Source organism: Pipra filicauda, unplaced genomic scaffold (genome assembly GCF_003945595.2).
Source record: "Pipra filicauda isolate LSUMZ 115617 unplaced genomic scaffold, ASM394559v2 scaffold218_size1660888_pilon, whole genome shotgun sequence".
NCBI lineage: Eukaryota > Metazoa > Chordata > Aves > Passeriformes > Pipridae > Pipra > Pipra filicauda.
In genome coordinates, this window is record NW_024104330.1 from 1,202,742 (window position 1) to 1,346,920 (window position 144,179).

At 42.8% G+C, this 144,179-nt stretch overlaps 2 protein-coding genes across 7 annotated transcripts; both read right to left on the reverse strand.

Moving 5' to 3' along the window:
* Positions 1 to 18,525: 18,525 nt before the first annotated feature.
* BIN1 (bridging integrator 1) lies at positions 18,526 to 113,028 on the reverse strand. 5 transcript variants are annotated; one of them, XM_027734695.2, is made up of 18 exons: positions 112,818 to 113,026; positions 75,144 to 75,224; positions 69,491 to 69,545; positions 68,976 to 69,070; positions 67,022 to 67,117; positions 62,435 to 62,542; positions 59,743 to 59,835; positions 54,415 to 54,500; positions 52,993 to 53,068; positions 50,897 to 50,979; positions 43,319 to 43,469; positions 39,137 to 39,265; positions 36,157 to 36,264; positions 34,124 to 34,147; positions 29,478 to 29,570; positions 28,592 to 28,702; positions 27,118 to 27,219; positions 18,526 to 24,137 (listed from the first exon to the last, which is right to left on the reverse strand). In XM_027734695.2, exons 1-18 carry the CDS (start codon positions 112,899 to 112,901, stop codon positions 24,030 to 24,032), a joined length of 1,683 nt encoding a protein of 560 aa, XP_027590496.1. In that variant the 5' UTR covers positions 112,902 to 113,026; the 3' UTR covers positions 18,526 to 24,029. The 5 variants fall into 5 exon arrangements, with proteins under 5 accessions (XP_027590496.1, XP_027590497.1, XP_039237157.1 ...); XM_027734696.2 differs by lacking the exon at positions 59,743 to 59,835 and having other exon boundaries at positions 112,818 to 113,028; XM_039381223.1 differs by lacking the exon at positions 34,124 to 34,147.
* Positions 113,029 to 124,857: 11,829 nt separating this feature from the next.
* LOC113995092 (cytochrome P450 27C1) lies at positions 124,858 to 142,456 on the reverse strand. Of its 2 annotated transcripts, XM_027734836.2 has the most exons (9): positions 141,996 to 142,456; positions 137,584 to 137,774; positions 135,946 to 136,145; positions 133,395 to 133,604; positions 131,954 to 132,117; positions 129,155 to 129,321; positions 128,293 to 128,371; positions 127,100 to 127,303; positions 124,858 to 125,359 (listed from the first exon to the last, which is right to left on the reverse strand). In XM_027734836.2, exons 1-9 carry the CDS (start codon positions 142,317 to 142,319, stop codon positions 125,243 to 125,245), a joined length of 1,656 nt encoding a protein of 551 aa, XP_027590637.1. In that variant the 5' UTR covers positions 142,320 to 142,456; the 3' UTR covers positions 124,858 to 125,242. The 2 variants fall into 2 exon arrangements, with proteins under 2 accessions (XP_027590637.1, XP_039237160.1); XM_039381226.1 differs by lacking the exon at positions 133,395 to 133,604.
* Positions 142,457 to 144,179: the final 1,723 nt, after the last annotated feature.

A 144,179-nucleotide genomic window follows, 5' to 3' on the forward strand; every position in this document is an offset into this window, starting at 1 on the left:
TCCTCTTCTCAGATAGTCCCTTTTCGGGTGAAACCAAATGTGGTGGACCCTTCAGAGAAGACTGTCCTGCATCCCCGAGCTGTGCCCTTTTGCCTGTGCTGTCACAAGCCCCATCGGGAATATTTTGAAACTGAAGTCTGTGACTGCATAGAATTTAAGAGGCACTAGTACTCGCTTTGCATAACAGACAAGGAGCCACAACCTTGGTTAGTGCTCTCTGTGAGCCCCATGGAAGGAGAGACTGAAAGCACACTTTCCTCAAACTTTCCCCTCCATTTGTGACCCTTAAAAGCATATCTGCAATAAGGGAGCAAATCTGGCTTTGTGATTCCTTACACACTGTATTTATACAATCCAGGATATTTCAAAGAATCATTATGAATAGAAACAAGCTTCAGACAGTAACTCACTGCATTACTTTTAACTTGTGGTTTCCTTGCCAACTAAGCTTCTACAAATGCACTAGGACTGACTGGAGAATTTCTTTATGAATCGAAAAGGCCAAAAGAGAAAAAAGGGGGGAAAAATTGTTTTACACTTCCCATTGTTGCTTGATTTGCTATTTAAGCTTCAAAGCTTCAAACTTCTTTCATCAAACAGATGGCAGATCTGTGTTTTCTGAGGCTGAAGTGTACATAGGTGCACACACACACACTCACAAAACATCAATCCCTATCTGTCAGCTGCAGTAGACTCTTTCCTCCTGCGCTTTACAGAGTAGGCTGAGGACCATGTTCCTCTGGCTACGCTGAAGTGAACAATTATGCAGCTGAGATAATAGATTCAGACTAAGGAGGATTGAAAGCTTTTTTGTGAAAAAATTTGCTGTTACCTTAAAAAGATTTGTCAAGTTTACAAAGCCAAACACACCGAAATCAGGAATTAAGTCCATTTGGTAAACGAGCCCTAGTTTGTTTGTAAATAACATGTGTGCATGTTATTTACACATGAACATCCCCCCAGTACCAGAAGCTCTGATTGTACCTGCTTTTTGAAAGCCCAAGTTTGTTGCTTCCTGACTGTTTCATGAAGTTTCTAAGGAGAAACGTGGCTCACTCTGGGAAAATAGCATTCCTGATTCACATTAATGGCCTAATTGTTTCAGCTTGAGGGGGTGGGGGCATAGAGGGGCCATTTCCTCAGGTGGAATATTAAAAAGCAAGGCATTTGGCCATTTTTGGCAAGTGTGGTTTGCCAGACACATTACGTGGAGAGGCCCTGAGGGTTGGTGTTTCTCTGGCTGGTTCTCAGGTGCTCTGATTACATGCTGCTCCCAGCCAGCAGCTACAACTGGAGCAATTTTTTTCCTTTTATATTTTATCCTCAGATGTTGGCTTTTCAGTCTTACCATGTGTAGGCAACAGATCACAGAATATACTGTTTTGGAAAGGACCCACAAGGATCATAGAGTCTAACTCTTAAGTAAATGGCCCATACAGGGATGGAACATGCAACCTTGGTGTTAATTGGCACCACATTCTAATCAACAGAGTTAATATCAGATGCTTTGCTTTGCACTGAATAACATATTTTGCAGGCAGAGAGCACAGTCTGGGGGAAAGAGCAGCTCTGTTTCCATGAAAAGTCCTTGGGGAGCATATTTTGGGGGACTGGTTGGAGCCTTGTGTACCCACCTTGTGGGAAAGCCTGAAGAGACTCAAATGGCAGAGCTGGATCTTAGTCACACACAGAAGTGAAAGACACTAGACTGTCAGCACAGCAGCAGTGGCAGGAGCCAGGGACTCATGGTCATGCCTCTCTGGTGGTAGCTGCAAATAGCAGCCCCCTTCCAAGACAAGTCTAGCTATTCTGGGTGTCCTGTGCCACGCTTTGGTTGTCCCCTTCAGATGATGGAGTGATGCAAATTCTGATTTCTTCCTCTGCCAGAGATATCTATTCATTTTCATCAACATCATAAACCATCTTTCAGTGATTCATTTGTGCTAGAACCAAAGGGTTTAACCCTTCCCCCTGCCCTCCCTTCCTCATCTGTCACCCATGATGACACGGTGATAATAAATGCATTAGAGACTGGGAGATGTTCACAAGCTGGTGGGTGCAGGAGAAGGCTGATGCATCTTACTTGGGCCAGCTGGGAAAGGAAAGCCTTGGGAACAGCATGGGGCTTAGTGTGTGCTTCCAGAACAGCCAGGGCACGTACGATGTTATTCACCCATCTTTGATATTCCACTTTCATCATCATCAGAAAGAAGTAATCAATTAAAAATTAATATCCCAGCTCGGAGGTAGCAGTATTATTTCCTAATAAGCTTCTTGCCAGCCATTGCAGTAAATCTGACATGACATGGTCATAAGAGGAAAAGTATAAAATTTCACTCTTTTTTATAAATGTCTACTCAAAATTCATCCCCATGCTTGTAGAAGTTTCCAGGTATAGGGAACCTTGTCCCTCCTTCTTAAGCAGTGTAAGAAGCAGTAGTTAACAACAACTAATAGTAATATTTGGCTTGATGAAGCCTTTTGCAGTTTGGCAACACCCTCGTCATTAAAGACCTCTCTCTCCCCTGGGGTGCTTAACCATCACCATCTACCCACTGTCCAACAATTTCTTTTGTGTTAACTCCTGGCAGTCTTAGAAGGCTAAAAAGTGAGAAAGGTCTCATACTTTGAGTCACTAGTGGTAGGACCCCCATTCAACTACTCTTCTTTAAAATTTCTTGTCCAGAACATTCATAACCCATAACATAGAATTTCATCCCCTTATTTATCCTCCCTAAGGTCTCGTCCTTCCCAAGGGTGCTGGGACCTGATACATTCTTGCCCAAAATCCTAGTGTTAAGAGCTAGAGAGAGGTTTTACTTATTAACCCAGTACCTCCTCAAATCTAGCCTCTGCAATTCTCAGACTGAGTTATGTGCCCCATTGACTCAATGCTCAGTGTTCTTAGGCCATTTGCTAAGTACAAGCAGACTTTGTTCAAAGGAGGATATTTTAGGGCAGAGGGGATTTAGCAATTGAAGGAGGAAACAGCAGCAGTCAAAAGAAAATATATTGACTTGTCCATTGTGAGCTGAAAAGTCTAATAATAACCAATAAAGTTCCTCTACTCCCCAGCCAAAAAAATCTTTCTTTTCAGATTAACTCATCGCTTCTCAGGCTCCTTGCCTTCATCCCTTTAATGTTTAACACAATATATTAAAGCAGAAAACAATGCCCTCAGCTCTTTTTCAGGAAGGACCATGAAGTAAAGTATATAATAATCTGCCTCTTTATCTTTTCTCCAAGGGAATCTTTGCTCTCCTTCCCTCATAAACCTTCCTGGTAAACTGGTGCTGCTGATTATCTCCTGCTCTCCATTGGACTGGCTCTACCATTTGCTTTCATTCCTTTTTTGCTTTGACATTTTTGCTCAGAGGTTCAGTCCCCAAAGTCCCAACAACCAATAAAACACCTGCAGAACACTTTGGGTTTGGACTGGACACAGTGCATGTAATCTCTTTCTGAAGAGAAGTGCTAGAGACCTTCACTCAACTCCAGCTTCTGAACAGAGAGTGAGATGGGAGAGGAGGAACCACACGTGGGGAGAGATCTGCCCCTTGCACAAGTGAGTGCACACATCTGGTAAAGTCCTTCATCCAGTAACGTGGGTTCCCTCAGGTGCTGCTGGCCTCTGCCAGTGTCTGACAGCCCCAGGAGAAACTGGATCCCGTTTTATACTGGAAAGTGGCAAAGCTGAAAGTAAAGATGACCAAGGGCAGAGCAAGCATCCAGCCTCCCAGGTGACAGCAGCACGCAGAGCACAGACACCCTGTCTATCAGCCCTCTGTCTAAACCACAGGGCTATTAAGCTAATAGGCATTAGTGTATGATTTTTCCCACAGGAGCATTTATTTCCTTGTGTGGTTAACTGCTCTGTCTTGTATTTCTCACTGTCATTGCTGCATTGGCATTCTGCAAACCTCCTTATTTGCTGTTCTTTGCCCTTCTCTCTTGGGTTTCTGTCTGCACTGAGATTGAGGTAGACTGAGGCGTATTTCATCTTGCCTGCTGTAGTAGTGATGTTTGCCATGAGAGAAAGGGTTTGATCTGGGAGAAGGAGGAGGAGGATTTAGAAGGAGGAAAACAGTGAAAGAATCATGAAGGAAAAGCAACACAGGCAGAGAGAAGAGATTGAAAATGTTGATTTGACATCTGATGCTTCCGAGAAATTCTTGGCCATATCTACTAAGCAGGAGCCTTTGTGCTCCCTTTTTAGCAGCAGCAGGAGAGGCACAACAGCAGAGACTTGTGCTGCAGACAGTCAACAGAATATCTCATCCTCCTAAAAAGCAACTGCTGTCCCTGCTCTGAGGAATAAAATACTCTACCTGGATTTTGTGGAGTTTGCAAATCCTGGGAAACTGTGTTTGACTCCATTTTACACATTGCTACTTCTTATTCTTTCACTTTGCCTTTTTCTAGTTCAAGCCAAAGAGTCTCCATAGCCTTAGCAAAATATGGTTTATGGAAGTGAGCGTAGGACCAGAAAGCAAATCTGTTTTCTGATGGAGCTCTTTCCCTTTGGGCAACACCAGGTTTGATTCCACATAGCCATAGAGATACAGAAAACAGATCTGGAAACAAGTGGAGATGGTCATCCACCACCATGACCTGCTCTGCCTAAGCACTGTTGACACACTGTTTTATAAGCACAACTAACCCCTGTATGGCTCAGGGTTATTATTTCACTATACAGGGAGTAGAACCAAAGCACAGCAAGGGCAAAGGAGGGAAACATGGTGAGGGAAACCTCCAGCTGGATGAGGAGCAGAAGTCATAATTCAAAAGCCAGTTAGCTGTCTTGGGCATTGCCAAAGGTCAAGGCAAGCCCTGATGCTGTCTAGAACAAGTGGAGAAACTTGCTTCCCAAATCAACAAAGCTTCAAGGATATTTCAGGCCTTAAATCTGTCACTGCACCAGGTTGGGATGTTACCTCTAAGGCTGGGATAATCCTGAGTGATGCATTGCAGAGAAGAGGCACACAACATACATATACATTCACTTATACGCTGTGTCACACAGAAGGATGCCTGTGACAGGACACCTTCCTACCAGGGCTCCTGAAATTCTCCACCACTAGGCTGACAGGAAACCACTGTAAATTGCAGGGTGTTGGGGGTGGATTTATGATTCATATCCAGATACATAAACGTATTTCTATATCTCTTTATACATCATGAGGGCTGCCTTATTTCTGCCTGGGAGCCTCTGGACAAATATACGTGCTTTTAAGCACATGGGCCACAGGTTTCACATAAAAAGCGCAGAGCATTCACACAGCAGATGTGTTGTCAGGGAAAAGAATACAGCTTAGGTACCTTAAGTCAGACTACAATGGATATCCAGGAAAAATAATGGAAATTCTTAAAATCAAGCTGAACAATGATTTTTGGGTGGATAAAGTAGACATACCTAGGAAAAAATGTAATATTCCTTTGTATTAATATCTATTTATATAACTTTATTTAATTAGGTAGGTAGATTATATGAAATAAATAGATTTCCCGGATGACAAATTGCATAGGAAAATAAATGAAATATATTTAGTAGGCAGATTTTACATCCATATATCAGTTGCCTGAAGTTTCTCAAACACATAAAACTCTGTCAATCATCCCCAGGAGACAGGTCAGTGCTGAGAGCACAAATTAAACAGCAACTAGCACACCACAAGGTGTTTCAGACACGTGTGCCACTGCTACCTCTCAGCCAGATGATGTCCAGACAAAGTGCTGTCATTCAAAGGCTACACTTTCCTTTGGGACTAGACAGTGCTAACGATCAATGGCATGGCATTTTATATTGTTCCTTTCTGATGCTTCCTACAGAGGTTGCACATTTTTCATTGCTACCACTTGTAGCAGAAATGTGTGCTTGGCACATCTAGTGACTTGAAATTCAGAAAAACAGAGAAATTTGAAATAACCTTCTTTTCCTTCAGGGCAGTGATTTAATATTGCCAGATGTGAACCCAAACTCAGTCTTGCCATAAAACCACTTAAATTCCAACACAGCATGACTGAAGAGAGAGAGGTGTTACCAAACAGTGACTTTTTCAGTGTGCCCTTAATTAAACCCAGCATGGCAGGACACAGATTTCTGCAGTTTGCATCTGTGGGCTTTTTCCTATGAAACCCTAGATGCTCCTTCTGGGAATACAACTCCCTGTGTGTCAGCAAGGAAATTAAATCAGTGCACAGAACGCTGCAAACCATGGGGCAGCACTGCCACCCTGAGCTGCTCCTGTGGATGTGCACACCAGCAAGGCAGAGCAAGAAGTTTAGCTGCATAAGGCAACAGGATCTTTGTGTTGACTGGTTCAGGTAGCAGCTCCCTTAGCCATAAAACAAGCTCTCAAACTGCTTCTGGCTTCAACAAGGTCCTTTCCTCTCTGCATCACTTTTGGGTTACATCCCAGAAGCCATAGATTGTGTGGGACCCCAGGAATGAGACTCTAGACCCCCTGTCCTTGCAGCAGTGTGGGTGTACTCAATGCTCCCAGCCTGGCTACTCACAGTTTGCAGGCTCTCAGACATCTGCATCTGTAGACTGGGTTGTTTCAGAGACCTGAGCATGGATGAAACCCCTCTATTCATATCACACTCATTCAAAGTCATCCCAATGACACAAATCCAGCATCCAGGCTGATCCTCTGCCTTCTGAGGGTACTGGTGTATGGCTGATCACTCATGTGGGTCTTAAAATGAGTTTTCATCTCAATATCAACAAGTGTTGGTCTTATATCAGGTGGCTGGACTGTAAACTGGAGTATTAGAAGCCACTTTTCTTCAATGATGCCCACAGGGCTGAACGGAGAATGGGTCTAAACTGGCTTATATCTGGATAGACATGATGTCGATCCAGATGTCTGTCTAACTTCTGCTTTGGTCATTTGCCCACAAAAGTAGCACGACTGTTTTCCTGCTCTGTGGCAATGCATGCACTTAAGAGAGTGTGGAGGTGTCATCTGAGCATAGGAAATTTCAATCCCCCTTCAGGCTCCTGAGAAAACTCAAACCATTCCTGTTCACACGTGGTGCAACTCAGCTCCCCACACTAACCCAGGCCCACTTGCCAATGTTGTCTGTACCTGAACTAGGTGGCTTGATTCCTCTTTGGTCGACAGGGACAGCTTTGTCTGGTCTACATCTGGCATCTACCACCAGATAAAATGTACTGTAACCTATAGGTGCTCTTCTTCTCCCCTCCTGGGCACTGGACAGCCAGCTCAGCTGTAGGCACTGTTACGACCCGCCCCAGGAAAAGAGGGGGGGGGGGGGGTAACCCAGGTTTTATCAAAAATTCCTTTGGGGTGGATTAAAGGGAAACGACACTAAATAATCGGTGTATGAAAACATATATTGATAAGATTTATTTTAACAATCGCCCCAGGAAAAGGGGGGGGGGGGTAACCCAGGTTTTATCAAAAATTCCTTTGGGGTGGATTAAAGCGAAACGACACTAAATAATCGGTGTATGAAAACATATATTGATAAGATTTATTTTAACAATTTTGAATCAATAGGTAAGTTAACATTTTTGGGTGCTGTCATAATCAATAGGTAAGCTAACATTTTTGGGTGCTGTCATAATCAATAGGTAAGCTAACATTTTTGGGTGCTGTCATAACCTTTCTGGGGAGGAGAAAAATGCATAGGGGAGAGAAAGGTAGGATAAGAGCAAGGGAGAGTAAGGGAAAGAAAAGCTGAGAGTGGACAGATGTCCATAGTCACCGCCCACGGGGTCCAGCGATGAAACTTGATAGTTGCAGCTTCCATGTCTGTCACTTGAAGTGGTGGTCTTGATCTGCTGGGGGTGAAGGAGGGAAGCCCCCACACTCCAAGAAGTTATGAATTATCATATCCATGGTCAGTGTCACGGGCCATGCCTCGAGCCTCCAACCTCTCCCTGGGCCCTGCACAAGAGAGCTGCTGTGTCTGGCCTGGCTCCCGCCTTTCAAGTTTTGCAGAGGGAGGGAGGGTCCTGATTGCTCGTCAGATGTGTCAATAGTCAAAAGCCTGCAAGGTCAGCTCTTATCTTTCAGGACTTCACACCTCCAGCACTGGAGGGAGGGAGGGGCCCGACTGCTCATCAGAGGTATCATGCAAGTCAAAAGCCTGCAAAAGTCTCCTAGAATGCATAAATCATTAACCATTTCAGTCTCTGACAGGCACCTTCTGTAATAAGCTACCAAAGCAGAATAGATGTATCTTATTCCTAAAGTCCAAGTAATATGTTAACCAGGCATGGCACCCATATCTGTGATCTGTAGATAAAAGCCTGTCAGGTGTCAGCTATAACACCAGTTCATCAATCCAGATTCTCTGTGACACACCCATTGCTGAGCCTCCCAACCTTCATCAATGGGAGAAATTCTGCAGTTCAAACACAACAGATGCAATACCAAGTGTTTAAGGGACAGAGACTTTGCTTGGCACTGTGACATAAAGGCCTGTACCTGGGTGTTTACCTGCAAACTGTGGCTGCCTCAACTCTGACTGTAAGATTTCTTCTCTTTTTCCACAGTCTGCTATTCCTCTTTTACCAGGGCCACCCGTCAAGCATTTTTCCCTACTCACAACCTGCCTCCTGCAACTTCCCCACGGCTGAGAGGTCATGCTGCTCCCAGGGGACCTGGCCACTTCACAGGGACTGTTTTACCTCCTCACAGGAGCTGAGCCACCTGGAAGGAAGAAATAAGCCCTTGCACAAGCGTGTCAGTAACACACCGGTTCCGTGAAGGGTTCATGGAGATACCCTGTCTGCAACATCCTGTGCAACACTCACCACACTGACTCTTTAACATTAGGCTGAATTTAGGAGCAAAAATAATGATATTCTTTATAATGCACAGGTCAGTGCTATAAATCTGGCTTTTATAAGTGCCTGGTGTGATCAGTGCTTTCACAACCTTTCAGCATGGTTATAACCAATCCTGTGGCTTTCACTCACCACGGGGTGTTGCAAATGGAGTACTTTGGTCCAGCAGCCCAGGCACTTTCACACCACCAAAATTTGCTTTGTCACAGAGTCCATTAAGGGGAAACGGTGCTGTGCTTCAAAGCAAGTCTTTTGTACCCCTGTAAAATCATATAAATCTACCAGTCTCACTGCTGGGAGTGACTGCAAACAGGCTGAGGGAGTTTTGCAGAGATCCAGGGCTATTAAGTGCTACTGACTAGACTTGAAAACACAGGGCACTGCTGGTTCTTTTAAACTCTGTGCTAATGACTGCAACAGACTCCCCAGCTTCTCATCAGAAAAGTTGGCCTTGCCTTCTATTTTCTGATGAAAAGCCTGCCCAGCTGTCATTACGCTCTGCCCTTCTCCATCCGACGGCTGGACCACACCACTGGGTGCAATCCAGCCTCAGACAACAGAACTTTTATCCTCTGAGGAGTGGGCAACACAACTCACTTCCCCGTAGTAAAAAAGTAGGAAAGAAATTACAACTCTGGCAGATGTAGGGCTTTATCCTAATTACAAAACTCTTTTCCCCAGCTGAGATGAGGCCTGTTAGCTTTCCTCCATCCCATCCCATGGACCAGTGACACTTGCAAGACAGTTTCCAGCCACAGCATGAGGCTGCATGCAAGGAGCTTGCCTCTTGCTGGGGCTCCACAGTCTCCCTCCTGCTCCAACTTTTTTCCCCCCAGATGCAGAGCCAGGCTGAGACACTGCAGAGCTGAGGTCTGCTTGAGATGTTTCTGCTAAAGGAAGGCAATCGCTGCATGGTGGCAGCAGCAGGGTCATATCAAAAGCCCAAAATGCCGTAGCGACAAGTCCTACAAGAGCTGTAAAGGAATGGTTTGCAAGCAAAGACTCACCCCTGTCAAAGCCCAGCTCAGGAGCCAGCCATGACTTTGGTTGTAGCAAGAGAACAAGACCTGAATGTCATAAGGAAGAATTAAGTCTGAAAGAAGCCAGAAGAGGAGGGCACTGTTTGTTCTCCATGTCTGACAGCTGAAAGTGGTCTGCTGCCCTGTAACCTTGAGTCTGAAGAAGCAAAGTCGCACAGTGCTGTCTTTGGTAACACTGAAAGACACTATATCATTTCTGCAATGGCTTTTACAAGAGATGTGTTCCTTCCAGACCATTCCAAAAGGAAAATCAACACCTAGGAGACATATTATGCTAGCCTAGCATAATACCAGTCTTTTGTGACAGGTTTCCTGCTGAGAAACATGAATAATATTACTTCTGAAGAGGAGAAGCAGCCCATCTCATCCCACAGGAAGCCCCTGACTATGCCCAACACCAATGAGCAGAGAGAGAACAACCAGTCACTCTCAGCCCACAACAGGTACTCACAACAGAAGGTGCCAGCACAGGGAATGCCACATCCACTTTGAGACACAACCCCTGAATGCGCTGGTGAAACACACCACGGGGCCACTTCCTACACAGGGCTCTTATGCAGGTATGTGGCCTTTCAGGGCACTGTTTTTCACATGCAAAACAGCTCCTCAGGTTGCTGCCTGCTCAGGTATGGGCTGGGCTTCGGCCTGCAGATGAGGGCAATGGAAAAGATGTGACAGAAAATCTTATTTTATCTGAACATCTAAAGGAGACAAATATGCTAGTAGTTTCTGATGAAAATTGGATACAGTGGCCATCAAAACCTGCTCAGGGACTAAGGAGGACATGGGGTGAGAGACCTCTAATCCAGCCTCAGTTGCTGTGTTCTTAAGAGCCTAGGACTCCATAACTTCCTGTGATTATGCAGCAAGTCTGGGGCAGGACAAAGACCAAAGCCAGCTCTCTTGAAGCCTGTTTCAGCTGAACTTCCTTTCCTGACCCATCTACTCTTCCTTAGAGATGATCTCTAGTATTTCAGAGGCAATCCTTTATCAATGGAAAGGACATAAAATTATATATTTATCTTGTTTACTCTACTTCGGCATTGGGTATTTTTGTAACTGCCAGCTCTCCATGACACGAGTATGTTACTAATGTTTATTCTTAAAAATGGGACTTCTCAGAAGAATCTTGGCAGTTCTGACACCAAAACACCCATGATTTGAGTAAGATTTAGGCACAGAAGCTTCTCAGTCAGTCCCCACAAGCATTTATCTGAATCTTACAGCACCTCGACTCCTTAGAAAATCCAGCCCCAACATGACACTGTAGTCTCCCACTAGAATGTCTGAATTCTTTCATAATCAACACGGAAAACCAGCAGCCTCCATGCAATTATCCAGCTGACAGCTGCTTCCACTACAGCAGTGCCTACATTTGTATGAGTGACTATCAAAGTGGGACAGCTTTTGTACATCATCACAGGAGTATTTGGCCATAAGATGACTAAGCAGCCTATCAAAGCTGATGCATGTAATAACACAGATAACAGATAACAGTTTTCAACTACAACACAATGTATTTATTCGCTCTTTACTCCCGTTTTCTTTCCTTATTTTTCCCTTTTTCTCCACTCAAGCAACTGCCTAATGACTATCTCACACCTGAAGACAGGTGAAGTAGAAGTGCTCTAGGAGTGCTGTTGCTGTGTGATATTCCATGGGTGTCAGCAGCAGTGCTGTCTCAAAGGCTTGCCCTGGCTACCTGTCCTGCAGAGAATTGCTGCTGAAACATTGCTCTCTTCGCTATTGTTGTGCCAAAAAGTCGTTTCACCTTTAGCCATGGAGAGCCCAATTTTGTTTTCTGCAGCTCAAGATCTTTCTGCTCAAGCAAGTGTGATGGTTGGCACCAGCCCTGACCACAAAACCAACCCCTCAGTTTCAAAAACTAGGCTGAGCCCAGTCCTCCCTTTAAGGCCAACAATGGCTTGTTGAAGCATCCATATCCCTGGTCATACAGACTAAGATGTGAAAACTGCTTGGATAAACAATAAAGGGCACAGGCCTGGGGAGGGCAGAGGCAGGAATGACTTCAGTGCTATACATGCATGGTCTACTACACACACAGAGAGGATGCAGTTCAGTTGCTACAGGTTCTATACAGAACGATGCAGCCATGACAGCTAACACCTTAGGAGGTTGTGTCTACTTCAGGCTATGCTTAATCCCTTCAGTGGCAGCATCATTTATGAACCTACACATTAATAAAAAGGGAGCATAGGAAGAACCATTCATCTCCCAGTGCAAGTACTTTGACAGAACCTAAATGAGGCCTTATAGGAGTTAAAGAGCACCAGAACAGTAGAAAGTTCAAGTGGGAATGAAGAAAAGTCATTACAGATTTAAACAGCTGTGTAAAATCCCCAAAGCTTAAAATTAAAAGCTTTTTAAAAGCCTTGGATGGACTCATAGAGTCATCAAAATTTAAAGGCAGAACTATTCCAAAGTAGATGCTAACCAGACTTTTAACTCTGCAATGGAGAAATAAGTGGAGCAGGAGAGGATTTTAAAAAATAAAGAAGAAAAAATTCCTTCAAAGCCTCTAATAGATTTGGGCTGGTCAAGCTACTGATAGGAGCACTTCTGAGTGGCTGTAAATCCCACACTTAATCTGCAGTGTGGAGCATGAGGCAAATCCACAACTGGTAAATGTATAAGAAGTTGCTGCAAAAGTCTGGAGTGAGCTAGGTTCCTCACACAGCCTTCTTCCAAGCAGCTCACCTCTCCAGGGCTTGCAGCCAGCATACCTGAGGTAGGGGTCCTGTAGGATCTTTAATCTAAAGGTGTCACTGGTTGTGACTCTGAACATTGCCTTTCATCAGTCTTCCCCTGTCCTTTCATGCTCTTTAGCCTATTAAATATGAGGACTATTGCATTTCAGGGCTGGGTACATCCTTCTTGAGATTCAGAAACAAGGATCAGAGGGAAAGAGAGGTACAGACAGTACACACCTGAAAAGTCTCCAGAGAAAACTGTCTTTTGGGCATACTGATTCATATTGAAAAGCTTGGAGTTTAGCACTTTCTTTTTCTGGATATTTTTAATACTATCGCAGCAATTGCACTTTCTTTCCTCTTGAGTTTCCTAACACACACTAAGATCCACAGGATTCCTTCCTGCTTTTGGAGATAAAAATGGTGCAAGCCCAGGGCTCTTCTGAGGAGTGCTCTGTTTATAAGGCAAACAAAGCTGGTCAGCACTCCTCCAGCTGCACCACCTTACATCAAAAAAGATGTTGAATTAACCGAATTGTAAAGTTTTGTAGAATATTTGTAGTAAAAACGTTATGTTCTAGTGGTTTTGTTATCTAGTTTTCCCTTTCACTTTCACTGTGTATAATAAAAATGGAAAAGCTGAAACAGGAAAATACAGAAAATAGGAGTTCTGTGATTGGTAGAACAATATTGTGCATCAGCTCATTGAAACTCAATTTTAACTTTTTATCTCAATTTGCTTTTAATGTAAATTTGGAAGTTGCAGGCTAACCCACAAGTAGCAAATCAAACTTTTGTGTCAACTTAAATCCACATTCCTTCCTGCACCACCTTATTCACACAAAATTTATTGTATTAGGACAATAATGGCAGAGGAGAACCCCCTCTTTTTTTTTCCCCCAAATTTCCAGCATATACTGCTTATAAAGAGCTTGAGCACCAAAATGAATCACAATCAAGTAACAGGCCACAAGAATGGCACCTGAAAGGAGGAAACCAACAATATAGTCTAGTTTCAGGCAGAGAAGACCTTCCTGGCTGTCACACACTCATCAGGAAACCATTTGTTTATACGTTATTATTATTTATGATAAATGAAGTGTGCTCTAAACCCAAGGCCGGAAGAAGCTGTGCAGCTGGAATAAGATGCTCCTCAGATGGCTGCTCTGGAGAGACTGAAATGTTTTTGCAGAGCTAATTGCCTCATAAATTGGTTTTATTCTCCTAGCTGAGGCTAATGTCTTCTTTTAAAGTTAATAAAAAGAACTCAATTTGCTGATTGCTCTGGACTGGTACTAGCAAAAGAGCTGTTCAGGGACTCTGGAAGGGCCCAGACAATTCCTCAAAGCCATTGCAGCTTGGTTGCTAAGTGGTGACAAGCAAGGTGTTCCCTGTCTGCTATTTAATCCATTTTTCAGTGATGCTGTCACATTGGGCACCATGGGTATCCCCAAAAACATTGATGGGGAGAGATTATAATTGACAACCTCCTGTAGCAGACCCTAGGGCTCAGGAATTGAAAGAACAGAGCAAATGTTTATGCCAAAAGAGCACGTTATCAGCAAGCATGATATGAGCTACAGTGTCAGAGCGGCGCTCAGACCCAGACCAGCCTCACGCACTTCAGTGCACAGTCTCAGGGCCACCTCATAACCCACCCCATTCCATGGGTCAGAGCCACCAGCTCACTGGCACACCACTTACAAGTGCATCCCTCCAGAGATCAAACTCAGAGCAACTCTGCAAAGGTTTATCAAATGGGGCCTGGAGAATTACACATAAAACTGGTGCACATTGACAGCCCCCATGCACAGACAGGTACTGTGTCCTGTCCCACCAGCCATCACTCACAGCTAGAGCCTGGGAGCAAGTGGAAGAGCACCAGCATGTACTTTTGTGCCCTGGTCAGGTAAGATATCAGCTATTCCCAGCTGGTGATCCTTACAACACAAACTCCCTGCCCTTCCAGTCATGAAGTAAAGGAGCTCCCTATCCAACACATACCATATGTGGTGGCTGGATGCTCCATGCAATCATTGCAGCACACTTACACCAGCTGCAGCCATCACACATAGGGGAGCTCTTCCATAACCTGAGATAACCGAGAAGGTGACAAACCTACAGTTTCTTATGTGGACAAAAAATTTTTCAGGAGTTGAGGGGACTGACTCCAGGAAGAAAACCTTAGCAGATATCTAAGGAAACTGCTTAAAACTCAGTCCCCCTCCACCCCCCAAGCACTGAAAGGATCAAGTCCTCTGCTAGTGCTGAGCACAGGGAATTCAGCTCTGATGCTCAGCTTAATTAAATAGAAATATGAAGTAAGAAAGAAAGGCTAATTAGATAGAAATGCAGAGTTACAGGATGTGAATGCTGATTAACCTAATAATAGACAATAATGCTGTTGAAGGAAGTTAAATGGATTGTTTAACGGATGGAATGATCTATAGTATGTAATATATAAAGTACTTAACAGTAAACATTTAATTACCAACTTCAATGGCATTTTTCTTCACCATATGGAGAAAAAGTGCTTCATAAAAGAGTTACTGGATGGGAGTAATTTACAGTCCTGCAAAAACATCTGTATCATACGGGAAAGAGCAACAATTCCTCAGACACAGCAGAATGCCTGAGACACAGTGAGCAATGCTGGGAGCTGCCAGATAGAGTAGAGCAAAGCAAATCAAATGCCTGTACCCCTGATCTGGTACATCACCACCTCTGTGGGGCAGGACCCATGGCCTTCCTGTGCCTCCCACAGGGAAGAGGACTTAGGAGGCAGAAGACAAACATGACACTTCACACGATGGCTCCAGGTGAAACTTGCTGAGGATTTAGGAAGGTGGTCACTTGTCACAGAGGAGCAAAGCCACCCTCTGGTGTGCATTATAGGGAAAGTTCTTAGAGGGCTGAAAGCATCTCTGGTTAATGTGATCATCAAGTGCAAAGCCATGGTCCAGCCACTAACACACCCTGTTCCCAGCACGGATGCTCTCAGTTTGAGCTTTCCTCAGATTTCCTCAGAGGGGCCAGGCAGAAGTCTGGCATACGGAAGGTGTTTTTCAGACATTCGGGATGTTTTGTACTGAGGTAAGGCGCTCACAAATGTCTCGAGTGCCTCCATGTGGCCAGCTCACACCTAACCACAACATCACCTTCCACAGCAAATACAGCACTTTGTGCAAAATCAATAGTCATGTCTCTCCTGGAAGCCTTTAGTAGAGATGTACAGAGGCAATCCTGAACATTAGAGAGGGGAAATCACTCCAGGAGGCTCTCAGGGGTCTCTGAGTGTGTGGCACAGGAGTTACTGAATATGCTTGACTTCTGCTACAGTAGCGAACATTGTGACAGTAACAGAATGTGCCCTAAAGGGGAACAGGATCCCCTTTGGGATACAGAACAACAGGCTTGCACTTCTTACTAGCACAGCAGCAGTCCTAGTACTATCACATTAATTTCATACTTTGGGCTGTGTCACGCTGCTCAAACAATGTGAACTTGTGCAATTTAATTTTAATATGTTGCACTCCTGCTAGAGCTTTACTTTCTCCTACCTTATCGCAAAGCAGCTGGGACAGAGGTGATGACCTGCACTTGGTGGAGCTCAACCCCCTCCCTGGCAGGGTCACCTCTGGAGTGGATTGCTTCCTCTTCACTTGGATTTCAAAAAGCAGCCTTGCTTGCATGTCCTCCTTACTGCATGGCTCTGTCATCCCCCCATGCCTGATGCAGCATAGATGGTACCTAAATTTCTATATATTAATTCATGAATAAGTGCTGAGACAAGCAGAGTACATATGGAGAAGTCAGCCTCAGTAAAAGGGAGCATTTCAAAATGCAGACAAGAAGTGAGTTACCACCTGTGTTAGGAAAAGGAAAGCTGATATTAGATTGGGCCCCTGCCAGAGAGTTGGCTACCTGACTCCGATAACTAATAAGTCCCCTTACAGATCTATTCCCCCATCTATTCCCCAGAAAAAGCGATCTCACCAAACACCTACAAGCAGTACATCAGAACAGCTCACAGATTCTGCCCATTGCTCCTGGCAGGGGGCTGCGCCTTGCACGGTGAGAAGTGATGCCTACTCCATTACCTGCACCACGGGGCCAAGGGGAGCAGGCTGGCCATTAACTGCCTGTGATGAGCTAATTAATCATGGGCATTTGCTGAATTCCTGTTCCAGCACCATTATTAATGGCTCTGTGGATTGGGCCGCATAGCAGACGGGCAGCAGAGGCTCCTCCACCTGCTGAAGCAGCAATCCTGCTCTGCTGAGGGCATCGGCTTCACCCACCCAGCAAACTGGAGAAATTGCCAAGAGCTGCCCCAAACTCCCATCTCCTCCCCAGGGTTGCAGAATGACTCCTAGCTCCACTTGGGCTCAAACTCCCCACCACAGTGTCTTCCCAGGTGGCACAGGCTGCCACTGAAGGACAGCCCTGCTACCCTTCATGTGGGGATGTCATGGAGCGACCGACACCAGTCACCACCAGTCCTCTACAGCACATAATGCCCTGGCTTCCACCTTGCCCGCTCCCAAGCACCCTGGCCTCACCTGGTGCCACATGTGTATTCTCCATCTTAGAGGCTTCCTTCTCCAGCTGTGTTCCTGTTCTTCCGTCAATGTGGTGAGGGCTTTCAAGGTTGGACCCGGGGAACCATGAACCTAATGCTGTTCCAGATGTGCTGCCAGGGTTTATGTGGCCACAGCCTGCACACAGCCAATGAGACCAAGTGCTGCTTGTTTGGAGCGAGAAAACATCACTGGGAATGAATTATGCAGCTGAGCAGAGGTGGCTGACAATGCACTGTTCACTGCTTCCCCTTGGCCGGTCATCTTCTCCCCTCCCGTTTCCTTTGTATTTCTGGGTGATGGGAATGAAACTGTGTGAGGAAGGGCAAACAGAAGGCATGCACAGAGCCTCCATGCCTCCCAGTCTCGCTCTTGCCCTGCGAGCTTCCAGCTGTAGCAGAGCTGGCCCGGCTCAGCCTTCTAGGAGTCATCATGCCACGCTAAGGCAGAGCCCGAGTCACCAACTGCAGTGATAGTTTCAGTGGCACAGCCTGCCTCTTCCCCTCTGCCACAAGACTTGATTCAGGTCCGTTCCAGCGATATAGAGGTGAGAGGGTAAAAGGCACTAAGTGAAGGAATTATGTGAGCACAGCCTGGTCAGCTCCCCGTGCTGGCTCTGAGGCTTGAGCACCCGCATGCTAAAGCTAAAGTGGACTCTGGCAGTCCATTCATCAAAATGCTAACTGGCACTGATTTCCATCAGATCCTAGTCTAACCTTTGGCCAGAACTTGCTATTTACACACAACGTCCCATGTGCAGCTATGCCAAGCCCGTCTAGAATGAGGCATCCAAGGGATTGGCCCCAAACAGCCAGCTATGAACTGTGAACCCCTCTAATCCTGTCCCTCTTAAGTCCCAGATCACTGTAGTGAAAGGGCACCAACACCCTCTTTCTACTCCATTAGAGAGCAGATCCCAAAGCCAGCCTGGGAAGAGAGACCAGGTGTGGCAACAGGCCAGAGGGAACTGGGAGAAGTTTGGCCAGATTGAGTAGAGTGCCCTTGTGGTGTTATATTCACAACAGACTTGCCTTAGAGAATGAAGGTCACATTATTTAGGGGTTAGTAGCTACTAAAAAGCAAAGATCTCAAATCCTTCTCTACAATGCATTTGTTTGGTGTCTGGTCCTCACAATCAACTGGAACAAAGATGGTTACTAGAAGAGTTTATTCTACTGTAGTAGCTATTCAGGGAAGGACTAGCATTGCCCTCTCCATCCCATGTGTTTGTAAGAACTCCCAGTGTTAAAGGTGCCTAGACACCAAACCTCTTTGAAGCTACTCACCTCTTTGAGGAGAAAAATTCCTGAATTGTTTCGGCTTCTTAACATAAAGGTAGGGAAAAATAAGAGAGAGAGAAACGGACGCAGGACTTAGGATGACACAAATTATATTTCTGAACATCACCAAGAAACAAGATGGGACAAATTCATCTAGCACTTGTCACTGGAACTGGGCATCACAGCTCTGAATACAATGGGAATTGTTCAGTTTTGTTTAAACAAAACAAAAATTAAAATAATAAAAAAAAACACTCAACCCCCAAACATTTCTCAGGTCATTGTGATTAAACTCAGATACCGAATAAACAGAAGGAAAAGAGATTGCTAATACATTGCCAAAGTAGTTCCCATTTAATTCAGTTAAAGAGAAGCAATAAGCCCAGGACTGCATCTGGCAAGTTTCAAGTAGGGACCTTCTACATGAAACGCAGACTAGGGTCAGGATCAGCAGAATATGCTGCAAAAACAGGTGAAGGAATCATAGCCATAGGACACATCAAAGTACAAGCTCATACAGACCAGTCTTCACAGCTGTAGCTTGTCCATTTAGTTTCATAAGCAAAATTTCCAAAAGGACCTTCTAATTCTCAGACCTCGTGCATCAGCTACAGACCTGATGCTTCATGAAGACTGGTGGTACAATCCACCTCTGGGGACCACAGGGACCCTTTCCATCAGGAGTCTGCTATGCAGAAATGTCTGAACCAGAGCACGCATGCAGAGAGGTGTCTGCACCAATACCCGGGTGGCAAGGAATAGCTTCCCTTTTGGCAGCCCAGAGACAAAAAGCTGTTGCTTGTTTTCCTGATATCAGCACTATAAAGCTGCATTAGGGTGTAGGGTTTGCTGATGGACACATTTGTGCATCTTCTAGCTTTGCACTTTTTGCTGATGGGACATGCCCTATGCTGCCATCATCCTCAAAGAGCATGGGAGAGGCTGGGAAGTGGGAGGAGCTGGAGAGTGGGGCCAGATGATAAAAACACACAGGCTACTGAAATCAGAGGCTACTGCGTTAGATGTACACAGGCTTGTCTGTGGAAGATCTGTAGGTCTTCCTAGAAACGGCTGAGAGACACCTCTGCATCCTCCACCAAAGAACATTCCCTGTTTTGGGGCATTGACTGCACAGCACCCAATACATTTTCAACACTAGCAGAGCATTCAGTGTGTCTAACACAAAGCAGGAAAGAGGAAACTCTAAACTCAGTGCCCTTGACAGGTGAAAGGCAATTGTTATCATATTGACCATGCACATCTGTATTTGTATTTTGGTCTTAGCCCTAAATAAAGAGTTTCTGGACTTTCTGGACTTTCCTGGAACTAAGAGGTGAGGCAGTCAGCACATCAATCCAAAATGAAAAAGATAATGGATCATCTCTCCATCCTCTCCCAGCATTTCCTTAGCCTTGGGCCTTTTGCCTCCGAGACTGCTGCAAAACTCAACTGAGCTGACATCCCAATTCCAGGCAGAATATGGAGCCCTCACTCCTGCTTCAGCTCCCCTTTGACTTGGGGGTGTCTGCCTTGACCACAGTCTTTGGATAGTGGGGCAGGAAAGGGTTCTGTAATTGTGAACAAAGCTTCAAGGACTGTGGCAAACAAATCATACAAAGCAACACCAGCTCTGAGCAGCTGGAATGAACCTGCCCAACCCCTTTTACTGCATCACCTTCACAGCCAAGAAACACAAAGGTGATAAAAACAGACAGCTGAGGAATGCCCACGGAAAACAGCAGTATATGCAGGAGTCTCACCTGGAACACCACATTCATCTTTATCCTGGGACCTTCCTTAATTCTATCTAATAAAGATATACTACTGACACTGCTAAGACAGAAAAAGGGAGAAAAAGCAATGCCTTATTTCTTTCTTATCAGTTGGGGCAAATGATAATTCCCACTGCAAAACAGGATTAGGCTCAAACTGGAGTAGTTTCATAAATCTATAATCATAAATCTGTGACCAAACTAAGACCAGAGCAAGAATGTTTTTCTAAGCCAGGCTACAAAACCAGTCAATGGCACGGGATGAGAGATGCTTTTATTGTTCACCCAGTAAAACAATCAAGTGGAAGATTATTAAATGGGGAAACAGCAGCTTTGCTGGGCCAGATACCAGGTATTCCCTGAAATGTATCCAGTGTGCCTGTCAGTGGAGCAGAACTGGGAAATAGGTTTCTTTGGGTTCTCTTCAGTGGATAATGTATTTGCAAAAAATACAGTTTAGGATTAACTGTAATCAGTCATCAGATTAAGAAGAAAGGCAAAGGTAAAAAGACTACTAACATTAAAACATTTTCTTTCAGCATTTTCAGAACAGGTTTCACATTTTTGCTTCAAAGCAATTTGTTACAGCCCAAGACACAACATGCAACCTTAGAAATGAATGTTTCATTTTGGCATGAAAGGATTTGTTTGTTTGTTTTAATTTTTCCCTTTTTCATTCCACTGAGAAAATGGGGAAAAAAATTGTCTCAGGCCACCCTTACAACTTTTTTCCTCAGATTTTTCAGTTCAGCCCGCAAACTGAAAAACCACTGTGGGCACAGCCTACTTGGGAGTTTACTTGTCCCTCTTTCTATTTGAATCAGACCTAAGCCAAAGAAGATGGGAAATTCATTTCATCAGGTAATACCAACCAGAACCAAGGTATTTAGGAGATGTAAAAATACTGACAATGGGAGGAGTCATGGCTGTTTACAGGAGGCTGAACATGACCCAGGAGATAGATCTCCTGTTTCCAAAAAACATTGCCATCTACAAGCTTACTGCTATGCCATCCTACTCTCACATAAGGCAATTTATAAACTGTGGGTCTGATCCTGCATTTTCAGAATCTGACTGAGATATGCTGACACCACTTATCTGTGAGAAATGCAAGATCCAGGTAACCCACCCTAACCTGCTCTAAACAAGGGAGTTTGGGGCTTGGGGGTTTTGGGTTGGGGGAAGCAAATGGAGAGAGGCACAACACCCTCCCCACTGGCAATATTGGAGCATCACTCGTGACCTGAAAACAACATCCCTTTTTCGCAGAGTGCTACCACTTCTGCAGGGACAATACAGTACTGGATAGTTACTTTGCAAGCTCAGTAAAATGAAAAGGCCTTACAAGGATCTTTGTTGGGACAGTCATCTGGTTTAAACACAGCAGAGGACAACAACAACAGCTAAAAAAACCCACAATAAATTAGGTATCAGCACAGCTTTCTAAATGGTCTAGAACACTTACTACAAGACAAAAATCACAGCTCTGGTACTTAGAATCTTGTCTTTCTTTTAAAAAATCGAAAGCTATTATCCACAGGTTTTGCATAAAAATAAACATTTTAAGCTGACAGCATTATGTTAATTGGATCAACCCGCTTTTTAATATATATATATTTCTATGAATATTTAAATGTATATTTTATATGAATAATCTTCAAAGGAGTAATGGGAGTCACAATGCATAAAAATAGATATTTTGGAAAAAAAAGAGTAATAATAAAGACAATCCTGATGAAAAAAAATATATATATCAAACAGGGCAGTATTCTAAAGTAACAGCTCACCATACTACAACTTGTGGAGTCCAGTCCTTCTGTATTGTGAGCAGTTACTCCTAAATATGATTGGGCTTTCTAACAGTGATGTAAAATGAATTCCTGCACATTTAGTAAAAAAAAAAAAAAAAAAAAAAAAAAAGAGAGAGACAGGATTTGGGTATGTAGAACAGATTTGATATCTATTAATTGCTGTAAATAGCTAGCATGGATCATCTTTCAAACTGAAAGCAGGAGGAACTCCAACAATTCGTGCATTTATAAGAATATATTTGCTAATCAAAATCAGATCAGTCCCTCTGAACTAATTGTTTTTAAAAAAAACACAATTTTTGTCCTACAATGTTTTTTCTGTTGTTCTATGAGTAATCCAAACAGATTGGAAAAGGTGGGCTTTTTAGTAGTCTTTGTCAGCATTTTGTGCAGCTTTGACAAAAGCCAACTCCTAACAGTTCAGAAGATAATTTCAGAGTAATCCTGTCCCTTTGCAGCAGGAGGTAACCTCACTGTTAAAAATCCCTCAGGGCAAAACAATCATGGGGCAAGAGGGGAAGCCATAAAAAATTAAAATAGCCTGACTTGCTTGCCAGCTGCATCAGTATTCAAGTAAAGTTTAAAGTACCTTTGTGGGACTTTAGAGTCTTGGAGAGTCAGACCGACTTATTTTAACAAGTGTAATATGCACTTAGAAATAGCCTTGTCATCTGCTTGTCTAAACTCAAAAAACAAAACTCAAAAACAAACAGAAGCAAAGGAAAGGTAGAGGAAAGGACTCAGCATCAGTATTAGACTGCGGAGTGTCTCCTTGACACTGACACTTTGATAGTCGTGCCTTCCTTTCTAATGCATTAAAACATCCTGAAGTCACGCAGCCATTTTGAACGAGCATTTCAAGAGTCCAGTCTTTATAGAGGTTAACTTGATCATCAGCACAGCACTGGAGAAAGCTGATCTAATGATATTTCACTTACAGAACTCTTCAAAGGAAAATAAGTAATACAATTCCACAAAAAACAATGCCAATGAAAAACACAGAAAGCAAGTTGTTTTTAACTCGGTGTTTTTTCTGAGATATTCTTACAGGAAAAAAAAAAAATTCTTCCCTTATCTCTTTCTTCAAAAGCAAATTTTCTAACCAGTAGATTTTAGAGCTATCTTCCATCTACATGAATCTAAGCTTTTCTTAAATCACCTATAGGGTTGGGGGGGGAGGGCCAGAGGATTCCCTCTCCTAAATTTCACAGACATCCAAATAGCATGTTTGTTTTTCCTTGCTTCTCTTCTTGAATTTGTCCATTCCCCTTAGGATTTCACAGGCTAACACTACTGTGAGAATTTAAGTGTCTGCATTTGAAAGAACTTTGGACTGAGCACAGCTTCACACATTTCACCTTCTTCATGCCCTTTCCATGTAGTTTCTTCTATCTTTACATGTACGAAAATCACAGTTTGTGTAACATTGTTTTAAAGGAAGAAAATAAAATACACGCACACACATACATTGTATTGGTGAACACTATACACTAAGTATTTTTTTCAACAGCATAACAGAAAGTCTGGCCTACTGTAGGTTGAACATGTAGGGAAGGCTGAATTTTTATGGTTGCCATGCAAGTCACCTTCAAGACAAAACAGATTAACCCAGCCAAGAGCAAATGCACCTTCTACTCTCAAGCTGTTAGACAAATACTGCCTTTCCAGGGATCAGGCTGACATCTCACCAATTCAGTCAATGCAGTATTTAGAGAACCACACTGAGTTGCTTCTGCATCAGTCCTTTGAATTCAAATGCTGTTTAAACCAAAGGGGAAAGAGGGTATCTGAATTGCCTTATTATTGTTAATATGTGTATATTTCAATAACACTTTGAATTTCAATTTACTTCTGAAACCTTGCCCTTTGAGAAGAACACACCCTTTAAGCTGACTTTTTTCAGGCTTCTGATCCTTTAAAATTCTCTCTTCTTTTCCTTCTGTTGTTCTTTTTCAATTATCTATCAGAAAACTTGCTTTCTTCCAGCAGAAATGCAGCTGGTGGGCTTGAGCTTTCACTGCACCCGTTCTGTGAAATTCTCTGGGAAAACCCCTCGGCATTGGTCAAGTTCCTTATGCTGGATCCAGTCAGACTCCTTCACACCCATCAGCCATCCTTCATCCTGGAGGAGAAGACAGAAATCAGGTGCTAAGGGATAGATGTGAGCAGGGATTTTTGTTACAGAGTGCAGGCCAAGGAGGTGTCAAGGCATTATCAAAGCCATGCTTGTATTTGGCTTGGAGACAATCCAGGAGGAGTATGGGGAAGAAGGAAAAAATGCATTTGTTCCCTTTTAAATGGAGAGAATGTTCCATCCCACCAGCGCTCCAATTTGACCCAGACTGTGCAGACACTGTGAAACTGTAAAGAATGAAGTGTAACAGAAATATGTTGTGATTTACACCCACTGAAGCAGGAGAAATTCTGCCAAAAGAGACCCTAGAGCTACAGGATGGGAATCACCTATCTCACCTTTCACCATCTAAACATGAGGGGTCCAGCATTTTCCATAGTCATAAAAGTGACAGACACGTCCAGAGTGTAATTCAACCCATTCATCTTGGGCACAGGTATCTGGAAAGGATGAATGAGTCCCTGGAGATGCTCATCCCCTGCTCCAGTCAGAGCACCTGATGACTGGCATTTTAAAGCTGGTACAGGCAAAATAAGTCTTGTTTGCTATGCTGAAATTCTGATCTATGAGAATTGGGAGCTGAGAAGTTCAATTCATCTTCCCAAAACTAAGGAGTCTGTTGGGCTTGATGCAGAGTGAGGTCAGCAAAACTCTCAAACTTTGGCTACACACTCAAGGTCTCTCTGAAGGGTCTTCCCTAGCCACCAACCTATACATCTATAAACACAGATGGATTTTCACTGAGGCAAATGGAGTCCTGCTTGGCAGAATCCACTCATGAGGAGAACCAGACTTTTCACCTTCTGCCCGCAGGCTGTCTAGCACTGAGATTTCTGCTCCATTTCTGCTAGGCACGTGAGGAAGACAAGATATTCAAGGTAGGAAGGCTGCACTGCTTGCAGCTCAGGTGTGCAACCACCCTATTCTCCACATGCCTTGGAGCTGCCACCATGGAAGCACCCCTTCAGCATGCAAATGTACCCTCTCATGTGAGCCATTTGCAGTGGGGTAGCCTATGGGTTAAGGGCGCAGCATGAGGCAAAAGAGCTGCATAGCTCTGGGTGTCTGCAAGCTCACTTAGCCCTTGCTGCTGCTGAATGATTTGAACATTCAGGAGATGTCATGAGAATGGCAGGAGATGGGAGCCCATCTGCAGCAGCCAGCTGCAGGGGCTGTGGGAGGATTGACATGCCATAAATCAGGAATACAAACAACTAGGCAGAAGACATTGGGCCCAAGTGTCTGGAAGGCAGCTTCCAGCTCACAGCACGCCAAGCACAAAAGCTCATCCATTTGCACATAGCGTCTGTGCCATACAGCATGCAGCACTCCCACCTCATCCTGCTACCAAGGGTCTCCTCAGCTGTAGGGATTAGACACAAGGACCCAGACTGAGCCCTGACAATTTTAAACCATGCCACTTAAGTGCCATCTTAGAAGCACTGCTGCCCTCAACCCTTTCTTCTATCAAGAGAGATGAATCCAGGCTTGGATGACATATCCACAAACTGATACCTAAGCTGCAAGATGGAGACATGGACCACAGTCTGTCATCCTAAGCTTCCTCCACTCACGTGCATAGTTCATGCACATGTTAACAGCCAGCATTTTCTGGCTGGGGATGGTTGAGGTTAGCTGTAGCACAGGATGCACTGTAGAAGGGTTAAGGGGCTTCAGTGCAGCTACAGTGTTATGTTAGCAACACTCAGAGCTCACCCTCTGCAGCTTGGAGAGTCTCGAGTTCATGGCTGTTGCACCCACATCCAGCTAGAGTGCAAACACAGGGCGTTGAAAAACTGCTCCACAAACGCCAACTCCTACCACAGAAACTAGGGAAGCTGTCAGGCTTTTCCCCGTCCAGAAAGCTTTCTGAGAAAGAAATGCTCAGAAATGCTTTTGCAGGGCAGTTCCACTCAGCGAAGAGTCTTGTCTCCAGAAGGAATCACTGTGTGTTCCCCAAAGAGCCCTTCCCCCCTAGCTCTGTGGGAACTGTTGGCAGATTATAGCTCCATTTCACAGGTATCAGCATGATCTGCCTCCATAATTCACAAAGCCAACAGAGGATCCACATCTTCTGAGGTAGTGAACTACCTCACCTTCCCTTTATCCCTTGTGGAATCCAGACCTTGTCTGGACTTGACCAAACCCAAAGAGCTGATGACTGCTGAATCAGTTTGGAGAATTTGTTTGTCTTCCAAAAAAAATCTGGAGATGTGAGCATGAACTTTATAAAATCACCATCTCTCTCAGTGGAAGTAGTAAAGCTGCTGCAGATTATCAGCTGGGTGCCCCTCAAACACAGCAAGTGAGGAGGACTTAGTCAAAGCTTCCAGAAATAACTCAAAGAAAAACATGGCCAATTAAATTCAGGTGGAAGATGGGCAGCAAGACTGTTCTCCAGGGCTGAGAGACCTGCACCAGCCTTTGATTCTGCTGCCATCTCCTGACCAAACACAGACATTTGGAAACAGCCATTGCTATGGTGAAGTATAAGCCATCATCCACCGCCAGCTGCTTTCTTGGAGCTCCAACATTTCTCAAAACAGGAGAAAACATCATCATAAAGTGTGGATCACTCCTTTCAATGCTACAGTCTGCACTTTAGTGATCACAGGGAATGTGCATCAATTTAAGGGGCAGTGAGGAGGCAGAATATGGGCTCTGTTGGGCTCCCTGATCAAGAGAGCCACAGTATTGGCTCAAATGTTCTGACAGGGACAGGAACCCACTGCTACTCCATATGCTTTACGTAGGATAATGTCTCTACTTTCCAATAGCAAGCAGAGTCCTCCCCTTTGTTGCAGGAAGCCAATCTCAAGCTCAAGGACAACCGGTTCTCTTGCCAGCTCCCAGCCACAAACTAATGGCTCTGCATCCAGCCAGCCGACTGTTAGTGAATAAAGAAGCAGCTCTAGAAACCCCATTGGCTCCACATGGGCCAGGCTCACACCCCATCTTCCCCACTCACCTGCTCCTCAGGGTTCTCAAATGGAATCACAAGCACCACATCCCCGGCCTTCAGCTGCAGCTCATCACTGTCGGTGGCGGTGTAATCGTGCATGGCCTGGACCTACAGGGAGAGGAGAAGTGGGTGAGCCCAACCTTCTCTCACCCAGCTCCGTAACAGGTGACAAGGCTTTCCTCTTCATTGATTCACCGGATGATTCAGGTTGGAAAGCACATTTCGAGGCCATCTGATCCAACCTTATGCTTAATGTAGGGTAAGCTTTGATCACAAATGTCACATCCGGGGAATAACTGCTTCCCTTAATTTAATGACTACAGGCTTGTTCATACAGCCTGGCATGCAGCTCTCCTTGGCCACAACAGCATCCTGGTGAGTCTTATGCAACTTGTTACGTATCGGCACCTCCCTGTCCTTTAGGAGGGTTGAATTCTCATGGTATGGGCACAAAAACCTCACAGGGTAGAAAGCCTGTGTCCACTTGAATGGTGCCCTGTATTCCTTCTGCAGCTGGACTGCAAGACTATTAGAGATCATAGCTTCCCACCTCTGTCACAGCAAGCAGGGAGAAGAAATGTAGGAAAGAGTATTAGTTTGGATGATGATATCCATGTTTTCTCTTTGGTATTCAGCCTAATGCCTTTCAACATCTGTGTTACAGCTTTTCTACTTCAAACCACAGCTCTCCACTTTGAGCACTACAGCCCATAATACTACCTGTAACCAGCCTAAATGTTATGAGCCTCCTATTGTTCATCGGCTTTTGCCATTCTTCTGATTTTAGTAGAATCCCAGAAAAAAAAACAATGGACATGACTAAAGCAGAAAAAAGCATTTCTATAGCAGGAGGCTGTCATTTCTCACTTTTCAGGGTATGATGCACCTATGCTGTCTTCCTGCCATATTGCATTATGCACATTACATTTGTGGCCTATCCTCATCCAGAATCACTCCTTCCTCCACACCTATGAAAAAAAGCTGCAAGTGATCTTCGGCATATTCAGAACATCCATCCAACTTCCCTTCCTACTCCTTTATTTTTCTCTGTTCGTCCTGGCTTTCTCATTTCTCCAAACACAGTCCTCTGTTTCTTCTGGTGTTTCCAACTCTTCTCCAATTACCACTTGCACCAAAGCTTAATTTTTCAGCTGGGAGCACAACTTTTTATTCACATTCATTTTTATCCAGAGTCTGTGACTGACACTACAACACCACCAAGACAAAAACAACTGCAGCAGAGAGAAGGGGTTTTTCTACACAGCACAGTAACACCTTTAGATGCTGATGCTCTTACCAGTCCTTTGAAACATTTGGAACTGCATGAAGCTGCACTGAGGAAGGTGTATCTCTCCTTCAACTTCCTTTCTGCCTTTTAATGTGGCATAGCCCATGGACATGCTGAGTGAAAGCAACTAATTCATTACAGGAAAGAAAAGATAATCACCAGGAACTCAATGCCCCACCGCCACATACTCACCTTGAACAGAAATCCTGGGGGCATGTCAGCTCTTTCAGATGAAGCACCTGCTTCCACAGCGCCATTGACAGTTGCAGGGAAAGTTTCCACAACAACAGCAGGCAGAGAGGTCTGGTAGGCAGTGGCAGCCAAGGAAGGAAAAAAGCCATTGAGAAAAGAGAATCCAAAACTGAAGCTCCAAGTCCATCCTGGAGGATCCACATCCCAACCATCCCATGGCTTCAGTGGGTTTTCCCCGCACACCAGACAGTGACAAAAAGACCCCAAAGGACAGCAGAGGCAGTAGTAAGAAAGCAGGACTGGTGACTGCTGTCTTCCTCTGCCTAAGACTGCAGGAAGGCAGAGATGATTTATAGTTTTTCTGGGACCATAATGCCCAGCATTTCCCATTTGCTGTGGTCACAATGCATTCTTACAGAGCCCTCGTGGAACAGACAACTCACATGCAACAGCCTATAAGAACCAAGCTGCCATGAGTTGGGACCTACTCCAGTCCCCTAAAACCATGGCAGTGTCACCAAAAAAAAGAGGAAGCCTGGATATTCAGGGGACACAGGCAGAGCCCAGAGGATAGGGTAGGTAAAGTAAATGGTAAGCAAGGGGGAATCCAGCAGACAACAGAAGCCTAGGACAGCATGGGCTGTGGACTGGCTTCACAGGATGGGTGAAGGGACAATTCTTTTAGTGAACCTTCCAGCAGAACTTCTCCCTAAGCACTGCACAGATAAAATGCCAACAACTAAGCCTCTGAACAAGAGCATTGTAACTCCTCAGGGGGCAGGGATGTGCTTTTACGCAGCTCTTTTCCCAACCCAGTCTCCCACATCTTCTGTATAACAATGGGATGTGATGGAGAAAAGGGACTGCTGTCCCTCGAGGTATTTACCGATCCTGAGTCAGCTTCAGTTTTAGATGCTTCAGCTCCAGCTGCTGCTTCTGATCCAGCTGCTTCAGCTCCTGCATGGGCTGCTTCTGCAGGCTGCAATACAAAAGTTATCCCGGTGGGACGTTATTCTCATTCCAGCTACATGTGTGAGCAGCAACGTGCAGCCAGCCTGCCCAAGTGCTCTGCTGCTGCCACCTGCTGCAAACAGGCGAGACACTGCAGGCACTGGCTATGTTTCTTCCTCCCTCTTTCTCTGCAACCCACAGAAATCACCACATACCCTGAATTGCCTAAATTCCCTCACTCCAGGCTCACAGCAAGAAATCAGTGAAACTCCAGAAATTTCGTGCATCTCTTTCTTTTCACGATTTAAACTGCAGACCTACTTTAGACAGTATCTACCATTACATCTAGATTGCCCACTTGTACGTGAATACAAGTTCTCTTGCATGCCAAAGTACAAGGATCTCTCAATAAGCTACTTCCAAGGATACAATTACAGAATATTTAAGCACTTGCCACCTCCCAGAAACAGAAGAGCATGGTAGTAATGTGTTCAGATTTGGAACTTAGTCTGGACCCAGCATCAACATGACATTAACTCTGTTTTAACACAAAACTAAAGATATTCATTTGCCCCTCCCAGAAATTGCAGCAATGCAGGAAGTATGTTGCACCTGGTAGCATCAATGCTGTAGATCATCCCACTGGGAGATGGGCCAGGCAGCATCTGGGATGACTCCCAAGATTTGCCATTTTTAATACATGGGAATAACCAGCTTTAGTATACCTACATGCCTCATACATTTGATAAACATGTTGTCCTGGTTCAGCTGGGACACAGGTTATTTTCTTCCTAATAGCTGGTACAGGGCCATGTTTTGAATTAGGTTGAGAGTAGAGTTGATAACCCATTGACGTTTTAGCTATTGCTGACCAGTGCCTACACTATGTCAAGGACTTTTCAGCTTCTCATGATGCTCTGACAGTGAGAAGCCTGCGGGGCACAAGAAGCTGGGAGGAGACAAAGCCAGGACAGCTGACCCAAACTGGCTGAAGGGATATTCCATATCACATCTCATCATGCTCAGTTTGTAAACTAGGGGTAAAGCTGGCCAAGGGCCATTGCTCAGAAATGGGCTGGGCATCAGCGGTGATGAGCAATTGTTCTTCATTTGCATCACTTGTTTTTCTTTAGTTCTATTTCTCTCTTATTGTTATTTTCCTTTCCATGATAATTGATTATTATTATTTTATTTGAATCAAGCTGTTCTCATCTCAACCCAGAAGTTTTCTTACTTTTACCCTTCCAATTCTCTACCCCATCCCATCAAGGAGAGGGAAGTAAGCTGTCAGGGAAATGGTGCTTAGTTTTCAGCTGCAGTTAAAACATGACACATGTACCCCTGAATACAATAATATCAGAACAAGACATTGTCCAGATTCCTTAATGTTGCAATTCTCATAGTCCCAACCTTAAAAAAGCCCAGTGTAAAGCAATGACCATGGTAACCCTTAAATATACACCCATCTGGCTACTAGCCATGCATTGGCACAGTGCTCCAAGTAGTATTCTAATAGCAGCAACAACAAAGAAATATCTCCTTGATTTGATAAAAATCTATTACTATACCTTCAGCTGCTCCAGTGGTGTCAGCTAATACATGCTTTCCTCTCCTATCACATCCTTCCTCATGTCTCCCCATCACCATGTCCACAGGCCTATACTGCCAGAACACATGACAAAGAGCAGAGCTGTTCCCATCCAACAGAGGATTCCCTCTGCAGCTTTGGTAGTGCTAAGGCAAATATATGCATATGAAATGATACAAAGGCTTCTCCTGTGTAATTGGATTCACTCCCAGGTTGCTCTTTATTTGGATTCAGTGAAACTGGAATTGGGACTGATGCCAGGCCAACTCTATCTGGCCAAGCATGTTTTTTATGTGGACAAGTGAAAAGGAGCTCAGTATGAGGGTTTTTTTCTTAAAAGCAGCTAATTTGCAAAAACAGTATTTAATAATCAGAGAAACTGAACCTAAATTAATCCCCTGCATTTCAACATGTCAGTTACTAATTTTTCTATTTTATATACCTGTGGGGCATCCCAAGGCCTATAAAAGCATTTACAGTTGTGGAAAGATACCATAGGGAGAAGAATTGCTCACTGCTGTTAACAGGTTTGAAAGCTTGGCTTATTCAAACAGCAGCATCATACACACCAAATGCAAGTTTTCCAGTCTGCAGAACTAAGGAAGCTCTGCTGCATTCACGTTTCTATGCAGTTGTTAACCTCTTGGTCTATGGGACTACATAACCATACAACAAGTCTCTCATTAGCAAATTTGCAGATGACACTAAGCTGGGGGGGGGGAGTGTCGATCTGCTGGAAGGCAGGAGAGCTCTGCAGAAGGACCTGGACAAGCTGGAGAGTTGGGCTGATTCCAACGGGATGAGGTTCAACAAGGCCAAGTGCCAGGTCCTGCACTTTGGCCACAACAACCCCCTGCAGCGCTACAGGCTGGGGACAGAGTGGCTGGAGAGCAGCCAGACAGAGAGGGACCTGGGAGTTTGGATTGACAGGAAGCTGAACATGAGCCAGCAGTGTGCCCGGGTGGCCAAGAAGGCCAATGGTATCTGGGCCTGGATCAGGAACAGCGTGGCCAGTAGGACCAGGGAAGTAATTCTTCCCCTGTACTCAGTGCTGGTGAGGCCACACCTGGAGTGCTGTGTCCAGTTCTGGGCCCCTCAGTTCAGGAAGGATATTGAGATGCTGGAGCAGGTCCAGAGGAGAGCAATGAGGCTGGTGAAGGGACTGGAGCACAAGTCCAATGAGGAGAGGTTGAGGGAGCTGGGGTTGCTCAGCCTGGAGAAGAGGAGGCTCAGGGGAGACCTCATCACTCTCTACAACTCCCTGAAAGGAGGTTGTAGCCAGGTGGGGGTTGGTCTCTTCTCCCAGGCAACTATCAGTAAGACAAGAGGGCATGGTCTTAAGCTCTGCCAGGGGAGGTTTAGGTTGGATATTAGGAAGAAATTCTTTACAGAGAGGGTAATCAGGCATTGGAATGGGCTGCCCAGGGAAGTGGTGGATTCTTCATCCCTGAAGGTTTTTAAGATGAGACTGGATGTGGCACTTAGTGCCATGGTCTAGTAACCACGGTGGCAGTGGATCAAGGGTTGGACTTGATGATCTCAGAGGTCCCTTCCAACCAAGCTCATTCTATGATTCTACGATTCATCAACAGCAAAAACACTTCAGAAAGCTTGAAGAGGAGGATTCCCCAGCTATAGGGAGCTCTGCTTTTTGACCATGTATGGTATGCCAAGGTGAGAATTGGTATGGTGAGAACATCTTGACTAGTAGCATTCCCTGGTTGAGTAAACTGTCCTTTGAGTGAAATCAGTTTCCAGGAAGGGAGTAATGGCCCAAAACACTTTTTACACCCAAGACTGTATGTACAGCTCAATCAGAAACAGTCATACCTCACCCCTGCCCATCCACTTCAAAGGAATAAGATTTTTCCTTGCTAAACCAGCCTTTCCTCTCTTACAAAAACAGACTGACAATGCACATACAGGAGAATGACAGGTGTTAAACACTGATGGCTGATAAAACACACAAGGGAAACCTCTTCTTCAACATCACCCAAGCTCATGTGAAGGAGAGTACCAGCTACAGGGAGTCCTTAGGCCAGGTTCTCAGCCATGGCTAAGTCATGTCCTCCCAAGTACTCACTCTAGGTGGTGATCTGGCCCTGGGGAATGGAAGGGTTGGTAGGACTCAATTCCCCAGCATAAGCCAAGGCTGTGAGCTCACACATGGGATACAGCCAGCTCAAGCAGCAGGCTTGAGTGCCCAGATCGAGTGTTTTCTGTCCACACTGCTGCTGTTGGTCCAGAGAGACTAAAAAGTAGTTATGCTTGAAATATCTCACAAAGCGCTAATGTGCAGCAACCTGAGACCTTCCCAGACCAGATGGATATAGAGGGCATAAATGAGGGTCTGGTTTTGGTTCAGATGCAGAGCATGTATAGGGTCTCCCTTGTCAGTAAACTTCAAATTGAGGTTGAGGCAGACGCCAGGTGGGTCTTGGGCCTGCACCTAACTTTCGGTGTAGACACAGGGGGAGCTAATTCACATCAGCCTTTCTGACAATGACGGTCGATGAACAGGAAACACCACAGATAATTCCAGATGTGTACATACCCAGTGGTACAGGCAGTAATGATGAAGGGCAGCTGAGATATTTATGCATTGCACACAAGACCAACAGGATGTACAGAATTTAGGAAATACTGCATTGTAGACAGTGAGCATGATGCCGCAGTGGTGTTAAGTATGAGGTGAAAGTCACAGCATTATGCCAAGAGAAAGATGAGTGAGTTAGCAAGAAAAAGGATGGGTTTGTGCACGGGTAGAGTCATAAGTTTTAGAGTGCCAGACTTGACTTTCAAACATGTCCCATGGTTGCCCCTGGGGCTTCACAGATGGCGCATAAGTGCATTCAGCAGCACATATAGCAACTTTGATTCGGGGTGTGCAGAAAGGAAGAGTGGTGAGGGAAAGGAGACAGGTATGCAAACAGAGATGGCATTGGCATGTGAACAGTACATGATGAGAGATGAAAGCCATATGAATTTCTTACCTCCCATAAATCCCAAGGTAAAGACTAAGCATGTCAAAGAGCAACAAAAATAAAACATGTTTATACGTGATTATTTCAGTGAGTACAAACATTACAGACGCTGATCAGACTGAAGCAGACATACACATTCAACAGCACTTATCTCTGCATGTTTTGAAATATTTGTTACTACTTGAATTTATACACCCCTCCCCACTGCATATTCAAATCTAAGCACCAAGGCACTTGAGTAAGGGTTTTTTCTACCTCTGGTATGAAGGGAGACAGTCAAGCTACATTCAGTTATCAGTGGCAGACCACATAGTCAGAAAAAAAAACCAACCAAATAAACAAAAAAACCCAAACCAAACTCATGAGTTTGTGGTCCATTAGGGTTAAATGTTTCCCCCTATATCTATGCCCAACAGAGTTAGCATGATTTCAGAACAAGACATCAACTGGTGCCCCAACCCTGGCAGCTTTCAAGGCCAGGCTGGATAAGGCCTTGAGCAGGTGCAAAGTGTCAGTGTCAGGTGCAAAGTGTCTCTGCTCATGGCACATGACATAGGCACTAGATGACCTTTAAGGTCCCTTCCAATCCCTTAACATTCTGTGGTGTCTTTGGATCAGTAGTGAAATATCTTAACCTCTTTGCCATACTGCTCACCCTATGGGAAATAAATCTGACTGCTTTGATAAATAGATGGGTTTCACTCGGTTTTATACTTTGGTTACCATTAGAAATTATCAATTTCAGACTCTTTCTTTTACTGCCTTCTGAAGCTAATAATAATTACATTAGAACACCAAATATTCCATTACTGAGCAATTTTGGAAAACCAATTTAGTGTAATATTTGTTGCTTGCTGAAAGGGTAACAAATAATTCCATTTTAAGTCTAATTTATACTCATATCCTATGTCAGTATAACTAATTATCTAAGCTATAACTGGTGATTCAGAAAAAAAATTCTAGTAAATAAATCTAAAAAAAAGCTTATCCTGTAAATTTATCTTGCAGCTTGTTCTGTAAAGCAAGTTCTGTAAGGCAAGTAGACACAAAATGCCCATCTGCCCACTTAAAGTTCCAAAAAGGGGTAGCTTGACATATTGGTGAATATCAAGCTATGATGACAACTGCTATCTTGCAGATACAGTATTTTAATTCAGGAGAATCAAATGCCTAATGTTTGATCTCTTTAATAAGAGAGGTCTTATTCCTACAAAAGTCTGTGCCATACAGACCTACTTGACATGAGAAATACAGTAAACATTCCAATTATGTTTATTACAAATTTTAATGGCATCCACAAAAAATAAGCAGTCCATACATATTAAATGTAAAATTTCAGTGAGGACAACAACCAAATTCAGGATGCATTTCAAAGCCTCCAGCCGTTTAGACGTAAAATGAAGTGCAGTCCACCTGCCTCTGATGGTGGACAGGACCAGTTACAGATCAGACCAGAATTAGGGCTTTTTGATACCACACTGTGCAGCACTGTGGCCAAGGAGGAAGCTACTTCTTAACTAAGAACACAGGCTATGTTACACACAGAAAAAGAAGGGCTTCACATCACTTGAATATCCCATCTACAGCTTTATTCACCTTAAGACACTGCAGATTATCAAAGTGTCTATTAAAAATCCCTTAGAGAGCAATTTATAACAGGAACACAGAACTCAGGCTGAATGCTCATCCGTGGAGATACAGTTTAAATCCATATAGCAGACAGAGGATGCTAAACTAAGGAGGGACATACATTAAGTTGAATGAGTTGCCAATAAGTAGATCATAAGAGCAAATCACAAGCATCCCACACACACCTAGTGCCAGACTGTGGCCAGGCTAGTAGCCATCTGATTCTCACTGGACTTGCACATCCAGCAGAGAAGACCAAGGTGCCCACCTCTAGTGCCCAGGCCTGGGCTCCCACACATAATGCCCAGCCACCCACAGCTCGGGTCCACATTATCATTCAGGTGACTGCAAGTCACAACACACATGGCAACAAGTCAGTTACAAAGGGAGAAGGAATGGTGATATGAACCAACCTGGGAGGCGGGTGTGGGGGTCTTCCCCACAGTGGCATCTGGTTTAATGGGATCAAAATCCAGATCCAACAGGCTGGCTCCCTCCTGGAAGGGCCCAGGGGCATCAAACTTGGCAGCAGTGAAGAAGAAAAGCAGTACGAGCATTAGACACACACGCGCGCGCACAGTACAGGGAGGGCATGTGATATCCCAGAGCTAAAGCTGCAAGCGCAGAAGACATGGTGGCAGAGCAAACACCTGATGTGACTCCTGACTGTCTGCATCCTACAAACACAAGCAGGTAGCACAGGGTGCCACTGTAAACCAAATCTGAGCCTTTTCCACAGGACTCATTCATCATCTCACCTGGCCAAATGAACTGACGTGGTGTAAGCACCTAACCTGCTGTAGTCAAAAGGATCACTGCCACTGCCAAGTCAGAAAGGCTGTTCTTCTATTTATATCTATTCCTCACAGCTCATTCAACTGCCTTTGTACTGACAGACCAAGACTGACTCCCTCAAATACATACAAAAGAGCTGCCATCTATACAATCTATCTCAGGAACAAAAATCCAGGGACAAAACCACTCAGACTGCTGGAAGGCAAGTCTGGGAAATCTCAGAGCTAACTACCAAAGCTCCTAATTTCCTCCTGCCTTCTGAGACAGAAACACAAAATACGGCAGCTCACTCTAGTAAGGGATTTGAATTCCTTCCAAGTTCAAAAATGCCATTTTCAATGGTTTGCATTTCTGGGCAACCCAGAAATATACACACACAAGTCTTCTGAAAAACCATAAATTAGAGAAGCTTTGCTACTCTCTACAATTTCAGCAGCATAATCACTCCCTTTGAGTGATTAATGCTCTACCTAAGGACAGTGATGGCACATTTGCTGATTGCCATTAATAAAACAGTCACTACAAAGGACACGAGTCATTAGTATTCAAAACTCGACTATCACTTTCGTGTTTTAGATTTAATCTAACCACTACAAGACACTCCTTTCTACTCTGCTTCAGAGGAAGCTGCTCTCTCCAGGAAGTCAGGAAGATTTGCCCCTGTTTCCTCTGATCTCCCAGGAGACTGGCCTTACTGTTTCAGTGACCTTTTCAACAAATGTGGCAGGTTGGTCTCCACAGTTATATCATAGCCCCACAATAGAAAAACTTCTGGAAAGTAGCAAGACACACTATTTAAGAGAAGTTCCCACCATACTTGGTGTACTACCAACACCACCATAATTTTCATGTCCTCTAGTTTCTCTTACTCCAATTCTCTTAGAGATGTTTCTCTCCCTTATGAATGTGTCTTTTTGGCATCCACAAGGATTAGGACAAGGAATCAAGCTCTCTCATCTCCCAATAATAAACCCTGACCAGTATTCAAAAACCAACTGGCAATCTACTATGCTCTTCCAGTACATCCAAGTTACCCATCAGAGCAGTTCCAAACCCAATCTTTAGTTTCATTTGGTAGTGATACATCAAAGGCTGCAGTCATGGAATAGCCTTACCTGCCATTCAAGATTTAAATGCAAGGGCTAGCACCCTTTGCCTTTATCCAGATCTTCCACAAGACAGCTCATTGAAACTAAGACATCTCTCATTGGAACTAAGACATCTGACAGGAACAGCCCTGGGCAACACACTGAGTGGTAGGAGCTGTTGGGTACTTCAGTGAAGATTGTTTTGGCAATCAGAGTCCTCCCTCGGAACTACCATCTAATTGAAAATCACAGCAAATGCCACCCTGGGTCAGAGCACTGATCAGGTGCAGAACAGCAAGTCTGACTAAGGGGCTGGCATTCACGTGGAAATACATGATACAAACCATGGAGCAGACAGAGCTGTCCACTACAATACAGGAGAAGGAAGCACAGAAAATGATAGTGTTGCTCAGCTGCCTGTGGTCCCCGCCTTCCAACACTGATGTCAAATCATCTCTCTGCTCTGCAATGCAAAATCTGACATGGACTTCATTCCCTCCCCACTTCATCTCTGCTCCTCAGCAGATGGGTGGAAGGTGGCAAACCAGAGGCAATGGAGCAGCATGATGTAAAGAGAAGTTAAGGGCTGAGTCACAGATGAGCACTAATAGAGACATTATTTGTGCTTTAACAAGCATTTAGGGAGAAAAATATATACACATGTATACATATATATATAAATATATAAAGTAGATGCAGGTATTTCATGATACAGCCAGAAATCTGGTCAGGCTCTTATATAAATAAAGACTGTCATTCGCCTAGATCCAACACAGAACTCCCTACCTGGGCATCCTCTCTGGCAGTGATGTAAATAAAAGTGAAAATGAAGAGGAAAATATATAATTTGAAAATGTTTTTCCTTTTTCAGGGCTTCTTTTCAGGTGCCACTTGACAAGAAATACTGACAGACTGTGTAAGCAGTCCTAACTTAACAGCAGGCCCATCTAACTGCAGGCCTCTATTCTTTGCAAAGGGAACTTCATGCAATTCCTGTTGGTCTTTCCTAGGCAGGGGTGGGCTTTAAGCCACAAAACCCATGTGTAAAGGCATAGACAACACAAAACTGCCTTCTCCCAAAACTGGTAGAAATACCTGGGTCAGCAGTTAGGGCCATACATGAGCAGAAAAAACATGCTTCATCCATACTCGGGATCAGTGAGTCTGGAGAGAGCATATCATTGGATATGAAGACACAGTTGTAATCCATGTGCATTGCTGCTGAACAAATGCAGGGATTACTTTCTGGCATCTTGACCAGCTGCATTTCTCCTGTTTCTTCTGTGAATGAAAGCTCTCAAAGGACAGTGTGTTACTCAAGGCTTCCTTCTAGCCACCCTCCCCTTTAAAGTAGCCTCCTATCTAACCTACTGCCTTCCAAGGTCCAATGCTGAGCTTCCTTTCCTCCTTTACCTGACCAGGTTTCATGACTTAACACCTCCAAAGAGAAGAAAGGTTGAAAGGAAAAGTTCAGAGGCAGACAAAAATTAGGCAGGGCATAGCAGCTAACCTGCGAAGGGGTTGTCACACTTATCTCAGGGACAAAATTGTCATCAAACAGACTGATGATGTTCTCCTGCTTGATCTCCTTGGAGGGGGTGACTTTTGGAGGCGGAGGCACCGGAGGCCCTTTCCTCAACTGCATGCAAGTGAGCACACGGCCACAGCACAGACGGCGACACCCAAAAAAACCAAAGACAGGAACCAGGTTAGTCACAAAAACTGAAGGTGAGGGAAACCACAATCACTGGCTTAGAGCAGGGTCCAATCAACTCCATCTGAAGAGGGAGGGAGTAGGGGGTGAAGGGCTGTATTGAAACAAAACAAAATAAACAACCACACGCCTCCAGAGAAGGTTTGGCATCATTAGTTACACTTCAGCCGTGGGCAAGTTTCCCTCTGCAGAGGAGAAGCGTAACACAATTAATATGCATTGACAGGACATGCATACATAATTAAAGCATGTGCAACCTTCAAAAGAACCACTGGGAAGGGAACAGATCAATTACTGAGAACATGATCCACCAGAACAGGTCAGCGCTGCCTCCCTTTTCTGTACTTACCATACCTAAGGGAATGAGAGAACAGGCTCAATTTGCCCTACTATGGGCAGGTGACCACGAGGACAGACTGATCTGCCCAGTACTGGCTCCCTGGTGCACTGGTTATCAGTGTGCTGTAAGAAAGGTCTGAAGGAGCTCTTGATGGCATCTTAGCTTTAGACAAGAACAACTCAAACTTCCAAGAAGCCACAACTGCTGTGAACCCAACTCCGCTCTCAGTTTCACCAGTGAGCATTGACACTAATGAAGTCATGTTTTCCAAATGGAGATCCCAGGGAATGCATAAAACCATCTGACCCAGTAACTCTAATATCCAATAGCCACCATCATGCTAAAGACTCAGCCTGACACTGCATTCACAATCCTGTGGAAGCTGTGGCAGACCCTCCCTAGATCAACCCATCCACATCCTTTTCACCTTCTCCTGTGCTCAAAGCTTAATGATCATTTCTAGGTCAAATCAGACTTTGAGGAGCTTCTACTGTGTTGAAATAAAGCAACCATACAAGTTCCCAGCAGCAAAGCAATGCTTAGCACTGACAATGCTTTCCATTTACAATACTGTTTTACAGCTACTTGATCTTCTCATCATACCCAGGATCCCAAGGCAGCAAGACTCAGAGACCTGACAATGTGTACCCAGTCTATCAGTGTCAAGCCCAGATCTGAAACACAGAAATCCTTGGCTCCTAGTCCTGTGTTCACATTCTTCCAACCTATAACTGAGCTCTACAAGGATTTATTTAGATTCCTAAAGATGTGCCTGGTCTTCTACAGGGTTAACCAACTTTAGAGAGAGTGAGTGTGCATGAAAACACACAATTTTCCCCTGTATAGCTAACTAGGGGAAATAATGAAAATAATGTCTTCTTTCAACTTTTCACTGTTTGCAGAAGGTGGTGTGTCCATACTCCCTGAGAACAATCCCTGAAAATCCCCTGCTTGCAAGATGAGATCAGAAATTTCAGAGAAAAGCTATTCTCAGAACCTAGACACCCTCTGCAGAAATGAAAGTCTCCAATTATTAACTCTAAAGTAAAAAATATCACAACTTTTCTGCTATTTATTTCTCTAATACAGTTAGTCTCCTTCCTTCCGATGCCTTAGTGTTTTGGAGATGACCACTTCCACACTGTCCAGTATTACCTCCAATAGCAGTCTAAAATCACATTTCAAAGACAAGATGACTGATGTTGGGTTATACCTACAAATTAATCACTCACTAAAAACTTTGTTGTCTAGAATAAAGCAAATCCTCTAAAATTTTTCTGCTGATTTGGATCCCCCAGAGCTTTACCTGTCGAAATTCAACAGAGTTGCACTGATTTCAAAAGTTTCATTACAGCATTTCAGTGGTGTAACTGAGAGCAGAAGTCTGACCTTTGAAGTTTCACGGACTCCCTGAAGTCCTGTGTCATCATCAAATCACTACACAGAGAGCTGACAGCATTCATTTCTTCCAAAAGACAGAAATAAACTGTTCTCAAGAATTAAAGGACAGTAAAAGAGGTTTGGTGCTTTTTTCTGGTATAGGGAACAGTTCAAAATTTAGATAGCATTTATTTGGTCACTCCTGTTTTGTCGTCTTTCTTTCCACAGCCTTTGCTTATGGTTTGCTTTAGTCTTTCAGACATGAAGAGGCCAGAGAACTGTTCTTGCTTTTTGCATTTTGGTCCATCCTCCCACAGAGGGTGAGGTCCCCCAGCCTCCCTTGGAGGACTGTTGAACAAATCACTTACCCAGAGGTCAAAAGTAATAAGACCTGTGAAGACGTCAGTATTAAAGTTGAGCAGACACTTGTGTTTCCCAGCTGGCTGGCAAGCTGACACACACTTTCTAGACTTTATCCATACAGACACTAGGCTTGGCTCTGAGTGTGAAACTCCTGCCCTTGTCTTCCCTCCCTCCGGAGCCAGTTCCATCTCTTATCAGGTAGTGTGATTATGGAGTGGAGCTCTTGCTTTTCACTGTAGTGATGCCCGGGGGGATGAATTAAATATAGACTGGGAACGAGCTGCCAGATGGTGGCAGCATTAGCTGCAAATACCATTTCAGTCTCATCCTGAGGCCCATCCAAGGTTGCAGGGCTGCACTGGAATATTCTGCTTGCTTGGCAAGGGGTGCTTCTAGCCCCATTCCTGTGGGCAGGCAGGCAGGCAGCAAGTGAATAAGAAAGCACTTGCAGGCTGGTAAAAACAAAGGTTATCTGTGCTATTTAAAGGAAAGGGAACAAGCCAAATTCATTAAGACAAGTCCACAGACCGGGTGAGTGAAGTCTGCTGGGAACAGCTTAATAAATCTGTACAATTTCTTGTTTAAAATTTTAGCCAAGTTTTGTAAATCTCTGGGGAAAAAAAATCAAAACCAACCCCACAACAGAAAGGCAATTGTGGATATACTATCTTCTCTCCCCCATACACACAGTCTACTCCAAGGTCCTAGCCTTGGTCATGGTGAAGCCACTCTAGGCTGTGCAGAGACCCTGGAGAAGTCCTGAAAAGACACTGCCAGGCATCCACACATCTCACAGGGTTGGAACCTTTTGCCTATGCAAAAACATCCCCTTCCTGTCCCTGCATAATCAGAAAAGTCAAAAATGCAGTAGAGAGAAAAATATTCTGAGAGGCTCTCCAGAAACAGGAGACAGCCTACCCCACAGGCCTGGATTTGGAATAATGCTGCTACATATGGCAACGACAAAGAAGTTATGGGTTGCACCCGTCTCTTTTCAGAGGCAATAGGTTTTCCTATACCAGTTTGGCCAGAACCTCTCTCAGCTTTAGTTCTTCCTGGAAGGCTACTCCCTAGTGTCCCACTTACTGAGATACAAAGATTGGGACCAGACATAAATTTGTTCTAGTTACTACTTTTCCCTACTAAGCTTTTCTCCCACTCAGCAACAGAGGGACAGGAAGAGGAAGTAAATGTTTTATTTTCCTTAAATCCCAAAGTCAAACATATCATATGATATGCTGAGTAGCTACATCTACTATTTTGAACTGTAGCTGCTGGCTATCTCCTTGTATGGAAAGACCTAACAAAGGCCATATAGAAGGCATCAGACTCCATATAATGGACAGTCTTCTTCCTGGAACTCATGTAATTTCTTCATAGCATAAGAATATAACCCCTTTATTTTTAGCATAATATGTTATCTTGGTAGTAAAGTAAAACATCCAAAGTACAGATGTTCTCCTTATTAATAATAATTTTTTTTATTTTAACCTTCTTCATCTACAGAAGTTCTTGAGAAGAAACTGGACCATTGAATTCCACAGGTTAATTCAAATGTAAAGAACAAACTTCCTCGCCTAGCTACAACTCCATCCTCCCTGGATCTTCTTGGCCATCATATCAGACAGCAAAACATATTATTGGCCTTCACCCTGTAAAGCCATTCAGAGATACTCAGTTCTTCCCTATATGATATAGAGATGACCCAGAAGCAACTCAAATTCTCAGGAACTTTCTCAGGAACCAGTGAAAGAGAACAACCATCATGTCACATTCTGTGTTCTCAGTAGCAGGATGAGGTCCAAAAAAGCAACTGCTGGATGTCTTTGACTCACAGAGCTTGTGCCATCAGCGGTCATACTGTGGAGACATGGTCAATGTCATGGGGACACTACCTGAGATGGTGACTTTGGGATGCTTGCCCCAGGCGCTTCCAAAGTGGATGGTTCCAGCTCATGGTTGACAGTCTTGGTCTCAGGGCTGGTGATGGGAGATCCATCTGGTGGAGGCGAGGGGCTTTTATTTGCTTTCGCTGGGGTGCTGTCACTGAAGGAAGTGGAGAGAGAAAGGGAGAGATAGGGAGAGAGAAAGAGAGAGAAGTCTGAGCCAGGCCTAGGAGGAGTTTTGCTAACCAGACCAGACCAGTGGCCTCCATTATCTCTTTGCTTCACTGTCCAGACACATGATGAAGATATTTGAAGCCTCAACAAGCTTCTGAGAAACATCTTTGCTGAGTCACTTGCAGTGCAACACACTGCAGCAGCATTACTTTGCAGCACTCACTTTAGCTACTTACTAAATTCCTACAGAATAGATATACTTGCCTCACACACAACAAAACTAAAAACAAAACAACCAGGCATACTGATTTTGCTAGATTCTAACCTACGTGCCTGATATTAAGTCATAGTCTTTAACACTGGGGAAGCAGATGGGGAAAGGAGTTCTTTGCTTTTTATTTAAGTTCTACAGATTAGAATTTTTCTGTGTGGTGGTCTACTGACACTTGCATGGGTTATGACTAATAGATTCGTAATACCTGAATAAGGCTGTAACCATAGTAACATTTACTTCTATGTGGTACAAACTGGCTAAGCCAGAAGAGAGGCAAACTAGACAGAGGTTTCACAGATCATTCCAGACAGCAAAGAAACAGTGAGGTTCCAGCTGGTAATAGATATTTCACTATTATGAAAAGTCTCACCAGTTGGTCTTTATTCCAGGACTGTTTCTGACACACAGAGGGATTCTTCAGGGAATTAAGCTGCAAGAAGCTACACCAATGGCATTTGTTGGTTCATAGCTTGGACAGATTTGGGCAGATTTTTCAAAGGACTGACAAGAGGCACACGCCTTTCCCTACAGGGGTGCCTTGGTTGAGTGTCAAGCCAGTGCTTTAAAGTATAGAATTATGAAAATTTGGTAAAATGTTGGTTACCAGAGAATTTCAACAGGGATGAAGGTAACAAGCAAATTCTCAGGAACAGCTGAATCATCTTGGCTGAAATTCAGCTCCCACAAAATCAACTAATCAATACATCTCAAGTCATACAGAAGTACACACACTGGTGTGGGATATTTCAGCAGAAGTGGTTACAGTTTGGCAAAACTATACACAGCTGAAAACAGAATATCACAGCATATTGCAAAAAGGCTGTGCAACCTCATCTGCAGGATATATATGCCTCCACTTTTATAAGACATACTTCTGTGAAGTTGAAGGCCTTGGGAGAGGCTGAAAAAAACATATCCTTTCCTACAATTTGATACAATAAATCCTGGCATAGGGCCAGAACTAGAGCAATGCAGACCAGATTCTGAAGGGACATCAAGTCATTTATTTCTTTGCTCTGTCCCAAGAGGGCCCAGAGCTTCAGACATGTGCATCCACTCACACTTGGGACACCTAAGTTATGGTGGTCATTGGCTAACATGCATGATGGCCTCATTCCTAAACATTTGTTTACAAGTGGGGGATAGCAAAAGGAAGAAGGGATAGCAAGGCATTTCAACAAACCTCCCCTTCCAAGCAAGCATCTCACCCTGGTCAGCATTCCAGCTTTCAAGCTCCCCATTCGCTTCGCCCTCACCCATTCCCCCCACTTTCTCCCCATATCCACATCCCACACGCACATTTCCCCACAAAGCACTTGTTCTCAGGCCCACATGCAGGTCGGACACTTCTGATGACACTGATGCCAGCAGCACACCAACATGATGCAACAAACCCAATGACGTTCTCTGCCAGCAGCTCTCAACCAGGGGCACACACACCAAGGGAAAAAGAGGGAAATGAAAAGGAAAAAGAGAAGACGAGAGACTAAAGAACATGTACGCCAACCCTTGCAGCTCTTCAGTCTGACTGGAAATGCCTACAGTGTCCTTCCTCAAAGGTTTCCAGAAATCATTTCAATACAGTGGGTTGTGTGAGAGATTCTGCAAAATTTACAAGGTTGTGCTACAGATTCAAAATAGTACTGGTTGGAGGGTGAAGGTAAGGAAGTCCTGATCTAAATGGGAGCAACCAGGAAACAGCAGGAAATGACAGAAAACGTCCTCTGATGCTGGGGGTGGGGGGGGAGGGGTGGGGGGGGCTCAGGGGAGAACCACGTTACCTTCCCCAGAGCTGAAAGCACTTTGGAGAAGATGGGGGACAGAGCGATCTACACCTAGACTGACATGACTTCTCAAATGCCCAGACTACACTGGGAATACTGGGACTACTGGCTATCAGCTGGCCTACCAAGACAAGGGTAAGCTTTTCCTTCTAGGGATTTAAAAAGGCCATTTCTCCCAGTGAGAAAGAAGTTTAGGTTTATTTTCTAAAGGCCATGAAACAGCTTTGTAGTGTCTTATTTCTGGTGCCTGGCAATTACTTAATTTGGAGATATATTGGTAAAAGGCTCCCATGTGAGTCAGCCCTTGTAGGATGAGGGAAAGAAACTGGGCTGTGAGGGCCTCACACTAAAGACTTCATTAAGTCACTACTATTTACAGCTTGTTTGATGTGCTGGCCAATCCCCCTAGGAAAATGCCAGTGCTAATTTTGGCTGAGCCTTTTTCAGCCCCTCGAGTGGCACCTTCATTCTTGCACTTGTTGCATGAATTTAGCCAGTATAACCAGCATCAAGAGAGACAGTCACCAGGATCCTGTCCTTCACATGTCCTCAGGGAGCACACACAGCCCACACAGAGCAAAGTCCTGTCTCCAGCTAACTGCTTGCTCCAAGAAATGCAGGAAAAAGCAAGAGTGTGGGGACTGTACCCACTGACCAAACATGAGTAACACAGTAAAAGCAAGCCAAAACAACAAGGTCATTGCCCTGTCTTTTTCCTTCCCATGAGCAACTGGAAAGTGATGCCAAATCCAGGAATATCAGGTGAGAAAGGGAAGGGGGTGTCAACTTTCTTCTGCAAATAGAGAGCTAGGAACAGGGTCAATGCAGTTACTCCAGCTGAAAGGAAAGTAAAAATTCCCCAGCCTGTTTTAGTGCTGCTTAGCTCCCAGACCCTTCATGGGGCTGCTTCATTTGTTCTGGAAGAACAAAGTAACATCTGCAGATGGGATTCCCATGCATTTGTAACAAGCATACATTAGAGGACGAAATCTACTTTCCAATATGGTAAAAACAAACCAGTTACCTCCTGCCAAGTTCTCAGATTAAAAAGAAAAAAAGGTTGGCATCTCAGCTAAGGCTCACACAGGGCCTTTTAGCCAAAAGTAATTCATTTTTTACCACCAAAGCATACTGAAGAATTATTAAAAAAAAAAAAAAATAGAGCACCTACATACCCAAACCTGTGATGACACAAATGTACATTCTTTCTGCAGATAAAAGACTGACCAAGCCCCAGGCCCTTCTTCCCTGCACCAGGGATTGCACATTTCTCTGTGACTCCAGCAGCTGCTCTAAAAGCAGAAATCCCCAGCACAGCCCAGGTCAGGCACCTTAACTGCTGGGCCAGTTGGATTTTATCAAGGCAGAGCAGGAGGACATTGTGGCTAGAGCTCATCGAGGTGAGATTTATTAGCTCTCCTTCTGCTGTAGCATCCATTCGTTCTCAGTGACTGGAAATATTAGACTTCCTGCCTGGTACAGGTACAACACCAGTCCAACAAAGGACAGAGACAGACATCCAGAAAAGTACTCCAGTGAATCCTCATCCTCCTTTTCCTATAGTAGAAAACCTCAGAATAGTAACAACACAAGACATTGCTTCACTACTTTTCATTTGAGACGTAAGTACCAAGAATCAGCTTCCCTGTTCAATTACCATTCTCCACTCTCTAACCTCCCACTTTACAAAGGATGTATGGCAGAGACAAAGAGAAGGGCATGACTTGCCCTAGGCAGCAGGAAGCCAGAATCAGAAAAGCAAGGATACCAATCCACCAGCACTTGCTTTTATTGCTTGCAGGATATCATCTTGATAATTCCATTTTTGTTCTTCCTATAGGAGCCCCATGGAGGGAGCACCAACACAATGAATAAAAATAAATGAAAATTAGAGGAATTATGCAGCAATTCCCACTTTGCTCCAGAGCATGTTTTTGTCAGTCCTCAACTTATGGTAACTCTAGGCATTGTAGCAATCCAGTTAATCAATGCCATCACTGTCTTGAAAGGCAAGATGCAGGCATTAGTCTTTATCCAAGACAACAGACTTCCTTTTCCTTCAGCTCTGCACAAAATTTTAAATGGATAGAGCAAGACAGTGAGGATCCTCAAGAACAGAGTAAGTAAGGAGCAAAGCTGGAAGTGTCCTTCTCCCACCTCATCATCCTTCCAAATGCAACAGGTAGATAGGACAGGACTTTCTGAGTGTGAAAGACCTGTTTATTGGTCCTCCCTGGCCAGGAAGGAAATGAGAATACAGCATTTCAGACTTGTTCAAATGGGCAAACCCAATAGTTAAAGCTAGAAGTGTTAAAAACCTAAAATTGATCATATATCCCATGGAAAACACAGCACTGCATTTTCCATCACATAAAACCAACTGGACAGACAATGCCTGAGTTTTCACACTGCCTTCTTAGATAGGAAAAGAAGCAAGGATTCAAATCAGGCACACAAGCAGTTAATGGGATTATCCAGACACAGAGATCTCAGCAGGACCCAGCAGGCCATGAACACATCATATCATGCAAAGAATCCCTCTCCCACCACAGGGTTAACACGTGCCAGGCTGTTAGAGTCCAGCAACAGCCTCTCCAGTTTTAGGAACTAAATCAAACACGTATCGAAATGCTGCTCTCCATACCGGTACCTGCTCATCTTTTTCCTCAGCCTGGCGAACAGTTTAGTTTTCTTTCTGTTGAGGATGGCACGCAAATCACTTCAGTTACAGGATGGCACAGTTAAACCAGGAAGCTTCCATGCACCCATTTATGTGGTGCCACAAAACTCATTGTAATTAAGATAACAGGATCTCCTCTCTCTCTCACACACACACACAAACACACACTTCTCTTCATTCCTAGAAAGCTATGGCCTGGTTTGGAGAAAGTGGGAGAAGGGTTTTTATGCCTGTGAAAGATCTATATACATGTAAGCAAACTAGAATTTTTCCTGCACTTTGGAACATGGGGCCATGGTGCACATGGAGAAGAAAAAGGAAATTGTATAGACCACCAGAGTCCTGTAAAAGTCCTTTTTTTTCACAGCTGCTCACTTTCCACTGTGAATATTGCTGCAAAAGAAACAAGTTCCCCATTCTCCTTTACTTATGTGATCTGCACAGTCTTGTACATGGAACTTAATCATCAGCTTTCCTACCATGTCTTTTTCCAGTTTGTCCAATCATACTAGGATAATGCTACTGATCTCCTAGCTCTTCTAGGCATCTGAGCCCTGAACGTTCAAACTCTTTCAGAAGCAAATCCCAAACCCGTGCCTGAGGTTCCCAGAAATACACCAGCTGCTCTGTGCTACTGTGCTACACTGCCAGCATCAGATTCATCAACAGTAGTATTTCTGTAAGGCCTCACACAAATGTCATAATGATACGTACAGATAATTGCCTCTCTTCTCACACCTCCTCATTCATTTCCTGCCATTGTATCAATCTCCAATCCTTTTCCCAGTAGAAAAGGGTTAGGGAAGCATCTGCTCCTACTGCAGACCACAATAAGCTATTTCCTCCCACACACTTTCACTCCAGCCTTGTGCCACAATGAGAGGCCAGATGTGCAGCAGAGACAGAAGTGCCTCACAGCATTTCCTGGTCACTGCAAAACATATTTACTACCTTGGCAAACCTTTGCTACATCCTCCTACAACACCCTGCCCCACTGCACTCAGGAGGAAGAGAGTTGCTCTGGGGCAGGTCTGGCATCTCAGCAAAGATGCAGCAAGATGAAGCTGCAGCACTCAGATTGCTCCCCACGCAGGGACCTCCATGTGTACTCTCAGTTTTGGCTTTTAGGGCCATGTGGTCTCATAGCCAGACAAAGAGCACAGAACTGCAGCTGAGATACCCATTACAGTCCCAGATGAAGGCAGCAGTCTGTGGGGGCAAGAATTGTGAGAACAGGTAATTTGTTCATTGAAAGCTCTTTCGGGCCAGAAACTTCATGCACAACAGCAATTAACATCTCTGGGCCAGACTGTCATTGCAGCCTGCAATTAGTCTGTCAAGGAAGAAAGAAAGGAGGAGGACGGAGCTGGACAAAGCAATGGCTATAGCCTTTATCTGTCCTGTTACCTCATCCTCCTCCAAGGACCCTGGAGGATGTTACTAACAGAGACATGCAGCCCACAGCAGGAAGAGGATGGGCACCACAGCCTCCACACAGGGTTTCAGTCTGGTTGAGTTGGGGTGATCAACACGCTAACTTGGGAAGAAGACATCATTTTCACAAGCAGTACTTCTACTAGCATCTCTGAAACCTGGTGTCAGCAATCCAAAATTCAGGAGCCAAATTCAACTCAAACTTCCTTGTTCTTTAGAGCTGGCAAACACCACACACACTGGAGGAAGAAGGCACACAAGTCATCTCTGCATGACTACAACAGAAGGTTAAACTGGGAGGAGCGGCAAGGGAGCACAGAGGTCTCAACAGCTGATCTACTCCTTCTGAATCAATGCACTCAGACCACAGCTTGCCCTTACTTCATGCTGACTTCACCTCCTCCCTCCATCAATACACCAATTGAAGACTTGGGCTGTGCTCCTGATTGCCCAGCACGTGGGATTAGCAGCAGCTGGAAGCCAGAGCCTAACACTATTTCATCACTCACACACTTGGATGAGAGCCAGTCAGCCCAATCCAGAGCCCAACCTCTCCCTCCCTTCTCAGTGCTAGAGAATGTGCAGACTTGCACTTAACCATACAGGATAGGACCCAGCTGAGGAAACAAAACTAAAGGCCCAAAGGACACTCACTCCTTGCATACACGCAGATTGAAAGTTCTCTGAGGTCAGGAGGCCTCATATTAGTGACGCTGCAACTCCTTCCTCAAACGCAGAAAAGGAAATCCACTTCATCTGGGTATATAGGACAGGCATAAGGCTTTGGCAAAATGGTGATTCCAAGTTTGGAGGGCCAAAGAGGAGGCTGGGGAACTAAATAGGCTCTTGGTGCTCAAGCTGTAGGTACATAGTGGAAGCTTTTGAGAGAAAGAACAGGACAGGTGCTGGGCAACTGGACCCAGAAGGAAGAACAGCTCAGTAGCACATGTCAGTGCATGGAATTAGACTTTAAAAAAGCAGAGCTGAGAATCAGTTGCCTACATATCAGCACCTAGTGAAAGTTTAGGCCTCCAGATGCTAACCTAGAAAGGTAAGAGGTATTGTATTGTGTCAGCCAGCACCAAGTGCAATCTTGGACATGTTCTAGGAAGTCTCAGGAGGGCACTGGCAGGTAATCAAACCACTTCCAACTGAAAGCATGGAGGTTTCGACATCACTAGGAGAGACATCCCTGTCCCTCCTCCCCTGCTGAGGGAAACACACTACCCACAGTTACTGACCTGGGCTGTGCTTTAACAGGGAAGGCATTGCCTGAGTACTGCTTGTCTAGACCCAGCAGGACATCATGAAGATTTTGGTTCAACTGCAAAATACAAAAACAAAAGAAAGAAAAAGAATGAGAAAAGAGCACGAGTGCCAGAAGAGAGTCTGGGCTGGCCTGCACAGACTGACGAAACACAGGCTTGTGCCCAGATATGCACACATATTCAGCTATCCCAAGACAGAACAGCCCTAAATCTGTTTCCACTTCTCTGTGGAGTATGAAATGCTATTGAACATTCCCATGTTCCTCATGGGAATGCTCTGTCTTCCTTACAGATCACCCTTTTAGCTTCTCTATCACTTGGCCCTGCCGGTGTGCTGCCTGGTGCCACTGCAGAAGCAGGGTGAGTGTTTATCTAAGGGTCTGTGTGCTAGAACTGAAGCTTCACTTTGGATTTGTAGCCAAAAGCTGTTCCTCAGACCTGCTTATCAAATCTATGGCCATTTCAGCTGTGGAGTCAAAGGCAACTAGACTTCCAGTCAACAAGCTTTAACTTCACGGTCTGCCTGGGCCACCTAGGTTTAGGCAGCACCTAGATATCTTTGCAGAAATTAGGGGTTAAACACTCCCTGGCACCAAAGGCTGCAACAGTCACTTCAGACACTCCTACTCTGAAACAGCCAATCCATAAATAAGATGAGACACCAGATTTAACACTGGTAGGAGGAGGGATCCCATGTAATCAGTGTCGGAGGCATTTTGCAGGCAACAACAGCAGTTAACTGGATGTTGTAGCAGTAACAAGAAACAGATGGTTTTTATGGAACAAAGCAAAAGCTCTGGTCTCATACAAAACTCCTCAAGAAAGAAAAATCTTGACATCATACAAGAGCATTCCTGTCTAACAAGCACCTTTCCCATGTTTTGTTGAATGTAAGTTAACAGTAACAAACTGATAATTATAACAACCCTCCCTATTCTTAACAGTTAGTTCATCCCTCAGTGGAGAAGAGCAGGCTATTAATTGGAAAAGACCCCATAAAATGTCAGCAGGGCTCAAAATTGATGCATTACACCAAGTCAGAAGGCCCCTGACTGTTGGGAATTGAAGGACTATAATGTTTCCTGTTGCTTAGCAGCTGTCTTGTTGTCAGGATGACATTGGGGAGTGGAGGGAATATAAGGGTTTTCCAGCTGGGCTCTCAGTCCCTCCTCAAGATTAGTGCAACATTTATAGAGGGCGTGCAACTCCTGGAAGCAGCATACAGACCTAAGGAATTCAGGAGACTTCTCTAGCTTTTAATTGAAAGAACAAGAACATATTTGTAAATTACACTGGCAATGGAAGACTTTCCCACAGACTGGTCCAGAGGTCTCCTCTGGGTACTGACACAGAGCACCAGGATCCAGCTTGCCACCACCAGCTTACAACACTGCTTACTGCTGTGATTCCCAACTCATGACAAATTAGTAGCCCATATAAGGGCCACGCTAAGTACTCAAATGCCTTCTTCTGGGTCACAGGGTAGGAAAGAAACCAAAGCAGAGAGGTACCGCAGGGAAGTGCCTTCTTGAGGGACTGGAGTGAGGCAGGTCTCAGTCTTCAGCCAACTTGCAGATTGGCAGATTTCCTGCTGTTTTCAACCCCACAGCTAGGCTGGATGAGGGTACACAGCAACCTGCTACCAGGCAGCAGAGGAGGAGGAAATAGATACCATGCTGAATGTGCCCAGGTTATAGGTTACAGATTCATAATGGAGACAAACGAAAAAATGTAGCAAGAGAGAGATGTGAGAATGGCTTCCCTTTCCTCTGTGGATCTGCAAACGAGCGCTGTCAAGTGACACGAACTCCCCACTGCTGCATGGCCCTGCAGTCTCTTCCCTGTACTCCATCTCTTTACATTACTATGTCAGATAGCCTTTGTCCAAATTAAAAAAACTACGGGTTTATATTTTTCTCCGATTCAGGGCTGTTTTTTCCTGACAGTTTTTTGGTTGATTTTTTGTTTTGTTTTTTGGGTTCTTTTTTTGGTGGTGGTGGTGGTGGTTGTTGTTGTTTTTTACCAGCAGCGAAGAGAGGATAAGCAGGATAAGCTGTTAGTTGCCTTACCTTGCTCATTTCTTTATGGAAGTTCTCTTCTAGGCCTGCTATACTCTGGAATGTGTTGACATAGAAACCAACACGACTGCCAAATGAAAAACAAGACAGAAGAACTTAATGGACACAATGCTCTCCCTATACTTTTCAATTCTGCCCCTTCTGCTACGTTTCACCCACCATTCCCATTTAAATTGAACTCTGTCAGGTCTGGTACATGTGGAAAGAGAAGGGTGGCAGGGGAGTGTGAAGGGGGTGATGGAACAAAGGCTAGGTACGGGGCAAACATATCCAAGGGGAGAAGGAGACCAGGGATATGATCTGAATTTGTGCTGGCTAAAGGGAGAGGGAGGTGCAGGGCAGGGAGGAAAGAAAATAAAAATATGAAAGAAGGGGGAAAAAAGGTGCCTGAATAGGAAGATGGAAAAAGGATGGAGGCTGTGATGCAGACAGAGTGTTGGGAGAGCTGGGGGAATTAGCAGGATGATAGATATCAATTCCCTCTGAAGTCCCTCAGCAACAGGGGAAGCAAAAAAGCATGAACTGTTTGCTTCAGAGGCAGGAAGAGTACGAAAGCACAGGATAGACACAGAAAACAATAGGGAAGCAGAAGGATCAGCTGGACAGCAGGAGCCTGTGAACAACCTGTGGCACCTTAAAATCTCAGCAGCTGCCTGTCACCCACTTGCCTCTAGCCAGCCTGCCAGCAGCCAACAGAGAGTGCTCTACCAGCACTCAGCTGAAGGAACAACAGCAGGAGCGAGATGGTCACCAAGGCCAGCAGCATCATGGTTCTGCACACGGAAACACCCAGATGCCTGTATCCCTCCCAGCTCCTTCCTCAGTCAGGCCTGCAGGCTGCTTTGAGCAAGGACACCTACCCCGGGCTGGACAGAAGGCAGACATCAGCACTTCACTTTCCCACCCTGCTGCCACCCACTCTCCATTTCCCACAGACCAGCACTGCCAATCCAGACATGACTGCTGCATTCAAAAATAAGAAACTGGGACACTTCTAGGAAGATTTTGACTGCTTTCCACTGTGCCCTCCCCATAAATCAGCCTCTGCTGCCCTACAGGTCATCCTTCAAGCTAAATGTCAGTCTTTTTCTTTCACCTCCCTTTTCATCACCACAGTCACTGGTATGGCAAATCCACAGTCTCTCAAGTGTTCCAGTAAAGTTGGGCAGAGTTGGTAGGGCAAAAGGATTAACTGGACAAACAGAGAAACACAGTTTCTCCCTGTGGTAAAACTGTATTTTTCAAGAAAATCATGAAGCAAAGCCCAAAAAGCACAGGGTGAATCTGGCTGGGGGGAAAATCCTAGGACAGACTGAGATGATCCAGAAAAGAAGAGCACACACCCCATCCAGACCAAGAGCTTGGCTATTCACTTCCTTCCAACCAGCCCTCGGGAAAACTTCCAGCACTCACCTATTCCATAGTGAAGGCAGTTCCTCCTGCAGATCAACATTCATCTCTTCAAACACCTTCTGAGCCTTTACTAACTCTTCTTCAGCCTTAATAACAGAGATGGGAGATTGTCAGCTCCAGTACAGATAAGTATCCTGCAAGGCTGAGACAACTGTGACTCTTTTGACTTCTTTGGGAGACCAGGCAAAATTCTGGCATGAGGTAATCAGCATCCCAAGTGAGTCTCCCAGGAATCAGGGTTGCATCATAGGTGACCTGATGCCCCTTCATCATGAATGTGTTACTCTCAGGTTTTCTCTCAATGGCTTTCCCCATTTGTATACTCAGAAAGTAATTCAAACAACAACTAATGTGTTTTAAGTTCTATAAATTTCCCTAGCTTCAAAAACTGAATGGAGTTGGTCAAGCAGTTTAGCCTTGAGCTTGGATATAGATGAAGGTAATAGGGCCTCTGTTCCTTGCCAGGTCCCAGAAAGAGTTGAAATCCATTCCAAATGGCATTAGAGAAGAATCTTCTCACGTGTGGACTCCTTATGCTCAGCTAACATCATGCCAAAGCCCCGTCTCTTCCGAGGAAGGGAGGAGGTCTGCATCCTTGGCTGATACAGCTCTCCCACAAAGCTGATTGGAGAAGCAAGGAAGAGTATGCAAAGCATGAGTTGTGCCAGCAGGAGGCCAGGCTGCAGGGCTTGAGCAGTACATCTTGGTTTCAGTGGTCTCACACAAGCACAACCCCTGGCTGGCTGTCAGCCACCAACACCAAAAGCAGTATGCCTCGTACGGGACCTCTTTCTTCCAGCTGAGAGTCTAAATTTGACCTGTTCATTGCACCTAGACACTGACAGATCCCGACACTGATGGATGAATTCTGTCAGGTTTCAGTGACAAAAAGGATGATCCTGGTTGTTCCTGACAGCAGACACCAGCAACAAGCCCATTCTCCTTCCTACATTTGTCCCAGGTAATTTCTTCCTCTTTTCAGTGCCCTGACTTAAAACTCAAAGTTTCCTAAATAAAATTTTATTCTGTTTTTATTCTGTAATCTACAACAGCACAGCATTCTCCCATAACCCTGTGCAGTGGGTTACAGGATGGAAAAATCCCTGCATGAGCAACTTGACAACACATCTTTATCAGTAAGGTCAGCACGAGTGCCTGTACGTGCGACAGCAGCAGGAATGTCACAACACCACAGGCCTCTGCAAAGAGCTCACATGCCACAGGAACTGGATCTCCCTACGAGCCTGCAGTTAGATTTCTACCCCTTCTAGAAATCAAGTTTTATCTTCTTTGTGCCAGCTTAATTAAAGAAATCCAGCTTACTGCTCCTTAGTGATGCATACACACAACAATAGGATTGATGGGCAAAAGGGCTTAAAAACATTTTGCAGTTCAGAATCCTGTTCCTCACAGAATTGTGTAGGATTCTTACACTCTGTTTCTCTCCTGACTTATGAGCAAGCCACAGAAGCTCCTACTTTCCATCTAGCTACAACTGTAAGCGGGTTGTTCATTGCTGCCCAAGGAAAGGCTAAGGCTTTGTACTCAAGATCACAGGAGAAAGTTTACTCCAGAGAAAGACACAACTGGTAAGTATTCAAAAGTTAAGTAGACTTTGTGAGGAACAGACAGGGGGAGAAGGGGTCATGATGCTTCCACCCAGAAACCCCTGTTTCGCTGCTACACTCACTGAAAAACTTAACATTTCAAGAGTTTGCACAAAACCACCAAAAATCCTTTTAAACAGAGACACAGTTTACGCTGAATCAGAAACAATGATCACAAAGACTCATTCTGCCTTAAAATACCTCTATGAATGAATACTTCTAATGTAACCATTTTAAAGGAAATAAAAAACCCAGTCCATCCCTTTGGCTTTACCTTATTCTAATTTCCAAACTATAATGGAACCAGAATCAACCCAGGAGATGTGGTAGCTGGGAGATGAGGCACCATTGAATGCTGTTAGTTTTACAGATATGGTGAATAGTAATAACATTCTTTCCCTCTCTCGTTTACCTGTTTATAAGGTCAAAGAACCTAGAAAGCAATGCGTGAATATTGTGACATCCCGAGGCAAAGGCAAAATCAGCAACAGGCAACGTTCACTCTAGAGTAGTTGTAGGAATCAGGGATCCATCCAGTGCCTGTGGCTCAGCTACTGCTCTTATTCCCAGGTCTAGCACTGAATTAATTCTTCAGTCCTTTGTTAGTCCAGGGATTTTCTCACCAGTGGGATTTACTTTGCTTGGAAGCAGGAGTCCTGGCACTTGACAGCCCTCACTGGTTCCAGCTAGAGCCGAAGACAGAGACAACCTGGTCACAAGGCCTGCTAGAGGACAAGCCAGCTCATGCAGTAAGGTGGGGAAAGGCAGACACAGGTTTCAGAGCAGAGCCCATTGCTACCATAGCCGTGCATTTTCTGTTTCAGCTGCCACCCTTGCCAACCTGATGGAAAACTGAGGCCAGAACGAGATAATGCCCAGGTCCACAAAATACAATCTCAGAAAATCTTTCTCTCCTCTCCCTGCCTGAAGGGGGAAGGTTTGAGCAGAAGCTGGACAACACAAATGCTTTCCTGACCTTCCACCTAGCCAAGGCTCAGAGTGCCAAGCACCACCAGTTCAGTTGTGATGGAGGGTGGGGGAGGAATTATTCCACAGTTTCTCTTATTACCATGCATGTCAGCTCTCATGAGTGTCTGGCTATGTCCAGCCTGGTGCTTTCAGACCATATGGTGACCATTCCTCTTCAGAGACTATGCTCTGAACTGTGGTAATTAAGCACTGCTCAGTAAATAGTTTAGATATCCATGAGGCAGGATTAAGGACGAGAGCTGGGAGCCTCCCTAGCCCCACAAATCTCAGCCAGACTCAGCTCTCAGAAGGGCAGCACAGCCCAGGACTCAACTTACTGACTTTCTCCTACAGACAGAGATATTTTTCTGTTATCATTGCGGCACCAAGGACGTTGCTTTTTAGATTCAGCATGTCAATGGAGCTTAGTCAAAAGGCAAGAATTTGCTGTTCTAAGCCATTTTCCCCTTTGTTTCAAAAAGCACAGTCACTAAAATTTGTAAGTGGGAGCATGCAATAACAACTCCCCCAGGAGACTTCACAAAAAAACCCCACTGTTGTTTTTGTTAGTATCTGCTAAAGTCCTAAAGAGCCAGTGGTATGCACACTGGAGGGAGGGACTTTGCTTCATAGTAGAAGTAACAGATCTCACTGACCCCATTTTAGCACAGAGGTTGTAAAATTATCGGGCAAGAAGAGACAGCAACACAGCTGCTGGTAAAAGGAAAGACTTTTTTTTTAGTCTTAACATTCTGAAGCTTCTCAATAAATGGAGCATCATCAGCCCTCCCAGTTTTATCAAGAGCTTAATGAGATTTAGGGCTGTCATTAACACCTTCAGTCTTGAAGTCACGCAAATGTAAAGACTGCCTGTTCATGTTTGGGAAGGTAAGCTGGAAAAACCTACAGGTTCAGAAAACAAGCTAACCTTCTTTATTGAGGAGGTTTTTTGTGGTTTTTTGTTTGGTTTGCTTTTGGGTTTTGTTTGGGGGTTTTTTGTTAGTTTCCAATAAAAATAAAAATTAAAATAAAGAGAAAAAAAAAACCAACCCTGAATACTCACACAAGTAGAAACAAAAAATTAAGGTGGGCAATAGTATTACTTAGCTCAAGAATGAAAGCGGAAAAAACTTCGAGGACTTAAATTGATTTGAGAGTATCTGTGGTCACTGAAAATATTAAAGCTGTGTATTAGGAGATTAACACCCCCACACCACAGTGGGTGGAAAGATTACACAGTCCCTTGCATATGCTTTAGGACAAAGTCACGTACAGTGAAATTTTCAGATGACTCTTGGTACCCTGTCTAAGATCCGAGTGCATGGATGAGGGGGCACTTATAGGTACTGGGCAATCTGTGAGTAGTGGCATTACTCTCACTGGCTCCAGTCAGTCTGAGAAGACAAAAAATGCCCAAGAGCTGTTTTATTTATATATTTATTCGTGGCTTGAGAAACTTCCCATACCTGCTTTCTAGTCCTCCAGAAATACCACCAGTCAAACAGACCAATCAAGAACCACAACTGTGCAGACAGATCCCAGCTGGGCCAGCAGAGGCACAGGAAAAGCCCCTGGCAGCTTGCCATCTCTCCTCCCTTCAATCAAGAATGAATACATATTTCCTCCCTTTGCTCTACATCTTAAGCAGGGTTGTTAACAGCTCTTCTTCCTCCAGGCTTTACTGACATGGTAATCTAGTTTTTTCCCTGATCTGCAGTCATAAACTGACTGTGAAAAACCCAGGTGCTTCTTAAGGTGAGAACAATTCAGTGTTTCTAAACTGAATTAATTCACTGACAAGGAATGTGAAGACATAGGAACATTCAAATGAGAACAGATGAGCTCACCAGGAACTTGTGAGCAGGTAACTGGCACTCTCCCACTCTGGGTAATGATTTACTATCCCTTGTTCATTGAAAGCCTCTTCTCACTGACTTCTGTCAACTCCCTCTTATCCCTGAAAGTGTTCCAAGGGAAACACTGAGGGAGATTTCATCAGGAAGTCACACTTCTATGCAAGTACGATTGAAATTTCATTTGCTGCAGTTCCTCTGAGCTGCTCTCATGCCCCTCAAAACACTATAACTTAAATTCTGACAGATGATGCAACGATGACCTCAACCTAGAACTGTTCAAATACATCACATAGGGTGCAACTTGCCTGATCTGGGCCCACCTCTTCTCCTACAGATTTTGAAACCCTGGATCTGGAAACGGCTCTTTTAAACCACATGAGCCAGGACAGTGCCCATTTGGGAAACCTGGACTTTACCACAGGAGAATGTTGCAACCTAACTCAGCAGCCACAGAAATTGTAATGTTATTTCTTTCCAGCTTTATTGAACAACATGACTGCATAAGTCAATTTTCCGGTGTTTCCTCTTTTTCTTTTTTTGAAACAGCAACAATAAAAATTGACTGCTTCTCTTAGAGGAAAAAGAAAGCAATAATTGGATGAACTGTACTGCATCATCCTCTGTCTCAGCATTATTCCATAGCCTTTCTTCCTCTACATTTCATTTTAGGGGGAGGAAACAGTAGTCCAGGATTAACACACCTGACTAGAAATCAATCGGGCAGGCACAGATTCATTCACTGGTCAGCAACTTCCATGTGTCCATGTGGCTCAGGAGCACCAAGGACACGTAACAGAGGAGACTAGAGTGAACGTTGCCTGGAGATTACTTGCATGGTACAATCTAGAGCCCAAAATAGCGCATGCAGGGTTAGAGCCAGGTAGATCAGCAGTCACCTGATTTCGGAGCAGATTAGTTTGTGCAACGAGGTGAGCTTGTAGCTTCCCTTGACACCACTGAGGCGCAGCTTTCTCAAGCAGCGAAACAGGCTGGGGGGAGGGAGCATGTTTGAGTGAAAAAAAGAACAAAAATAAACAGAGAACAAGAGAGACACAAACATATATCTTTTAGGATAAAAAAATTAAAATCACAACAGAGAGTGTATTTAGAGGCTGGGCCAAACCAGTATCACCAAAGCGAGAGAAAAAAAACAAACATCCTGGGACCGATCAGTTATGAATCCTTTGAAGCATGCCAAGTTTAGCAGTAATTAATGCTCCCGTGTGGGCTGGATACTGCAGACCAGCCAGGCAGCTGTAAGAGCAACAAATACAGTTGTTAGTGACCTAGCACACAGACAACCCTACTCCAAGGCATGGCTGTGAAGTTGGAGCTCCTTAAAGAGAGGTCAGGATTAATTAACCATCATTATTATTTGCATGCAACAGCTGAAAGTCCATAGTGCTTTATTTTAATGGCAGGATGTAAGTTTAGCAATAAGAGGCAGGGGTCCTGGGTGGGAAAAGAACATCCATATATTAGAAAAGAGAGACCATACAGTGCCAAAAAGTATCGTGTTGCTATTTCTGTTACTATACCATGAAACCTCAACCAAGTCAGTTCCCACTTGTATGCTGTGTCAGAAACATGATTTCTCTTTCCTAGGGGCCTGTCATCATATTCCAAAGAAATTTATAATGGAACAACCCTACTTCAAAGGTCACACAAGCAAAACTGCAGGCACAGGAACAGAGAGGTGATCTACCTACACCAGCCAAGTGCACGCTGAGCCCCGGCTGTTGCCCACAGCCCAACAGAGCTGCACGACTGCAAATGTCAGACCACAGGCTGGATTGTGAAAACTGCTCACTTGGGAAGACCATACATACATAACTCTCTGGGACTTAGTGCTCCCATCTTTGCAAGATCAGGACAGTGCAACATGTCACATATTATCCTGTGCATGAGCTTATGGCCTAAAGCACAGAGATCTGATCTGACCCAGTGCACATTTTGGCTCACAAGAAGAGTCCAATCAAGTACTAAGAGACTCTTGCACAGGATGAATCAGGAACAGAGCACCAACTCCTAAATCTCAAGAACTTCACTCTTCAAACTGCACTTTTTTTCATACTTGTTATATCAACTTAGGTGAGCTTTGGGGGCAACAGCGAGTGCAGCAATGATGAAGGCAGCCAGCCTCTAGTGCAGAGCACCAGGTACCAACCTGAGTGGATCAATTCCTACAAAAACCATTTCCACTGCAGCAAAGATCCCACAGGCATGCACCAATAAAAATAACACACCCCACAGAAATTCTGGTCTTACTCACAAATACAGTGAATTAGTGCTTTGAACTGAAGGCACAACCAGCTGGGCCTCATGCCTTGCATACAGAACGAAGACTTGCTTTGCCACACAAATGATACAAAGACACCTGGGCCATCAACCTCTCTCCCCTTTTGTCTGTCAAGATTAATCACAGTGCATGCACTGGGTGTGTAGATGACTGAAGAACTGCATCTTAACAATAAAAGTATTGTGGCCATTAGATGCACATCTTTCACCCAGGGAAGAGATGCATCTTAATTTCTTCCATGCAGGAAAAACACCAGCATCTCTCACGTAAGCCCATATTCCCCCTACCAGAAATAACTCTAAGCAAAGGATGACAACTCTTGTCAGCCTGTAAAAGATACAAATCTTTCCTGCACTGCTTCTACCCTGAAGAGTCCCAATGTGCCCACAATGAAGAGAATTAAAGATGTCTCCCCAGCACTGGACTATTCTGTTGTGTCAAAAACTGTCCTGTGGAGTGAAGCACATGGATTCAAATAACTTGGGGTACAGGAGTAATCCACAGCTCATTTTCTGAGCAGTATTCAAACCATGTACCTACTCTAGAACAAAGTTAGCACTACGATTTTTTTTCAGCTTCATTAAAAAAAAAAGTAAACTTTTTTTTTAATTAAAATAAATTTCATTAAAAATAAAATCCTTCACTCAAGTGTTGGGCATGCTCTGCAGTAAACCCTGGATCAAGCTATTCACAGGTATGAAAGAAATGTGACAGCCATATTTATTATCCACTAATTGTGACCAACAGATAACACATTCAACAACTGTGCATAGAGTGCACTTCCATCAACAAACTTGAAATTCACACTCCTAAGGGTCTCTGTCCTAGGATATCAGAGGACTTCACAAACACAATCCACCTCAAGCAACACTCAAACACTACTCTAAGATGGGGAGAGAGTCCCAAGAAGCAGGCAAACTGGAAAATTTTTCAGGGGCATTGCAAGGTTTTGCTTCCCCAAGAGATGCATAGGCTTTTGAGCCAGAGGTTACTGGTCCTGTAGCATGGGAGTAAGCACACGCATTTAGCCACCAAGAGACGCAGACTGATGATGGTGGGTCTGGACCAACCCAGCAGAGGCTATCCTGTCTTCTAGGAGAACTAAACAAATGAGAAGGAAATACCTAGCAAAACCTCACCAGTTCACAACACTGAAATGATCTTAAAGGTCCTTTCCAATGTAATTGATTCCATGAAAACACAGTGAAGAGGTACAGGTGCACTTAAAAGCTGCTCAGTAAGCAAACGCAAAACGATAGGATGGCTGCATATCCTCCTGTTTGCTTTACCTTTGCGATTTTGGTTTCATCCTTCTTCTTTGCAGTTTGCAGGGCTTCAAAGTGGTGTCTGGCACTGTCATAATCCACAAGCTTCCTTCCTCGCTTTGCTATACGAGACTAAAAAAGAAGGAGAAAAGAGTCATGCCAATCTTCTCCAGCAGCCAAAATTGCAAAACCTCTCGGGAAAACAACCCTCCTCTTCACCCAATTTTCAGAGCACCCCGTGCTCTGCCCACACAAGGACATTCACTGGATCCTCCATACAGGCTGCCCAGAGAAGTGGCCATGGGAGCCACCTGTGACAACCACCACTCTAGAGGGAGCTCCTCAGGAGGCAAGCAGACAAAGACAGGGAAGGTAAAGGGATCCAACCAACAGGCTCCACCTCTGGCTGACATTAATGTTTTCACAACTGTAGCTCCATTGTTTTCCTGAGCCCCACTGCTTCATCATTTTCAGGGCTTCCTGGGGGCTGCAGCCAGTCTCTAACCAGTTCACTAGTTTGTGTGGAAGCTTACAAGTTTAAGTTCAACAAAAGAAGGCATTTTCATTGCGAGCACAGCAAAAGCATTCATCCATATGCTCAGGATATGCCTAGGACAGCCCTTTGGACCTTGTGACAGGAGCTGCAGACAGAAGTGACTGCAGCCACAGGCAGTGGTCTGCTGTCAGTCACTACTGAGCAAGGGCAGTGTGAGGGAAAACCTGCAGCACTGTATAACCAATAGGCAAGACACACCAAAGCTGTAACAACACAAGGGTTTGTTGTGAGACTGTGTACCAGACTCAGACTCAGGAATGGAGTCCTGACAAATCCATGGTTGCGAATCCAGGATAGAAAGGCAGACCTTTGGCATGATCCTCTCTTACCCTTCATCATCTGAGGTGCCTCAGGTTCTCTCCTCTAGCAGAGATGCACTATTTTGAGGCTCTGGTCCACTGGGCTGCCCTGTTTCAGGAATTATCCATCCCCTCAGACCCTTGCCTCCCACACTATCTGCAAACACCCCAGACTATCTGGGTTGGAGCACAAGTCTTCCCAGCCTGACCCTAACCCCCAGCAGCTCAGAGAGTCTGGACAAGCGTCTGTGATCTGCACTCTAGAGATAGACTGGAGAACAGAGTGAAAAGGCATGGCAAAGAGCCAGGAAGGCTTCTAAGTAATCACATCACCCAGGGACACAGAAAGTGCAGAATGAGGAATCAGCATTTGGATTTACTCGCAAAAGCAGAATCCCCCTCTCTACCGTGCTTGGCAGGGAGGTAGGGTTTCGTCTCCCCAGGCTCCCGCAGATAAGCTGTAAAACTGCACTCAGGGTTGATCTCTCTGCCAGACCAGCTGGGACCAGTTCGCACGTCTCCCACACATGCTCCTATGAACTTCCAGCAAATGCTGGTGCAGCTCTGTGTGAGTCACAGCAGATCTGCAGGATCTCAGCCACACACACACCCAAACTGATTTCCAAATGTTCAGCTAAATCCGAGAGGAATCACGAAGAAGCTGAGCCACCCCACAGCTGAAGTCACTATAAGACACCTCCCAGACATCATGTTGCCAGCCAGGAGACAGGGTATTGCAGGGGGCTCCAGCAGAATGACAATCTCTGAGATGCTAGTTAATGTATCTTGTGAATGCACCAGATAAAACACACGGCCCAGTCTGGGATTTGAGGCATGATTTTTCCCCCAGGTCAGACTGGTAGAGATAGCTAGAGTTTTCCCCACCTCTGACAAAGCAAACAGGTTTTCCTGCTACCCCACCAGGCAGTTTGATTCAATGTCACCCATCTCTCAAACAAGGTCACTCCTCCCTGTTTTTGCAGCTCCTGATCTTTTAACACCCACCCTCATGTTTCCAGTAGAGTACATGGAAATGCTGCAAAGTACAAATACAGTGTGTGTGAGCCCTCCTGGAGTAACCACTGTCCACACCATTGCCTGTGATGGCAGTAATAGGATTTAGCCCAGTCCTGGAAGGCTACAGGAATTCCTTGTGTGGCTCTAGGACAACTGAAGGTACCCACCACTAAATGCATGTCATAGCTGAACTCCAACAGAGTTTACTACTTTGCAACAAATCCATCTTAATTTGAGCTTCCTTAAAAAAAAAAAAAAAAAGAGAGAGAGAAAAGGAGAAAGAAAAAGAAAGCCAAACCACACCCTCCTTTACTGATTTCATTTTAAACCTAGTAGGACACCAGTTTCAGTGCAAGACAGAAAATTGCCAACTCCACAGCTATTCAGAATTTGGGTGACAGTTTATCTTCCCTGGGCTCACTGCAGAGACTTATATTCTTATTGCACATTCTGCAAAATCAACGAAAAACTCACTCAGAAATATTAAAGATTATGCAAGAATCCTACTCTAAGAGGTACAGACAGTGACCTGCAAAAAAAGGATAAAGTACTTTTGCCAAGTTAGAGAAAATAGATAGGTTTTGTTCAGGGGTGAACAACCAACATTGGACAAATTATTCTCTTTAACATACAAAATCCCTTGCTAAAGGAATACTATGTTTTCACATCCCTGCTGTGCATCCCTTTGCAAGTCCAAAAAATTCAAGGGAATTTTTCCAACCCCTCAAGTGAAGACGAATTCAGAATAAGTTAGCATTTAACAAAAAATAATGCATGCATGATCTCACTCATCACATATTTTGAAATAATAGAAAACAGGCCTTCACATAACTAAAATAAAATCATCTTCTCTCCAAAAATCATCTTTTGTTATCACAATAATGTCAGAATTCCAGGAAAAACAGAAAATTTTATTTTGTGGAAAACAAAAACCAGAAAACTATTACCACAACAACAAAAAGCAACTCAAATATTGTGTAAACTACATAAGACTGGGTGTTTTTTCTGCCAACCTCAAGAACACTAATTCCTTCTGTGAAGCCAAACTACACATCTGTACAAGCGTAGAAATCTTCAACAACTGCATTTCTAGGAGTTTCTACCAGTTGAAGAAAATATACTTGATCTGAACACTTCTCAGTGCTCTGGAGTAAGAAACATGATGCATCCAAGTGAATGACCAATAAAAACATACTGATTTTTTTAAATTCATACCACTGGAAGTCCATTTGAAAGAAATAGCCAACTCTTGTGAAATATATCCATATTTTATTATAAGAACCAACATAAAACCAAGTTCTCACTCATTTCAGGAAGGGAAGCAGAGGTGAGTAGTACTTTCTCTAAAACATTACTCGAATCGTGCATAAAGTTGCTTTTAGGTAATAATATAAAATTTTCCTCTAGAGCATCATCTGAAGACTGAGAAAGAATATTAGTAATAAACACCTTTGTGGCCCATTCAGAAGTCACAAAGTATCCATAGGAATTCAGTACCTAACACCTTGAGTTTTGGTGGAATTTGGGTGGTCCCAAGTCTTGTGCTCCTCTTAAAATCCCACCGTAAAACCTCAGAAGAACCCCATCAGATTTAAGAAATGATGAAGATACTCAACATGGGAAACATGACACTATGAGGTGACCCAGTGCACAACCAATGAGGCTGGTAAAATGTGATTTGGACCAAAACAGTGCCAAAGTCTGAGCCTACAGCAAGCCCCAAATAAACCCTCCTGCTTAGGAAGCAGTGCACAAGGCTCTGCAGTGCTAACTGAGGCACATGACATCAGCCTGCATGGAGTGATCAGCTCTACAGCCTGCAGTGGGTGGAAAGCAGCAGCAAGCCTCTTCGCCCTTCCCCACTTCAGACTTCCAGGGTCAGAAGAGGCTGGAAAAATGAACCAAAAACAAGGAGTCCCAGGAGACGAGGACACTGCTGTTCAGGGCTCATTTTACAAGCCTGTGACCTGCCCCCCTTTGATACAGCACGATCCTCCTGAAGCAACAAATATTGACAAAAGTTTTAGGAGACATGTGGTGGAGAAAGGGTTGTTTTCACTGGAAAGTATCCAAGCTGATACTTCCATATGGTGATATCATTACTAGTGCTTCCATATGGTGAAGACATTTCCTGCACAATCCTGAAAACGAATGGAGAGGAGAGAACTGTGGGGGAAGGGAAGGTCACAGGACTTCATTCAAACCCAGGTCCTTGGATATGATCTCTCCCAAAAAGATATCCAGTGTTCCCCTTTCCCTGAAAAAAGCTGTTTATACACACAGCAGGACTTCAAGGACTCACAGAAATCTGCCTTCCACACCAGTCTCTACTTGTAAAGTACATTTGCCACCAAATTCTTCCTCAATGTTTTTGTGCTTACAAGGAAGTTAAAAGACAAAAGGACTAAAAAGAGAGATTGAGAATTTCTAAGCTATTGCTGACACTGCCCCCCTGCATTCTGATGCAATGAGGAATTTGATGGATCCTCCTGTTTCACACTTATGTTTTCTCTTCAGCATCTTTCCCCTGGATTCTTCACTCTCATTTTAAGCCCAAAAGTAGAACAAAACATTTTCACATAATCCAGAGCTGCAAGCATCTTGGCTGCTCTCAAAGAAAACCTTGGAGCAGCATAGCACACACATCCTTCCTAAAGAAGATGGGGATGCAAGAAATTGATCTTTTGAGGTTTTATCTGCTGTTAATCTCTAGATGAAAAGATTTAAAAAGAATCTTACTTTAATATCTGGAAATTGGCCAAGGTACGTATCCATGGTCAGAAGTGCTTGATCCACCAGCTTCTGATGGAAATCTGTCCATAGGAGATCATTGTTCTGAAAAACAAAAGTAATGAGCTAACTATTAAGAACACAAGGCTCCACATTTCTATTTTTTCTCTGTGAATGCTACAGTCAACAATCTTAGTTCCCCAGAGCTCTTAAGAAATAGCAATTTCTTTGAAAAACTAAGGAACAGAGAAGTTAGTTGAAAACAGAGATCTTGGCAGAAATGTACAAAGCCTGATGCTGCTAATTCAGGTGACCTCTCCAAGAACAAAGAGCCTTTGAAGACCTGTCTTTCCTCCTGCAATGTTAGATCAAGTCCTTACAATGGAAGGGAAGATGAATGTCAGGCTGGCTTTACCTCCTTCTGCCTGCAGCCACAAAAATGGGACACCTGACACCTCGAGGCACCATTTTCTGCTTTTCATTACAAAACAGCTTTCTGGAGGATCATGAACAATAACAGAAAGCTATTCTAGCAGTCTTCAGCCCTCACACCACCTGCATCCACAGCCCAACAGAGGTCACAGCCAAGACTTGTATCCTGAACCTCGCACATTTTATCCTTGACCTGATCTCAGGCACAGTAATTTGCTATCAACACTTTGAATTAGGTGTAAATCACCCCTTTCTCCTGTTTTTTCACTTGAACAATGGGTTTTGGCTAAAACATTCAGGAAAAACTACCACTTTATGGTTTTTATTTGGCAGGAATAACACTTCTCTCTCACCTGTCTTTTCACAAGAGGAATATAAACAAGGCATTAAAGGGAGAGGTGGAGGGTTGGAAATATTCCTGCAGACTCAAAGAGTAGCTACACTGAGTTCTCAGGACTCCTGCTCCCTTTGACCTCTCTGGCTCAAATTTTCTGAAGGGTCAGTCTTCCAGGAGGCACCACAGCAGCTCAGGAAGAAACAAGGCCAACAGAGAATGTGAAGCCAAACCAGCTGAAATGCAACTCCATTATTTACTGCAAGAGTACTTCCTAATGCAAAGTTTCCATGCTAATGCAAGAATTGACCTGGAAATGTTCAGGTTTTGTTTGATTTATCTGCTTTGAAGTCATTATTTCCTGGGCAAGATGCAGATGTTATTTCAGGTGAGATCTTCTGCAGGGAAAAGAAGGGGAAGGAAAGAATCCTTCTCCTGCTCTCTTGTCTATTCCTTCACCACTGCTCTGATGCCACAGACAGCTGCAAATAAGCCCAATCCTGCAGCTTCATGGCAAATGGATCCACAGAGCTGAACTGCCACAGCTGCTGCTCAGCAGAACAGCTGAGTAAAATAGCAGAGGGTGCCTGCCTCCAGCTGGACCCACCACATGCACATGCCAAGGGGGATCCAAGCTGTCAAATGTCAGGTTGTGCCCTAAGCTCCACAAAACACACCTGGGCAAGTTGGATGAGCATCACCTCACCAAGGGATGAGAAGAACAGCAGGTTGGGGTGACATGGCTCAGCCAAACAAGGAAGCAACTGAAATAAGGCAGCTGGTGGTACTGCCATGACTGAGAGGTTGTTGCAGCTACACAATGGCTACACCATGCTTTGGCCACAGATTTATCTTCTTCTTTCTCTTGCACAGAGCATAAGCAATACATCCAGTTAACCCTATTGACTCTTTTGTCATCCTCTGTCCCTGTTTAGCCACTTTTAGCAGAACAAACAGCTTTTGGGCATAAGCATACCACCCTGTGTAGCATAAAAGCATCTGGGGACAGCGTCCTACACAGACAAAAATACAGGCCATATCCTTTCAGCCTTCCTTTCTTCCCAATGCTGAGTTTGTTTCCAGTTCTTCTGCAAAATCACATGCCTGAAGAGATACGGTGCACAGACATGGCTTTCAAAACTCATCTCTACTGACAGAGCAAGTTTGGACATCCCCACATCCTGGACAAAGTCTTACCTCTGCTATTTTATTTGTGTCATCTCTTCCAGGCCAATCTGGCTCATAAACTTCCTGCAAACACTCTGTCAGCTTCTTGGAGGCCTCGTGCATAGCTAGCAAAGAAGAGGGAACTGTTCAGAAAAAGAAGAAAAGTATACATTCCTCACAGTTTAACCCTCACCCTGAGGAATGGAGACACAGGCGACTTACTAAATGTCTGACCTTTGATAACACAGAGATAGAAGGTAACCAGAGGGAGAAAGGAATGAAGGATGCAGTTGCCTCAAACCCTTTGTGCTCGTCCTCCCCTAGCAGAACACAATAAAGTCTATCTACTAAGACAGCACCAAGTTTGGCACAACCCCATTCCATCCCAGCTGGTCCTCAAGGATTCAGAAAAATCCATCGCCAGACAAGGCTGACCTTTCCTACAACTCACACCTGAGGAACACCAGGAAGGGGGTGGCTGCAGAAACCTCACTGTGTAGGTAAGCACTAGGGGGGAAACAATCCTCTGCTTATGCAGACCTTACCTTTCACGGAGGCCAAGTAAGTTCGGAGGTCCTTCTGCAGCCTTGTGCCTTCGGACTGTGAACATAAGGGGAAGATCATCAGTTATTCTCTCATATAAAGACAGTGTAAGAAAGAGGAGTCAAGGATTTCTAATTAAAGAAAACTGATCTTGCAGATGGGCTATACCTCAGTCCCATGACCACATGAAACACAAATGTTAACAGGAAGACCACACAGTCCTCTGACTTGGCAAGCCCACAACCAGAGGCCTGCAGGCATGTTTGGCCAACAATACAACAAGGTACTGAGTAACCTCATGTGGGCAAATCTGTGATTTACTCTTCCCAGCAGAGCCAGCTTTAGTGTCTTGGTTTCATACAGAGAACTAGAAAGTGTTCTGAGGGCAAAAACTAGTTTATGTGCCAAGGGCTAGTGGGTCCATGCAACAAATGGAACTGAAGGGAGTCTGTAGGATACAGAAGGCAGATGCAATTGATTTAATTTGTACTGGTTTTGAAGCAGTTTAGCTCACTACTTTTTCCTGCCACACTGAAAAACAAAACCTCTGTGTGCAAAGTGGTTACAAGGGACGTGTGACCAACCCAAACATCGTGTCTGAATTGTTCTGTGCAGCAGGACTTGCAAATACAGTTAATCATCTTTAGCTTTACTGTGGAAGTGGCCTGCCAGCAGCAGATCTCACTCACTAGAAAACAAAGAATTAAAACCAGAAGCTAGGCTGAATTTTAACAGTTTGAGCCTTCAGATGACACAGCTGAGTGTAGCACAAGAACTCAGACTAGAAAGGGTCACAGAGACTTTTACATCAAGTTGATTCAGGCATACACACATACATGAAGTCCTTATACAACTGCTGTCCTGCTCTAGGACAAGCATAGTCAGGCTCACCTCCCCTCTACCTTGCCATATGTCATCAACAGTGGGGCAAAAAAGTACTCCCAAACCCAGACAGTAACATTATAGACAGAAATTAAGAGAAAAACAAGGCTTGAGAAGTTGACTAATACCACCACAGAGCATGTCAGCAAGGGAAGGAGTAAACATTGAGGACACCTGTGCAGGCAACCTATGGACTATGCAAGAAGTACAGAAAAAGAAAAGAGTTTGAGAGACATAGGTCTCTGTTATAAAAGGGTTTCTCTTAACCTGTGGGATCTCACTGGATCCTCACTATCCCCCCAAATTATCTGTAAAAACAAGAATGCAGAAAAGCGACCACCTCACCTCAGAGCCTGCAGTCTTTTCCTCCTCTTTCCCAGTTCGTGTCCCATTGGAAGGGCCCCCAGCATAATGAATTTTGACAGCTGAAGACAAGTCCAGAGATGGGAAGCTCACAGGACATCTCCAACAGCTGCCTAAGAGCTACTGTCTCCAAGAGCAGATGTTTCCCATCAGCCCTCCCCACCACTCAGGCACCTCTTGTCTCAACTGAGTTTATGTTGTTATCCTTTGTGCTCTCAGTGCAGCTGCACTCTCCAAGCAGAGGCTAAATCTGCCCAGCTGTTAAAGTGGCAGTGATAGCACAGCTTTGTGGGGAAATCCATCTGCTTCCAACAGCATGGCCCAATTTGTTTTCCATGCCTCGAAAGTTCTGGACGAGTTCATTGGATGGTTTACTGCCATCAACAAAGGAAATGAGGGATGAGAAAGAGCTGGCCAGTTTTACAAACTAAAGTCTCCTAGTCTGGAGAAGCAGTGGGAACCAACACAAACGGAGTACAAGAGGAGAGGAATTATGATCACATTTGCTGCAAAAGTCCTAGAAGTTCTTAAAACACAGAGCAAATAAATGTTGAGCTGTTTGCTGACTTAAGGTGAATGTGGAAACCTGGGCACATCAAGACTTTCCTAATAATGCAATCAGAAAGAGATGCCAGAGTAATCAAAGAGCACACACACAGACGGACATCAAGGAGGCCAAGCTGAACAGCGGCAGTTTAATCAAGATGTAACATGTGTTCGCTTGTTCCCAATGCAGGAAGCAGGAAAGTCTTGAGGAAAGCAGTGCCATCTGCCTAAAACTGGTTCATGCTAGAAATCATAGACTGGAACTGGTAAGATATGTCAGAACATAAGAAAAAATGGCACAGAAGAAAATATGCAAAGTCCCTCCAAAGGATACATTATCATCCTGTAGCTGTATCATTTTTTAGAATGACTAAATTTGAGCACACAACTTGGAGGTTATCAGAAACTAATCAGCAGGGAAGATCCTCTGCAGAACTTACCCACTACACACTCAGGCACTGCAATGTCTAGAGCTGTAACATTCAAAAGTACAGCATCTGAAAACAGAAGCCACCTCTAAAATTGTGTCCATACTTGCCCAAGTCCTGCCACAGCAGCAAATGACATAAGCCAAACTCAGAGCTCTTTCAGTCTCAGTACTCAGTGCCAAAGCCACGGGGACAGAAGTATCCTCTGAGTGGAAAACCAGTATCACATTTAAACGTCAAATCAAGATTTTTAGATAGATCATCTGAAAAATCTACAAGTCGGGACCTGAAAACTGGAACATGCAATTGCAGCAATGCACAACTAGCCTTCTGTGTTCTCCAGGCATCCTCGACACCATTTGTCTTGCCACAGTGTACAGTCAGCCAGTATGTGATGTTGCATTCCATAACTGCAGTGGTCTTTCTCAGTCACCTCTTGCTGATGTTTAAAGTCAGACTTACAGCTGATCTCTGTGGCTGTGGGGTTACCTAAGTCTCTTAAAAGTACTAAGCCTGCCAGTTGAGAGTGAGCAGACTTTACAGCCTCTAAGATCTGCAAGCAGAATGATTTCTGAAGAGAAACCCATATTCAGAGTTTTTCCCAGCTCCCCTGGGCACCTGTGGTTCCTGTCCATTCCCTCTTTGGCATTTCCATTGATTTATTTCTTGTCCACCAGTAAAGTAACTTCCTCTCTACAAAGGCTTATTTTTATTAATTTAAGCATTAATGCTTTCCCACAAAACTTCGGGGAAACTTTAAGACCACTGCTTTTTCTCCACGTATGCAGCACCTGCTTTCTTCAAGTAGCCTATAGTGAGCTGTCAAGTATTGCCACAATTCTGCATAAACTATAGAATCACTAAGGCTGGGAAAGGCCTCCAGTGACAGTTCATGAAGGGTATCAAAACACAGCTGCTCCATCATGCAGAAACACACCACAGTGCCAGGTGTAAGGGCTGCCACCAGCCTCGCACTTTCTGTGTCTCCAGTGAGTATTTCAATGCAGGGCAAGAGAAGCCAAAGCCTGGCACGCCTCAGGCAGGGGCTGTGTTGCACCTTTACAATAGGCCTTTTGCTCCCAGGTCTGTGAGAATAGTATCCAGGACAGAGCCTTGTGCTGATGCCTGAACACAGGTGACACTGGGAAAGGGAAGGAGGGGGGAGCCTTCAGATGGACTTCTGGCATGGTTAATTGCCAAAGATAATCGCCATGAGGGAGTAATATGAGAGGCTGTTCTGCTGCTTGTCAAGCCTTCAAGAGATGCAGGCAAGCCCTGCAGCTGCATGGTTATGTCCAGCTCATTTAGCACAAAGCCAATCCATCTGTCTGAGCTAAAAAGCTCCTACCATTCAGAAACCTCACAGTGGTACCCTTATAAGAACCTGATGGACAGAGAGCGGGCAAGTGCAATGCTCTCCCTTATGTCCACTCAACTACTATTTAAGAGAACACAAGATGCCTTGGTTGAAAATGCGTAAGTGATTTTTAGACCTGCGCTCCATTCATTGACAGCCCACACAAGGAACATGTGTCAAAGCGGCTCAATAACAGTCATTAGAGCCAGAGGAGCCTCTAATCAACCAGTGAACAAGGCCACTGCCTGGTCACACCCCAGCCAATTCCACAAGAGAGCAGAGATGTTCTGTCACCAGCATGCAGCAAAAGATCGGCTTTCCTCCAGACTTACATTTCACACTGGAGCAGACTTTTTAATGAAAGGCCACAGAAATCTCATGGATAACTATACTACACAGACCTCTTATACACATAAAAATAAAAACAGGTATGTATCTATGCACACTTAGCTGAATTTTTTTCCCTAGCTAAGCTATCTGCTTAGCATGATAACAACTCCTCAGCCCTGCATATCCTAACAATCCAGCTAACTCACATTTATGGATTGCCCCGTAAAAAAAGGTATAGTTTGCATTTATTTTAATAATAAGAAAACTGAGGGCCAAAGCAAAATGAACAGATCCCAAGCAGCAAATGCAGAGCAGCCTTCAGCTTTTTTGATAAATTGTTTGGGGATTTGAGTTCATGGTCTGCCCCTGCAAGATGGGAAAAGAAATTCAGATGTAAGGGGTACAAGAGAATGCTTCTCTAACAGGCTTCTTAGTGCACCACTGGAACTCATGGCTTTGGAAATTGAAAAACCATCCCAGACAGTCACATCTTAAAGTTTAGATTTGAGGGGTTTAGTACTTATCCTTTAAAAAGGCTATTTCCTGATACTTAAAAATGATACAAGAAAAAGTCACATCTGGTTGTCACATGTTGTCACAAAGAAGCCAAAATGTATTCCACTGTGTACAACAGAATATCATTGCTGGACATGCTATAGACACGTTGCGTGAACTTCTGGAGCAACAGCTACTATTGCTGCCAAGAGAATGAGCATTAGTCTCCAGGAATCTGCAGTCAGCTCTGGTTAGACATAAGTTAAAGTCAGACTGAAGGATTTTCATTATATTCAGCTATGGCAAATCTCTTCTCAGCTGGTTTTGTGACACATAACCACATCTGTTGAGTCTTAACAGACACAATGCAGCTGCCACTAACAGCTCCAGAAAAAGGTACTAAATGTGTCAGGGCACAAAGAGGATAAAAGATTTTTTTCAGCACCACCTGAGCTATGGTGTGGCACACATTTCCTGCCATGAAACAGAAGCAATACTTCCCCTAACAGAAAGGACCAGGGTGCAAACCCCCGAGGTAACCGGTGTTTTCCTCTCCTTTGGGTAGCTGAAGGCTCTAGATAAAAAAAATTAATAAAAACGAAAACAAAACACACCCAGTTGAAGATAGAAACCTACTGCTGTTGAAGTAGGAGGGTGGGGGGAAATTGCTACACTGTTAAAATATTTCTGTGCACTAAAATATAGGGATGAGGCAGACACGTGGAAGATTAATGACTCAGGCCTGACACAGTGATTGTGCAAGTATGGGGAGGAAGTCAGATTTAGGTCTTAGCCATGAAAGGATGTTCCCTTTTCACCATTGGCTTTCTTTGTCTCTTCTGCTCTTCACTTAGGAAACTGAAACTGCCTTGTTCCATTTAATTTTTTATTTCTAATCTGTTTCCCATCCCATCCATCTTTCAGAGACACAGTGTTGCTCTTATATCTCTGCTTCCAACCAAGCAGGAAAAATTACATTACAGAGCAATTGCTAACTGAAGGAAGCGTTCTGGTTCAGCTATTTCTTTTCTAAACTTGAGTCTAGAACAAGTATTATTTTTCAGCTTACACTCTCACTGACTCCACTGGAAGTCACTGTGTAATTTCTCATAAGTGAACAGCTATGAGTTGTGGGTCACTTCAGTAGGCTTATGTCATCATTTAATTTAATGGGCTTGAATTGCATATTGGAGCAGATGACTGGAAGCTAATACTGAAACCCAGGGTGCAATTACATATCACCAGTTATCTTACCAGCTGTTTGTTGAAGTTCTGCACACACTGTTCAAACTGCTCATCTTTTGTTTCATCTGCTTTACCAAGCTTCTGAAGAACCTGTAGCAAGAGAGAAGATATGGAACTTCAAACTCAGACACAGCAAAGCAGAGACAAAGAAACAATTGCAGGTTTTTGCTCCTGAGGCTGACAGAAGGAAAGTTAAAAAGTCCCCCTTATTGTTGCACTCAGAATTTCTGGAACATTTTTCCACATTGTCATAGTTTGAAAACAGATTTACAGATGAGTCAGGAAGAACTCAAACCTCTTATACTCTGCTGTATGTACTGAAGAGCGTGACTGAGGCTTGTGCTTCACTGGTCTAATGCTTTTTGCAGACAAGACAACTGCAATCCAGTTGTTTATCTCCTGATCCAGCAAGAAACCAACCACATCCCTAAAATGCCTTGTCTTGTGCGGTTACACTTATCCTGATTTAACACTAGTCTCTGGTCCAGACAGGGTGGGGTTTTGCTCCCAGAACAACTGGAGTGCCCTCAAACACAGAAAACTGCATAGAGATCTCCTCAGAGAGAGAAGGTGGCTGGAGCAGTGGAAGTCCCAACTTCTTTCCACCTTTCTCATTAGGCACATGCTTGACAGGAGCTGGCTGCTGAGAGCAACTGGGACCTTACACCATGAATCTATGTGACACTCAGTTTAAGTGTCACATCAGAGTGTCAGCAGCCAGTCTTGCTCCTTTCACCACCTCCCTGCTAAGCACAGCTCCCCACAGCCTGAAAAAAATCCTTATCTGACTCCTTCTCTTATCACCCTTCTCTCTTAATCCCCTCTCCAGGGGGTTAAGTGGATTGCTCCCAAGCTTTGAACAAAAAAGCACTTCATATTCTGAGCAGGAAGGTAGGTCCATCGCAAAAAGGCTCGGCAAACTCTAGCTGTGGAAGAGGGCAGCAGCTCTTTGTCATGCCCCAAGCAAGTCCAGCTGCAAGGATACTGAGATGTAAACTATAACTGGTTAAGATCAGTTACATCATCTTTGTTAATAAAAAATAAAACATGACCATGCAAAAAAAAAAAACCAAACCAACCAACCAAACAAACAAAAAAAAACAAACACCTTGTCTCACAGGGCCAGTAAAACCAGAGAAAAGCCCACCTAGTCCTCAGTCACAGGAGGTTTTGGGGGAAAGGGTACTGAGGGAGCACCTCAAAATAGCCCTGCTGGAAAGGGCATGACTGCCATAGAGACAGAAAGCACTGGAAAGCTGCAGTCTCTTTCTCTGCTGAGCACACCAGTAGCAGTCCTTTACTCACAGACCCCAGCCATCATGTTCAGCTTCTTTTGGGAAGAAGGGGATTAAGATCGAAAAAGCAAATGCCTGTCACTGACATCAGGTCTACAGGTAGGCCACTATTAAGTGCCCCCAGAAGAGCCACTCTGAGGAATTGCCAGGTAACATGACAGCAACCCAAACCAGCTTCCTCCATCTGCCTTTGCTACCTGTGGATCTTCGCAGAAAACATAAAGAGAATTTTTCCCCTGCAGGGCAGAGATCAGACTTTCATGATTGGTCCCCAAAGTGGAATTGAAAAGGACTATGCAACAGGATGTAGAATAGAATATTTTCTGTTTGAAGGGACCTACAACAATCATCTAGTCCAAGTGCCAATGACCCACTCTCATCTTTTTATACTGTTGAGGTGGAGGACATCTGTTACATCTACTTGGCTAATCTCAGTTCCCCTCTCCTCCATATAAGAACAAATATTCCCATCCCACAATAACTGACTTCAGTGCTAGACATGATAAATCATTGCAGTCATTCAGCACCCACCTCCTAAATCCCCGTATTTAGGATGGGATTAAATGTTTAGGAGAGAATCACTGTTTTTCATTCTCTCTCTGTTCAACAGCTTCTTGGCGCCTCCAAGAATTGCTGAGGTATTCTGGTGTCAGCAAAAGTAGGGGAAAGGACAGATAGAAGAAGATTGCCCTCTTTGTGACCAAGAGCTGAATTAAAAACCTCCAGAATTATAAGCACAACTTTCCATAGCTTAAGTGACAGCAACAAACACTGCAGCTACAAGCACCTAATGTGCTTGGTAAACCTGTCTATGCAGCAGGACATAAACACCATAAATATTCCTTTATTCCTCTCAAAGCCTTGGCACATAAGAGTTTGCTGGAGAGGAAAGAAGCAGCGTTGATTAAACTGGCAGAGTCCTGTACACCAGACACCGGTGTCTCCTGTGTTCATCCAATCCAGCAAAGGGGAGCACATCCCACAGCAACACTTCTGCTGAGGCTGCACATTTCTCTCCCATGCCAGCAGGAGAGAAGGATTCTGTATGGCCTCGTCTTTCCCATCAGGTGGTATGAGGAACCTCTTCCAGAAAGAATGTTGCTTAAAAGCCCTGTGTTCAGCTCTACTCCCCCAGGCTACCAGATGTATGGAGCAGGGATTTCCCACCTGCTGGGTGACTTTCTAGATATCCAAAGAGCCAGCATACCAATAGCACCCACCACCAATAACAATGCAGTAGGCAAGCTGTAAACTCCAAAGCAGAATGATATTCCCAATGTGCAGATCAATAGAATTACTGGGCACATAAAGGAGCTTTTTATGGGGCAATGCATCTGCCTGGCTAATCAGGAGATGTGATGCTTTCAGGCCTGGAGAGGAGGAAAGGAGACCATTTAACTGGAAGGAATCTGGAGTATGCCACTAGGGTCAAAGGTTTAGAACAGTCTCAGAGCTTCCTGGTGTAAAACACAGAGCAGCACTCAAAGACTATTCATCACAGCTTCCCACGTGTCCAATGAGTTAATCTGCAATTCCATTACCCCCTGGGGGACATGCACACTGAATCTGGGGTTATCTGGCCAGCTGGGAAGATCTTGTTCCACTGTGCTGAGGTGCTCTGCACAATTCCTGCAAAACGCTGGGCACTGGAAAGGGCTCTAACTCACAGCCTATTTCTAAGGAAAAAGCTCCTGCTGCAAAGTGATGCTCAGCTGAGGAGCAGCTTTGAATGAGGAGAGAGTAGGCAAGAAGAAACCCTGCATGATTCCACACTGACAAGGGGAGGGTAAAAGAGAGGATTTGGTGATGTCAGCAGAGGAACAAGTCAAGAAAAACAAAACCGGTTACAACAGAGAGGCTGTGAGAAGTGAATCCCTGGCTACACAAAAAACCAAACTGTTCTTGCTTCCTACACTATTCCCCATCTGGTAGATGAAGTCTTATGCCCTATACCTCCTGGCCCTATAGGCGAGTCCCAGCCATACAGCCCCCTGATCTCTTTACCTGCTATGACACAGCAGAGACACAACAGCCCTGGGCTTCAGCAGGGCAGGGGTTATCTTCTCATAATGCTCTCCCTCAAAACTAGATCTGCCCCACACAAACAGCCCAGAGGTCAAACCCTAAGTCATCTGAGCAGCATAAAATGATGGCGCCACAGTGCTGCATCCCCCCAAGCCTACTCCCAGCTCTCCCATCAGAGAGCTGTCCTGGCAAGTCAAACTAACAAATCCCTCTGGACTCACTGAACTAACCAGGGATGGAGCAGATGGCCCTGGGTGTGCTGCTGATTGCAGACATGTCTGTGCTCACTGCTAATAACCCGTGAGCTCACAGGACAACTCCCCTCCCCAGGCTGGTACGTGCCGTCATAGGTCAGGCTATTCCGGGTGAGCCACGGCTGCTCCCTCCTCTCCCCTGCGACAGTTTTTAATCCTCCAGCTCACTGCAAAGCCAGATAAAGTTCGCATGGAAACTTCAGGCTCTTTGATAGCTATTAATGGAGCAGATTTACCAGGGTAGGAGACAGGAGTCCACTGCAGCTCCCAAATCTCAGGGCAGATCAGAGATGGTGTGATCTGTCAGCTGCTGTCTGGAGGCAAACCACACCAGGCAGCCAGCATGGATCTGGCATTTAAAAGATTAAGCAGCAACCATGGCTGGGCTCCTTTGTCTGCCCTTGACCTGAGAAGTCCTGGCCCTGAATAAGGATAGGGACCATTTCAAGATGGTGCAAGCCTCCCCAAGGAGGGAACACTTTGTATGAATCCCACAAAAAACCTTGTGGAATGGGATTTCAGAGGGGGCTCTAGCTGTTTGTTTCAGTCTTGCTTCACTATGGTTTCACTATGACAGGATGGGGCTGTCTCCCCAGCCAGTGTTTTTGGCCTCAGGTACCAGACATCATTTCCAGTGTTGCTCAGAAATCAGGTCTCTTCTAACAATTATAGCTAGACCTGCAGATGCTCTGCATTTCTCATAAACTAAGACCAATAGGCACAGGCCAGCTACTGCAGAGCCAAATTCCACCATGGAGACTCAGTTTTCCCCACATTTGAATAAAATCAAGGAGGATAGTCAGAGTTTGACTGAAGCTTTTTTCAAAAGCAGCTAAAGATCCTAGAAGGCAAGATGCTATTAAGAGATAAGGAAATTATCACTTTTCTCTCATATCACTGATGTCTTTGTAATCTGTTGTTGTGGGCAGAACTACTTTCAGTAGTTGCTATACTTTGAGAAGTAACAGAGAAGAAGAGAAAGGGAAATATGGAAATCCTCATACCAGAGACGTGGCATTTTGCTAGCAATGGTCAGAGAAGTAAAGGCATGACATAGCCTTTAAAAACAGCAGCTCTTCCCAGAAAAATGGAAAAGTCGCTTTGGAATTTGCAAAAAGTTTGCAGCCAAGTTGCAGGTTCTCTTCAGAGGTAAGACCATTACATTCATAGGATGCTTGAGCACTACCTAAATACCATAGCTTTGTAGGACTCAAAAGGAAGCATCTTATCTGGCTGTATCCAGCTGTCTACAGGAGGAAACATTCATGAAGGACAAACCCCCACAATGATTAGCATAGGGCCTCCAGTGCTTTGCTTTGAGCACTGGGCATGAGGACAGTGGAGATCTGGAGATCAGCCCTGTGACCACCAAAGTGTCTGATGTAGAGCAACATTAAGGACAAACACTTGCTGGCAGTGCATCATCAAGAAGCATCAGACTAAAATGCAGCTCTGCTTTGCTCAAAGAAGCAACTGTAACAGTTTCATATTTATGCTTTCTAATAAGGAAATATATACCAGCTGCTTAATAAATCCACAGTTCTCAGTCAGCACCTTTCCTCACTCCCTCCTGAAATATCAATGCCACAACACAAAAAAAGTCCTGAAAATCCAAATATTTTCAACAGGCCCCATGTAGACTCATTATGTGAACTAATAACCTAATAAACCTCTACTTTTCATGGCATATAGATCACCCAGAGCAAAGACCAGTTTAGAGAATGCAAGTGATGTGTAGGAAGACAAAAAAAAAAAGTATTTATTTTGTGGATCCCAAACAAAGCTAAATCTGCCTCTGAAACATCTGAACTTAGGGTGGTCCAGCCCTCATGATAGGGGAGTCATTAAGCCCACAGCCAGAGAACTTCAGGACTGCAGGTCCACACCTTACTCCCTACTGTATCAGAGATAGACTGCAGTCACATCTTACTGATATGGGCCCAGTGCCCATAAATCACTCCATCTCCTGACCTCTCCACCCCTCATCAGCAACACCTCTGACTTTTGCTGTATCTGCCAACTCCTGTGGATAATCTCCAAGTGCCAATTGGGCACAGAGCCAGTAACTACTGTGACTAATTTTGAATTGCAATAAATTGGCAAGTGCCAATGGGTCAACTAGAAACAGAACAAATAAATCTTTGATCTCAGGCTGCTGCCTATTATTGCATGGAAGACATACTTGGAAGAGGAGGAGAAGAAAATAGTGCTCAAGTCAGACGGAAAGCACAAAGCCACGTAACTTAATAAGGTACAAACAAAGGAAGTTTCATAAGCTTTTTTAAGCCTCATTTCTTCTGTGCCCAGATGAAATGTGACTCGCCCAATGAAGTAGATTTCTGCTCATGGAATAATCTCGTTTTTGCATTCAGATTTGTGGAGAAAAGCAAGAGCAGCAGTGAGAGTCTGCTCCCCCTCCGACCCTCCCAGGGAGGGGGCACGTCCTCCTGCCCTCCACGCTTGACTCTAGGCCGGTTTTGGGGACAGCCTGGCTTTCCTCATGCAAGCTTAACACAATTAAGTCTTTCTTTGAAACAATTGGACAAAGGAAGATGGGGGTGGAGAGGAAGTAACTCCAAACATATTAACGCTTCATTTTAAATTGAGGAAATTATTCCCATGGCTGAGCAAGCACCAAGACCCTCAGATCACTGAAAGATGGGAAAGGGCAATGTCATACTCGATGCAGACAGAGTAGTTCTTGTTTGCTTCTTACTTGCTAATAAGGTTCAATAGATGCCACAGAGACAGGACATTGCCTCCGTTACTTAACTAAGAGTTGGGAAATGAGGATTCAATACAGCATTTTGTTAGACTTCTTGAATGACCTGGAAAAGTCGTGTCCAATGTCACATCCATCCAGCTGTAAAGAGGAGTGTTTGTTCAGCATGTCACAGAGTCACCAAATTTATCCCTGGCATCTCCAGCTGTCAAATGGGAGGGAGAGGAAAAAAGAGACGAGATGAGATGACCATCTTGAGTACTCAGCTCAAGACACACTGAGTTTGATTTTCCCAGGTTTCTCAACTAAAGTGAGTTTGCATGCTTAGCCATATCATAAAACCCAGCTTCACTAGGGAAGAACCCCCCAAATAACTAAAAATATAATTTTCTGTTCATATCCCGCAAAAATATGCTAACAGTGAAGAATTTAAATCATTAGGATAGACTGCATGAAGATCCTTTGCTAATGAAAGACTAAGACATGAACCATAAGTGTAATTTAAGCCAGACTGATCCCACTCTACACAGGGGACGGAACTTGTAAGTCCTTCCAAAGCTATTCTTCCCAAAATCCGAAGATGACAGCTATGGAAGACAGCTTTGTCCCTGAACAAATACTCTCCACAAAAAGACCTCATTCCTTCCTTCATACTACAGTTAGAAGTGTAACACACATTGAAGTGTGACCAGACGATAACAGTATTTTTTATTACCTCTCCTAGGAAAAGTCCAAAATATGCTTGTAAGGACTTGTAAAACTGGCAATGTAGAAGCCTTCTTTTACACAAGACCCTACAAAAATATCCTCCCAGTGGTCAATAATGAAAACACATTTCTGAAAAAATCAGTAGGTTTTTGGTTTTTTTTGAAGTCATACGACCAGTCCCAAGATCTTATTCAGTCTAAGAACAGGTTGCCAATTACAAGCCCTCTCCTTCCAACAACAACTACTGTGAACACATCCCCATGAAGCAGGTTTGCTCTATCAGCTACCAGCAAGATGGACCTTGGAGATCTTTAGAGGGAAGATACCATGAAAAAACTAAGCCAGCACCACGTGGTTGGCCTGGCAGCAAATGTTTTCATCTCTGCAAAGGTCAAATCCAGAATGCTTGCTGTCTTCTCCCAAAAGCACAAATCAAGGTGAAAGGCACAAGGACACCAACCACAGCTATATCAGGTACAGTACAAACAACACATTGCTTGATTGCACCATTGGGGAGAACAGGGCCCTTCCACACTTCACTGTCCTGCCTATATCAGGCATGGATTTACCAGCAGTGTGAAAGTGGATGCTATCCCCACGTTACCAGTCACGTACGTGTTCCCACAGCAGGCAACGACACGAGAAGTTCAGCTGCCCCCTCTTCCCAGAGGATCACAACTATGTCCTCGACACAGTGCTGTGCAGACTTCTCAAGTGACTTTTTCTTATGTGGAAGAAGATGCAAAGGGCAGCTGAGAGAGCCCAGCTCAGCTGACATTACTACAGGGCTGCAAAGGGTGCTGTACTGAAGTACACTAGTCTGTCTCACAGTGCACCAGACAACATAGGGATTGCTAAGCATACAGGGACTGTAGGGATCGCTGAGCGTCTGTATCTGTGAGTTTGGCATATGAAGCCAGAGTGGGAGAGACACCTCAGGGTGCTTTGGGGGTTTTTTCCTGTTTGTTTTAAAGAGAGAATGCTCCTTCATCTGTTAAAGCAGCAGCATTGTTTGCTAAATCCTTAAAGAGGGTACACTGCAAAGCATGAAGTGCTCTTAGTTATCAACTCAGTCACTTCTGTCCTTCACATGGTTTCCAGTTCTCAGATATCCAGATCTGATTCAACCTCAGCAGCTTTTATTTTTGACAGCAGTCTCAGAGCTCAGTTACCAGCCTTGGACAAGATGGCTCTATGCTCAGCTCCACACTGGAAGGGTGTCGACAGATGCTGAATATATTACGAACAAGTGGACATGAGCTGCCACTCCCATAGCAGAAGAAAAAGGTACTCTGAGGAAACTTTATCACTATAAATCGATTGGAGAGGGTCTGTTAAAAGACCTTCCAACTGTTTTTATTCCTGCTGTGCACCATACATTCATCGGCATTAAAACAGGTCCGTAAAACAATACAAAAATGATAATTTAAAACTGCTGCAAAGTATTTCATGGAGAGCATGAGGCAGGTAGAAATGGCTCAAAACATCTCTTTAATCTGATGAAGTGTGGAAAGAAAAAGTGTTTCCAATTCTATTTTCCTCCAAGAAAGGCAGTGCCAATCTACCACTCATACCTTTATAGATGTCAAATGGAACGTCTAGGGATTTTGGTACTATCCCATATGTAGCTACTGAAATAATAAGATTCATCAATCAGTAGAACTCTGCACCTTTCATTCACAGGACTGCTGATGGACAGACTCCTCCCTCTCACCCACATCTGGTACACTATGCCTCAGAAAATCCCAAATCCAGGCAACCAGGATTTCTGATTACAGCACCAGTACAGCTGCAAGCCTGGTCTGCTTTGCATCATTGCTCACTGTATACGACCTCAAGGCAAAAGGCCTCTCTTCTTCCAGATTTGTTTGATTAGAGTGGGATCCCGACCCTGGGGTTTTACCCTTTGGAACTGCTGCAGTACTAATGCATTATCACACTAAAAAGAATGAGTCTGGACCATGTGTCCAGCTTAGGAAAGGACAGAAGGGTTGCAAAGCATACTTAACTGAAAATCTCAAAGTCTTCTACAGACAAAAGATGCAGCTCACTCGACAAATATCAGGTGACAGTGGGTAACACTGCTAGCACTGCTTACATAAGTGTAGTTTTGTAAACTTGAAGAGCAGGGAGTCAGGGAAGTGGAAACAGAGAGGAAAAGGGATGGTAAAAAAAACCTTTCCTGCAAATTTTTTCCCATCCATCATAGGTAGCCAATCATATCTGACAGGGAACTCAGAAGCAAGGTAAGGTAGATACAAAGACATGTGGACTGCTGACACAATGGAGCAGTTCTGAAGGGGTTGATGGAACCAAGTCCCTCTACTCTAACTGCACATTTGGACCTTCATTTTAGATTAAAAAGGAGTCAAACACAGGAGCTTTCCTGCCCTATAAAGGATGGCTGAAATCACTTTTCTAAATGCTGGTGTTGTTCTCAGTTCACCTGGTTTACTCAGGTGGCCTCTCTGGACACTACTTGACACCAGACCTTTCTGCCTAAAGTACCTCTGTCTGCACTGTCTGCAGTCAGAGGCAAACTCTCCAGAAACATGTGGCCAGTAAGTTGTTCACAATGTTTGCCAATGGCTGAGTTCCAGCTTTCACTGTACATTTTTCACCATAATGCCAGGGGAACATTGGTGCAAGTCTTTCATGCCTTTAGTGAAGGATACAGAGCATCCAGCCCTCAGGGCCAAGTCAAAGAGGAAACCATTTTTATTTGGGTTATATGACCTGCTGCCAGACCAGGCCTGGGAGAAGACAGCATCAGGAGAAAGCCATGTTCCTGAAAGAATGAAGGCTTACCAAAGGTCTGTAATGGGAGACAAAACCATTTCCCTTTGGGTCATTCATCTGAAATAGCCTTCTATGCGATATTGGTCAAAAGGTGCTCTCACTCAAGCACCTTTTAACAGTGTAAAGTTATGCACAAGCTTAGGACACCTCTGGCTCAGCTATCACTGGACAAGGATCTGCTCCTCTCTGACTCTTACTATGCTTCAGGACCACTTGCTTGAGGATCACATGGAACAGGCTTCCTTGATAGTTCTCATCCCCCCAGGCAAGGCGGAGAAGCACATTGCTGGCTCTGCTCTCTTGGTCTATTCTACTGTGGGAGGGGGAAGGATTTTTCCCTTGCAAGGGGTTCATTAACAGGAGAAGCTTCTGAAAGAGTAACAGGGATGCACAGCAAGAAATGAAATCAACAGTCAGCTAAGACCACATGTTATTCCCAGATGGCTCATGGACATACACCCACAAAACATGTCATTAGCTGTGCACAGGTGGGACTAAGGCTACCAGCCAACACTAAGTTCAGCTTACCCAAAAAAAACAAAAATACAAAGTCAAACTGACAGCCCCATAGTTATGAAAAACTACCACACATTTCATGAGAGCAAATCCAAAGTGCCAAAGTAGGTAATAACCCTTCAACACTGCTATCTCGAACAAGGATCTAGAGCAACTAGTCCATGAAAATCCATGAAGGTTTAACGCCTTCCTCTTTCACGTTCAGCCAAGGTTTAAAATTTCTGTTCCATTTTTATTTGCAGAAGGCCTCTCCTGTTTTTTTATCTTATTAAGCACACACATGCAGACAAACACCAAATCACCATCTAAACTTAGACTGGAGAAGTTAGCTCTGCTGTAAATGTCACCAGATTTAAGCCATGGCTGGGAGGAGAACAAGTTTGTGTTACTGTCAATCAAAAGTCAGGCTGAGACATATTGCTGTATCAAACACCATTGCCAGCTGTCTCCCCTAAAGCAAACACAGAGTCTATTCCCAGAATCTGCAAGCCCTTGCTGTGGCCATTAATAACCACGGGAACTGTCAGCAACCTGCAGGCCCAGTTCCACATGCCACCACTTGATATTACAGCCTTGCTTGGAAAGGCTTGAAATTGCAAGTGGATCTGCATCATTCATAGAAAACAAGAACATTTTATATATCAATCAATGCACCTGCCTCTGGTTTGCAGAATAGCACACACAAATGGACTGAGCTGAGCACAGGCTCAGCTCACCTGCATCATCCCTCAGGTGTGTGTCGCAAAGAACCAGCATTTGCTTTGCACCATCCTAGTCACACCCTGTTACAGAGCAAGAGGGAGGCAGCCTTGTACCTGCAGTCTCATCCCTCAAAAGGACTCAGTGAGAACGTAAGATTATTTGGGAAACAGGTGGATACTCAGTGATCTGGGAGTAAATCCCATTGTTTTTGCTTGAATAATTCCAGCTTTGTGGCAGTGCTTGTGGACAAAACCCAGCCCACTCATTTCGCTTTGCACCTCAGATATGAAAGGGTGTAAAGAAGGGGATGTTGTGTTATACACTACAGGCCCTAAATTTCCAATACACACCTTTTAAAGCAGAGCAGAGACAGTCCCTATAGAAAAAGCAGAATAACCAGAAAGAAGACATGATTTGTGGCTTTCTTCATGGAGCAAAGCTGGGCAGTACCTAAAGGAGGGGAGTTATATCACACACCCTGGTCCCTAGGCATGTATATCACTGGAATTACAGTCACCAGCACCTGAGCAACCCTTGCCCACCACATTACTTGTCATCTTCCTGTTTATCCAATATCCACTAGAAAGCATCTGCATGTCTACAGATATCGTCATCATTTCTTCAATCCTTTTCTGTCATCATTAAAAGGATACTAATATCAGTCAGAATCATAAGGGTTGCTAAGACATCCACGTGCTCAAGTGATACCACCCTGCTACTCTGTCCCAGCTTCCCTCTTGCTCTGTGATCTTCTGTTCACCATCCTCACACTCCTTTATTATACAACTGGTGCACAGAAGCAGTGCCACCGTTCCAAGTGGTCTCAGTTCCTGCAGGAAGAGTCAAGCATACAGTTCTCACCTTTCCTGCACAGCTGACTTTGCCCTTGGCATACTTTCAAAAGGGCCTCAAGGGGCCTCTTGGAAATTCAGGGATCAGAGTCTGGGCGTGTCTGCTCCCTCCTACAAAAGTTGTGCAAATCAAAGTCCTTTTTAAACCTCTTGAGCTGTTACAATGCAGAACCATAAACTTATTGCACTCAGATAATAAGCAAGAGGGGAGAAGTCTAAAGTTACAAGAGGGATAAGTTACCTTGCCAGAAATTATTAACTCCAGTCGTATTTTCATTATCAGCCTCAGATCCCCGCTTTTAAAATACAATGCCCCTTCCCACCTCGCCTCAGTACAGATAAGCTAAAGCCACCTGGTATTTACATAGGTTAATGTTTCTCATTAAAAAAAAAATGGGATTAGCTTCACTTCAACGTAAAGAAAACTCCAGAACAATTTCAAGATACCATATAAACTGATATTTGTAGGGTGTCTCTGATATTATTCCTTTGGCTGTGTCAATTGTGTTGTTCACAGGAAGCTTAAAATGGAGACAAAAGAAAGGTATTCTATTCTGAATCCTAGTTCGCTCCTACGTGTGGGCAAACTCTGTTGTGCCCTTTGGTCTTGTGGCATAAAGGCCAGCCATGATGACAGGAGCAGTTAAGAGAAAGGGGAATATCTGGGTTGTTAACACAAAGTTTATTTAGCATAGTTTATATATTATGAAGATTCACCTATTTATTAATGCTGTGAACACTAAGTATTCATGCTGGAGCAATCATTAGCAGCTTGCAGTCTGTAAGTACACAAGTGAAAGCAGCCCAGGAATCAGAAAGGAACTTGCACTCCAGAAGAAAATTTCACATAACCTGTAGCTTGAGCTGTGATGTTCATTGTCACCTTGGTCAGGAAGTCCAGGACTATCTCTGGGTTCACCACAGACCTAAGGAGAAAGCATCGCTTCCTCTCCCACCAAAAAGTTCGACAAAATCCTTCTCATGGATTCTCTGTGGAAGTTTTCAGCTTTTTGAAAAAAAAAACCAAAAACAAACAAACAAAAAAAAACCCAAGCAAAACAACAACAACACACTCTTTCAATATTTTGTTTTATTAAAGTTGAGAGTTTCTACAGAAAACACTTCTCAGTGAAGACCTTATTTTGTCAGTTTTCAGCCACATCATTTGTCACGATAATGAAAATGTCTTCATATCAACCCAGATACAGAAGATTAAAGACCACCTGACTTGTTCTGTGAGTCATTTGGTGCTAATCTTGTTATAGTAACAATAAAATCATAATGTCTGTCTGGAGCCTGAAGGCCTTGCTGACCTTCTGTGGCTAAAAACCACTTACTCTATAGCTAGCAGCAGTCACAAAAGGAAGGCCAGAACTGCATCTAGTTACTTTTATCTCCTCGTTTCCAAGAGTTTATTTGCAAAGGGTTACCAGAAGGCAGTAAGTCCAGTTACAACCCTCGGTCTCTGGATCACAGCAAGACTCTTTAACCACATCACTGCTGTTCAGCAGATCTCATGTGTATTCACTGTTGTCCACCCTTGGTTATGTCACCACCATCTCCACAGCTTTGTGAAATCCCCTCTATCACTTAACATGCTCTGCACAAACACCATCAGGACATCTTTATAGTATTTCACAAACTTTTTCTAGATTCCCTTTGCAGTACCAAGAGTTAAGTTGACATGCAATAGACACCTTGCACTACACTGGATGACTAGGAAGGATTCAAGTACATAATCTACTTAAGAAGTTGGACCAAAGAACCTCCTAATACATCTCTAGTCCTGGATTTGCTCTGCAGCAATATGGACACTGGTGCCCCAGCCTTGCAGCAAGTTAGCCCTAAAAGGAATGCAGCCAGATTCCTTTTCTGTCCACAGTTGGCTGTGCATGCTGCTGGAAGATCTGATGGCACTGCAGGGAAAACACAAAGACCTGGTTGTGTACATGGAGACAAGACCAAACCTAGCTTAATATACTTTCTATCTCATACTTCATGCATTAGAACCATGTCCACTAACCAGTAAGGCTGTGCTCTGAGCCCAGCTCATTTTGTACTGTCTGTACAGTTCACCACCACAGTGACAAAAGCACCAAGGCAGATTTGCCAGTGTAGGAACACTTAAATGCCAGCACTCCATCCACTCACTCTGCTGCACAAAATTTAACATGAAAGCCAAATAACAAGAAAGGACCAGATAAGCTTTTGTGCTTCTATCCCACAGGATGCATTTAAATGCCTTGTTACAACTAACAGGGCAAGTTATGTATTCTAAAACCTCCCTCATTTAAACATTAACTGTCTCCAGACAGTCATGTACAACTTTGTGTGTAATGATCAGTCTCCCAAACAGCTTTTTGAAAAGCTTCTGTCTCTGGAACAGGGTATACCATGTTTGAATCTTTACTATAAGGTTAACATTTAAAGCATTTTTATTCCAGATAATTATGTGCAAGTCATTTTGCCATTCTTTATCCCAAACATGAAATACAGCAGAGGTCTTTTCCACTTGCCCAGCACCTTGCAGTGGATTTGCTCCACTGGTAACTTGAAACTGACGTTTGTTCTGACACAGTTCCCCTTATCCTGGTAGTTCCCCATCCTGCTTCTCTTCCTGGTGCTGATTAAGTCAGGGAAGAAGCAGAACCAGCAAAAGAAGGAAAGTAAGATTTCAATGACTAGACTGATTGAAGGGTTTGTTCATCTATTCAGAAAACTAAATTCCCAGAGAATGAACCCTGCAGAGCAGAGTCCAGACCTATGCTTAAGGGGAACAGGAAGGGCACTGGTTGAATACATGAAATAAGGCAGAAACCACAACAGATGATCTGGCACTGTAGGAAGCATCAGAAAGCAGCCACAGTTGACACATGGGAGTTGCTGTACAAGTTACTCCTTCTCTGATTGCCCCTGAAAGCAACTGTCAGTCAGGAGGTAAGATGAACAGTGACAGCCAGGAACACACAGGCATCAGCCAAGCAACCTCACCATGTGGCAGTTTGGCAATAACCAAAAAGCATCCTTCCGAGCAGAGACAAGGGAGGCATTTGGTACAAAGCCATCTGACCACTTAGGCAACCAGATCTGAGCAGGTAATTTTGTTTTGCCCATGTTTGGATGGGCACAATGTTAAGCTCTCACCAACATATTCTGCTTCTAGTAGTTCAGCATGGCATCGGTGGGGGTCATCAGGTTTTATTAAAAAAAGTACCTCCAAGAATACAAAGGACATGTGAAAGGTACACTGCCAGCATTCATCTAACTTCTTCAGAATGGAGAGAAAAATCCCACTGAGTTTTTAGACCACTGCCACAAACAAATCTGCTACATCAGTGCAGGACTGGGCCAAGAGGATTCCAGATGCAGATCATCATGTTAGGAACAAAATAAAGGTCTGAGTTCACTCCACAACAGTCATGCTAAATTTTGGTTCAACTTTTTTGCATTTGCAGACTCCAAAAAGTATTTTTTTCCATGAGGGTACAGACCCTCCATAATTAACCTGTACATAGAAATGTGTCACACACCAAAAAAAAAAAAAAAAAAAATTAAAAAAATCAAGCTCACTTGAGTGACACACAGCACCATGAGCTTTATGCCTGGACAAAAGAGGCCATACTAAATGGCAGAGTTTGAGAAGGAGGCCAAGAGCGAAGGTGTTCTCCCATTCATCATTCTTAGGGCTGACATGTACCACTTTCACATCCTGTTCCATGCCTGCCTTCACCCTGGTCCCTGAGGCACCTTTGTCCAGGGATCAGGCTATTCTCCAGTGATATTGCTGCCAAGAGCTCCAGCCATGTCCAGCTCTACATTCAAAAACCTCCTGCCAGCAAGAGGACAAGCAAACCTGACACTTCCAGTGTTCCCTCATTCCTTTTTAACTGAAATTTTAGGGAAAAATTTAGGGGAAAGAAGGGGAGAAGTATCTTGGGGGGAAAAATGGCAGTGAAATCAGCAGTGGAAAGAAAGGCTGCCTGAGGATCCCTGCACAATGAGTAACCAGACACCATATGTGCCACAGAAGCCATCAAGTGCTGCTGCAGCCTGGTAACGTTTGAAGCCTGTAACATTAACTAAAGCAAAGTAAGCTACTGCTTCCACAGAGTCCTAATGACAAGGTCACAGGCCAGGTGGAACAGAGAGAGGTGGGAGAGGAGCAGGTGAAGGGAGGAGAACTTGTATCTACAAGCCAACCTACGTGAACTGGAAGAAAAGTTTTGTGCGCAGAGAGTGATCTGAAGATCCATGCTTGGAGTAGGGGGGCAAAGAGACAGAATCAGTGCCATACACCCAGCCTTCAGCTTTTGCATTAAAACTGCCTTTCAAAAGGGGAAAATTGAAAACTCTGCTCAGTGAAGCAAGCTGAGGACAATCCAAGCACATGTGGAACCATAGAGGCCTGCCTGTGCATTACTGTTTGCTTAGAATCACAAGCTGTAAACAGCACAGGGAATTAAACACACAACAAGGCCAGAAGATACTGGGTTGAAATTACAAATCTGGTAATAAACATAAAAGAATGTCGCGTGATTGTCAGCATGTGGCCTGCAGACTTCAAGGCCAATGAAGAACAATCACGGAAAGCAAGCTGTATATTTGGCATTTACAGAGAAGGCCAAACCCCCTGGAAAAGAAAATTAAGGCCGCATGACTCAAGAAAAGGCTTGAAGCCCTGCTCTAGTTCATCTAGAACATGGATAAGACTTTTTTTCCTGAGGTACATTCCTCATCATGGTTCTGAGGGAACCTCCTTCAATCCCACTGACACATTCACGTACCACTCAGCTAAGGGGTTGGAAAAACCCCCTTTACCTTAGACACAACTCACAGTCTGCCAGGTTTAGACCCTCTAACAGGAGCCAGTATCCAGTGTGTCTGACAAAAGAGCACTTCATTAGACTAACACAACACAGTCTACTCCAGTTATGAATAAAGACTTAAACCTGGAGTGAGTGGGGTACAAAACAAGAGAACCATAGTGATGAGAGTTCTTTCCAAATACATTATAAAGGTTTCTCTGTTTTCTGCAATTCCCAGATAGAAGTAAGGGGAATTGAGTAACATTCCTTTCTTGATCTTTAACACAGAGCCATGCCAGGCCTGCCAGTACAGCTGCCCAAACATGGCACATCCCATGTTATACATCCAGTACCTCCTAATCCAGCCATGAACCTCCTTCCTCAGTACTGCAGGCGTCAGCACACCACGTGCTAACCCACACAGATGTCTTTCTGGTACAGTCACATCAGCCTCCTGGGCAGCTCCCACGTACTAATTTTGGTTCGGCATGATTTTAATAAAAAAATGAATCATGACAGCAACTAGCAAGTGTTCCATGGCTGCTGCTACCCACACTGGTAGCATGTGGCATGTGCACACTCCTCTGTGCCTTCATTTCCATGAGGCAAGTGCCAACACCCAAATACTTGTACTATCACCTGCAAGAAGGAGGTAGGCATTGAGGCTGCTGTCATTAGTTGTTGCAGCAGCTGCTCCACTCCCCACCACACTGGATCATGCTGCAGATACCTGCTGGGCAGGGGATACAGTGTTTCAAATATTAAACATGAGCTTTTGAGTTCTCATTGGCAAGAGACGTGCTCAAAGGCCACTCTTCCCCACCAGCCATGGGGACAGAGTAAAATCTCCCTGTTGGATCCTATCCTGCCACAGGTTTCACTTCTCTCTCCTTAAAACAGCTCTGCCACCACAGCCAAGCCTGGACAGGAACTGGAGTGCTCCCACGGACGGAAACAAAAAACCTGAGAAAGGAGGAGAACTTCTTGTACCAGGTGGGTGTTCCCCAGCTCATGCCCCCAGTCCCAACCTGCTCCTTCAACACCTCTCCCCAGTAACACTTTAGTTTCAGTGATGTGCAGCCTGCAGAGCTTCAAAAGTATTAAATGTTAGAATTGCCTGAACAAAGACAGGTTTTAAGGAAACAAAACAAAACAAAAACCCAAAACAAACAAACATGCAACTGAGATTAGTTGTATAAAGTATCTTTAAGAGTGAAGACAAAAAAGAACAGGGAACAAAGTCTGTTTGTCCCAGTCTGTTCACTGTTTGTTATCTGCACCTGGCCATAAAGGGTCACATTCACCCTATATTTAGCTTCCTCTTGTGCAAACCTCAACCACCATTTCACTCACACCTTTTCCCTTCTCCCTCTCCCAGAATATGACAATAGGAAACACCCTCTGGCCAGTGTGGTGACTCCAAGCCAACACCCGTGCATCCCAGCAGGCAGTGAAATCCCTGCGTGATGCACCAGGAAGAGGCAAGTGCTTCGAAGCACGTCCATGCTCAGGGCTGCAGCTCCCAACAAAAGGAGCCTTTGTCCCCTGGTGGCCTTCGGCACAGGCTGTGCCAGAATCAACAGGGATCGATTCCAGCAGCGCTAGGAAACAGGATGGGGCAGGAAAGAATAGGCTGGGCTGTTCCAACCTTCTGTGCACCTTTGACTTGCACTGAGGGGGGCTGCATACCAAAGGGACCTGGCTCTTAAGAAGTGTACCATCCTAAGAACCTTCAGGCACTGGAATCCATCTTCTGTAGACAACTTAATCAACCTGTCTTGCCAAACTTGTATTTCAACAGAACTAAAAATTTCCCACCCATTCCTAAAGAAGGACAATCACTGGCAAGCCTTTTTCTTTCTCAAGATAAGCTGGTGAATTCTGATCTCGGCATTTCAAATTTTTTTTAACTCTTAATTATATAAGGAAAATGAAGATAAGTCAGCCACATTTTCAGACAAACCTATTCTAATTCAAAGTGTTTTAGGAGCTAGTTTATATTTACCCAAAACTTTGGCTTCGCTCACCAAGAATCATTTCCAAACCTCAGTTTATACACACACTTTCCATAATGCTTCAAGTCCTCACCAAGATTGAAGCCGTAAGAAAAAAAAGTGTGAATTTCCTGTTCTAATCGACACAGAGTATGACCCAATATTATGGAAATAAATCTGTAATGGCAAAGCTCCAAAGCACTTCTGTGTGTCCAGTTTCCATCTAGCTGTACCACAGAAACAACATCCAACTCTGGGGCAGCCAAAACTAGTTGGATTGTGCACCAGAACTCATCAAATGCTCACAAGAAACAAGAAAACTGGGAAGGCAAAACTCAGAATCAAGGTTTCACAGGTAACATGAACTGGTCATATCTACTACATGCTGTTCATTTAGGTTTAGTAAGTACCAAGAGTAACAGGTATTATTGAGCAGGAAACGCATCCCTGAGTATCCAGGATCCTTAATTACATACAACTATTTCAGAGCATAGGTACTATTGTATATTGCCTAAATCATTAATTAAACTTTTGTATGAGAAAAGAGCCAACAGACCTTGATATGTTATTTCCCCAGTAACAACCACAGCCCTATTATTAAATGCAGTCTAGGATCAAAGAGGCAGCTTCATCTGGATTCTGGTTGCACAGTTGCCACAGGCAAAGGTTAAAGATGATGGGAAGAGAAAGAAAAAAAAGAGAAAGAAGGATCTAGAACAACAACTAAATAGATATTACTGTGCAATAGCACAAATCCTGAGAAAGAAGTCTTAGCTTGGAAGAGGAAGGGTTGACTGTGTTTTAGCAGGTCTATAATTAGAGGACAGAAAAATCTGAAAAGTGAGTTGTCTGATGTGATAGCTTCAGGTTTTCCAAGAGCAGAAAAACACAGTCAAAGCAACAAAGTCATCCTTTTCTGACAACAAAAAGGAGCTGCAGGCACATCCACATGACCAAGCTTCTAGGGCTTCCCCTGGATCTCACTGGGGAAAGCCCTTCTTGGTAGCTGAGGAGGGTATCCAGGCCTTAAGTACTTGGCTTTCTGCCAAGTACAGTGATGGCTGGGGATTACCATGTGGGATTGAAAGGAAGATGTGATTTGAAGTAGGAACTTTAAGGATGCACAGCTGATGCTATCTAGACGTTAGGAGCTTTGCAGCTGATAGGACAGAAATATATGCAGAATCAGAGCCCATCAGCAGTAGATAACCAGTTTCTTGTGAAGGAACAGTATCCAGCTGCAGCTATTTTTCAACATGCACCTGCGGATGAGCATGAAATTCTTGGACATCTTCCTCTGAAACAAACACAGAACCTTCCTCAGTATCAAAAGAAACAAGTGCATCACACGACAGCAGTGGTACTGCCCCATGCACTGCAAGCACAAAACACTTTCTTTCTCATCTCTGACTTCAGAGCAGGGACATAAATAAACCAAAGATGCTTGCTGAAAGCAGGCAGTCTCTGTTTCTGCCAATCTTCACCACCACAGACAACACAAGCCTAATACATTTCTGCTACAGACAGCAGGGCAGTCTTACCCACAGTACAACAGCACTGTCAGGAGGAGAGCAGGCTGTGTGCAAAGGCTTCGCACACATATGCATGTACCCAAAGATTTTTTTCACCCAAACACAGAACCACTTCCTCCTCATTATTTGAAGATGTCAGAATGAGACCTCTAGAGAACAACTTGCCCATGTCTGTACAAGGAGTCTGCAACAGTGGTACAAAGCAATCCTAAATTACATGTAGGTCAATACTAAACATCAACCTTTATTACAGAAGGAATGGAGAAACTGTCACACTTCCTTTCAAAACAGGAAAAGCTCCACTGAAAAATTGCCTCTCACAGATGCACTGTTAAATTTTGCACAAATCATGATGCCTTTCCATATCTTTACCTTTCCTTTCTGTCAAATGGGGCTAGTATTCTCACATAGAGGAGGCATGATAAAAAAAATCAAGTGTATGATTTCACAACTCCCGAACATTATTCCTTACCATTGTTGGGACCATTGTGTTAGCAGCATACATATGCAAGATAAGATTTCTGGCAGGTAGGCAAGCCCAGCTGGTAGCTGGTAGCAGTAGTTGAAGGAGACAGAGACATTATGTTCCTGGCTCTCAGCCTTCCAGGTTTCAAGCACTGGGTAATGGCGAAGGCAAGATGAAAAACTTTTGCAACATTGAGTCAGCTTTGCATAGGCTGAATCTCAGCCACACCAAAAAAAAAAACCAAAACATTCCCAGATGGTCAAAGCGAGATTTACTGCTTAAGCCAGACAGGACTATCTATGCATCCAGGATGCATAGATATTAGTCCCAAGATATACTAACACAGGTAAATAAACAACAGTTACCCTAACCCTCTTTTTTTTCCTGTCGCCCATGTGTTACTGGCTAGAACTAGTTCTGAAGCCCAAAGAAATGAGTTGCATCAGTGCAGCGTGCCTAAAGGACAAAGCACAAGGACAGAGGAACTGACTGACTGAGCCCACATCATCATCTCCTCCTATTGTCCCCCCTGCAAGACTCTCCCAGAGCAGTCACAGCTGACTTTTAGCAGAGAATATCCCAACTTGCACCCTTTTTTTTCTTTACAAAACTGGAAAAAATCAATCCAAGCATGACTGACACCTAGAAGGAACACCAGAAAGAATGACAGCAACAAACAGAAAGCAGATCATTGGATTGTAGTAAGGAAGCTGTAGAGCCAGGCAGCAAAGGCAGAAGAAAGAACTATACATGAATTTTCATCTCTCAGCCCGTCACCATGAAAATAGATTCTGTTTTCATACATTTTCATCAAGTTTCCAACCACTTGTTAACAATCCTGCTTATTCTGGCCACAGCTTCGGGGTAACACATTAATAATCTATCCAGGTTGGTACATGCACATGGGTTAGAGTAGAAGAGCTACCATTATTACTGGGGACAATATTCTATGAATAAAAATATCATCAGAAGGTTATTATAGTCAGAAAACTAAGGAAGGTGGCAGCAGCAGAAGGAAGAAATGAAGGGAGAATTTGTTCTCTTGACACACCCTCTTCTCCATTTTTTAATCTTCATCATCCAGAGACTCCTTACAGGTGAGTGCTTAAGCAAGGCACAAGAGTCTGCACATCTTTCAGACCCCAGCTTTCCCCTTTCTGCATCTTTCCCAGTAAATTTACCACAGAAAAGATCTTGGGGATGGGGGAGGGCAGGTCAAGAAAGAAACAGGAAGGACTTGGATAAATACTGCCCAGCTCTGATAAGAAACCCTACACTAACAGAGCAACTGAACAATGCACTCTGCTTGAACCAGCTTTCTCCCCAATTCCAAGCATTTTTTTTTTTAAAAAAAAGGACATCAGCCAAGTCTTTTGATTTTCCATGTGCAAGGGAGCTGATGTGTACATTATAAAGACCTTCTTAGTGCCACAGATCCACTAACAGCTCAAGGAGGAACAGAGAAGGAAGCTCTGAAGGCAGCAGATTCCAAACATGACAAACTCACCTCCAAAAACAAGTATTTGTTTTATCTGATGAGGAAAAAAAAATGAGTAAATGAGCTTTACTTTCTGTTCTCCACTCCACAAAACAAAGAATTAGACAACTCTTAAAGATGACACCTGGTTCCTCAGCTTCAGGAGACTTAAGATGCAAGAATAGTTAATTGTTTTCTGGCCCCTTCAACCCCTGCCCCTACTCATTCTGGCTAAAAATATCCATCAATGCTTTTGATACCCTTCCATATCTACAGCATGACTGGCTTTGGACCCATGCCATCCCTGGGCTTGAAGAATGTGCTGCAGCGTTCCTCCCTCAGCAGAGCTGTCAGCTGTCCCTCTGCTTCCTGCTGCCCATCAACCCAGTGGAGGTTGGCAGGCAGGTACTACAGGCTCTCAAGAGGGGCTTTATTTCCAAGGAATCACTGCCACTCCACTGTCCCATCCTGGTTTTCATTCACAGTCCCATTCACGATGGTGAAACTTTAACTCACCCAGGAAACCAACTTGTGTAACCGTTCCTTCGCTGACCAGGGACACACAGTATCTGTGTCTGCAGGGCTGTGAGGACAGACGCTGTGAACACTGCACATTCAGCCCCTGCCAAGGCCAGCAATAGCCTTAAGAACCTGTTCAAGGGCACGACTCGGTCCCCACAAACACCTTCTCCAGAAAGACAAGGCAGACCATCGTGCTTTAGGGATTTCTTTGGCCACCTCCTTCTTTCCTATCCTTCTAAAGTAGCACTTTTTTAGAGGAGAGCTGGCACTAGCGTCACTTCCCCTATAGAAAGTTTCATTTCCTCCTCTGGAAGCCCCACTCCAGCCCTCATTCCTTCCCATTCTTCATTACTCCTACATGCAGTTGGATCCTGTCTCTGTTCAGCTCTCTAAAACACATCTGTTCCTTTTACACGATCAGATCTTCTCTTGTGACCAGGAGACCATTTCCATTTCCTTCCTCAAGCAGCCTGTGCAACTCCCAGCACACTGCTGCTCTCAGCCACAGAATATCAAATGGTTTCTGATGGCCAGGTCACTCCTTTACTTCCTTCTGCCACTCTGTCTACCACCAAGAGGGGCAGCTCCTCACCAACCCTGCCCACTCATGGATGTCAGACATCCGACTGCTGTGCAACATCCAGTTGCCTCCCATATGAGATCCTAGAGTCCCAACATGTAGGATTCTTTTCCCCTTACACCACAGGAGAGGGCTGGAGCTAGAAAACACAGAGGTGTTAGAGCAATTCCAATTTAGATGCCAAAATCTGGAGGGACAGAACAATCCTTTATTTTTTCCATATTTTATTCCAGAATACTTTCCTGAGTACCTCAAGCATCATCACAACTCATTAGTGACAGTTTTAATAACCCAACTTCCCACACAAGCACCTCACTATCTGCCTCCTCGAGCTCTTCAAGGAAGGACAGTTCCGCAGAACTGTTTCTTAGGTTGACTTTTTCACAAGCAGACTGCACTGCTCTCCATAACAAGTCTGCCAGCTCAAATTCACCTCCTGAGCACCTCTCCCCTCCTCCAAGTATCCATCAATTCCCTTTAATCCACCCTCCTGGATAATCACAATAATGCTCTTTAAGCACGTAACTATGACAGGACAAATCCACTCTCTGGCTGCAGGTTGCGTTAGAGGGCACAGTGACCCTGCAGGTAATGTAATTGGAACATTATGCTCCAGAGCCTCCAAATAATCCAGTCATGGAGAGGGCTCCCCAGAACAGGACATGAGCACTGCAGAAAACGACCTTTTGCTGAGTTTCCTGGCATACCAAGAATACCTGGCTAGGCAGCAACTTACTGCAGTCCTAAATCAAAGTGTTCCCTCCCCTCCCCCAATCACCCTGGACATCTTCTCATCTAAGTTAAGAGTGACTTTGGATGAATCATTTCTCCCTATGTGAAAGAAAATCACCTTAAGAGCTGGCGGCATTATTTTCCCTTCCTTTCTCAGTAACCCAGGTCATTGGCATTCATACTGTACTGCAGTTGTCAAGTCATTGAGATACTGAAGGAAAAGCCACTCAGACTCTTCACCATCACAACAGACTGCTTTTCCAACTCCCTGGTAGCACTGACCTTGGAGCAGGAAGTGAAAAGGAGGCTTTGGCACCCATTGCAGGAGAAGCCAAACTGGTGCACCATGAACCAGCAGAAAAGGAAAGCTGTTGTTAGCACCTATAAAACACCTTGAAATTAAGGTGGTAAGGAGTGTAACATCATTTTGCTTTCTTTTTTGTCCCAGGAGAACAGCCAGTTAGATTTCATTAATATGTGCAGCAGTAGCCTCAGCCCTTACTCCCCTTTACACAATAAGTCACAGTCAGCTCACCATGTGCATGAACGAGCTGGAAGGGGGGGCAGGTTTGTCACCCATCCCTGCCAGCCCAAGGAACTCTGAGATTTAGAGAATTCAGTCAGGAGTCTGGCAGTCAAGGGTAGAGACTAAGTTTTTTTCATTTTATGGTAACAACTGAGTTTTGCTGCCACAGATTAAAACCAAAACAAAATGAAATGGAGGTGATGGGAGAGCTTTACCCTTGAGACAGGACATTAACATTAAGGATGTGGCTTCTTAGATAAAAATCCCTCAAGTGACTTTCAGAAATTACTGACGTAGCACAGACCTCTTTGAAACTGCTCTCACAACAAAAAAGCCAGTAGAAGTAGGAGACTGGCCCAACAGCACTGCAACAAAAAGCCAGCCATGGAAATAGGCAAATATCAGTTGTTTGGTATAAACTGAAATCTGAGTAGGAGCAAAGATCTAGCTGAAAAATCTGTATTGCAAGAGAAAATTAATGTACCTTCTATATTTCTAATATCAGCCTTTAGAAGGATTGCTTTTCACAAAAAAACAGCCATACTGGCAATTTGGGAAAACAGAGAGTACATCTCCAGGATGCAAGAACTATTTTCCTCAAGGTATGTTTACAAAAAGACACAAATAAATCCCCGGTTCTCCGGATGTTTTGCAAGCATTATCTCTCACCACTTTTGCAGATGGCCAATCAGTTAAGATGAAAGGTTCTCTTACCTACAAAACCAGAGGCTCAAACCAAACATCTGCTCTCCCACAGAAGGCACTTGTCTCCAGACGGTAGAGTGGCTGGGGCCCCTGGTGCACATCCAGCACTGCCCCAAATCCTGCCATTCCAGGATTTTTTTACATAAAGATTTTAGTCCCTTGACTATCTTCAACATTTTAGGTTGTTTCTCCCTCCCTCTCCACCCACAGTTTTTGCAGTTTAGCTTTTATCATCACTCAAGTCTAAATTAAGTGATGATACAGCAGGAGTGGTGCTGTGACAGACAGCAGAGAAAAGCAATTCCCCTTCTCACTGACACGATGCTTGGACGCTCACACACTTGTAATGCAGCTCAGTGTCTGCCTACCCCTAGGCCATCCAACCACCTTCAAAAACAGGTTCTTTTTAAAGGCTCCTGCTACATTAGTTGATTTATCTTGTTATGTTACTCCTATCTCCCCCTCTCTCTCTGATTTCTTTAGGTCATTTTGCATAATGCCAGCCCTGTAGGTACAGTCCAAGCACTAAGCTTGTACTCTAGCCTTAATTCAAGGGTTGGTTCTCCACTATAACCAACACTATAAAAGAAACTGAAACGAGAATTATTTCCTGCTTTTTTCTTCCTTAAATACATATATGTTCCCACCTCCTCACCCATCCCCAAACATCTGACTGATACATCATCTTCCTTCAGGTCTAACTCACTGTGTTATTAAGTGGACTTTCCCCCCACCTCCTTACTAAAAATACATGAGCTTGCCTTGCTATATAACAGCTTATTAGGAAAAAATACTGGCGTTTATTTATTTATCTTTTCCTTTGCTTGATAGATTTTAACAGTTAAAAAGAAAGCAGAGATATCTCCCACTTCCACCCTTTACTATTCATCCTCCCATTTATCTTTAAGAACATGAAAATGTCCTGCTCTTTCATCACCCAAGCAAATCCTGGTAAATGTAATTTAAACTTCACTTTCAATTTTTTCCTCTTCTGTTTCATATTCTTCAGTCAGGGGTTTCAGAGAGTCAGAATATAAAGGAAAGAGAATGTAAAATTAAGAAGTCAGATGCAAGGTGTAGGACTCATCAAGCAGAGCTGGGACAGAGGCCAGTGCCCCAGCAGAGGCATCACCCCACTGCCCCGTGGTCATTGATTCAGCCATACTTTGGGCTTATTTCCACTTCACCCTTACCTCAGGGCAGATCCTCTCTTGAGCAACCTGGATTGCTAGTCTCTCCCCTGTCTCTGTACTTTTTGCTGCCACTCTAGTCCCCCATCCAGAACCCACTATCAAATGTACCTATGCAAAGAATATAAAAATCAGAATATAAAAAGAATATAAAAAAACCTGAAATAAAAATAGCACAAATAGAGGGATATTAATAGGGCAGCAGCATAAGGAAAGGAGGAGAAAAGGTGCAGCTGGAGATGACACATATCCGTGGTGATGTGGTTTAAGAGTGACATGAAACTGCTGGCCCAGCAGGAGTAACTGGGTCGGTTCAAACTTTAGTCTGGCAAAGACAAGATTTTATCTGCAGGCAAGTGGATGGAGACTCACACAAAGTGTTTCAGCAGCAGGTGTGCAGAGTAGAAGACAAGGCAGCAAGATAAACATTTAGAAGTGGTGACTTCTTCCACCAGAACAAACTCAACACCAGAAGCAGGCACCTACCTTGAGAAGTGTGGGAGATTAAGAATCTTAAGAGCTTAAGCTGGCTTCAGACTTCTAATGCTTCAACCTTGACACCTTAAGCAGATGGCCCAGTTCCAGAGGTGCTGAAAACTCTCAGCTTCACCAGTATTAGGGTCATCCTGACCATTCAGCCTTGGTTTGTCAAGTATGGGGTTCACAGGCTGCACATGTCTACCACTCTACCACATAAATGCCCAAGAGACAGACCACTGAACTGACAGCTGTTAGATGTGCTAGTGCAACCAAGCCATATGCAGTTGTATGCCTAATTCATAACTTTACGTGCAATTTTTTTCTACTTAGTTTGCTCTTATTCAAAGCAGGCAGCTAAAACCACTGAATTCTTGAGTTCCCACTATTCAGCCAACCAGAAACTGAAGAGAATATGTATCTATCAATATTCTGTAAATAAAGAAGGAGGAAATGTCAGTCTCCAAGAAAGCAGGTAAATTTCCACCCTACCTTCTGTCTGCCCAGCTTTAAGAAGATACCAAACAGAGATCAAAAAATGCAGGCACAACTGTGGAGCTACATAGTAGCTACATCATAGCTCTGTAGTTAATAAGGCCAAATGGCATCACTTAAATCATTTGGCATCAGTGTGACATTCCAGGCAACAGGATTTCAGCAACATCAATGTCTATTACTTGGGTAGGCATTTAACACAGCTTAATTAAACTCTATCTATAGCCAACAGTAACACTAGCAAGAGGAATAGATAGTATAAATAGTGCTGTTTGCACAGATCCCCCTTCTCAATTCCTCTGCCTCCTCCTCTGCAACACTCATTTTATATGCTGATACTTTTGCAAGAAGTATTTTTATTTTTATGCAGGCCCTAATGAGAAATGGAACAACCAAACCAGGAAAAAACATAAAAGGCATTTGAGGCCATGTGTGAGCTGGAGAAAGAGATAAAGGAGCAGGTGTGTGCTAGGAGGGAGAGGGGCAGAGGAGCTCTTATAAGGCAAAGCAATGCTAGAAGAGGCATTCCAGAAGAGACAGGCTGGATGCAGAGCCTTTAGAGGCTAGGAAAGCTCCTGTATGGGTTCACAACCACCTTGCTGAACAAGGATGGGAGTTTCTCAAATGCAGGACAGATACAGAACACGTAACATGCACGATGGGGTGAAGGGAAGACAAAGACAGTTGGAGCAGACATTGAGACTCCCTGAGCTGGAGGGCAATAGCTGCAAGGGATCAGACCTGGGGGAGAGATTTAGGAACAGTGCACTCCACAGCCCACAGGTTGGGTTAGAGAGTATGGTTTGTCCCATCAAAGTGGAAACATATGGATTAACGTAGATGATCAGCTCTTGGTTCTTCCCAAGGGACTTTTGAACAGGTCTTTTCCCTTTCCACCCAAGAGGACTGCTTTTACTTCAGCAGAGCTGAAGGATGGGTAACAGCAAATTGGAGAACTGCACTTGATACACTAAGTTCTCCTGCTGTGAATGAGTGTTAAGTCCATCAGCTTCTTTGCCAAAGCACTTGCTAAGAATCTGGGCCATGCTGTTTTTGGAGAGGAAAATCACCACAAAGTGCTCCCCAAAAGCATCCTCAAAAATTAAGGCCTCAAATGGAGACTTGGGACTGTCAGCTTGGAAGACATTCCAGCTAAAAACACCCCACCACCAAGTCAATCACCTTCATCCAGCACGGCAACAGCTCTTTTAACCTACCATACCCACTGCCTCATCAAGAGGGCATCCAGCCCTGATAACACACACTTCCTCTCTGAATTATTATGGTCATCAAGGGTCAGGGAATAAGGAGAGCAAAAGCCTGCAGCTTGGCAAAAAAATTCTAGTTCTGGCAACTGACTCCAATACCCATTCACAGACAAGTCCCAGACCATGAGCAACTGAGTGCAGCATATCACTGCAGGGCTCTATGATCAACTGGTCACATCACCCCAACTGTGACTCCCACCACAGTCAGACTTCAAACCCTCCCCTCCCAGCCCTGTACATACAGCTGTTTTTCCTCTCCAAAGAAAGACAATCTATTTTTCCAATTTCTTCAACTTATTTTCATAAAAATTCAAAAATAGCCCTCCACCCTTGCCTACAAAGCAATCCTTATCAAACTTCTGCAAAAATATCTGAAAATCCTTTTAAGTCTTCTGGAATACAGAGTTTTACTGAAACAAACCAGAATTATCTTAAGTAACTAAGACTATCCAGTATTTACATTAGAATTTTTTTAGGATAGGGAATGGCCATTTTTGTTAATACACAATGCAATCACACTGTAGATACTAACAAATAATCATGATGTCTGTAAACATGATGAGGGAAACATTATCACAGTGGATACATCCTCTTAATGGCTCGAGTTTGTTAACACACGCTGCTAAACTTGGCCTTTTGCAATGGCTGTTCAGTCTAAACAGACAGAAAAGAGAAAAATCCCTTGTATCCTCCTACTGTAGAGGTTGGTTCAATACACAGAAGAACAGCCATTTCACTCCTCTGCTGAGGGAACTGTACCTTAAGGAGTGTTTCAGTGCAGAACCCAAGGGTATTTCTCCACCTGAATGATTTTAAACTCTTCCTGAGCACTCTTCCTCTTATAGAAGCTGCCATCCCACTCAACAGAATTTTTCCAAAAACGTATTTTCAAGTTACCTTTGAAATATGTTGTGCCCTGCTACAATAACTCAAACCTATTTTGGGCCTCTTGTATCAGAATCAACATTTGGACCAGAAGGGTCATGTTGCACCCACAGAGGGTTAAGAAAGTATCTCCCCAAGAAAACATTTGACTGCCTGAAAATTCAAAATTAATGAGCTGAACATTCCAATTCCAGGAAAGGAATTCCCCATTTTTTTTTAAATATACTGTTTTTTCCTCTCAAGGTATTGCCCATTTTCCCCCCATAAGTACTGAAGAAACAGGAATGGAAATAAGACTGGTCCTTCCACACTCAGACTCATGGAGCTGGTAGGATCAGAAGACTTTAAAAGTTACAACATTCAGGAATAGTTAACTTTACCTACAGGGGTACTAGAGAGTTACAGAACTGGCACATCTGTTAAGTGAAAAAGACGCAAAGATCTACATTTTCTTCAAATGCCAGTCTTTATACCTTATTCAGCATGTTTATCAGTCACTGGCACCATTCCAAATAAATCCAATAAGATAGAATTGCTACTTCACTCCACAAATACCATTAAACTCAGCTCTGAGTTGGTTAAGTCACAGATTATTGTTTCTGGCCTGATAAAATGTGCAATCAAGCCAAGTAGTACAAAGGAAAAAAAAAAGCGTAAACACTTCTAGCTGTGTTTTCAAACAGTGTAGTTTCTGTACCATTGAAGTTCCCTTTCCATCCCTGATGGCAAACAAGCCTTCAGCTCCCTCTAATACAGTTTCAAAGCAGAGTATTAGCAATTGCCCAGTGAAAAATGTTTGTACTTCAGCTGTATCAACCTCTAATCTCTCTCCTAAAGAGCTAACTTTGAAAACAACTGAGAAACCGGTGTGGCTCTTAAAGCAAGTTTAACAAAAAGTTCTAAACATACTTAAAATAAGCAAACCAAATATGATCAGTGAAGAGTTACCAAAAAAATAAATCATTTCAGAACAGGTTACCAGCTTTCTGAATTTGCACGTCAATTCCTTGCAGAGAGGCCAGTACTTCAGAATTCGATTTCTGCGTATCATCAAGAGATTAAATGCAGCCCATGGTTTTCACAGAGGGATTAGTTGTTGTTAAGCACTTCTTTCCTCCTTATTGGTAAAGTTTGCACTCTCCATCCTGCCTGGCAGCCTATATTAAGAACACACTGCCACCCAGACTTCTCCTTTCTTGTAAAGAAAGGGACAAAAAGAAAGGCGACACTGTCTGGCTTTCCTGACTCTCATGAGTCTCCTAACTGCACTTCTCTGGAAACACCAACTTGCAAAAACTTTAACCTGCCAGCCGCAGGTCTGAGTAAAATTTACTCCAGCACAGCCTAAGTAGTTGAAAAATCTGTGTTATACATCTGTACTTGCAGAGGTCTGAGCAAACACAGTATCTATTCCTCATTTCATAAGCTGCTTCACAGTGATTCTGTGAGACCTCTGTCTAGGTCTGTGAATGCCAGAAGTTCTGGGTTTCCAGTTTTCCACAAAATATAACTCCCTGCTCTGGCAAATCCTTCCTCAATGCAAGCTCTCAACATAATAAAGGAGAAACTCGGAAAAAAAAGGAGAGACAAAGGGAAAAAATTAATAAAACAACTGTAAAACTTAAGCAGGTTGAAGAGTTTCTATTCCCAAGTGCCAGGGCTGTTCCTTCAGACCACAGAACTACAAATCTAAAGAGAGGTATTTTCTGAGTAGCAGCTAAGAAACAAAACTATGCAAGCAAGTTGGCATAATGACAATGTAAGCCAAAACACAAAAAATACTCATCAATCCTATTTGCTGCTAATAAATACATTTTCAATTTTTCTCCAGGAATGTGGGGCAGAACCTACCCTGCAGTACTTGCCAGCTTTGTGAAGATCAAACAGCTTCAGAGGCTAGCAAAGACAAACATGTTCCAAGGGAAACCTGAACTGTCTGAGGTCCATCAGTCATTTGGATGCCCCTGCTGAAGAGACACCTGACAAGATTTATTCATCCCTTGCACCACTGCCAATAGTTCAGGCATATCTGCAGAAGTTCCTCACTCCCATTCAGACAGTATTAAGTAGTCAACTAATACCACATTTAAAATTGACTTTAACTAGTAAGACAACGGAAATTACTTCACTCTCTCTCTCAACCCTTTCCTGTGAGAGATGTTCCCTTTTAGCTCAGTAGTATGAATGCCAGAATAGTACAGGTTTGCTGGCACTCATGCATTTAATATTGCAGGTATTGGAGAAAATCAAATATACAGGTCCTCAAGAGAAGGTTAAAACACAGCCTGATGTCAGACCTGGATGCACTATTCTACCTCAGAGAGTGTACCAAGTATGCTTTATCCATATTTTAATATTTGTTCCCATCTCATTGCTCTGGGGTAGAGAATCCACAGTCAACATTAATACAGTCCTATCCCACATGAGAAGCAGCTGGTCTGCACACTCTGAGCTGGCCAGCCCACTTAGGGACCTGAGCTGTGGCCAGTTCAAGATGACAGATCTCTCTGTTCTGCTTGGGCATGGTCATGTTAAGTTGTCAGTACAGAATTTCTGGGAAGACAGACTGATCCCTCTAGGTACAGGTAGACAGCCAGGACTGTAAAATGATCCTTGCAAAGTTGCAGAACTCACAGAGTGGGCAGCTCAGGTGTCTGGTCACCATCACGACAGCGGAAAAAATAGCCACTTTAATACCTGTTAACCTAAGATACCTTCTTGTCACTCCAGAAGTTTCTGGAACCAGAGCTTTATTACAGATTTGATGCCAAGCAACAGAGTCTTGTCTCTCTGTCCAAAGAACCATGAATAAAGTAAAATTTGCATTATTCCCAAAGACCCCAGTCCAGCTAGATGCTGAACATCTCTGGCTGCGCTCAGCTTTCCTCAATGGCTTGGCCAGCCATGTCATCTGCAAGTCACACACCAAGAGCAACCCTGATGTTGGGGGGAAAAAAAGAAAATATTTCTGCCTAGAAACACAAACCTTGCCTAACAGTCAACATGCAGGATGAAGAGGCCAGACAAGTTTGATGTCACCCCCTGAGAGATAAGGTCTGTAACACTAACTCTATACAGCCTAGAGCCTCACTGAGAAGAGATCTTCCAGATTCCACTTTATAAACTGATCTCACAGGAACTGCATTGAAGAGGATTGGCCGCAAGACTGGAACTTACAGGGAACATAAAGTGATGAGGAATAGGGCTGGGCCTTTTCCAAACAGAAAATTCATCCATCCATGAAATTCTGCTTTTTAAAAGAAATTTGTTAACAACAGCCAGACAGAGGGGCACCTTCAGCAGGGCACTGTAAGCACCCTGCCAATCAAACCATTCCATGGGCAAGGAAACATGTGGAGCCTGGTTTCCTATTTCACCTCCTCCCTGCCCCATGCAGATTATCTGATACCAGTAATACAGTCTGAGCTCATACTGGAATCATCTGTACATTAGGGGCATTAGTTCAGATCTCTATCCTCTATCCAGTGCCCATTTTCCAGCAACCCTTAGGCACAAAGTACCTTTAAGACTCCACCCACCACCTAAGCCCTGCATTCTTGAGAAAGCAGCAAGCTAACAGAAATAAAGTAAAAAGCCCTTTTCTTGTCATCTGGGGAGTACCTCAGGAAAAACACAAAAAGTTTCATGCCAGATCAGTAAGAGAACAATTCTTGTAGCTCTTCAGGCTATTTGTACTTCACTGCCACAGCAAGTCCGATTGCATAGGGCAGAATGGTTTGGTGGCAAAGACAAACAAAAAACATAGAACCTTTGAAGAGATGGAAGGATCCTGAAGGAAGACCAGTAAGGAACTTCTCCCAAGTAGGTAGATATGATATTTCTCAATAATAGAGCCTTCTGCATCTACCATTTTTATATAAAATCCTCTCTCCCTATCTGCAGTTTCTGCAGATCAGGCAGCCTCTGATAGCTGAATCCTGAAGACAGCTGTATTTAAATTTGGTTTAAGGTTCTTGGGTGCTTCTCATTGGTATAGACTCCCACCTGCTTCCACAGGGCTGAGATTTCATTCCAGGTATTCTCTCCTGCCATTCTCCACCTATTGGAACTTGTCTTGGAAGGAGAAAAAAAGTCTTATCAGGGCAAACTCAAAATGCAAATCATGCCTTCTGCAAACCCCATTCCACCCAAACCACAATCCGTGAGACTAGGACTGCACAGCACAGCCTCCTTGGACTGTACAGCCCAAAGGAGAGCAGAACTTCAGGCAGATGGTTTAACCAGGAGAGCTTGAAACACAGATGTGGGTAAATATCGGTAGGATAAAGTAAACCAAGAACAGAAAGCAGAAGTGACATCTCATGGCAACACAGCAATTCAGTGACAGAGTCTACAACCTAAATGTGATACCCTAACACAAGGGAGTTTGGATGTCCAAACTAAACTTTGCCAGGTCCTGGAAAACAAAGTCTTCTCCTTTGGTTAGGGATGGAGAGAAAAAAAGGGGGCCTTTTTGGTACATCAGAGTAAAACCATGACAAAATATGACAGTCTATTCATGCCACAGAACACAGACTCCTCATTTTGCCCAGCTATATAACAAAAAGTGAGAGACCACCACTACTATAAGATAGGAATTTCCCATGCTCAATCTAAATAAAAATAAGTTCATCCCTTTATACTCCTTTCCATACAAAAAACCTCCAAGGCAAAAACAAACAAACAAAAAGCCACCAAAACAAAAAACCAAACAAACAATCAAAAAACCTCCCAAAACAAAACAAAAACAAAACACAAATAAAAAAAAACAACCACAACTTTCTTTTCAATGTCAACTTTACATACAGCCAACACCATCTTTCCAGTCTGAATCTCTGCCTTACATGCTGAAGGAAAGAGCTTGATCCTGTGAGTAGGACCCTCACCACCAGCCAAGTTACTAAACCACAATTCATTTGCTCTCCGAGGTCCTCCTGGAATCCCGCAGAGGAGTTACCCTCACACTAGGATTGTGTGAAGTCACCAAAATTCTGTTTGAATTTGTCCAAAGCATGTGCAGACTGACACATCCAGAAATGGGACATTCACAGAGGAAAATGAGAAATGTGGAAATCAGGGAGATTTTTAAAAATTTGAAAAGTGTAAGATAGAAATTGGTCACAAAGCAGAAACACAAACTTTAACCACGATGATGGATCACAGACATAAAGAATAAGCCTCACTAGCAAAGTTTAAAATAGCTTGCAAACACAAGGCTCCCTCTAAGACACCATGACAGTGGAGGCATTAAAATTTTACTCCATTTTAAGAAGTTTAGAATTACAAAAGGTCCAGAGCTCAACATCTCAGAAAATCCTTCAGCTAATAGAATAGAAGATGACTTACAGCCTAAATATCCTAATTTACCCTAATTAGTTGCTAAAGGTGATATAGGAGTTAGCAACGGTTAAGTGACTCCTTTCTGCAGGTGGGTTCCTCTGGGGACAGTGGCATCAACTTATTCGATACATTTCACTGGCTAATGGACAAATTATTGCCCAGTATTGTACTTGAGGCTACCTCTGAGTAGAGACAAAGGTTAAATGCCCAAACCATTTGCAAACAGCACAGTCAACCAATCTGGCCCATTATTTCCTGTGGAATTGCTAAAGTGTCTTCCAAAAATAGCCAATAGTTTTGCTGAAAGGCTCAAAACAAACAGCACTTCTGAAGGGAATATCTTACATAGTTTACATAATAGCCATCTCAGAAGGGAAAAAAGGATCTGTACAGTGTTTCAGCGTGAATTCTGCATTGAACAAAAAGACATCATTCTTTGCTTAACACGAGGCTTAAATTCACCATGAAGGAAACTGCTGAGGTCAAAGCCTCGGGGCTCAAGTTGAGAGGGAGATATCATTTGAAAGGGAAGAACTTTTATCCTAGATTCAAATAAAAATAAGATATGTAAAAGGAACACTGTCAGCTTGTTTAAGTCTCAAAAAGGAAAAGTTCAACCCAGTCAGCATCCCTTCCCAAAAAATTAATACATTTTTAAGTTGTGTACCCAGATCTATCTCTGCACATTTCTGCTGACCTTCTTTCTTATTATTTAACACCTGGTCCTTATCCCTTGACACTTGGTTTACCCTTCCTGCTAAACACAGTACCACAGTTAAAAACTAAATACCACAAAAGTAATACCAGTACGGTGTCATAACCACTGATGAATTCCATGTCACATCATATTCAGCTGTATCCTTCCTCACCACCTGAAAGTTAACATTCACGTATTTGCCTCAGTCAAAGTCTGTCCCTCAGAGACATGTGTAAAATTCCAACACTTCACTAAGGAAGAATTGTTACAGATGATACTGTAGCAGTATGAGGGGGCAAGTCAGAAGATGAAGCAAGCAATACCATCTCTTTCTTTTCTGAGAGCCCAGAGAGCAAAGTTGTTCTGTTTGCATTAGGATAACAACAGCTGAAGGGCCTAGAATTTGTGTTAGCTTATTAAGCAAGTGTTATGGGTTTTTCCTTTTCTCCTTAAGGGAAAATAAGCTGTGCTTTCTTCTGTGTAAAGAGATAAGAAACCGTTTTCAGATCTTGGAAATCATTTGCCATACACAGCTAAACACTCGATTATTACTGTTGTCCACATTCTCACAGCCCCAGTCACCACCAGGGCGTTAGTGAGGAAAGTGAGGAAGTATGCTAGATCGCCAGTTGAGAGAAATTTGTGGAAAATTATCCCTAGGAAAAGGACCTGTGTGCCTTCAGATAAGAAGTCAGGGAAGGGCTTGGCAGGCCACACTTGGCTCCAAGCTGCACCAGTAAGTACAATAACTTCATCAGAAGGCCAAGGAGCTCAGCCTTTACCACCTACCTTAATATTAATTACAAATATGGTTGCCATCTGGTGGCTAACACAGAATGAAGTTAGCATCTGCAATGAGTTCAGGACCAGGTATCAGGAGACAGAGTCCCTGTTCTGTCCCCTCTGGAACCACAGTAAGGTGAAAAAAACCACAGATGTGGCCACGATGACTCTTATGTACAGAGTGAAGCCAGGACCTTGCTGCTGCAGTTCCATACTGGATCTGCTAGTCACTTGGGGTGTTTTCCAAGCAGTCAGGCAAGTTCAAATAATGCTCCTAGTCTTGGTAAGTGAGCTAAAACTAGTGGATACAGCATATGCTACATTAGGCCCAACTGGTTTGGACTGCCATTCTGACCCAGCAGCGTTTTTGAAGTGTCAGAGACTGGTACAAGGCTCAGGCCAGCACTGCATCTAATCCCAAACCTCCTAGATTTAATCTAGCTGCTAAAGATAACTCCCCGGGGAACAAGAGCAGCAGTGGGCAGATTTGTTCTCCCTCCCTCCCTCAAAGATGCACCAGTCCTTATTCAGTCAATGTCATCTCACAGCAAACCACTGAAAAACAAGACGAGCGTGCCTGCGATAGAAGCAGCTGATCAATGTCCCTGCGTAAAATGCCCGATAATCCCTACAGAGAGCAGACATCTGGCATCAGATGCAGCATGCCAGAGAAATGAACACGAAAAGTATCCATTGCATATTCCTGGCACCTTTTGCTGGCACAGGGCTGGGTGGAGAGCAGCGAAAGGGCCCTTGGGATTCAAAAATCTCCCCTCTCTCAGCAGACATCGGCACAATCTTTAAAAGCTGTATGGCTTTGGCTTTACCACCATTCCAAAATCAGGAGCTCAAAGTCAGTACATTAAGTAGCGACTATTATGCTTTGCTGTTAGAAGATAAGCAGCAGTGTCCACCTCCTTTTCCTCACCATCTTTTGAGGTTACGCATTTAGTGCTATGGTATAATACAGAACTGCTCGCGAAAATGCTGCATAAAGCACAACCTAAATACCATAAAAAGAAGGTCTCCTCCTTGCTGAAACAATAAGCATCTACAGATCCAACACAAGCGTGCGGCGCTCCGTCCTCCCTCCCCGCTCTCGGCTGAATCCGATGCCATGTTTCTGCAGGCGGACGGTAAACCCTTACCGCTCGCAATAGGGATATTCTCCATTCTCGGGATGCAAAGGGGCCCTAATTCCGCAGGCAGGGAAAGCAGCTGCCAGTCCCCCGCCAGCACCCACTGCGAGACGCATCCCTGCTTCGGGGAGGGGTGTCATACCCCGTACCCGCATCCCCCCAACCCCGCATCCCGGGGATGCCCCCCTTATTCCCAACCTTCTCCTGCGCCCGGGTCAGCTTCTTCTGGACGTTGCTGGCGATTTTCCCGGCCGTGACCCCCTTGCTGCCCAGCTCGGCCATTTTGCCTTCTCTTTTTAACGGGCGGCTGCGAACGACGGACCGCCAGGAAGGGGGGGAAAACCCGGCGGGCAGGCGATGGCCCGACCGTCACCGCCACCTCCCGCCTGCCCGTCCTCCCTGCCCGGCCGCCTTTTAAAGGGATAGTGCTGCCGCAAAGGGAGAAGGGATGGGGGCAGATTTTGGTCAGATTTCGCCCACCCTGCCTGCGCCCTCCGGGTCCCCACCGCCGCCTGTCCCGCAGGGGGCAGGCAGGGTGGGAAAATCTGGGAAGCATCGCAAGTGATTCATCTTACGTGACGGTAGGAGTTTGCTGTCCATTTCATCCTGCAGCAAAGCAACATTTTTATCTAAAGAGAAAGGGAAGGGTATCTGGAAATTAATCGAAGCCCTGATTTTAAAAGGCAAGCTGAAATTTCAGAAGATTCCATCCTTTAATCATAGAATTATTAGGGTTGGAAAAGACCTTCAGGATAATTGAGTCCAACCGTTAACCCAGCACCACCGTGTTCACCACTAAACCATATCGCCAAATGCCACATCCACACACGTTTCAAACACTTCCAGGTATAGCGATTCCACCATTTCCCTAGGCAGCCTCTTCCACTGCCTGACCACCATTTCAATGAAGAAATATATTTTCCCAATATCCAATCAAAAGCCCCTATGGCTCAACTTGAGGCCGTTTCCTCTCGTTCTACCTGGGAGAAGAGACCAACCCTCACCTGGTTACAAACTCTTCTCAGGTAGAGTGATAAGGTCTCCCCTACCTCTCTTTTTCTCCAAACTAAACAACCCCAGCTCCCTCAGCTGCTCCTCATAGGACTTGTGCCACACTTGTGCCCTTCACCAGCCTTGTTGCCCTTCTCTGGACACATTCCAGATGCCTTTCTTGTAGTGAGGGACCCAAAACTGAACACAGAATTTGGGGCATGGCCTCACCAGTGCCAGGTACAGGGGGACGATCACTTCCCTAGTCTTGCTGGCTGCACTATTTCTGATGCCACTGGCCAGGATGCTGTTTGCCTTTTTGGCCACCTGGGCACACTGCTGTGTATGTACCAACTTATTATGGGTGCCTGGTAAGTGCCTTCACCTCAGCCCTGTCTCACAGGAACCTTATGAGGACTACTTAGTTATATTTGTACCTAACTTTGTGCTCTGGTGGAAGCTCTTTTACATATTTTTGGATTTGCACAAGAATTTGGACTCAGCATGGCTACACATGATGGCTGTTCCAGTTGAGGAGTAGTGGTGACAGTGGAGGGAGGTGTTTTGTGTGTCTCCACTGCAGAATACACTGCAGTGATGGGGCATTTGTCAGAAAACCAACCATGACTGCACAGAGTGCTTTATATACATAACTTCCCCTGAATTCCTGCTACCTCAGTCTGTATGGTATCACCCTTCAGCTGTGTCTCAACTGCTTTTCAGAGTTGTTGCTCCTGGCCTGCCCTTGTCCCCTTTCAGTGAGCCTGGACTCAGTTATACTGCCACTGCTTTCATCCCAGCAGGGCTTTGGTTGTGCTTTGATAGATCTACTGGGCAAACACCTTTTGTGAAACTCTATTCCTTTACACGACAGGACAAAGTTCTGCTTCCTGGAATAGAGGAAGCCACCTCAGTACTGTTATTAATATCCTAATACTAGGCCCCAAAGCTTCTGTTGGTACCACATACCAGGGCTTGGACAAGTGGAGAAGAAATTCTTTCCTTGCCTTTTTCTGCACACTCACCTTAGTTCTTTGTGAGAGCTCAGCACACAGTGTGCACACAGCACCCAGTACAGCACCGACCAATCCAGTGCTCTGCAGAAAATTTAGATATTTAACAACCTCGTCTTTGTTTAAGATGGAGACTGTACCTCTTTTACCTATTCAGCCAGGCAGAGAGGGACCTGGGAGTTTGGATTGACAGGAAGCTGAACATGAGCCAGCAGTGTGCCCAGGTGGCCAAGAAGGCCAATGGCATCCTGGCCTGTATCAGGAACAGTGTGGCCAACAGGTCCAGGGAAGTGATTCTTCCCCTGGACTCAGCACTGGTGAGGTCACACCTGGAGTGCTGTGTCCAGTTCTGGGCCCCTCAGTTCAGGAAGGATATTGAGGTCCTGGAGCAGGTCCAGAGGAGAGTAACGAGGCTGGTGAAGGGACTGGAGCACAAGTCCAATGAGGAGAGGCTGAGGGAGCTGGGGCTGTTCAGCCTGGAGAAGAGGAGGCTCAGGGGAGACCTCATCACTCTCTACAACTCCCTGAAAGGAGGTTGTAGCCAGGTGGGGGTTGGTCTCTTCTCCCAGGCAACTATCAGTAAGACAAGAGGGCATGGTCTTAAGCTGTGCCAGGGGAGATTTAGGTTAGATATTAGAAAGAATTTCTTTACAGAGAGGGTAATCAGGCATTGGAATGGGCTGCCCAGGGAAGTGGTGGATTCTTCATCCCTGGAGGTTTTTAAGATAAGACTGGATGTGGCAGTTAGTACCATGGTCTACCAACCACAGTGGTAGTGGATCAAGAGTTGGACTTGATGATCTCGGAAGTCCCTTCCAACCCAGCTGATTCTATGATTCTGTTTTAATTGAAAGATGGTATCTAAACCTACCTGTGTTCCAGGACAATTTCACACAGCCATTACTTTGCCAGATGAAGATTGTTGTCTCAAGTTTATACACATAGAGAGTAGTGTAGCACTCACTACTGCAAACTAAAGCCACAGAAAAATGTCGAAGGTGATAACTTGAGAGAGCTAGGCCAGATTTTCCAACTTAAATATCATTTATTGTTTCCATTTCTACTTCAGTACTATTTCTGTTCATTCAGAACTTAAAATAAAAACAATTGTCTTTCCCAGAGCCTTTAGAAACTGTGGGCAGAGAACCTGTCAACACCTTTGTGTGAGACTTCATGAGACAGTGCCTCTGCATTTCTTGCTTATTATGACAATGGCTTTTTTTTTTAATGACAAAACCTTAATTCAGAAACCAGTTTAAATCCATACTACACTTCAATTGTGTTAGTAGACATACTATTCCCATTTAATGAAATACTTGGGCATGTGTTTCAGTTGTATATGAGAAAAGTGCAGTGATCCAAGACATTCTCAGACTGAAGCGTGTGCATACCTATGATGCCACTCCATATTGCAAACTACAAATTCATTCAATTCCTTTGTGGCTTTACATTTAGTATTCATATTTCTGTATGATTAGTATTTAGTATTCATTTAGTATTCATCTTCCGTAGATAAACAACAGTGTCTGACATGCATCTGAATTTTTCCATACTTTTGGCCTTACTAGGTATTTTCATATTACTTTTCTTCTCCAACCTCATCCATAATTCAGCAGCATCTCACTACTGAGTATCATCTGGGAACATAATTAATATCCCATTTCCTCTGTCTCTCACCCCCATCTCCTCCTCCTTAGCTGAGCTTTTAAGGGTGACAGATGCACATGTGGTTAAACGTTTATAACATAATGTTTAAAAGAGCAGATGTCTCAGGGTCAGAACACATTCCTCTCCATCCTACCTCATATATTTACTTCTCCTGCTTAGGTCTTTTCTTCAGCGAAACTGGTTTGGAAGGGATTTTTGTCTGATTGCATCCGTTCAAGTGAAAAGCAAATGATTGCAGCACATGAGCTGAAAAGAGAGTCCATGGCAAACATCAGACAATTGTGAAACAAAATCATCCAGACACACATATTCACCACAATGAAAAATGATGACAAACCGTGTACATTTTAAAAGCTGGGATTAACAGCAAGCATCCACCTCTCAGCATGAGTCATTTCCCAGTTATTTCTGTGCTTGATTGGATCAGCACCAAAGCTGCAAAGCATTTGCCTGGCTCCAGGTGTGTTGCAAAGGTATTCCCCTGGCATGACCCGGTGAAACCACATACTGTGAGTGGCTATGCATCTGAATGACCATATAAGCCATTTTAGCCAGGTAATATATGAAGGTTGTTGCTTTGTGAATGGGAGAGGCTTCAGTCTTGTGTCTATCCACCGTTGTACTGACCTCAAACTTACAGCATTTTACAACCTTAAAAACGTAAATAATTTCAATTGGACTGCACAAAATAATAAACATACAGGCTTGCAACTAATGTTTGTATTTGTTTGTGCTCTGTGGTATTGTAAGGCAGAGATGTCTAACCTTTTGGAAGCCATTAGTGACAGATTCTGCACAATTGAAGTTAAAAGAAATCAGACAGTGCTTATGTGCTCCTCCCACAATGAGATCCATTAAGTGCAATATGTGCACAGTTGTCTCATCTATTCTAAAACTAGACCCCAGGACACTTAATTTCACCTGAATATATCCAGCTAAACATATCTAGTTTAATTTGAGTCACTTTGGCTCCTTTTATAGTCAAAAGAGAGAAATCAGTACCTCCAAAGGATGAAAAAGATAAAATAAAACCTCCCCCTTAGCTACAGCGGGAGATTAGATTAATAGCTTAAATAGCTAAAGTTAAGACAGCCAGATTGGTTATGAAACCCACCTGTAGTCCATCTCCCTGGTGACAGGATGATTCATTTACACAGTTCATGGGGAAGAAGCAAATCTGTCAAACACACTAGCACAAACACACATCTTTAACATGTACATACCACCATTGCTTTTTTACTGCTTTCTTAATTGATTAATACTCTAGTCTATAATGCCTATGTTAGGCCTCAGCCCCATAAGTGCATTTCACTTCTCAGTGGTCTCATTAAAGGGAGATGAACTGCTCACCTGTTTACAATTAAACATAAGCTTAAGTGCTCACTGGTTTGAAGTCTATTATTTTGTAATTTAGGTACAATTTATTCCCTTCATTGCACAAATTGTTATTACAGCTCTTTTCTTCATTTTTATTATTATTCCTGTTTTGCCAAGTTTGTCCATCTGGGAGCAGGATGGACATGATTCTTAATTTAAATTCGAATAAATATTTAATTTTTAAAGAGTGATTTCAGCAATGTGTCCATTAACATAGTTTTATTTTTTCTGACTTGAACCTTTTAATTGTAGTTTGTGTGTTTAGAGCTACAAGCTTTGATAATCAAAATATATTCATTTCCCTGAAACTGGTGGCAAAATCTTTCCTGTATATTCTAATTCATTTAAATAAAAAAAAATTTCTAAAATTAAAACAGCAGTAATCTCCACCATTCATAGAACTAGAAGTATATATTCTCTGTTCCAGTTATTAAGAAGATTAAAACCCAGTTAAATTGATTTTTGTTTCCTTTCAGTAAGGAGTTCTGGTTTTAAGTGTATAATTACTGTTTTTAAAAAATATTTAATAGAGTTGAGTTCATTAAAGGTGTTTATGATAAATATAAATAAATCACTACTGAATTCTTAAAATGCTTATATTTATGCTAAATAATATTATTTGCAATAAATTATTCCAAGAATTCGGAGGCCCTTCTCCTCATGTACTAATATAATGCAAGATGGGTCTATTTCAATCACAACTTCTTGTTGTATTCAAAGTTGAATTTCAAATATTAAACAACGTGGTTGTTTGGATCCATAGTTTTGTTCCGACTCTAACTCTGGCCATAGCACTACAGGTCAGTTGGCCTCACTCACTGCCAGCACTGCTCTCTTGCTTCAGTGATGTCAGTTGAAGGATTAACTTAAGACCAACACCTTGAAAACAACAAATTACACAAAACATGTATGTAGCAAAATCTAATCGAGTTCTGACTCAACCCTGACTGCCTTAAACAGCCTGCTTGCCTTTTTTTTCCATTGAAGATCATGCATTCTTCTGGGACAACATTCTGAAAGAGCTTGCAAAGGTGACTTCTGTCTTTCCTTTTAACCTGATAACATTATCAAGGGTAAGTCGGATATCAACTTCACCACTATCTAGTTTGCCTTAGAATTCCTTTCTGGCTGACTATACTCTCATGGAAACTCTTTGTTCTCTCACAGAAAGCTGCTAGGAAGGATCAGGAAGTTTCTGCCATAAAAACAGTAGATAAAACCTTGTTGATTAAATGTTCTGTCCTTTAAACCTAAAGCAAAATGAAAGAACTTTGATTTAAAAATAGTGCCAAAATTCCTATGTACCCCATTGTGCAGGAAAAGAAGGGATTTGGCACATATGAAGCAATTCTTTTTTCATTTTTTCATTGTCATCAATCAACATGGAAGTAGGCAAGTGAATCGTGCTTCCTTTGGAAATGACTCTGAGAATTCTGGAAGCCTTCTACTATTTATTGTAATATCTTAAAAACTAAAATTAATTATATACTCAAATAGATGGGCCAATTTGTCCTCATCTATAACTATGGTAGAACACCTGGCCCATCTGGTGGAATCACACAAAGGATATCATATCATCAGGATACCATATAACAGCACAAACTAGCAGTGAAATAAATAAGATATTTTCTATAAAACATACATGCACAAGGTTTCATACTTGTGACAATCATACCAGGTAGACTTATGTAATTGTCACAGTTGCCCCAGCTGCGATGTCTTCTTCCTTGCTTCCCTTTACTGAGAGCCTCATTTCATTTCCTTGGCAATGAAATTGAGTGACTTATTCACTGAAAATTATTTATGAGAGCTATCTCACCTTCAATTAGTCAACTCACTATCAACACAAATTTGTTCAGTTTTAAAAATTATCCAACTCTTTGCTTTTGAGATCTGGGATTCGATTTTTCAGAAAATTAAGATGGTAACTTTCTGGTTTGGGCACGTGCAGTTTTCTGCAATATCCAATATACTATTACTGTACAATGTATTTTATTTAATATTTACTGACATTTATAACAGTGTTTTCTTAGTCCTGGATCAGGACTGAACTGCAGAAAATACAGCACAGAAAAATGTAAAAAACAATTATATTTACCTGTAACAACTCAGCCATTTCCACCAGATTACTTTATCAACTCTCTAAAGGCTTTCATAAAGACTCAGTGAAAAACAGTGAAGGCCTCAAAAGAATCAATGATCCACAGTAAGTAACTTAAAAATTAGTAGTACTTCTCTGCAAAAGCCATTTTCAAAGTCACTAGTTTTATTAAAGGTAAATCAATACAAATGTTTGCATTTCTGGTAAAAAAAATTCCTATGCAGAAAAACAATGCTTCTGGGTATAATAGGGACTTTGAAGAACTTTATGCATGTGATTTATTTTTGACATCATTATTTGGTTCACACCAAAGGGTTAATTTCTAGTGGAAAGTACAGGCTCAAGAGAATAAAAGTAGATGTTTACTGTAGTAAGCCTTCATGCATTGGGATCACTTATATTATTTAAATACCAGCTGCATCACTCAAATATTCCACCTTAAAAATAATGTGGGTCCACACATTGTAATGGTACACACTTGGAAAACCAGGAGTGAAGTATAAGCCATTTTGAGAGAAAAGAGCAAACAATCCCATCAAAATGGTTTTTACTGGGAACAGCTCTTTGTTATTACAAGCTCAATTCTTACTTAAATTCTAAATACTGTACTCAATTGATGTAGGTACTTAGCTGTTTCCAACTCTGGTAAATTAGCACATTTCTTCCACTCATGGGCAAATATTTGATCCATGATTGACAATGGAATATTATAGAGTCTTAGAATTGAGGGTCACTTAGTTAGAATTTATATATTTCTCTTTGCAAATTTTGTGACGCTTTTACATGTCATGCAATGCTCTGACATGTTCAAGTCTCCCTGCCAAATTCAGCAGGAAACATTTACAGTCTTAAGGCAAGTGTCCTTGAGGGTTTGATATGTCACAGCCTTGTGCAGTTACCAAGGTCATCAGCATGCTAGAAGTATAAACTTAGATGTCAGCCTAAATTTCTGGTTTGTTTTCAGACCCCATTTTGAAACAAGGCAACACTACCAGATAAATGAACCAAACGTATTGTGAAAATTTTTCTTAACGTGTCTTTGCACAACTGATGGAAACGCATACTGTTTCTGCTACCGTACTCTAAAAGCTAAAGGACAAGTCTGGAAATGTTGCAGCATCTGAGGATCTTTACTATGAATTTTGCAATACAGGATGCTCTTTCAAACCCCACCTTTTGGAATCATGGGAATTGGTGTACAGACAGGAAAAAATATCAAAATCTGAAACCCAAAAACTTAAAACCAAAGAAGGGTAGGGAGAATTAAGCCATCACTTCAATGCTTTCATTTATTTTAAGGCATTCATAAAGAATTGGAGGGTATTTTCATTTGTTGCCTTATCGTAAAGACATTTAAAAATAATGAACTCTTTTCTCCTCTCTCTTTTCCTAACATTATGCAGTTAAAATAATAGTCACAAAAACAAAGCAAAGGCCTAGGAAAGATTTTCTCCTCTGAGAAGTAACCAACTCAGTGGAAAAGCCTTAGGACTATGACCTGACCCATCACCTGGGAAACATAAGGTTATTCCCCATTTGCCATATATTTTTCTGTAATTTAATTCATTTTAATGTTGCCTGAATTGAACAATTGATATTTTATCACTTCTCATGGCAGAAACTCATTAATAGACCACTATTTTCGGTGCCACTGGAAAGATGACTGTGTGCTATTTGTAATTACATAATAATTACTTTATTTTATACATACATATATATATATATTTATCTCCAAATAATAGCATAAATTTCATTTGGTCTCTCCCACAGTATTAGGTAGTGAAATGCCAACATCAAAAAATAATTATGAATGTACATAATACCAAATTATGCATCAACACAACTGCAGTAATTACAAGTACTACTCTTGTATTCCATTGTGGCCCTGTGTCGTGACAGATTAAAACATTAATCTCTACTATGCACTCGCCAATAAATCCTTGTCAATCAAGGTGACCCAATCTCAGAAGATGCAGAGAGTGGAATTTAACATGCTGAGACTGTTTGGTGTGAACCCAAAATTTACAGCCTTGAAAACATACAAGCATTAGAGACATTTGCTTTGGTAAAGCAATATGGATGTATTAAATCTTTCCTGCCTCAACTTAATCTGACAAAGCCAATGAATGGAAAACTGTAACCATTCTGTGCAGTCTTCCCTGATGAGGTGATTGATCAGCTGCATCACAATATGAGTTAGAAAGCTTTGCCAGATGAGATTCTTGTCTCAGAAATCTGCAAAGTTGGGAAATTTTGTAACCACCTTTAAAATACAGTGTACACTTTCCAGAGCCAGCATCTATTTATGTTGCAAAACTAAGCTCACTAGGAACTAGTAAATGAATATTTCTTGGATTAATTTGGTGCCTTCTTTCTGTGTGAAAAGAATTGCATGTTATTCCATACAACTTCATCTGAAAATAACTGGTGTTTGATAGAGTTATCATGATTACTATCCATATATTATTTATGAATGTGTGACCATAAAAGAAGCATCTCTAAATGTGATAGTGAATTACTGAATGCTTTTTCAGTGGTATCTTAGGTGAGTATTTTTAACCAAGCCCTTCCAGATATATGTAACTTATTCCCCACATACCTTTTTGCTTCTCTAACATCTAGACTTAATGCTTCTTTTTTTCATCTGGGATGAGGCTATCTCTGCAGTATTTGGGAATCTCCAAGCAAATTCAAGTGTTCACCCCTATCTGCATAAAGGAGACAAAAAGACTCACAAACTGAGCTACTGAGAGTAAGAAAGAGTTGTCTAAATATTTCTTATCCTGAAATCTAACTGTGGTGGCAAACATTCTGTTGTAGTGTTTATCCCTTAGACACTTCCTTCCAAAATCCCTGATTCCAGCCTTCCTTTTATCTGAATAAAGTGGGCTGCTTCAGTGAGTTTACACTCCAATGTAATTGTTTCCCAACTACATAAACACTTGACAGCAAACACTGTGTTTCAAACAATTGCTAAGACTGGTACAAATACCCTCTAAATGGTGTCAGAAGATCTACTGTTCACAGTAATGTTTACCACAACAGTGCCTGAAAAAGTCAAATATCTCCCTCGGTTATTTTCTCTCTCCTATAGTCTTATCTTACCCAGACTGTGATCTCTTCAGAGTAGGAACTGTCTTTATTTTGAATTTTGCATGATAACAGGTAGAGTGTCAAAGCTCAATGATTAACAAACTCCGTTAAAGACAAATCTCAGCAGAAGGCATACAGCACTGCAAAGGCTGGATTTTTTCTAAGGAAGCCCACATGAAACTTTGGACATACTGTACTTTTTTTTACATGCAAATTCCCATTCTAAACAAGCATACACAAAAGGTGAACACAAACTGAGCACGTTTGCACATGCAAGGGCTAAGAATCCTTGTCAAACAAGTATAACCAAACTACTCTATTTTTGAGAAGCTGTAGTAAGTACATTTCTTTTAGCCATGTATATATAATTTCTTTTTCCATAGATACGTAATCACAGACTTTCACTAAGGAATACTATGGAGGCAGCACCACCTAGTGGTACCAAAACCACAGTGTAGCATTTTCAATGGCTTCCTTGAAGAGAATTCCATTGGAAACATAGAAAAAACTCTCAGATTAAATTATTTTTTTAAATACCCACATGACACCTACATGTTTTTGTCTCTTTTTTTTTTTTTTATTCAGCAAGAACATGAATAAATAATATTTGCAAGGTCTTGGTATACATGTACATATTTTCTGTTGTAAGTACCCTTTGAAAGGGAAAAAGGTATGTGAATGTGTGTATTAATCACAGAGGATAAAGTATGTTTCTTTTTATTGTACCTATATATAAAAATATATTTTTTTTAATGATCAGGTATTAAAACAGTTACTACTCACACCTTTTCTTCCAACTTTATTATTTAATACTGCAGGTATAAGATTTAGATGAAAACCTGTATAGGAATAAGAAATATCTAGCAGCTTTGGACCACTTAATATTTTCTGACGCGCATTCCAGTGAGCCACATTTTATCTTGCTTCAACATATACAGTCCACACAGAGCCAATCACTTTGCAAAAATCAGAAGGGTTCAACGTGTAAAACCAGTTGTTTTCCACAGTGACTCTATTAGCATATGTATTTACATCTGTGCTAAGTAGCTGTACAGCGCTGTGACGATCACTTGGTAGCACTTTAAATCATCCTGCCATCTGCTTTTCACACGGCCCTGTAAATCCTCTATTAACACTTCTGTGACACTTCAGGAGGTGAAAAACTCTCCAGTGCATCTGCTACCATGGGAGCCTGCCTGCGCAAACTAACACTGTTCTGGAACACCGAGAATTGGGGATTTGTTATAGCTCTTCTGAGTTTTTCTCTGGGCATGGACAGGGTAAGTTTGGCATTACCAAATATGTAAATCTTTAGTAATTATATGATAGCATTTTTTAGAGTTATGACCATTATGTGAGAACATAACACAGGAAGGAAAACCTCAGTGATCAAAACTACCATTTTTATATATATCATGTGAATAGTACACACATCAGGCACCCAAACTGCTCTTGTCTCATCCCATTTCTCTCAGCCTGCCCCGTCCTCCATGCAGTCCACAGCCCACCTCTCCAGTTCCTGAACTTTGACCTCATGTGATATTTGGTATGGCCCCACAGACACCACTCTGAGTGGCTCTCCCACTCCCGTTCCCAGTCCCATGTAGCAGCATAGCTCTTTTGTTTCTAGCTCCAAATAGAGGAGTTTGATTTTTTACACTTCATATTCTTATTCTTTGTATCATTAACACTCTTCTATGTATTAAGCAATTAATCAAAGCATTAACATTAGAGTCAGTCCTAGAGTATTTCTTGAGTAACTTTGCCAGTATCTTTCCTCCAGAATGACAGTACCCTTAACATAATATTATCTTTCTTTCTGCTAGGTCATTACACACTTTAAATTCTTGTAAAATCCCCATATTTTCTAGCTGCACTAGTAATTTCCCATGAAGCGGTGAACCTTCCAGTTCTATCCAACAAGTTAAAAACTTTAATATGCTAAAGAAAAATGCAATTATAAATAGTCATTAGAATAAGACCCAGAACTTGTAAATTCTGTATAAATATTTTATTATATATAAAAGACAACTTACACGGATACAAAACCACTGAATGACATTAACATGTGTGAATTTACTTTTGGTTGTTTTGGGTTTGTGTTCTTTTTTTTCAATGTATGTGTTATTACTAGAAGTCTTTCCAGGTAAAAGGAGATTCCCAGTGCAAGAAGGAATTTTTTCAGTATATATTTCCATATGTGTAAATAACTATTATAGGACAGGTAATTTCTCTTACATACTGCTACAACTAAGGTAGAACATAATACTTCATCATTTTGCCAAATACCTACAAACCAACCAACAAGCATGTTTAAACATCCATAAAATGCAAGTCTGTTTCCATGAAAATTGAATAAGTACTTCCAAAATATCTGAGTCTCACTTTCTGTCAGAAAATCTCATATTGATGGAGTTTCCAGGAACCAAAAGTCCGTGGGTTTTGGCATGAACTGGTTTGGTTTTGGGAGAAATTTTGATCTCAAAATTCTGAAGTAACTGTGAAGATAAAGAGGACAAGTATTAGAAAAGCTGCAAAATTACAGATGAAGATTAGCCTTCAAAAAAGAGGACATAACAGACTGTCACAAAAAAAAAACTTGTGTTGCAGTTTCTGTGGAGCTGAAAGTGTATGATTCCCAGGCAGGAAAGAAAAAATAGTTGTTACAAGGTAAAGATTATAGTTCAAAATCTTCCTCCTCTGATTGAGGGAAGACTGGTCCAGTTCTTTCTGAGGAACTTCTACATAACTACATTAAACAGTCTGTGTTATCAAAGAAACTAAGGTCTTTTTCAAACTTTGCGAGGTTCATCTCTATCTATTTCAGATTTCACTTCCTTTAATATCAATCAATATGTGCAATTATAAAGAAAGCAATAAGAGTCCCAATCCCATCAGACATATTTCTCTTCCTGGGCAGACGGAAACAAACCAAAAACGAGAAAAAAACTGTCCAGTGCACCAAGTGAAACAATCATAAATCAAGGAGTCAAATATTAGAACCTCTCCTGAACAGAGTCACTATAATTTCATCACACAATTCCTCTATGCATTAAACCTCTTAATGAAACTGAGATAATCACTTGCAAACATAAATTATTGTGCTTGTTTTGGCTGGAATAGAGCTAATTTTCTTCACAGTGGCTGATATGGGGCTGTATTTTGAATCTGTGCTGAACACTGGGGTGATAATATAGAGATGTTTTTGTTATTGCTGAGCAGGGCTTACACAGAGCCAAGGCCTTTTCTGCTTTTTGTTTGCCACGCTGGCAAGGAAGCTGGGGATGCATGGGAGGCTGGGAGGAGACACAGCCAGGACAGGTGACCCCCATTGACCGAAGGGATATTCCAGACCATATGACATCATACTTGGTATATAAAGCGGGGGGAAGAAGGAGGAAGGGGGGATGTTTGGAGTGATGGCATTTGTGTTTCCAAGTAACCGTTACATATGATGGAGCCCTGCTCTCCTGGAGATGGTGAACACCTGCCTGCCCATGGGAAGCAATGAATGAATTCCTTGTTTTCCTTTGCTTGTGTGTGCAGCTTTTCTTTCCCTTTTAACCTGTCTTTACCTTAACCATGAGTTTTCCAGCTTTTACACTTCTAATTCTCTTCCTGATCCCGGTGGTGGGAGAGTGAGAACCATGACAATCATAGAAATCATGGGCTAAAACAAACTTCAAGAGATTTATCTCACACATTTTGAAGCTGAACAAACAATACACCAGCTATCTATTTTTAAACTTTCAGGAGGGAAATACCATGACTTCCTCAACTTTTCCTAATATTAAACATGGAACATAGAAAAATTCTACTATTTGTTGTCACACTGTGATCAGTACAAGGATATAAAATCTATTTTACATCTCTGTAAGTACTGAATTCTTCTAAGATGCTGAAACTGAGCAGATAGCCATCCTAATAGACATTAAGAAAGACTTCTGATGCACTTACAAAAACCTTCTGTACCAAATCCGTTTCCTTAACAATCTTACCTTTAGTTTTACTTCATGTGTACTATATATTTTTTTCCTTCTGCAATGTAGTTTAACAGTTATGCTACATTTCAAGCATGACTGTTTTCAATTTTTTACGCCTTTGCAGTATAACTACATTAGACAACACTCCAAAACAAGGTTTTTGAGCACTGTAAGACACCCAGAAATGGTATATGCAGAAAAAAAAATTCATATCAATTTATTTTTCTTCTTGTAATGCTGTCACATGGTTCTGACCTGAATCAGTGCAAGATGAATTTCCAGCTCTGCAATTCTTTTCCCAATACAGCTTCGAATTCCATAGCCAAAGGGGATGGAACCAAAGTTGTCTACTCTGTCCAAGTTATCTTTCCTCAGCCAGCGCTGAGGTCGGAACTCGTTTGCCATTGAGAAATATTCCTCGCTGTATGAAGTAGTATAATGACAAAGTGCCAGCTGCGTCTGAGGAAACAAATTATATTCACATTTAGCTAACTTCAATACACATAACAAAATTAAAATGCAATTACTGTAATTTCTGCAATATGAGGTGATAAAAATTAAGTATCTCTGAGTAATTCTAGAAGATAAAAGGATATCTAGAAAAATCAAATCCCTTTCTCAACTCATCAAATGAAATAATCTTCAAGTTGTTTTGAATGTTGCTGGGTATATTAGAGAAGATGCAGTGGGGAAGGTGAACCAAAGTGACAAGAATGAAGAATTGTTTCAAAAAGCTGGTATGAGAGAAAGGGAGGAGAGATTTGAGTCAATGGAAAAGGAAAAAAGAGAGGATAGGAATTAAAAAACCTTACAACACTCCGGGGGGGGAACGACACAAAACCCAGCAATAATTGATGTCATGATGGTCCCAATTAAGGGGAGGGAAGCAGGGGGAAGATGTGTGTAAAATAATATATTACCAATTAAGAATCCTGATTCTTTCAAAGGTACGTTGCTATAACACAGGAGTGCTGTCATTTAAAATAAAATCATACAATTCTAGCCTGATCTCTGTGTAATCTTTGAACAGTATAAAGGAAAGATTAATAATTTAAAAAGGAAATTAAACTCTTTCTACAAGAAGAGTTAACAGGTAAAGAATTAGAAAACTGCAAGGATAATAAAATTCATGCTTTTTTAATTGAATTGTAGCACTACATAGATGTTTTTAATAGACTCCACCCTCAAGAACATTAAGAACAAGTCATGATAATAAGTTTGATTAGTGGGTGAGCACCCAAATAAAAAATACGAAAACAACAGCAACAAGCCAATTATATAATCCATTCATGGAGTATAAATGGGTGTTATTGAAATACTTTCCTCTCAGTGTTTTAGATTGGTGAAATCTTTTAAAAGTCAACGGAGTGTATATATGTTGTAATAGATCACATTTCATACACAAAAATTAAACTCTGCTCTTTGCTGAGGGCTGCAAAAAAACCTACCCCTTTAGGTATAAAGTATCCTCCAACGATCAAGTCTTTTTGGGTCACTCTTCCATTTCCTGGCAACACCGGGTATAAACTAGAGAGAAATATCCATCAGAAGTTCAATAGTAATGACTAATGCAATTAAAAAACATTTAGATCCCAGTTTGCATTCACAGATACATGATACGAATACCATATCCATTCAGAGCAGAAAGGTTTTTCAAAAGTACAGAACACCTTGGAGATTCAAGGACCTTGAATCATCTGTGAGAATATGATCATTACCTGAGAAAAGTTATTTACTAGTAACAGGAGGTTGAGATATTTGGTCTATATATTTATTTGTTTTACACATGTACAAGCATGCACTTATTTGGTCAAGATGGATATATTTTAGCACTACTGCTAAAGCTGAAAAAGCCTTGTTGATGCCTTCTCTAAAATTCTCTTATTCCCCTCACCTCACAATGAAAATTTATTATAAACATATTAAAAAAAATATGTCACATGCCTTTAATTTAAATCAAGAAACTTAAAATCATTGAAGTGACACTGCAAACTACCAGTGTTGGGGAGGGGATTGTTACACTTCATCCTACAAAGGGCAAAAATCAAGCTTGCAATTACTTACCTTAACAGACGTGTCCTACATTTGTGATACCACTTCTACCTTACTTACAAAGATTAAACATTATATAGTCTATCATATTCATCACTTAAGCATCCTTGGGCACAATACTGCTACAATAAATAAAAGCAACAAATAGCAATAAGGACAATTGAATACAAACTTATGTACATAGCACGGACTCAAAATCCATTAGAAAAAAAAGAAATTAAATTTTTCAGTTTATTATTACAGTTGTCTGCTACTTACCGCAAGGTTTCTTTCAGCACGGCTCTAATCAAAGGCAATTTCGGGACATCATGAGCAACAGGAACTTGATCTTTGCCCAGCTTGTTGACTATTTCCTCATAAACACATTGCTGAACCTCTGGGTGCTTTGCCAACAAGTATGTTGCCCAGGACAAAGTAAAAGAAGTCTAAGGAAGAAACCACAATCATCATCATCAAACACAACAAAAGTAGATATAAAATAACCTCAAGCCAAGAAAAACAATCAGTTTTCAACTATATGTTTTATATGTTTAAAGTTTTATAACAGACTGGTAATGATTCATATCTGGATTCAATGGGATGTTGTAAGACTTCGCCATCCCCTCCTTCATCCCTTTTCCATTTAAAAGTGCCCCATATACCGAAACAATCCATGTTGATATTTTCCCAGTGAAATATAAAAGGCAATAGACAAACCAAATGCAAATGCAACTATGTAAACAATATTGAAACATAAACATTCTAAAGAGCAATGGATTAGGTTACTGTTAGTTTTCAATATGTTTTACCTTCCTCCCAACAAAAACACTTTACAGGAACCAAGATAAGAGAATACTTTTATTTATTTAGTGTTAAAATCTTTTTTCAGGCCAGAACATGGTTGGCTGTCTGGGTTGTAAGCACACTTTGCCAGGTCAATGTTGAGCTTCTCATACACCAACATCCCCAAGTCCTTCGTTTCAGGGCTGCTCTCAATCCATTCTCCAACCAGCCTGAATTTGTGCTCAGGACTTCCCTGGCCCTGGTGCAGGACCTTGCACTTGGCCTTGTTGAGCTTCTTGAGGTTTGCATCGTCCCACATCTGAAGTCTGTCCTTCTGGGCAGCATCCAAATAGTACAACAAAGCTCAAGGTTATTAAAAAATGTGTGGGTGGGTAAAAAAAAAAAAAAAAAAAAAGCAGCTTCTGGAAATGCCTTATTTTGGTCTTATGTTTTAAGATCAATTTAGAATGCATGATGTCATCATGATGGTGACCTTTTATGTCTTGTCTTCAGACTGGGGTATAATGCCAGAAGTATCATTCTCTTAAGCTTTTCTCTTGCAATATTGAGTGGCTGTGTAGTCTAAAATACAACCGTGTTCTATTCTGCTCAGAGACAATTGTGCCAGCTGTACACAGAACTTCTCTGATATAAACACCGTTACTTCCCAGGTTCCCAATTCCTTCATAACCTCTTAAAAATTAGCACTATTACAGGGGCAGTCAAAATGCTTTGTAGCCAAAAACTGCCTTACAATTTTGTTGAAAGCTTCTATAATCCTCTAAACCTCTTTTGGTTTTTTCAATAAAATGAGATCTGAATTGACAGCAGAATTTTCCTAAATTTTTGCTTTGTACTTGGAAATGAGGAAATCAGAAGTACTGTTCTCTCACAGAGACAGTTCCCAGATGTGAAAGCTGAGTCAAATGGAAAGAGAAAATCTTGTTGGCATGAACTTGAACATTGTCCTTTTAGTTTAAATAAAACTCTGTTGCATACTAAAAAAAGGAAAATTAATGGTCTGAAAGATCAGAAAATGAATGGGATGAATAACTGTACTTTACTTAAGAACCAAACATAAAAAAGATCTGCAAACTCATAAGCCCTTGGGATATTTAATCAATGGAATAATATTCAGCACATAAAGAAGTTTTACATATGCTCCTTATTTTGGAATTCAAAAATGATTGCTTTTAGGGGCTTTGTTTTCTTTAGAAACCTTACAAACTTTCTTAAGTCAAAAAAATCTGAATTCAGTTATCCAGGTTTGGGGTTTTTTCCCCTAGAGGCCATTTTATGTTTTTACTTATTTTAGTCTTTTCTTCTCTAAGACTACTAAACACAATCCTACATAGCACTGTCTTTATCAAATTAATATAATTCCTTTTAAAAAACTGTTCAGTTACAGTCATTTACAATAACAGTGTTCACTGATATTCTAAATAATTCTATACATTGTATATACAATAACTCATTTTTATCTTTCCTGAGTCTTCAGATTGTCACGCTGCAGTCAATACTAAGCTACACTGATTTCATATGATAGGAATGAGAGGAGGGTAAGATGCCTATGTGACCTTAATGTTTATGTTTCTTCAAATGGTCTATATGACAAATCAGAAGAATAAAGAAAGAGAGGCGCTTAAAACATTTCCCTAGGTGTCAACATATTGGATATATCAGCCCCATTAGTCCTGAGACCCCTACCACAGCTCTGCCTCACCCTGACTGTATGTTGCCAGCACAAGCAGGGGTAGGGTGAACTTATGCCTTGCCCACATCAGTGCTGGTCTAACAACCCCCTCCTAATGGACTCCAGCAGAAAGAAGATATCTGATCCATAATGTGTGTCCCAGTCAATTTAATATGTGAAAATCCCTTACCAAATTCTACATACAAATTTATTGATCAATTTTTTTCTCACACTAACTTTCAGCGACCTTTTCTATTTTGGTTTATCTAAAGAAGACAAATACCAACCTGTTATGCAAACCAATAAAAGAAAATGTGTAAAATTCAAGCTGAATGTAAAGAAAGTTGCTATTTCATATGTTTAATAAACTGAGGAACTGACTCCCAAGTGATGAGTTCCTGTAAACCACAGCTAGAAGAGAACACTGACTCCATTCCAGTAGAGAGATTACACAGTGCAGTAGGTATTTTGTATTACTTAAAGATGTCATGACTTAAATGTGTTAAATTATGTGCTTATAAACAAGCTATCTCTAAAGATAGCTGCAAATGATACTGGTTTACAAAAACAACTATACACAAGGAAAATTATAACAAGCTTACTGTGTCCACTCCTGCCAGAAGCATTTCAGTCATATTGGCATAGATCTCTTCCAAAGTAAGTTCCTTACTCACTAGGAGGTATGTAAGTAGCCCACCATTCACTACTTTTCCTTGGTCCAGCTGAGACTGAATAGCCTTCAATTTGTTGTTAACATGGATCTGACCTTTGGGATTCAAAAAAATTGTTAAGTGTCCATTTTTATTTTTCTGTTGGTTCCATTCAGTAATGACATTTCTCCCTCATGCTACATTGTACTACACAGCCAGAAGAAAAAAAACCAAAACGAATCTTCTTTCTCAAGTTAAAAATAACTGAGGGGTGGTGGAGGTCCTTGGGTACTCGTGGTAAGGAAAGACTGAGCTAACAGGAACCTCGGGAGCTCACAGCACAAGAATGCAGAGCACAAAGAAAGGATACAAGAGACTACATTTTCTAACAAGGAGAGAAGAAGGCTCAAGGTCAAGTTTTTATGCCCACCTGGCTTGTTTTCTGATGACTCTGCAAGAAGTGGTGAACTCTGCAGAGCCTGCTGCAACTCAGCACAAAGGCTGCTACAAGACTTTAACAGCAACCAGAACTTAATTACTCTGAAGACAAAGACAAGTTGCGTCAAATAATAACAAAAACTGAAAAACTTCAAGGGATGACATGTTGAGCAATTTCGCCCGGAGTCCCATTTATACCTTAGAGACTACAAACATTATCTTCAGTCAAATCAGGGTTTTAAAAAGAAGAGAAATCCTCAGAAAGTTAATGCCACACAGAATGAGACAACAAAAAAATGAAAATGCATGCAGCTTTCTAACATTCAGGGTTCAGGGTTTTTTAACACTCTGGAATATTAAAAAAAAAAATTGCAAAGACAACTCCTTCTTACTTACATGAACTTACATGCAAGCTGATTCATAAAGTAGCCTGGAATGTTTTATTTACAAAAAAACCCCATATTGTACTACAGCAGTGTACTTCTATGTCAACTTATATGCTTGTATGTATGTAAATAAACTTCACAAAGAGTTTAATTCATTGTTAGAGTGTAATTTTTTAGCTTTTAGTCAGTTTTAGTGGTGATTATTTGTCGGAGTGTCTAACTAAAATTTTGCTGAAGTCAACAAAACTACCCTCATTAGAATTGGAGTGACTTAAGATAAAACCTTGGCAAGGAATTTGGACCTGAAGAAACGACTGAGGGCTGGAACAGATGAGGACAAATAACAAAACAACTGTATAAAATAGGGAAGTATTTGAAGTGTGCTGGTAAAATTCTTTCTCACTAGATTTTTTTTTAAAATAGTTCCCTGGCCAGCCTGCATTTGATGTGAAATTTACTTCTGCCACAATGTCTTCTTATAATTTTAGGAGAGAAATGCATCTTGTCCCATTCAAATACACATAGAACCTTCAGAAATACAGCTGAACTTTTCTACTACTAAATCTTACTAAATTTGAAGAGTCCATCCCAGGATCTGCAGAACTCTCTCCAGGGTTTTGGAATAAGAGGACGAAGCCACTTGGGCATAGCACCTGCATACATAGTGATCTTAAACATACTAAACATCAACTCCAGAGCCTTAATATATTCAACAGTCTGCTGTGGGATGTTGTTTTCCAGGCAGCCCAGACGGCATTCATACAGAATAGTCGCCACACCTGCACATACAAAATCAAAGAATTGGCTATACACATGCATAAATACATATTAATAATTTAAAGAATTAAAATACTAACATGAGGGAACCACCTTACAAGAAATGTTTAGTTATTATTACTACAGTTGGAGAACAGATGAAACAGAAGTTCAAAAGGCAGTGAAAAATCCCTGCTAGACATTGTAGCAGACAGTAGTTGCTATGTCAATAATGCTCTGCATGAGAAGACAGCCAGGAATTCCACCAGAAGTAGAGCAGCCCTCCAGCACACTCGCTGTGTTTTGCATTGCACCAGAAATCCCGAGCCTGCCGCGTTGGCCTCTGAATCCACAAGGACATGCAAATCCAAAGACAGTTCTGATAACTGGTGACAACGCAGGAGTTTCTACCAGTGGCTGTGTCTGTCATCAGCTGGAAGTAAATGAATACTGAGTATGTATAAGTGGATAAAGAGCTTGCACTCCAGATGTGCTCTTAATGCACACAGTATACTCCACCCAGCCCTGGAAAACAGCGTGTGTGTGACACTGCTGCAAGTGACACCACTGACTGTCCCTTGTTCTGATGTGCTGTAATTTCCTCAGATGTTTTTCTGCCCCTCTAGAAACACCACCACCATCCCCCCAACCCCTACCACCAGAGACCAGTACTTTATTTATATTTATATTTTTTTATTAAATTATTATTCTTCTGAACTCTGTACAATTTCTTCCATTTATTAAGTTAATTCCTACCCATCTATTAGTGTCCCTGCAGTCTCTCAGATCAGCTTTTGTAAACATACACAAATTATTAAATACTGGACCGAACTCAAATAGAAACTGCCCTACTGGAATTAGGCAAAATGTTCTCTAGGTTTGATAGCAAACCATTTTTTAATTACTTCCTGAACACAAATTTCTAGCAATTTTTCCTCCCAACTTGTGAAATCTAGATCATATTACGCAGTTTATTTATGAAAATATCATATAGTACGGTATAAAAGCTATTCCTATTATCAAAATACTCTTATTTAACAGTTTTTCTAAAAACTAGTGGGGTTACTCAGTAATTTAAAAAGGAAATTAGATACTTTCTCAAAGCCATTTGCATCAAATGAAATGTTTTAAAATAAAATTTTAAAATAAATTTTGTGGGTTTAATTTCATTAGTAAATAGTTTGTTCACATATTTCCAAGAAATATTATAACTTAACTAGATAATTAGAGTAACTGGTCTAGACACTCTAGTCTCTTTTTCTCTGTTTTCCCTGTTAAAAACAGGTACAATAGATAATAATGTTTGACTTTGATCTTACATTTTGGTTTCCTGACCAAAGTTACAGTCTAAGTTAATTAAAACTGAATTTGTATGAGAAATAAGTGTGTGCCAGGCACAAGTTATAAATGAAAAGCTAAAAGAATGTGAAGAATTTAAACTAACCCATCAGTAAAGTGAATCAGTAAGCTTAGAGTTTAAAATTCCATAAAATTGGTAACTTTTAGTTTAATGCCAGTTTTAGACACTACTAATGTGAAACAGACCAAACAGGCAGCCAGCAATTTGATAGAGTATCTTCATAAGTGAGCAATCTGGAAGTTTTTCAAATTCCAAATTATTCAACTGCCTGTCAGAAAAGAGTCCCTACTTTTTAAAAGGCATTACATATAACATATAACATATAACATATAACATATAACATATAACATATAACATATAACAAGATTGGGTTATATGCAGTCAGTTCAAGAAATGCATGAAATATGAATCACCACTAGATTTCTGTAAGAACACAGGAAATGCCATACTGGCTCAGGCCAGAGTTTCATTTAGCATTCCCTCATTAGTGGTAGCCAGTGGCAGATGATTTTAGAGCAAGCATAACAATCCCACACTTGGCACATGTAGGCAGGGAAAAGCAGTACCCACAGCAGTATTCCACACTGAGCTATGAACTGAACACAGATACATCACACAGGGATTACCCACCTGGAATTTAACTGGTGTATTGTGAAATAAACATTTCTTAGAATCACATTATTAGAAGGTAAACATCCTTATTCTTGAGAAATGAATAAAAAAATATAGAGTACTGAAACCATTCAATGCCTTGATTGAATATTTTACCTATATACCAGCATTTCCATGGGAATTGTTCCTTAATACAAGGTATCATTTCTTTGGACTCTACAAAAGAATTCTACTGATACCTATTGCACTAACTAGGAAGACACATGAAGGCAGAATATCAAGCTTCCCTTTTCAGATCAATCACAATGAGACACTAGTCATTTGACAGAAATGCCTAACCATAAACACACTTTTTACATTTTCTTTACAGATGTGATCCAGCCCGGGCTTACCTTCCATCGAGTACTTGAAGAAAAGGTTGTTAACATTGGTTACTGTTTCCCCATCCTCCTCTTGACTTCTGAGGGTGTGGATTCTTTTAATTAAGTCTTTGATAACTTCATTGACTCCTTCAGAGTAAAAAGCCACATCTTCGGGTTTCAGAATTTTTTGCCTCAGTACACTTCTCATTTTTAGCCATTGTTCACCTTCCCTGGAAGAAATTATTAATGGTATCTATACACAACTTTCCTTAACAATCATCAGCTGGGTAAAAGCTCTGCAATGAAACTTTGTGATTTTTCATTGCAAATAAAAGCAAGTGGTAAAATGAAAATTATAATAATGTATATTTGTAATTATGCTCCTGCATTTTATCCTGCATTTTTATCCTGCATTTATTGCACATCCTCATTAAATTTCAGTGTTGTAACATGTATGTGCAGGTGTAAGTCAATCTCTGGTTTGAGTGACAGCTGGCACCATAAATTCCGTTACTGATAAATCACTTTTGGCTACCCTCATTCTAAACCTACAAAGTAACAGGATAGCAGACCTATCCATAGAAAAACAAGTTACAGCTAAATTCTCCTTTAGCTGAGCTATGCATGGAAACCTTCATGCTCAAGGCTAAAAATCTGAATTGTAGCATCTGCACGATGCTCTGTATGAGCAGAGTATTTGGGAACAGGGATACCTTTCAATTCCTCATGAAAATAGGGTATTGTCTCTTATGTGTCTATTTTAAATTGTTATGTATTTCCCCTTGTTTTTTTTCACCTGGAGCAATGCTACTGCAAAGCACAGAAACTTATTGATCAGCAAAATAATTTATCTCTTTAATAATCTCAGATATTTTCTGATTATCTCCTGATTTAAGGTATGATTTCACAAAGTATCAAAGAACTGTTATCTTAAGTGGGTTCAGATTTGAGCCTGCAGTGCAATACATTAAGTTTTTTGCTACCATGAAAGAAACAGATTGTCCATGACTCAGAAAATTAGTTTCCCGCTAGATAAACATCCTATGTCTGTGGGGACTGTGAGTAGTTGCCAGTGGCAATTAACTACACCCACATGTACTGCCAGGTTATGCAAGCTTTAAAGACAGATAACTCCTCTAGAATCAGCCATGTACAAAAATATCTGCACGGGGATGCACCACAGTGTGAACTGATCATACTGTGACTTCTCTGCGTTAATGTACTGAGGGCGCACTTTGGTGAACAATAAAACTAATCTGAGCAAACAAGTCCACACAGCACACCTACAACCAGATGCAACAGTCTAGATCTGAAGCAAGAAACCCACATTTGTGCAGTGCAGAGCCAAAGTTAGTAAGCCCTTTTCTGCAAAACAGCTTGCAGGTGAGTCAGTTCAGATAACTCTATTTGAAACACATTCCCAAAGAAAGTCTTATGCAAGGTAGCTCCCTGCACATTCAAACTACCCATCATTACCATCTCTTGGAAACTTCACAAAACAGAGAAATTCACAGCATTCACCACAAATTCCTGCCGTCTTTCCCCCACTAACCACACGATTTTCCACACACAGAAAAGCCTGATTTCCCAGATGACCTGTACAGTCCTTCAGAAAATGAGCAAACTTTTACAAGAAAATAAAGAAAATTAAGGAGTAACAATACTTACGCAGAAATAAGCCCTGTGGCTCTCCCTCGTAAATCCCTGTACTCCTGCCAGGATTCCATGTTAGCTCTTTGTGGTGCTCTACCTTCTGCTCGCAGGACTTGAGCAACCATGTCTCGATCTGCAATGGATACAACAAACTGGGGACCAAAGTGAGACTTGAAGATCTTTCCATATTCCTGAGTGTGTTTTTGCTACAATGTCACCAACAAAGAGAAACAGAAGTCAAGTGTTACTAAGGAAAACTGTCACAAAAGGAAACTGACAATTTGTCATACAGTGAATCCATCTCTCACATTTAGAATTTGATCCTCGGCCTTTCAGTCAAGGAACAGTTTGAAGTGTCAGAAGAAAGCATCTAAGAATTACTGTGAAATATTCAGAAGGAAAACAGAGAGGTCACACTGTTCAGGACCTCTGACTGAAAAGACCCAAAGCTCTAAGGCACAAAGCGTGAGTGAAACCAAACACTGAGAAGATGAAAGGACTTGCGGCACTTGAAAACACATCCCTTCAGATCAAACAGGTTAGAAAGAATGTCTGCAAAAATGAAAAACATGTGGGTACATAGGGTTAAGTTAATGCCTATTGTAAATAAATACTTACTCTGTCATTTTATTGCTTATAGAAAACCCCTACGTGTAAGTTTCTCACACCTAACTGAGGACAATGACAGCGCAACAGCCTAGTGAAAAACTGCATTTTGGGACAGCTTTGTCAGAGTAAACTAGAGAAAGACTTATGTTAATTCTGCAAAAGAAAGGAAAAGGTAAGCTCTTATAAAAAAAAAAAGAAACCCAAAAAGTTTTCTAGTAAGATTGTACTATCACCATCCCATGAAATCTTACTGATTATTTCAAATAAATTTTGTTCTGACATGGTCATAAAGTGAAACAAAATTCCCACAAATTCACTTGGAGTTTAGATACGTCATCATGTCAGAGGGGAAAAAAAGTTATTCAAAAGATATTGAGACTTCAGAATTAAATTTTACAGTCTTTATTTCTGGTTAAAGTACTAAGACAAGCTAAACTGAACAAAGTTTATGCCAAAGACATCTGCTTACAGAGATATGCTGATTATAAACCAGAGATGTTTGACACCAACTACACTAATGAAAGTTTAGTGTTGACCCAAGATTAGCTTATGTAAAGTACGTTTTTATTCAGTCTTGATTACAGAGATGAATTGCTTAATTGCCTATAATAAGCTTAAGACTCATGAATCATTCTTCAGAATATGGTACCAACTGCTTAAAAAAAATATAACTTTTTCTGCCTAGTTTCCAAATAAAACAAGATTTGTGCAATTATGGTCTCTGCCAGTCACTTCTTTTGGAACACAGTGGCCAACTTCAGTCTGGTTTAAACAGTTAAAGGTCTCCTACATCGATATTCTTACCCTTTTCAAAAATCAGCATCTGGATTCAAATGAAACCCACATATTAGTCATCCTGATGAGGGAAATGCTACAGCAGAAATTCAGCTGTTGTCATTTCTGCTTGATCTGCTCCTAACCAAACACCATAGGCAGAGGAATGTGTGAACAAGCACACCCAAAAAAATCAGGAAAAATCAGTGGAGTGAGGGAAATACAGGTCACTAGTCATAGAAAAACAGTTTCAACAAATTTTCCTATTTATGGAGCAGTTTGTTTTTTCCCCCTGATGGTGAGGTTTACATGGGACAATAAATTTTGACAGTAAATAAATCAAGTGTCAAGCTATTCAATCAAATAAATTAAATACTAGTGTTAAACCAGAAACAGATAGGGACAAACTATTTGGACATCTCTTGCTTTCAATAGACTGAACTCTGTTCTATCAACTTCATGTCTAATGAAATGCCCAGGATTTCTCTTTTGTATTTTCTTTCATAACATGAGTTTTTCTTTCCCTTGTTCCAAACCTTAAAAATATTACACCCTAGTGCCTCACATAACAATCTCACACCAGTTATCCTCTCACACATCATAAATTAATAAAACTGCCAGCACCCAAATCCCTCCCTCCTCACCTTTCTTTTCTTTACACTTGCATAACACTGATAAGACAAAAGAGATCTAACTCCATCAAATTAAGAATACTTTCCCTTTGTCATAATTGCTGTAGGCGAGACTAACTGGAACCATGTTACTGAGAACAGAACCTCCTTTGTGAAAAAGCACCCGGCTCCCCCACCTCTCCTGGATATAGGGCAAAAATATTTGTGTGCGCTGAAGGACATCGTCTAAGTAGCTGTGCTGGTTACCAGAGGGTTTTGGATTAATTCATTCCTGATGTTCACTGTATTGTTAAATTTAACAGACTCTTATTAATCCAGTTAATGCCTATTTGCATTCTGCATGTATGCAGACAGGGTATCCTGTGATTTTCTGGGACTTTAAACAGAATAAAAACAAGTATTATATTGCAACTTATAATTCCTCACACTTTCCTTTCTGTGAATAATATTCATTAAAGAAGAAAATAGACATATCAGCCAGTGATAGTGAAAAGCATATACTATTTAGGTTGTCTTACATTCCCTTTAATATTTTGAATAATTTTCACTGTTTTGACAGTGAAAGAACTTGAAACCGATGGTAGCATCCATCCTTTTTAGTGTTATGAGACCATGGTGAGTGCCCCTCAAATTCTGTACACCACCACAGAGGTAGAGAAAAAAAAGAAATAGAATGAAACAAAAGCTTTAGATGACCTGAAGTTTCATCTGCATGCATCTTGGTTAGCAAGTAATCAAGCTGAACAATTAATCATTAGCAATTTAGTTTGGCTGCCATCAAACACAGCATATACCCAGGAGCCCTACATTTCTTCTTAAAAATCAAAATGGTAAATACAACAAAGCTGGGCAAAATCAAGCAACTTTCATGGGTTTTCTTTCTGTTTCCTCCCTCTTTCTAGCATTTTCGGGCCTTTTGTAAATCTTAACTTTCCAGTTTTGATTCTCAAACCAAAGTTCTTTTTTCTTTTGTTTTCATTTTCTGTTTTTATTTCCCTTTCTCTTTTGTGTTTGTTTGTTTTGGTTTTTTCTAAAATTTCAACAATTTTCAGGCAGTGAACCACTTGCAGCTGAATCTCTTTCTAGCAATTTGGGAAAGGTCACTAAGAAAAGCAAAATAATAAGTGCCACATCTGAGGTATTCCCAGAGAAATCTGTACTGCCAGTGGAAAGCATTACAGATCCACAGCTGTAAAAGAGTGAAAACCATAGCTTTACTTTACACACAAGTGTTTCCTTTAGAATCGCTTAGACTACGTGGGAAAAGGGCCCCAGGAGATGCACTGTGACTTTTTAGGAATGAAAGATACGTTTGACCAAGCAACCAAGAGAATTCATCTCTGGATAGCTACAGGCTTACGGTAAGACTGTTGCCCATGCCAGCATCCCCGAGGGGGATCCTCGTCCACCCAACTCCCTCAGTCCCTCGCAGGGATGACGGCGCTTCACCCACCCTCGCCAGGTGCCACCGGGGAAGAGGACACGCTTTGATCTGTGTGGCACCACAGCAGCGGAGATGCCCAAACCAGGGGACGCTTCTCACCCCCTCCCGGCTCTGGTTCGTTTGACCATCTCCCACCCGCCAGGTGACAGGAGCCGCTCTCCGCCCTCCCTCCTCGCCTCCCGCCGTCAATCCGGTCCTGCTTCCCCACCGCCCACTCCCCTCCCCTGCGCCAGCGTGGTGGCCAGGGGAGGGGGCGGCAGGGCGGGCAGCGCCAGCCGCCGCCATTCCCAGCCCCTTGTCCCGCATCCCCGGGAGGTTTCAAACCGCCCGCCTCCTGCCGAAGGGACGGCAGCGGGGCCAGGCGCAACTACCGCCCCCTCAGGGGATCTGCATGGGCGAAGTGTATTTATGTAAGGGGAGGCTGGAGTAGGAGAAACAAAATGGTCTCTGAATGCAGCGGAGCAGCGCCCCGGCCGCGGCAGGACCCCGGGTACCGGCACAGCCTCACGGCACGGGTGGGCGCTGCGGTACGAAATTCCACGGGAGCCCACGCTTCCCAGCCCTGCTCGCCAAAAATAAGCCCTCTGCAAGTTTGTGAAACAGCCCTGTTAAAAAAAAAATGCCTTTTTTTATTATTATTTTTTCCTTTCAGCCCGAGGCGCCGCCTCAGAGGTTCACAACCCGCACAAAGATGCGCGGGCAGCGCTTGCAGCCCGGGAATTCCGGAGCGGGAGGCACCGGGGCGCGGGGGCAGCGTGTGATCCCCGGCGAAACAAAACTGCCAAAGCCTCCAGCGCTGCGGGAAACGGGATGGGGGATCCCCTGAATCCCGGCTCTCACCAGCGCGAAGGCGGCGCGGCGATGCCCATCAGCGGTGCTGCGAACGCGGTGATTGACCCGGTGAGAAAAGTAAAGGTTTTAAGTAACCCTGGCGTGATTAAAGCGTTAAGTAGGCGAGTGAGCTGTACCTGGATTTCATGAATGCGGCCGAAGCCGTCCTTCCAGAAGAACTCGTAGAGGTTGTAGAGGGTGTTGGGTCCGGGCATTTCGTGCAGGCTTTTCACCCTGCCCAGGCGGCGCCGGGGGGCCTCCAGCAGCCCCGCTCCGCGCCCTTCGCCTTTGTTCGCCGCCTCTTCCCGCGGGCTGCTCCGCACCGCCAGGGACTGGCTGCTGCACAGTCTGGCCAGTCCAGGAAACCTACTGCTGGCAAAAAGCGCCTGGTAAAAGTAAGTCCTCTCGGATTCAATCGTCTGCTTGCATTTCATCGTCAAAACTCTTGTGGAGAAAGACATGGTCTTTTAATTTCAGAAGGGTCAACTTTGCTCCTGCAGCTGCTTTTTATTTGGTTGGTTTTTCTTCAGTGCCTGCTTTAACTTGTACAAGCAGCACTTCTCCAAACTCTTACTGCATGAGCATCAGTTTACACAGACCATTAGTTAACGCTCCCTCCCCTAGGGCTGGAAAAGGGGGGTGGGTCTGGGATGAAACTTGAATGGAACGAACCTATTATTTTGTATAATTCAAAACAGATAAATTTACCCATTATATATGCAGCCAAAGTTCAGTTTTTCCCTCTTTTCCTGATTAGTTTGGCAAAAAGCTCATCCCATCTTTCTCCTACACTAAAAAGGTGGCGTTAGGGCTATTTTTTTCTGGGGCATTAATTCATTCCTGTATGTTAGAAAATAGGGTATTTTCTGCAAGAAGTTCTCTTAGAACCGTTCATCATCCCATAACATACATGAAAAACATTTGTGCATCCACATGTGAGTAGCAATGGTTTTACACAACAACCTTACAAACAGCTCCTGTCAACTACAGTATGCAGGGATGCTATTTGTATTGCATAATGATTTATCTTTTGGATGTGATATACTCCATAAGCAGCTTGTGTCAACTTTGTAGGAGTCTGCACGGTTTCAAAAGTGTTTGTGTTGTTTTCATGTGTATTTCTGTGTATTTCCAAATGTGATAATCTGTTAAATGTTGATTAGTTTCAGAAATTATGTGGAAGAGCCCACCTTGTTTTGTAAATGAATCAGAAGTTCAGGTAAACCTTGAGGAAAAAAGAGTCTCAAGTAAAATCCACATTTTTAGAACTTAGTTATGAATAAACTGCTGGAAAAGTAAGTCTAGTAAGCTTTGAAGTTAATAGCTTTTGTTTTCCTTATTTATCTTCATTTATATTTTTGAGGCTGCAATCCAGTTAAGATCTGTGCACATGCTTACTCTTGCCACTGATAACTCCATTGAAACAAATACTGAGAAGTTAGACAGGCACATCAGTCTTTATAAATGCAACTGTAAATATTACAAGAATAAAAAGTAGATGGTAAAGTCTTAAAATCTGCTGAAGTATATGCTGGCTTAAGCTAACATAATGTCTTTGAAATGGACTTCATCATACTTGAAAGGGTCCAGAGAACAGCAACAGAAAAAAAATTGAGAAGGTTTAAAAATTTATATAAGCATGAGGTTAAGAAACTTATTTCATCTGGAAAAGAGGACTACCAGGACCATGACAACAGCCTACAGATCTGTACATCTTTTGTTAAAGATGTCAGAGAGAGAAACATAAAATGATGGGCTTAGTTCACTGCTACAGGTTTCTGGTTACTTTTTCGGGTAGCCTTGGTACCTCAGATATTTTTGGGATGTCTCAGGTAGATAGCCAAGGTACTGCAGGATGTAATTGCTATCATGGAACTTCCTAAGAACTTCATAAGAACCTCTGTCAGGCACATCTGTGTGTATCACAGTCTAGGTTACCGCTGAAGTTTTCCTTCTTAGGTTTCTACGTGGTGTAGCTACATTGTTTCTTAATATTGGTCTAAGGATGCTTTGAGAGACACAGTTACACAGACTTTAAAATTATATTCATATTGTAATTTCTAGATTGCTGGAGGGAATATACGAACTCTTCCTAAAAACTCCTGCTTGCAGCTATCAGTATGGTAGATTTTTTTTATTATTATTTTGTCATACACCATTAGGATATTGTAAAGCATCTGCTTGTATTAATATGCTAGTGAGATAAACTTAGATACAGCATGTTGTAAAGGCTACAGTTTTGCAACTATTGTAGTTTTCTCTGGGTGTACCTTTTTCCAGTAAATTCCCTATTTAGAATTCTTCACTATTCACTATTTTCC

Excerpts from the sequence above, each read along its gene's own strand:
- BIN1 (XM_027734695.2), bottom strand. The coding sequence starts at position 112,901 with ATGGCCGAGCTGGGCAGCAAGGGGGTCACGGCCGGGAAAATCGCCAGC. Across the intron at positions 69,071-69,490 it reads TTACTTGGCCTCCGTGAAAG|CTATGCACGAGGCCTCCAAG; the intron begins GTAAGGTCTGCA and ends CTTCTTTGCTAG. Across the intron at positions 67,118-68,975 it reads ACACAAATAAAATAGCAGAG|AACAATGATCTCCTATGGAC; the intron begins GTAAGACTTTGT and ends TTTGTTTTTCAG.
- LOC113995092 (XM_027734836.2), bottom strand. The coding sequence starts at position 142,319 with ATGTCTTTCTCCACAAGAGTTTTGACGATGAAATGCAAGCAGACGATT. Across the intron at positions 132,118-133,394 it reads GGATGGACTCTTCAAATTTA|GTCAGATCCATGTTAACAAC; the intron begins GTAAGATTTAGT and ends TGAATCCCAAAG. Across the intron at positions 129,322-131,953 it reads TTCTGGCAGGAGTGGACACA|ACTTCTTTTACTTTGTCCTG; the intron begins GTAAGCTTGTTA and ends TTTCTTCCTTAG.